At 33.7% G+C, this 144,179-nt stretch overlaps 3 protein-coding genes, 2 long non-coding RNA genes and 1 other non-coding gene across 14 annotated transcripts; 1 reads left to right on the forward strand and 5 right to left on the reverse strand.

Moving 5' to 3' along the window:
- Positions 1-21,768: 21,768 nt before the first annotated feature.
- On the reverse strand, positions 21,769-23,482 carry LOC107908352 (1-aminocyclopropane-1-carboxylate oxidase 5). Its single transcript, XM_016835535.2, has 3 exons — positions 23,173-23,482; positions 22,720-22,940; positions 21,769-22,609 (listed from the first exon to the last, which is right to left on the reverse strand). The coding sequence occupies exons 1-3, from the start codon at positions 23,317-23,319 to the stop codon at positions 22,009-22,011; spliced, it is 969 nt and encodes a 322-aa protein (XP_016691024.1). The 5' UTR covers positions 23,320-23,482; the 3' UTR covers positions 21,769-22,008.
- A 3,260-nt stretch (positions 23,483-26,742) lies between these two features.
- Positions 26,743-27,301, reverse strand: LOC107908020 (uncharacterized). The gene is made up of 2 exons (XM_016835301.1): positions 27,161-27,301; positions 26,743-27,078 (listed from the first exon to the last, which is right to left on the reverse strand). Exons 1-2 carry the CDS (start codon positions 27,299-27,301, stop codon positions 26,743-26,745), a joined length of 477 nt encoding a protein of 158 aa, XP_016690790.1.
- A 3,857-nt stretch (positions 27,302-31,158) lies between these two features.
- Positions 31,159-31,265, reverse strand: LOC121215098 (small nucleolar RNA R71). Its single transcript, XR_005910830.1, has one exon. It is a non-coding gene; the product is annotated as a small nucleolar RNA R71 (small nucleolar RNA).
- Positions 31,266-42,604: 11,339 nt separating this feature from the next.
- On the reverse strand, positions 42,605-43,473 carry LOC121214619 (uncharacterized). The gene is made up of 3 exons (XR_005910200.1): positions 43,319-43,473; positions 43,146-43,210; positions 42,605-43,040 (listed from the first exon to the last, which is right to left on the reverse strand). It is a non-coding gene; the product is annotated as an uncharacterized lncRNA (long non-coding RNA).
- A 19,089-nt stretch (positions 43,474-62,562) lies between these two features.
- On the forward strand, positions 62,563-66,984 carry LOC107910370 (uncharacterized). 9 transcript variants are annotated; one of them, XR_005910204.1, is made up of 8 exons: positions 62,574-62,894; positions 63,316-63,482; positions 63,856-64,038; positions 65,435-65,503; positions 66,034-66,114; positions 66,203-66,310; positions 66,393-66,496; positions 66,600-66,984. It is a non-coding gene; the product is annotated as an uncharacterized lncRNA (long non-coding RNA). The 9 variants fall into 9 exon arrangements; XR_005910203.1 differs by having other exon boundaries at positions 62,575-62,894; positions 63,298-63,482; positions 63,898-64,038; XR_005910205.1 differs by lacking the exon at positions 65,435-65,503 and having other exon boundaries at positions 62,563-62,894; positions 63,298-63,482; positions 63,898-64,038.
- A 51,280-nt stretch (positions 66,985-118,264) lies between these two features.
- Positions 118,265-119,669, reverse strand: LOC107910369 (1-aminocyclopropane-1-carboxylate oxidase 5). The gene is made up of 3 exons (XM_016838194.2): positions 119,345-119,669; positions 119,041-119,261; positions 118,265-118,943 (listed from the first exon to the last, which is right to left on the reverse strand). Exons 1-3 carry the CDS (start codon positions 119,444-119,446, stop codon positions 118,343-118,345), a joined length of 924 nt encoding a protein of 307 aa, XP_016693683.1. The 5' UTR covers positions 119,447-119,669; the 3' UTR covers positions 118,265-118,342.
- Positions 119,670-144,179: the final 24,510 nt, after the last annotated feature.

A 144,179-nucleotide genomic window follows, 5' to 3' on the forward strand; every position in this document is an offset into this window, starting at 1 on the left:
TCTTTCATTCGGTTTGCTCATTTTTTATTAGACTAAGGACATGTTTAGGTTTGTCTACTAATATAAGTTGTCTTTCTGTGTTATGATCCGACCATATAATACCACTTAGTATTAGTTTAAACATTAGATAACAAGCGAGCAACATTTGCTTCAATTTTTCTTTGTGTAAAAAAACCACATGAGGAAAATTGTACAAAGTATATTAATGTAATCCATGAATTATTTTGTTAACCAATCTGTTCAAAAAAATTACAAGTGTACATAGACGAAAATATTACACTTATGACACCAGATCCAACATGATGAAACCCACTGGATATATAGCTAAAGGAAACAAGTATAAAGTATGCAAACTACATAGATCAATATATCGACTTAAGCAATCATCCCGCTCATGGAATCAAAGGTTTGATCAAACAATCAAAACTTTTGCAATTGAGAAAAATGTAGATGAAACTTATGTTTATAAGCATATTGGGGATGGAAAGGTGGTCTTTCTCGTTCTATATGTCGATGACATTTTACTAATTACAAATGATGTAGGGACATTTTTATAAGTTAAATAGTGGTAACTCAATAGTTTAGAATGAAAGACTAGGGAGAAGCTAATTTTGTTCTAGGAATTCGAACCCTAAAAGATCGAAAGAACAAAGTGATAGAATTATCAAAAGCTTCATACATAGACAAGATATTGGAACTGTTGGATCTAGTGCCTGAGTTTAGTATATTTGTCTATAAACTTGTAATTTTTTCGAACTGATTGATTAATAAAACAAATTCATTCATTACATTAATATACATTGTATTATTGTCCTCATATGGTTTTTGCACACAAAGCAAAATGAAAAAAAATGTTGCTCACTGGTTGTCTAATGTTTAAACTAATACTAAGCGGTATTACGTGGTTGGATCGTAATACGAAAAGATAACTTGTACTAGTAGACGAACCTAATATTTCCTTAGTCTAATAAAAAATGAGTAAACTGATTGAAAGACTAATATGTCGCCTATCAAGTCCAATTAGGCGATGCTTTGTCTTACGCATCGGTGCAGATGACTCCTAGAAGATAAATACATAGATGTAATTTACTGGAATGACAGTAAATCGAACTCGACCCAAGAAGAATAGATCCTAAATCCATTTATGAATTTATTCACTTGTGACGTTCATAGTGTGGCATACCTAAATCTTGATTGGATGAAGGATTATGTATGCGTGACTTGTACACTTTGATGTAAGTAAAAGCTTGATTTTGAATAGATAAGGAATCGAAAGTCGGTGCACTGGTGTACAGCTTCTGTAATCTGCAGCGTCATCCAAAGTAGTGGAATTCATAGCCCAAGACATGTGTAAATGATATCCTTTCATTGGCATTACATGTGTAACAACCTGTTTTCAGTGAAATCGGAACAGTGGTCTCGGGACCCCAAATCCAAAGTCAAAAAATTTATTTTATTATTATTTAATTACCTAAAATATGATAGTAATATCGTATAAAAATTTCATTAAGAAATTTTATCGTTTGCATGCTCAATTTGATAAAAAGGACTAAATCGCGTTAAGTGTAAAAGTTGAGTTCTAACAGCTAAAGGTATTAAATAGCTATATAAATTTAAAATGGAAGTCCTTTTATGGTAAATAGTCCATTAATGGTGTTACTGGATGAGCATGACTCGGCATTTGTGTAAATTTGATTAATTTTTAAGGTTAATTAATTAAATAAGTAAATAATGATAAAAAAATAATTAAATAAAATATTCTATCATCTTTTATTCTTCATCATCAACCAAAAATTAGGTTTTGGGGAAGCCATTTTTGTGCTTAAGCTTTCGTCAAATTCATCTTGCTTTTAGGTAAGTGATTTTTATCCCGTTTTTAATATTTTTACGTTTTCGGGATCGTTTTAGCGTAATCTAGCTAGCCCGAGGACTAATTTTTGAAATTGTTAAACTATTAGGGACTTACCATTGATTTATGTGTATGTTTTTTGATGTTTCATGGAAGAAAATGGTTAGTTGTTGTTAAATAATCAACTTTTGTTAAGGGAATTTTAATAAAATTATCAATTAGGGGTTAAATTTTGAAAAATATGATAAATTCATGGTATAATTTGTGAATTTATGAAACATATGGGCTGCTATAAGCTTGTATAATAAACGGATAGGCTAAGGTAGGGGTCAAATTGCATGAAATTCATTTTTCGAGCCTAGGGACAAAATTACAAAGAAATTAAAAGTATAGGCGTAAAATGGTAATTTTTCCAAAAATATGTTTTGGATTAAATTGAATGAATTATAAGTTGAATTGAGTTAAATTTATTCGTATAGATCAAGTTAGACCTCGTACAGAGTTAGATCAGGGCAAAGAGAAAGTCTCAGATTAATTTCCTCCGTATCTACGTATACTCGTTGAGGTATGTTCGTGTAATTAAATTGTGTTTATATGTTTTTAATTGAAATAAATAAATGTTTTGATTTGTTATATAAAATTTCCTAGTGCATATCCAGCGATTTACGACGATTACTGAGCCCCGTTTGAACGATAGGATTCTATAAGATACAAATGACATGTCATTAGGGTTACCATTTGCTTGAGGTCCTTCATGTGTTGTGGATACTCCACAGCTCATGAGAGCATATCGATTTATAGCTCGTGAGAGCATATCGATCAACGACTCAAATGAGCATATCGATTCATAGCTCGTATGAGCATACTCGTATATGAATTGACGGATTACAGTTATATGAACTAGCACACTATGTGTGAGCTATCCCGGGTATCTAATGGTATTCTAAATGGTTCAATGGGCAATGTTCTAATACGAAATGATATGAGTTTGATACGAACTATTATATGTATACACATGAAATACATGGAAATGATGTTACATTATATATAGATATATGAAATGGATGATACATGTATATGGAATTTGATTAATTGTTGAGCTCATCCATGATTATTGGTTCATATATGTATTTACATGGCTAATATGGTTGGTGTATGTGCTTAGGCATTTGGTCGAAAATGTGTTGGGTTATGCTTTGTTACTTACCTATTACTTGATCAAATGGTAAGTTAAATTCTAAGTTATACGAACTTACTAAGCTTAGTTGGTTTGGATATTTAAATTTGGTTATAGTGGCATGTTTAGGTATTTTGGGTAATGTTGGCCTATATGTTTGGTTGTGAATATGGCCATTTGGTTTGGCTTGTGATTTAGCACTTGATGATGTTATGAGCTTAGTTTTGGCATGTAAATATTAGCCTTAATATGGTTGATAATTTTCTTAATATGTTTGAATGATGAAAGGGGAAATAATAGTTGAATGTGCATATAATAGATGCCTTATAACTTGTTGTGAATTGGTATTTTGATATAGAAGACATATATGTATGTTAAGTTTAGTGATTGAGTGGCTATCTGGTACCATTTGGTATGTTTTGGTAAGGTGACCAAATGTCATGTATTGTTACTAATGTGCCTATAAGTTAGTTGGGTATTTTGGACAAATAGAGTGCATGATTGGACATATTTGCATGTTCTCATTTGAGGTGCCTAAGGGCATATTCGTTGTATGAAACTTTACCATATGTATATATCTTGTTTATGCTTGATTTGGATGCCTTATTATGGCTTGGTTATATGTGCAGAAGTGCTTGTAGGTACATGATAATTTGGGTGAGAAAAATGGCTTGTAAAATGGTCTAATTTTGTCCACACGGGCAAAGACACGGGCATGTGTCTCAGCTGTATGTGACACACGGCCAAGTGACACGGCTGTGTGTCCCCTGTAGCTTTAAAAGAGTTGCAAGTCAAGCTGTTACAGGGCCTAGCACATGGTCTGACACACAGGCATTTGAGGTTATTTCGAAGGGTACAAAGCCTAGCACACGGGCATGTGGCTTGGCTGTGTGACCTAGTCAGAGAGTTACACGGGCATGGACACGAGCTGGGACACGGCCGCGTGACCCCTGCAGTGTTTAAAAATGTTATTATTTTTTGAAAAATTCTTTGAGTTTTTGATTTAGTCCTGACTTGTTTATAACATGTATTTTGCGCCTTAAAGGCTCGTATAAGGGACAATATGTATGTTTTGACTTGGTTTTAATATGTTTATTTCAATAATATGAAATGTTTGAAAATTCTGTCGGTTTGATTTGTAAACTCTGGTAATGCTCCATAACCTTGTTCCAGTGACAAATAAGAGTTAGTGGTGTTACATTTATTGGTATCAGAGCTATGGTTTAGTCAATTCTTGGGCGGAACGTAGTGTGTACTAGTCTAGCTATACATGTTATTATATAACCTATGATAGTGTGATATCTCCTGACTGTTTGAAACATGTTTTCATATAGCAATGACATCCAAACGAGCTGACTTCGATGAAGTAGAGAGCAACGCTTAAGCCTCTGTTCACGAACTAACATCGAGCGGTACAAGGCTCGTATCTAAAGGCCAGGGAGGAGAGGCTAAAGAAGCCTTCTTTTAGATGATAAATGAATGGTTTACCGAGTTTGTACGGATGAACCTGACTGCTTAACAACCTCCACCCCCTTTTGCTCCTTAATCGATTCTCGTTATTCCTCATTGTTTGGAACCAATCCGAATTAGGAAGCCTCCTGTCGATAAGATTCGTAAGTGTAGGGCCGAAGAATTCTGAGCTACTGCTAAAGATGATACCGAGAGAGCTAAATTCTGGTTAGAGAATACAATCAGAGTTTTTGATGAGTTATCCTACTCACCGGCTTAATGCGTTTAATGAGCGGTATCGTTATTGAAAGATTCTGCTTACCAGTGGTGGAACACATTGATTTCTGTTATGCCAAGAGAGTTGATCACTTGGAATTTTTCCAAGCTGAGTTCCAAAATAAATATATTAGTCATAGATTTCTGGATCAGAAACGTAAAATATTTCTTGAACTCAAACAGGGCCGTATGTCTGTATCAGAGTATGGATTGGTTAACTCTACACGATGCTATTGTGAATTGTAGATTAAAGCTTATTGTATTGTAATGTCAAAATGGTAAGATGTTTCGTATTAAATCAGATAGTCCGAGTAGGTTGCCAATGATTATATCAGCTATGTCAGTACAGAAATATGTGGAAAAGGTTGTAATGCGTATCTTGCTTATGTTCTGGATTCTAAAATGTCTGAATCGAAGCTTGAAATAGTATCGGTGGTTTGCGAGTATCCTGATGTATTTTCGGAGGAATTACATGGATTACCACTGATCAAAGAGGTTGAGTTTGCTATTTAGCTAGTACCGGGGACATAACCGATATCGATAACACCTTAAAAAATGACTCCTACTGAGTTGAAAGAGCTGAAAGCACAGCTGCAAGAGTTGACAGATTGGGGTTTTGCTCGACCCAATTTTTCACCTTGGGGTGCACAGGTTCTGTTCGTTAAGAAAAAGGACGGATCAATGAGATTGTGTATAGACTATCGTTAGCTCAACAAATTTACAATCAAGAACAAATATCCACTACCTCGTATTGGCGATCTATTTGATCAGTTGTAATGTGCCACAGTATTCTCAAATATTGATATTCATTCTGGTTATTATCAGCTACGAGTAAAAGATTCGAATGTACCAAAAACTGCATTCAGAACCAGGTACGGGACACTATGAATTTCTTATGATGCCATTTGGTTTAACTAATGTACATGCAGTATTCATCGATTTGACGAATAGAATCTTCAGACCATATTTAGAAAGATTTGTTGTGGTATTTATTAACGACATTTTGATCTATTCTCGAGACATGTCCGAACATGCTGGACACTTGAGGATTATGTTGCAAACTCTGCGAGATAAAAAATTATTTGCAAAAATTAACAAATGTGAGTTTTGGCTCCGAGAAGTCAGTTTTTTGGGACATATAGTATCGGTTGAAGGCATCAGAGTTGATCCGAGTAAAATTTTGGCAGTTGTTGGCTAGAAACCACCGAAAAATGTATCCAGGGTTAGAAGCTTTCTGGGATTAACTAGTTATTACCGAAGGTTCGTTAAAGGGTTCTCGATGATAGCTACACTGATGACGCAACTCTTACAGAAGGATGTGGAATTTGAATGGTCCGAAAAATGTCAACAAAGTTTCAATCAGTTGAAAGTATTGTTAACAGAACAACCAGTTTTGGTTCAGCCTGAATCGGGTAAAGAATTTGTAATTTTAAGCGACACATCTTTAAATGCTTTAGGTTGTGTTTTGATGCAAGAAGACAAAGTAATAACTTACGCTTCTAGATAGTTAAAGCTACATGAAAAGAACTATCTAACTCATGACTTAGAGTTGGCAGCTACTGTGTTTGCGTTGAAAATTTGGCGACACCATTTGTTCGGCGAATGTCATATATTTACCGATCACAAAAGTTTGAAGTATCTAATGCACAGAAAAATTTGAATATGAGACAGAATAGATGGCTCAAATTATTAAAAGATTACGAGTTGATCATTGATTATCATCTAGGAAAACAAAATGTAGTTGTTGACACTCTGAGTAGAAAGTCTTCATTTACTCTACGAGTGATGAATACATGACTGACATTATCTGACAATGGATCTATCTTAGCTGAGTTGAAAGCTAGACCGATGTTTTTACAGCAGATCTACGAAACTCAGAAATGTGATGATGAGTTGTTAGCTAAACGGGCACAGTGTAAGTCGACTTCCGATTCAGAATTTCAGATAGGATCCAATGATTGTTTATTGTTCAGAGGTAGATTTTGTGTATCGAAAAATCCAGATCTCATTAAGAGAATTTTGCATGAAGCTCATAATAGTAGCTTGACTGTTCATTCTGGAAGTAATAAAAATGTACAATGATTTGAAACAGATGTATTGGTGGCTGGGAATGAAACGTGAGATATCTGACTTTGTATCTAAATGCCTAGTATGTCAGCAAGTTAAAGCTGAGCATTAAGTACCTTTTGGATTATTACAGCCAATGATGATACCGGAGTGGAAATGGGATCGAGTTACTATGGATTTTGTATCAGGTTTACCCCTATCTTCGAGAAAGAAAGATGTTATTTGGGTTATCGTTTATCATTTGACGAAGTATGCACATTTTACTCCAGTATGTACAGATTTCTCCCTTAACAGATTAGCTGAGTTATATGTTTCTGAGATTGTCGGATTATACGGAGTGCTAGTCTCCATTATTTTGGATAGATATCTTTGGTTTACATCATGATTTCAGAGAAAGTTACAGGAAGCTCTTGGTACGCAGTTGCATTTTAGCACTGCATTTCATCCTCAGACCAATGGTCAGTCCGAATGAATAATTCAGATTCATAACTTTAGTAAAAGTTCTCTGGCAATGACACGGTATAGAAGAAGCCACCTGGAACCCGAGGAAGCTATGAGAAGGCAATATCCGAACCTCTTTTCTGGTAAGATTTTCGGGGACAAAAATCCTTTTAGGGGGAGAGTTGTAACAACCCGTTTTCAGTGAAATCAGAATAGTGATTTCGGGACCACAAATCTGAAGTCAAAAAATTTATTTTATTATTATTTTATTACCTACAATATGATAGTAATACTGTATAAAAATTTTGTTAAGAAATTTTACCATTTACATGCTCAATTTGATAAAAAGGACTAAATTGCGTTAAGTGTAAAAGTTGATTTCTAATAGCTAAAGGTTTTAAATAGTTATAGAACTTTAAAGTGGAAGTCCTTATATGGTAAATAGACTATTAATGGTGTTAGTGGATGAGCATGGCTTGACATTTGTGTAAATTTGATTAATTTGTAAGGTTAATTAAGTAAATAAGTAAATAATGATAAAAAAGTAATTAAATAAAATATACTATCATGTTTTATTCATCATCATCAACCGAAAATTAAGTTTTAGGGAAGCCATTTTTGTGCTTAAGCTTTCAGCAACTTCATCTTGCTCTTAGGTAAGTGATTTTTGTCTCGTTTTTAATTATTTCTACATTTTTGGGGTCGTTGTAGCTTAATCTAGCTAGCCCAGGGACTAATTTGTGAAACTGCTAAACTATTAGGGACTTGATGTATGTGTATGTGTTTTGATGTTTTATGGAAGAAAATGGTTAGTTGTTGTTAGATAAACAAATTTTGTTAAGATAATTTTGATGAAATTGTCAATTAGGGGTTAAATGTTGAAAAATGTGATAAATTCATGGTATTATTTTTGAATTTATGAAACATGTGGGCTGCTATAAGCTTGTATAATAATTGGCTAGGCTTGGGTAGGGGTAAATTGCATGAATTTCATTTTCTGAGGCTAGAGACTAAATTGCAAATAAATTAAAAGTATAGATCCAGTTACACCTCGTACAGAGTTAGATCGGGGAAAAGAGAATGTCTCGGATTAGTCACCTCTGTATCTACGTATACTCGTCGAGGTAAGTTCGTGTAATTAAATTGTGTTTATATGTTTTTATTTGAAACACATAAATGTTATGATTTGTTATATATAATTACCTAGTGCATATCCAACGACGTATGATGATTACCGAGCCCTGTTTGAACCATAGGAATTTGTAGGATACAAATGACATATCATTAGGGTTACTGTTTTGGCTGATGTCCTGCATGTGTTGCGAATACTCCACACCTCGTGAGAGCATACCAATTTATAGCTCATGAGAGCATACCGATCTACAGCTCAAATGAGCATACCGATTCACAGCTCATATGAGCATACTTGTACATGAATTGACGAATTACAGTTATATGAGCTAGCACACTATGTGTGAGCTATCCTAGGTATCCGATAGCATTCTAAATGATTTAACGGGCAATATTCTGATATGAAATTATATGAGTTCGATACGAATTATTACAGGTATACACATGAAATACATGGAAATGATGTTACATGATATATAGATATATGAAATGAACGATACATGTATATGAAATTTGATTAATTGTTGAACTCATCCATGATTATTGGTTCATATATGTATTTATATGGATAATATGGTTGGTGTATATGTGCTTAGGCATTTGGCCAAAATGTGTTGGGTTATTCTTTGTTACTTACATATTACTTGATCAAATGGTAAGTTAAATTCTAATTTATACAAAGTTACTAAGCTTAAATGCTTACTCTGTGTCGTTTTTTCGTGTTTTATAGTGAATCGAAAGCTCGTTCGGGTTGGAAGCTTGTCGGAGCTATATCACACTACCCACCAACTCTTTTGGTACTTTTGCATATTTAATTTTGTTATAATGGCATGTATAGGTATTTTGGCTAATGTTGGCCTATATGTTTGGTTTTGAATATGGTCATTTGATTTGGCTTGTGATTTGGCACTTGATGATGTTATGAGCTTAGTTTTGGCATGTAAATATTAGCCTTAATATGGTTGATAATTTGCTTAATATGTTTGAATGATGAAAGGGGAAATAATAGTTGAATGTGCATATTATAGATCTCTTATAACTTGTTGTGAATTGGTATTTTGATATAAAAGACATATATATATGTTAAGGTTAGTGATTGAGTGGTTATTTGGTACCATTTGGTATGCTTTGGTAAGGTAACCAAATGTCATGTATTGTTACTAATGTGCCTATAAGTTAGTTGGGTATTTTGGACAAATAGAGTGCATGATTGAACAAATTTACATGTTGTCATTTGAGGTGCCTAAGGGAATATTGGTTGTATGAAACTTTACTATATGTATATATCTTGTTTAGGCTTGATTTGGATGCCTTATTATGGCTTGGTTATATGTGAAAAAATGCTTGTAGGTACATGCTAGTTTGGCTGAGAAAAATGGCCTGTAAAATGGCCTATTTTCGTCCACACAGGCAGAGACACGGGTGTGTGTCTCAGTCGTATGTGACACACGACCAGGTGACATGGCTGTGTATCCCCTGTAGCTCTAAAACGGTTGCAAGTCAGACTATTACAAGACCTAGCACACGAGCTTATACACGGGCGTGTGAGGTTATTTCGAAAGGTACATGGCCTAGCACACGGGCGTTTGGCTTGGTCATGTGACCAAGTCAGAGAGTTACGTGGGCACAGACATGGGCTAGGACACGACCGTATGACCCCTACATTGTTGAAAAATTTTACTATTTTCTAAAAAATTCTCTAAGTTTCTGATTTAGTCCCGACTTGTTTCTAACATGTATTTTGGCCTCGAAGGCTCGTATAAGGGACAATATGTATGTTTTGACTTGGTTTTAATATGTTTATTTCTATAATATAAAATGTTTGAAATTTTTGTCCGTTTGATTTGTAAACTCTAGTAATGCTCTGTAACCCTGTTTCGGCGACAGATACGGGTTAGGGGTGTTATAACATGGTTGATGAAAAGTAAACGTGATCATGGGTCATTCGTCATTGTGATGAATGACTTGATTAGTAGTCGATAGTAATTGACTTTTCACGAAATAAGATGTAATGGTTACCATGAGATAATATTTGATCATATTAGGAGAACGGATATTATCCTAAAGAAGTTAAGGATATCCTATGAGGGTAACACATTTATGATAAGATAATCGGAAAAGCATTGATCGAGTTGCTTTCGTAATGGTCTGTCGTTGGGGAGAGCTCAATCACGATACTATAGTAGAATGATTTTGTGAGTAAATGAGTTTATCATTAATAAACGAAAAGCTAGAACTTAATTATAAATCAATTGCATGTTGAATCTAATGAACAGAAATGAATAGAAATGGTGAAAATGGAGAAATGGGAAACATTTGGAAATGATTATAATTTCTCCAAAATGAAAATGAGAATAAGAAATGAAAATGACCTAAAAATTAATTTATGTTTTTTGAATTAAATGAAGTTCAAAAATAGAAATAAATCATTTGGTCATAGTGAACCATTGAATACGAAAATATTAAATATATTTTCTCATGGATTCTTTTATGGTAAAGTCGTCATGATTTTAAAATAATTAGATTGGATTGAGAAAATTATTTAATTGGAAATATATTGAATTTTATTTTGGGAAATAGAAAAACAAATATTGGGTTGAATAAAATTATAAAATATTGGTTTAAAATTTCGGGAAGTACTTGTAATTGGACCCAATATGGAAGATACCGAAAAGCCTCTTATATAATAAGGTGGGATGGTAAACCCTAGTATTATTAACTAGGGTTGTTGCCCCCTATACTCCTAGTTAGATTAGGAGTTCATTTTTCTAGTTGAAATAAACATCTATAATTCAACAAGGGTTTTACCTTCTCTCCCTATAAATAGATGGCATTGGTAGGATTATTTACACAACTTTCATATATCATTATTCTACCCAAAAATAGAGATATTTTTATTCTCTAAGAATTTAATATATTTTCTAGAATAACGATTCTGTCAGTTTATATTTGAGAAGAGAATTTTTGTTTTCACATTAAATAAAAGAAAGCTATTTTTAGTTCTAGGTTTGATTCGAATTGTTCGAGCCCACACTTGAAGCAGTTTGTGGTATGAGAATAGCGGAGAAGATCGTTTGGTTGAAAGTCGAGAACGAAAATGATCCGTCTATCTAGAAACGCAGGTGTGAATTCGGTCTAGTATTTATTGCTATAAATATCACAAATCGGGTCAGTTTTCAATATTTTTATTTTTTGTTATGCATGAAAATCAATTTCAAATCATATTTTTTTCCAATTGGTATCAGATCACCAAGTTTTTCTATGTTTATAGTGTAAGCCGAGACTGGAATTCTCTCTCTTGTTCATTAATGATTATATTTGATAAGATGTAATATTCTTGTAATTTTATGCATGTTTAGGTAAATGTATGTGAATAAATGTATTATATAATTTTATTATTATTGATGATAAAGTATTTTTTCCAAAGTTCTGATTCCTAGAAATTAAAATGTAATTTGTTATTATCTCGGACATGTATATTTTAGATCGTGGGCTATCACCTCCACATAGGGTTTATTTTATTATTTTAGAATAAAATATGAGAGCCAGAAACGGACATAGCAATTTTGTAATGTTTTTCCCGATGAAACCAAAAGAACTGAGACGCATCCAGACCGAACAAGACGACGTAAACCTGACCCAGTCAAACTGAATTGAAACCACGATGGTCCAATAGTAGGAGGTAGCCGGTGGTCTGATGGTGGTGATCGACGGCAAGGTCTGCCAGTGGTGGCCAACGACGACGACACAGAATCAGTGGCAGAAAGACAACAACAACAATAGAAATGTGAACTGGTATCACAACAGAAGTCTGTGGTGGCAAAATGAAGACCCAAAGTATGCTTTGGGGTGAATTTTATAATTTTGCAATTCTTTTTAAAAAAATTTCTAGGATGGAATCATGAAAACTTTGTTTGGTCAGATTCATTTAATTTTATGCTTTTATTTATTAGATAAGCATGATGATATTTATATTATTGCGAATATATGTTCATGCATATATGAGATAAGCATGACATATATTGATCAAATGTACTTTTCATGCATATATTGATCATTTATGATTGAAATCGAACATTAAAAATCTTACATGTTTTTAAAATATTGAGTGGGAGAAGGTTCCTAAATAAGAGCTATGGCCTCCATCAATGGTCTCTTGTGATGACATGACAATTTAACTACCCTACGGTAGAATTGCCACGTAGATCTCACTGAGGAGATTTTCTAAATGTAAGTAGAAATTTCTTGTGATCATATAATATTTGGATCAGCCTTCGTGGTAGGGGTACTATCATACGACATTGTAAGAATTTTTGTCTTTAAAGAAGATAATTAGTCACAACATGCTACTCGGTGAGATTTACCACGATGACTCGTTTGTGGTGCATGATGCAATAGATGTTGAGTTTATGGTTATACACTTAAGATCTTCTAGTTAGGTAACTCTCTGCGGAGCTATACTTAAATTAGAATGATGGCCAAATGTTACACAATTATTAGTACATTTGAATGTATAAGGAATTAGGTTCATGTAATAATTGGATCGAAATGCATGTTCTTACTAGTTGATCATGACCACCCTATGGTGGCTTGATTCAATTGGTGTAGGAATTATTGTTGCTATGGTTTATAAATGTTTTCAAGGTTTAATGTAAGACACATGCATCATCTTAATGCATATCGTAATATTGCAAAACATTTTCAAACATTTACTTAATACAAATATATTAATATATGAATGTTTTATTTTTAGTCCGAAAATGACTCCAACTCCCTTATTAAACATACTCACTGAAAGCAAACTTAACAAAAATAACTATAAGGAATGGAAAAGGAACCTAATGATTTTCTTGAGCTGTGAGAAACTTAAAATAGTCTTTGGTAATAAGTGCCCTTTAGTAACTCAAGCTAAAGCTAGAAAACGCTAGGAGGAGTCTAATGAGATATACCGTTGCTATATGTTGGCAAGCGTGACCAATACCCTATATAATCAACTGGAGAGCTGTAAGACTGCCAAAGCAATTCTAGATAAGCTAGAAGACATGTTCAGAGGGAAAGTTGCCTTGGCTCGAAGTCTATTGTAACTAGCTTGATGAATTTCCAACAAAAGCTCGATACTCCAGCCAAATACCATACGATAACTCAAATTGAGATGGTGTTAAAAATATTGTCCAAGGAATTTGCTGGTTTTCAAGTCACATATAACTTTGGAAACAAGAACCTGACGCTTACATAACTCATGAAGGAGTCACAATCCTATGAGTTGATTTTGAATGGCGACTAGCTAGTTCAAAGAGTAGAAGCAAATATAGTTACCGCTTCTTCCTTAAAAGGGAAGAGAAACCGTGCTAAGAAAGACAAGGCTAAGGTCTCTAGGCCACTACAAGTGGAAATGAAGAGAACCAAAAAGCCTAAAGACTTATCAAAGTATAAATGTTTTTTCTACAGTAACAAATGGCACTTCAAGGCAAACTGTAAAGAGTGAAAAGAATACCTAGCCACCAAAGGCAAATGTATGGAACTCTTTATGATAGAAACTTATTTAGTGGAAGATTCAACAGACCATTAGGTTATTGATCTAGGAGCCACTAATAATGCTTGTGTTTCTCTATAGGGGTTCGAGGAGATGATAGATCTCAGAGATAAAAATGTATCATTGCGGACCAAAAACGAGACAACTGTGACAGCTAAAGCAGTGGGAGATGTACATCTTTATTTTGATAATTTTAGGAAGATTATTTTGAGAGACATTTTCTAGGTACCAACTTTCAAAAGAAACTTAATTTCAATTGCATGTTTATATAAAGACGGATTGACCGTGTTTAATAATGGAATTGCAATATTTAGAAATCACAATCTTATCTGTAATAGATGGATGTAAAATAATATCTATTATCAAACCAAAGATGTACACGCTATGTGAGACTGAAATTACGAATAAAAGACTTCAAATTTCTCACTCTAATGAGGTGTACCTTTGACGTTTGAGACTTGGTCATATTAATCAAGAAAGAATCACTAGACTTATGAAAGATGACATCTTAAGTTCACTTAAAGAAATCGATCTTCCACAATGTGAATCTTTCTTGGAAGGTAAGATGACCAAGTGATCTTTTAATGCAAAAGGAATGAGGGTCGTAAAACATCTAGAACTTGTGCACACTGACGTATGTAGCCCCATGAGCGTCAGTGTAAGAGGTGATTATGAATATTATGTAAACTTTATTGATGATTATTCCAAATATCGGTATGTATATCTTATATTGGATCGTCGGTACGCTCCGTGGCGCAGCAAAAAAAATATTTCGGTGATCACTAGCCATGGATCCATGTACGAGTAACGAATCGGTGTTGAAACAAGGGTTGAAAAATATACCTTTAGAAACTAAAAAGTAACGGATAAATTTGTTGATAGGACCCCTTTCGGAGATGTCGATTCCTAGCCGCAACAATAACGCCTCGGCCCCTACGTAATCCACCCAGTAAAAGAATGAACAACATCAAACTCTTGAACTTTTTCAGAGAGCATGTTAAAAACAATTGCTAGGCCTTTTGTTTTATTTTTTTCACTTGGTAACCCTAACACATCAGGGATTCATATTCCTCTTTTTTTTCTTTGATATCACGTATCAAGAAAAAAATAGGATTATTCTCAAATTTTTGAAGAAACAAATGGAAAGTCAGAATAAAATTATATTCTTTCCAAAAGAATATCAATTTCCATGTCCTTTTATATTTTGACCAAAATTATTATAATTGTTTATATTAATAATTTTTGTAAATTATATTCAATTAATATTTTGCATGAATTAAATTCATATATTAATTTTATCTATGTTCTATATTTGTGTACAACAAGCTTGTACATATAATGTGTTCAATATTTAACTATCAAATTAAATTAATTCAATAACTAATTTAATTCATGTGACAGCTAAATACAATACCAAATGTATTTGGGTTCTGTTCGCTTCAACTATAAGGTGTGACCCTGCAGGCTGTTGTAATGTTAGTAGTAATACTAGAACGTTTCTAATATTACATGCAATGAGTGGCATCTAGCAATGCATCATTACTACCCAAGTTACAAGAAGTTGTGATTCGACATAACCTTTTTGTGATAATCTTTTTCATGTATTAATATTTCTTTATATTGGACATAAGTTAAGGAATAGTCACACTTGTATGACTCAATCTCATATTTCTTTATATTTTGAGTACACTACAATAAATAAATAAGTGTGATATCTCATATCAACATATTCGATCATGACCATGTATTTCTAGTCTCACTCCATCAAGAGGCGTAAGATATTGCTCCCATTATGTAGGAGGGACAAATCATATATTGATCAAACATATCCCTCTACGTATATTACGACATACCCAACATCAATTTTTAAATTTTAAAAACACTTCCATAAGATTGAAAGAACTCAAGCCTAGGAGAGACCTTCCCACTACAATGAATCACCCTATCTTGTTGATTCTATTGTCTATTCTGTAGGGTTTTGTATATTTCCTGAAAGTTTCTTGAGTACCTCTTTACTCCAAGGTTTGAAGTCATTCATTTAACTTTTTTCAAGGAAAGTAGCATAGTTGAAACTATAATAGTTTACTCTTTTGGGTTATAAAAAAACCATTATTTGTTTCCTTTGGATATCCTACAAACATGAACAATTTTGTTTGTTAGTCCAACTTCCTCGCACCTTTGTCCAGTACATGGGTCGAGCATCTCCAAATCCTTGAATGGTTTAGATACAGCTTCCTTTTGTGCCACAATTTGTATGGAGTTTTTGGTGCTGCCTTAGTTGGCATGTCATTTAGAATATAGCACGTCGTCTATACCACATATCCCGAGAAAGAGATTGACAACTTCAAATAGCTTAACATTGAGCGTGCCATGTCTAACAACGTTCGATTCCTTATCTCTGTCACTTCATTTTGTTGTGAAGTGCCCGACGTAGTTAACTGAGATAGAATCGAATTCTTTATAAGGTACCTTAAGAACTCATCTGACAAATATTCCCCACCTCGATCAGACTGAAGTGTCTCTATGGGTAAATCTAGTTATTTCTCCACTTCTGCACAAAACTCTTTGAATTTATCAAAGGTTTCACTTTTGTTGTGCATAAGATGTTAGAGTATACCCAAAGACCAATCATGAGTTTATTGTAATTACATATTCATTTTACCTTGTTTTTTAATATAAGGCATTTCCATTTCAATTTCTTTTTCTGTGTGTACAAATAAACTGGTTTAATAAAGTCATGAGAATAATATCATTATTTTTAAAAGGTATTTAGTCAAGTATTATTATGAGCTTGGACAATGACAATGTATTGAGACTAATGTGTAGTTGATTGATGAAAAAGTGTTATCATTGACATAAAGATGTCAAAATCGATACACGAATATGTGTTAGAGAACAACATACTGAATTGACCCGCTATGAGTATGGTTCTTGGATTATTATGTAATAGTCATGACATTACTCATAGTGATAACTATGTATATGATCCTCAGACTTGAGGTCATCATTGTCCCAACATAGTAAGTTGTATATTTTGACACAGTCAAACGTCTACCATAATAGGTTATACTATAAAGGCTGATGTTGGGTATGTCGCAATCTATATAAAGGGATATGGTTGATCAAGATAGGATTTGTCCCTACTACATAATGGGAGTAATATCTTAGGTCTCTTGATGGAGCGAGACTAGAAATACATGGTCATACTCGAATAAGTTGATATGAGATATCACACTTATTTGTTTGTTGTAGTGTACTTAGAACATAAAGAAATATGATATTGGGCTATACAAGTGTGACTATTCCATGACTTGTGTCCAATCTAGATATTAAGGATAAAAGGATATAAAACATGAAAAAGATTACCACAGAAAGGTTATGTTGAATCACAACTTCTTGTAACTTGGGTAGCAATGATGCATTGCTAGATGCCACTCATTGCTTGTAATATTAGAAATGTTCTAGTATTAGTACTAATGCTACAATAATCTAGAAGGTCACACCCTATAGTTGAAGCGAACAGAATCCAAATACATTTGGTATTGTATTTAGTTGTCACATGAATTAAATTAATTATTGAGTTAATTTAATTTGATAGTTAAATATTGAACAAATTATATGTACAAGCTTGTTGTACACAACTAGAGAACATAGATAAAATAATATATGAATTTAATTCATACAAAATATTAATTGAATATAGTTTGCCAGAATTATTAATATAAATAGTTATCATAATAATTTCGATCAAAATATAAAAACATATGGAAATTGATGTTCTTTCAAAAATAATATAATTTTATTCTGACTTTCCATTTGTTTCTCTAAAAATAAGGGAATAATCTTGTTTTTCTTATTATGTGATATCAAATAAAAAAAATAAAAGGAATATGGATCCCTGGTGTGTTAGGGTTATCAAGTGAAAAAATAAAACAAAAGGTCTAGTAGTCGTTTTTAACATACTCTCTGAAAAAGTTCAAGAGTTTGTTGTTGTTCATTATTTGACTGGGTGGATCATGCAAAAGACGAGACATTATTGTTGCGACTTGGAATCGACATCTCTGAAAAGGATCCTATCAACAACTTTATTCTCCTTTTTTCAGTTTCGAAAGGTATATTTTCAACCCTTGTTTCAACACCGAATCATTCCTCGTATATGGATTCATGGTTGGTGATTATCAGAATATCATTTTCACTGCACCACGAGGCGTACGGACGATCCAATATAAGATATACATACTCATAGTTGGAATAATCATCAATAAATGTTACATAATATTCATAACCACCTCTTACACTGAAGCTCATGAGGCCACATACGTCAGTGTGCACAAGTTCTAGGAATTTTTAGGACCCTCATTCCTTTTGCATTAAAAGATCACTTAATCATCTTACCTTCCAAACAAGATTCACATTGTGGAAGTATATATGAATTTGGATGAAATGAGAGGCCTTTTAAGCAAGGACTTGGAAATTGCTGCTGACTAACGACTTGGTTTTCTACTAGCTAGTTATTCTAGCTCACTTTTATGTAACATAAAAATATAAAATATAATTCTATCATAAAATATGTAGAGCTAATTGTTATAACAAGAGTTGAGACATACTGTCTTAACATAATGTTTTAAAAAAACCATGAATGAGTAATGAATTTTGTGAAACAAACATCTCTTTAATCCAACAAAACCCAATTTTCTCTTCCTTCACCCCTCTTGCTCCTGACCAGCTTAGCTCTGGTCACCATGGGACCTCCTCCTTTCTACCTTTTTCATCTTTGTTCTAATCTTTGGTTTTATTTTGTTTTTGTTTGTTTGTGTTTCTATGTAGGTTTGATTTTGGGTTGTATTCCAGCAACTTCATGGTTTAGCTTGATGTGCCCTCCCGATGGGGGTATGGCTTCTATACTAGGTGATTTCTGCCACTCCGTAACACTTCGAGTCCGTAGAATAGTTTTAGGGTGTATGACTTTGCATGAAGGCTTTCATGGTTGGATTATCTTGTAACACCCCTAACCCTTATCCTTCTCCAGAATAGGGTTATAGAGTATTACCGGAGTTTACAAATTAATTTTCAGACATTTCATTTCATCAAGCATTCATATTTATAACCAATCAAAATCAAAACATTTATGAGCTAACATTAACCAATTTAACTTATACAAATCATTATAACCAGAATCAAATCATCCAAAACTACCAATAGAACCAATGGATAATGTGATATATCTCCAATAAGCTTCCAACCCAATCGAGCTTCCGATAATCATTTCAAAACATCTAATAATTATACCTATTACCAATAATAATTCAATTCCAATAATAAAACACACACACACACACACACACACACACATATATATATATATATATTATTCATTACCAAATAGCATTCATTTCTATTAAAATTATACAAAATATAATTCATATGAACTTACCAGGCTAAATTGCAGAAATAGCAAAATTTAGGGACATTTTGGAAAATTTCTATTTTTCTCGAATTTCCACCCAATCTTGATCTAAATTAATATTTCATTCAATTTACTAATTTAAATAATAAAACAATTCATTTCATACAATTTGGTCCTTTTTGACATTTTTACAAATTTACCCTTAAAGTTTCACATTTGTTCAATTTAGTCCATGAACCTAAAACATGTAAATTGGTCATTTTTAATGAAAACTCATGCTAGTTGAATAATCATATGTTTTCCTCCTCCTCCTCACCATTCCACATCCTTAATGTATATAACATGCTTATATGTAACATTATCTATAATTTCACCATTTATTTATATATTCATTCAAAGCTGTCCACTTGAGTCATAGTTACTAAATTATTTATATATTGAGATAAAGAAATATAAATTGAGATCCGTTAATTTTATCTTAAACTAGACTCACATATCTTATTACCATAAAATTTTTAGAATTTTTGGTTTAGCCAATAAGTACAGTTTATTCTTTAAAGTCACCTCTATTCTGCTATCTAACAGTTCTGACCCTTCTTCACTAAAACTTAATTATCTCCTTGTACAAAATTTGGATTATATCTCTGTTTATTTATATTGAAAATAGACTCTTTAAAGATTTTAAACATATAAATTATAACCCATAATTATTTTTATACAATTTTTTATGATTTTCCAAAGTTAGAACAGGGGAACCCGAAATCATTCTGACCTTGTCTCACAAAATCTATTATATCTCATGATTTACAATTTCATTACTTACACTGTTTCTTCTATGAGAAACTATACTCGGTAAGCTTTAATTCTATATTTTTTTCATCCTCTAATTTCATTTCCACAATTTATGGTGATTTTTTAAAGTTAACCTACTGCTGCTGTTCAAAACTATTTTAGTGCAAAATGTTAATTACTAAGTTTATAACTTCCTTATTCCCTTTCTCTATAATATTTTCCATCACTGTCACTTATTTCTCTTCACTAATATATTAAGAACATAAGACTTTATATAAGAAAACTCTACTATAACATCTTTTCCATGCTATTTCAATAATATCAAACTTAAAAATATATTGAAATCTCAATGTTCTTACCTTGTCCTATTGATTTCAATCTTTAACTTGATTTTCTCTCTCCTCCAGCTTCAATTTCTTGAATCCAACTTGATATTCTAGCTCCCCATAGTCTCCTTGTTATCTTTCTCTCTTGATGGATATTGAAATTCTTTTGATTTCTAGGTGAAAATGGTAAGTTTTTGGAGGAATGACCAAATTGTAAAAAAAGCAAAACTTTCCTTCTTTCTCTCTTCTCCTCACGTTGGATGCATGGAAAATGATGGGTTGGTTTCTTTTCATCTTTCTTTCCACATATATATATACTAAATAAATTAATAATAAAATAATAAAATATCATTTAAAAATTAAATTAAAATATTAATAAACTAATATTTATTTAATTAATTAATCTAAAATATCACCAACATCATCATTGCCTTCTAGATTTCTCTCTTCTAATTGACCATTTTGCCCTTTATGTTCTTTTAAAATTCCATCCTTGAGTCATCACTTAATTTGGTAAAATTACGATTTAGTCCCTCAAAATTCTTACATTTTCAATTTGGTCCTAATTCATCCATTTTCTTTGGTTTCTAGATTATTCTACCCTTAAAATATTTGCACTATTGGTCATTCAACTTTTTCATATTTACACTTTAACCCCTTAAATTTTGAGTATTTACTCTTGGGTCACAAAACTTCTCACTTTTGCGATTTAATCATTTCTTGAATTAATATGTTATAATATACTTCTCAATGTTGACATAACTCAAAATTACCCTTTTTATTACTTTATTTCTTTATTTTACTATATTAGAAATATTATCTTACTTTCTTACTGTAATTTTTTTTTTTGAGTATTACATATCTTCTGTTTCCTAAGTAGTCAGATACTCTCTTACGGGTGCATTACCTCTCTCGACCGAACCTTGATGATTAAGAACATAGGATTGTTGTTTTTTTGGTATATGGCTCAAAGTTGAAGATTTATTAAATTTAGTCTATTTCTTGGAGTCTTTTTTGTTTTTTTAGGCCTATTATGGTCTATTATTTTAGGTCGGTTGAGACCACTGTCTATAGGCAAGTTGTGCCTATTTTCACTCTGCCAAATGTGGTTCTCGTCTACTCGATTAAATATTTTCGAGTTCAGTTTAATTACGTTATCATCGTATTTTTTCTTACCCTTATGAATTTCTTTAATAAAACTCTGTTGTTTAAAAAAATGTTGTAACATTTTCTAGAAAAATAATGGAGTCCTATCTCCCGAAAAAGGTTCCAAGATTTAAGGGATATATGGAAATTTGGCAAATCAAGATTGGAGGGGAATAGGCACAATTATGGTTTAGAGGAATTTTATTGGTATATAGAGAACTATATAATATATCTTCATCAACAAAAATAAGCAAACAGCCTAGAATATACAGCATTCTCAATCCTTCCCTGTAGTTTTATGTTTAGAGAAAAGAAAGGGCTCTCCATAAACTAAGAAACAAAGTAAAATCTAAAAGGAAAAAGAAAAAGAAAAAAGAGATCGTATGTGATTTCATGTTTTAGAGCTTATTATCTTCACATGGCCGATACAGCTTGGAACCTTGGTTCTTTCGGGTGGAACTTTTGCTGATAATAAACAGACATATAGTCACCAAACACAAATTTGGGATAAGCTTGATTCCATTCTTCATTCGTTTCCTTCATCAGTTGTGGTGCAGGAGCAATGGTGGCTTTATGTGAAGGGTTATAATACGAAGCAACGGATCGCCTGTTGCTATCAGTGGTGCTGAAAACACGGTGCCAAGCGCTCTTATATCGCCCATTGCTAATCACCTCGATCTGATCACCGACGCTGATCACGATCGTGTTCTTCAACGGCTCCACATCGATCCATTCCCCATCTTTCCATACTTGAAGGCCGCCCACTTCGTCGTCTTGAAAGAGTAAGATGAGGCCACCGGCATCGGTGTGGGGTCGAAGTCCAATGACCCTTTCAGGGTTCGGGCATGGCGGATAGTGACTCACCTTTGTGCCAAAGAAGGCATTGTTTTCACCTTCTTCACCGTCGAAAGCCTTCTTAATGTGCCCTTTTGGTAACCCCAAGTTTTCATCCAATACTTCCAAGATTTTTTCAGCCAATTTCTTCAGCTCATATCTGAATTCCTTAAAGGTTTCCCTGTCATCAACATCAACACACACACACACACACACACACACACACACACATATATAATCACAAACCAACCATTTTAACGAATGTTTAACTAGATATATATTGTTGCTTACTTAAATCCTGGTGTTTGAGACGGCCATTCATTTTCATTATCATCCGTCAAAGTTACAATATCTTCCCAATCCACATTCTCCAACTTTTTGTCACCAGTTTCATTCAACAATTTCACCACCTTCGAGTTCTTGAAATTCTCTTCCCTTTCCAGCTTATAGAAATCTGTTGAAACCTTCTTCACTCTCTCCAGCAGATCCTCTGCAATCCCATGGTTCACCAGCTACAACAATTCGCATATATTTACATACATGTCGACCAAAACTAATAGTCTTTGCTCACCATGTTACTCAAATTAGGATGTTAATGTCATATAGAAGAAATATCTAATTATGTCATGTATTTAAAGATTTTTTTATATATTTAGAAAGTTTTTAAAGGGTTATATAAAGATGTACATATGATCACATTACTGTTAAACATGAATATTAAGAAAAAAGGTAAGAAAAGGGTACATGAAAAAATCCCCAATCCTCGCATGCATTAGCAATGTGAGCTAGTGTTTTGGCCCTCTCGTGGCCATTGAGCTTAGAGAAATCAAGCACCGGAATCGCCCTTGAAATGTCGAACAACAAAAAGAAGAAGAAAAGAAGAACCGCCATTGAAAAGAGATGAGTGGAAATCCTTGCTTAGCTAAGTTTCTTCTTTTTATTTATTTGGAGTTGTTTGTTTATTTGTGGTTAAATAACAATGGGAAGAGTGGTTGGCCACTATTTATAGCAAAGCAAAAGCAAGGGTGCCCATCGGATTCGTCAAACCATTTATTTTTGTTTCTACTAGTAACCATTAATGGTGTAGGGGATTGATTAAAGGTTAAAATATATCATAAGTCTATATTTTTTATGTCTTTGGAATTTAATTTAATTTTTTTATCTTTTAAATTTTAAAATTCAGGTCTAGTCGATAATACTGTTAAATTTTTTTTTTGATTTGTTAATGTGACATTTTGAAATAAAATAACATTCACTTTACATCCATGTAATTAAAAAATATTTATAGTGAACTTGAATTTAACAAAATATCTGAACTTAAAACACAAAAAATAATATTAAATTCCTAAAATTAAAAATATAAGAATTAAATTTTAAATGTAAAGAGAGAATAGAAACTTATGATATATTTTAAACTTGATTAAATCTATACCTATAATTTAAAAGCATTCTCAAGTGGGGCGTCTTTTTGATAAAGTTGCCGAGATTAGAAAATTATATCTTTAGGTTGGAAGTTTGAATTTCACCCTATATTATTTGTTTAATTAAAAAGATCACCCTCTCAATACTAGGCTTCTACAAGTTAAAGATGAAGTGTCTAATGATACAACACATGAAAAACTAAAGCACACAACTATTCAAGAATTACTGATGATAGAACATAGGATGTCAAAGGTTAACTCTTTCGCATTATGTTGATATACAAATTCCAAGTTAATAATACATAATATAACCTTTTATGTTATAATTTAGGATATAACGAAAGTCAAAATAATTGGTCTTGATCCAAGTAATAAATGGTGCTTGCAAACGAATATCAAAATCCACTCTAGTTGTGTGCAGAAAAATTTTGGTGTTTGAATCATTCCAACACCTCTGCTCAAATAAGTATATAGGTAAATATTATATTAAATAAAATAGTACATTGATTAATGATGTGATATACTTCTTGAAATAGCCATCGGTTTGTTGGATGTTTGAAATAGTTGTCGTAGCTGATATATTTTTTTCTCAGTTAAAATAAAAAAAATATATTATGCAGGGGTAAAAAAACATTAATTTATATGCATGCAGAGAAGTTATAAAGATTAATTACGATTTAAATCATCATAATTTAAAATAAATTATGCTGAAACTTCAAATTTTTCTTTTTTTTAAACGAAGGGTACATAAGAGCTAGAAAGATTATCGTATTGTTAAGTTCTCAATTATTAATGTTAACAATCTAGATTCTTCCCCCTTCTTAATTTTCTTTTCTTACAGAATGAACGAAAGAAGAATATGAAAGAAAGAAAATGAATAGTAGAATGAAAGAATCCTCTGCTTATATACTCTTTTACCACCGCTTCCCTTAATTCCAAATCAGTCTGTACTATTAATACCCTTAATCATAATGTATCCCACTAACAGAAAATCCTTAGGTTTTATGTAACGTGACTAAACTTAAACAAAAAAAATTTTCTAATTAAATACTCATAATTTCCATTATATCAAACCTTTAACATTTTCAGGTGTGACATGGGTGGTGCGTGACTACTTGTATTTAAAAGGAAGTGGGTGAACAACAACAAGAACTCTCTAAGCTGCAAACTAATTTGGATAGGAAGTTGGAAACTCGGTTCGCAAGTTTTCAAAATGATTTTTGAGCAAAACTTAAATATGAGATTAAGGCTCTCTATGAGCAATATTTGGGCAAATCAAATCTTACTGATGGGTCTCATGGTCCTCAGCAATAGGTTAAAGGCCATTTCGGGGTTGCTCCATCATGATTTCCTCCTCTTGCCCCTATTTCTCATGTTTCTTTCCTTCCTTTAGATGTGGGATCTGGTTCAGTTCAAGGGAGGCATAGTAGCTAGTAGTCCTTGTGTTTTCAAGTTGGATTGTCCCAAGTTTCAAGGTTGGTAGGCCAAGATAGAGCAATTATTTGAAGGGAAAGGGTCATTGATATTGCTAAAGCTCGAACAATCATGCTACATTTGGAAAGAAGTGTTGAATTTGGTGCCCTAAATGTAGTATATTCATTTTGTATACTTATATTTTTTTTCAAACAAGTTGGATTAATAGTAATGTCCATTAATTACAGTAATACCCTTCGTATATTATCCTTAATGGTTTTACATGCAAAGAAAAATGGAAGCAAATATTGGCTTACTGGTTATCTAGCGTTTAACTAATACTAAATGGTATTATGTCGTCAGACCGTAATACAAAAAATAGCTTGTATTAGTAGATGAACCTCAACATATTTTTAGTTTAATAGAAAATGAACAAACCGATTGAAAGGCTAATATGTCATTTATCAAGCTCAATTGGGGAGATGTTTTATCTTAAATACCGGAGTGGATGGCTCCCAAAAGATAGAGACATAGATATGACTGATTGGACTGATAGTACATTGGACAGGACCCAAGTAGAATAGATCCTAAATTCGTTTATGAAGTTATTCACTTGTGACGTTCATAGTGTGGCATACCTTAATCATGAGTGGATGATGAAACATGTATGTGTGACTCGTATACTTTGACGTAAGTAAAAGCCTAAGTTAAAATATATAAGGAACCAAAAGCTGTTGTGTTGGGTATACGACTTCTGCAGTATGTAGCATCATTTACAATAGTAGAATTCATAGTCTAACTAATGGGTAAATGAGATCATTTCATCGATATTTCATAATAGATGAAAAGTAAACATGGCCACAAGTTGCTTGTCTTTGTGATAAATGACTTGAGTACTATTTGAAAGTAATTGGCTCTGTCGTGAAGGAAAATGTAATGGTTACCATGAGATCAAATAAAATCTTATTGGGAGAACATGTTTATCCTAAAGAGATTAAGGATATCCTATGTGGGTAACACACTTAAGAAACTAAGAAACAGAATACTAGAACATGGAAAGAAGCTGATGGTGTGAATATGAGGTTTTAAGAAAAACAAACATGAAATTATTGGAGCGATTTTAGGGGGGAAATAAAATAAATTTAATTTAATTTAATTTAATTAAAAATTATTTATTTTATCTAAAAATACAAAACAAACAAATCATATCCTATTAATAAATTAGAAATTTTTTAAGTATTTGAATTTCATCAAAACTTAACCACTTGAACAACATAAGGCATAAAAAATTATCCACTTGCTCGCACTGGAGCTCGAACACGAGACTACTATCACGTAATCAAGGCCATTAACCACTGAAACATACATTTTTTAATGGCAAGAATCAACAAATAGAAATTCATATTCTTGGGGTGTTACAACTCCCCCCGTAAAAGAAATTTCGGCCTCAAAATTTACCTAATTTGAATAATTACGTATCTTACAGAAGAATCGAACCCTCAGGTTCCCAAGTGGCTTCCTCAGTGCCATGATTCTGCCACAGAACCTTAACCAGAGAAATAGACTTCCTCATCAAGACTTTAACATCTCTATCCAGAATCTGAATTGGTTCCTTCTCGAAAGTTAAATCCAGTCTAACCTCAATCTCCTCAACAGAGACAATGTAAGATGGATTCGACTGATACCGCCTCAACATGGAGACGAGGAACACATCGTGAATATAGTCTAACTCGGGAGGTATCTCTAGCTGATAGGTGATCAGTCCAACACGTTTCACAATCTGGAACGACCTAATGAACCTAGGACTCAACTTGCCCTTCAGAAAGACAATCACCCATAGAATATTCGATATCCTTCCTTTTTAGATCCGAATATGACTTCTGTCTATTAAAAGTCACCTTAAGACGATCCCGAATCACTTTAACATTATCTTCAATCTTAAAAATCAATTTGGGACCCAAAACCCGACACTCACCCAACTCAGTCCAACACAACGGAGTACGACACATACAACCATACAGAGCCTCGTAAGGTGCCATCAGAATACTAGAGTAGAAAATATTATTATATGCGAACTCAACTAATGGAAGAAACTCCTCCCAACTATCTTAGAAGTCGATCACACAACTCCGTAACATATTCTCCAATATCTGAATGACCCTCTCAGATTGTCCATTTGTCTAAGGATGGAACGCGATATTGAAGTCCAATCTAGAACCCAGAGCCTCATGTAGCTTCCCCCCAAAATCAAGAAGTAAAATGTGTATCCCTATCAGAAATAATCCAAACCGAAACCTTATGAAGTCTAACAATCTCGAAAACATAAAACTTAGTCAGTTTCTAAAGGGAGTTGTATGTCTTGACAGGAATAAAATAGGCAAACTTGGTCAAACGATCCACGATGACCCACACAAAATGCTTCTTAGTGGGTGTTAAGGGAAACCCACTAACGAAGTCCATAGTCATTAGCTCCTATTTCTAAAGGGGAATCTTAACAGGTTGAAGCAAACCCGAAGGCAATTGATGCTCAGCCTTAACTTGCTGGTACGTCAGACATTAAGAGACGAAATTCATTACCTTTCGTTTCAAACCAGGCAACCATTACAACTCTCAGAAACCCACTAACGAAGTCCATATCATTCGCTCCCATTTCTTATTTTCGTCGGGATACATAGCATAAAAGCTACTATACGCTTTCCGCAGAATAAATTGCCTCAACTTAGAATCATTAGGCACACAAACCTAACCCTAAAAGTGGAAAACCCCATAACTGTTCAACCCAAAACTAGAGTTATTACCTTCCTCAACCTGACAAAACCGCTAAACAAGAGAATCATCCCACAACTGTTTACCCTGAATCTGATCAATCCAAGTCGGCTTAACTTGAAACTTGGCTAACAGACCCCCATCATCAAACAAACTTAGGCGAGAAAACATTACCCTCAAATTAGACATTTCTCTATGACTAAGAGCATTGACTACCACATTGGCCTTCTAGGATCATACTTAATCATACAGTCGTAGTCCTTAAGCAACTCAATCCATCTATGTTGCCTAAGGTTCAAATCCTTCTAAGTAAAGAGATATTTGAGGCTCTTGTGATCGATGTAAATGATACACCTCTCACCATACAGATAATGCCTCTAGATTTTTAAGGCGAAGACAAGCTGTCGAGATGCATAAGCCATTACCTTACCGTCTTGCATCAGAACACAACCCAATCCAACGTGTGATGGATCACTATAAACTAAGAACTCCTTATGGATTCAAGCTGTATCAATACAGAAGTCTAAGTGAAAACAAACTTGAGCTTCTTAAAGCTAGATTGCTACTCATCAGTCCAGATAAATAGCACGTTCTTACTTAACAACTTAGTCAGAGGAGCTGCGATAAGTGAGAACCCCTCGACAAACCTCCGATAATAACCCGTTAACCCAAGGAAGCTGCAGATCATAGACACATTTCTAGGCTATTTCCACTGAATCACACCCTCGATTTTCTTAAGATCAACTTGGATCCCCTCGACAGAAACCACATAGCCTAGAAAAGTGACTTCCTTAAGCCAAAACTCACATTCGCTCAACTTAGCATAGAACAGTTTCTCGCGAAGTATCTGAAGAACTACTCTAAGCTACTCATCATGATCATCTTCAATCTCAGAGTATACCAGAATATCATTGGTAAAAACCATAAAGATTTGATCCAAATATGGCTGAAAAACTTGATTCATAAGATCTATGAATGAAGCCAGAGCATTCATCAAACCGAAGGGCATGACTAGGAACTCATAGTGTCCATAACGAGTCCTAAAAGCAATCTTATGAACATTGACCTCCTTAACCTTAAGTTGATGGTACCCAGAATGAATATCTATCTTAGAGAATACAAAAGACCCAATAAATTGATCGAGCAAATCGTAGATCCTCGGAAGTGTGTACTTATTCATTACTGTCAATTTATTCAGCCGACAGTAGTCAATACACATTCTCATTGTACCATATTTTTTCTTTACCAAGTTCTAAAAATTGAGCTTTCAATTCCATAAGCTCCTTCGGTGCCATGCAATAGGGAGAAATAAACACTAGAGTTGTACCCGGTAGAATCTCGATACCAAATTCAACCTCTCCATCCGGAGGTAATATCAAAAACTTATCTGGAAAGACATTCAAAAATTCATTAACCATTCGAATATCCCCAACAAAAGAACCCATAGAAGTCAAATCATACACAAAGCCCAAAAGTGTCTCACAACCGTTACGAACCAACTTTTCAGCCATAAGAGCGGAGATCACATTGGATAGGTAACCTTAACACTCGTTGATCATAACCACCTCCATATGTCTGAACCATAGTGGAAACAATAGGAGCATATACCCTTGGAGGTTCATTAAATTTGGCTCCTTTCTTAGGCCAATTAATAGAATTGGAGGGCTCTGAATCCCTCTTATTCCTACCCCTCTCATGGACCTATTTTCACGCTCAGTGCACTTAACCTCCTCAGTGATTCTCTCATTGTCCACCAAGATGTCAAAAACATACTCCATCTATGGAGCTATCAGAACCTAGAGGTCATACCTCAACCTTCTTCGAAGTGGACACATTTAACATAATCATTCGACACCAACCCACGAGTATATCTACTCAATCTCAGAAATCTGACCTTATACTCGGCCACAGTTGGGTAATATAAGTGAGTGCTGAGTGAAATACCCATGTAAACTCTAGACATATAGCCTTACCTTATATGATTTAGAGGTTTGGGTTTTAGTAGTAGTTGTTAATCTCGAGCCTATAGTCATATAATGTCTTAGGGGTGAGTAACCCTAGGTCTTGCTTTTGACAGAGGTTAACCACATTAGTACCCAATCGAATCCCAAGTTTCCCATAGTTTTTCCATGGCATTGTTCACAGGTTAGAACAGATCCCTTAGTAATCCTAGCCTTCACGACCAATATTCCAACCTTGCTAAAGTCATTAGTACTCTTGTTTGATTTGTTACGATGGTAATCTCTGCTAGTATCCTTCATTACTCTCACTTCTAATGTGTTAATCCCATTTTAATTTCATTAAGCATCATTCGATACATTTATCTTTTATGTTCAATTATGATAACTTAGACAAAGAGAACTCATCCAATCCTCGTACGAATGATACTCATCATTTTATTACTTGATTCGACGTGTACACTTGCACAATTAGCACATCATATTCACACGCGAAAATTTTTTGGTGTCATTGTCTGGGATTAGCGATTGGTAACTTTAGCTTTTGTTATTGTAATTTTTATAGTTTTAATTTCTATTTTGCTTGTTTCATGATCTCAACAGGTCTCTTACTAGTATACGTAGAGGTACTCCTGTTGAAGGACTCTATCTCTAAGATCCAGAAATTGAAAGGACCTGCTAAGAAGGAGAAGAGAACAAATAGTAATGAATCAAGATGGTAACAATCCACCTACTATGAATAAGAAACTTAATCCGGGAGCTCTAAATATTATTCCTCTTATTGCTAAATGTTTGATGATTGGGATAGGCCAATTTGAAGGCATATAGTACCTATCTTAGAAAACCTAAATCCTGGAATAGTCAGGCCACAAATTCAAGCTCCCCACTTTGAACTGAAACATGTAATGCGCCAGATGCTTCAATCAATTGGTCAGTTTTGTAGTTTTCCAACTGAAGATCCCAAATTGCACTTGAGACTTTTCTTTGAGGTCTGTGATTCTTTTAGACAGTAATGTTTCTCTGAAGATGCCTTAAAACTTAAATTGTTTCTCTATTCTTTAAGAGATCTTACTAGAATGTGGCTCAACGCTTTACCATCTGGAACAATAGAATCATGGAATGATCTCTGTCAAATATTTCTACTACAATAAAACCCACCTAATATGAATGTCAAACTGAGAAATGACATAACATCATTCAAGTAACTAGAGGATGAAACACTATATGAAGCATGGGAAAGGTTCAAAAATTTTCTTAGGAAATGGCTTATACATGGATTTCAGCATTGGACCCAAATGGATATGTTATACAATGGTTTGAATGCACAAACATGGATGGTGGTTGATGCTTCAGCTAATGGAACTTTGTTGGATAAGTCCTACAATAAATCCTACGAGATTTCAAAGAGAATCATCAATAATGATTATCAATACCCCAGAAAAAGAGCTGGAACTGGTGGGAGAGTGGTTGGATCATTTGAAATTGATGTTATTACTTCGCTTACTGCTCAGGTATCTTCTTTAGCTAACATGATAAAGACCATGCGGAAGCCTAGTGAGGTGAAAGGGCTAAAAACAACTGGGTTATCTTGTGTTTATTATGGTAAGGATCACGTGTTTGAAGAGTGTCTCTCAAACCTAACATCTGTCTACTATATAGGCAACTTTAATAGGAACAACAATCATTATTCCAACACGTATAACCTTGGTTGGAAGCAACACCCAACTTTTGGGTAGAATAATCAATGAGCTGGAAATTCCAACATGCCTATTAGACCCAATGCCATGAATGTTCCACAGGGTTTCAATCAGCCTATACTACCTCAACAACGAGTTCAAGAAGGATAGACATCATCTCTTTCCTTAACTATTGAGTCTCTACTGAAGAAGTATATAGCCAAAAATGATGTTGTGATCTAGAGCCAAGCATCATCATTACGAGCTTTAGAGAACCAAATAGGATAGATGGCTAATGCTTTAAACTTAAGAACACAAGGAACTTTGCCTAGTGATACTGAGAATGCAAGACCATATGGGAAAGAACATTGGAAAACAAAACTCTTAGAAGTGGCACACAACTAGATAGAGTTGTCAAGAATTTTGAACTTGAATCAGTGAATCCAGAAACAATTACAAGCAAAACCCTCGGACAACCCAAGAAGACCACAACTGAGAAAATTGGACCAAGCAATGCCGAAGAAAACTCAAATAGCACTGCCAAACATAATGCCCAGGCAAAACAATCATTACAACCTGAAGTTTGCCCACCCCCGCCATTTCCATACCGTTTTCAAAATCACAAACAAGACCAACATTTCAGGTGATTATTGGATGTTCTTAAGCAACTTCACATCAATTTACCTTTAATGGAAGCCTTGGAGCAAATGCCTAGCTATGTCAAGTTTATGAAAGACATACTTTCAAAGAAGAGACGATTGGGATAATTTGAAATAGTCGCACTCATTAAAGGGTACACTACTATGTTGACAAATAAATTGCCTCCATAGTTGAAGGACCCAGGAAGCTTCACAATATCTTGCTCAATTGGCAACCAATATATTGGGAAGGCCTTGTGTGATTTAGGTCTGAGCATAAATCTTATGCCCATGTATGTGTTCAAAAAGCTAGGAATTTGTGAAGCAAAACCTACCACTATAACCTTGCAATTGGCAGATCGATCATATGCATACCTAGAAGGTAAAATCGAGGATGTCTTGGTAAGAGTGGATAAATTCATTTTTCCTACTGACTTCATTGTGTTAGACTGTAAAGCTGACAAAGATGTGCCTATTATTCTTGGTAGACCTTTTCTTGGAACAAGTAGGACTGTGATTGATGTTCGAAAGGCAGAATTAACTATGATGGTAAACGATCAACAGATCACTTTTAATGTTTTCAAAGCTCTAAAATGTGATGATACTGTCAATTTGTTATATTCCATTGTGGAAGAGGAATTTGAGAAAGAATACCATGACAAAGAGCATAGTGAATCAAATCCAATTGATATTGATGATGAATAGCTACTTAGACACCACAATGAGTTGCTGGAATCCAAACTAATTATCGATAGACCTAGAAAGAGGTTTGACACATTAGATTTATCTCCTCAAACTTTTAACCCTTCTAAATTTCCCATAGAAGAACCACCTACTTTAGAGTTAAAACCTCTACCTTCACAGTTAATGTGAGCGTATTTAGGAAAGGATAACACGCTACCTGTGGTGGTGTTTACTAAGTTGAATGATGAGCAAGAGGTTAAGTTGTTAGTTGTGCTTAATAAATTCAAAAAGGCACTAGGTTGGACAATCGATGATATTAAAGGAATCAACCCCACACTCTACATACACAAAATTCTATTGGAAGACTGTCATGTAAAGTCTATTGAGTAGTAAAGGAGGTTGAACCCTATTATAAAAGAGATGGTAAAGAAGGAGATAATCAAATACTTAGATGTTGGCATTATCTGCCTAATCTCTAATAGCTCTTGGGTGAGTCCAGTCCAATATATGCCAAAGAAGGAAGGTGTCACCGTGTATACCTACATGAACTGTCAGGGGATGGCGAGTCTGTATAGACTATCGCAAGCTCAACAAAACCACAAGGAATGACCATTTTCCACTATCCTTCATTAACCAAATGTTAGATCGATTAGCTGGAAAGCACTTCTAATATTTCTTAGATGGATACTCTTGGTATAATCAAATTGCAATTCCCTAGAGGATCAAGAAAAGACAACATTCACCTATCCGTATGGTACATTCACCTTCAAAAGAATACCTTTTGGTCTGTGTAATACGCCAGCAACATTCCAATGGTGCATGATTTCCATATTCTTGGATATGATTGAAAATTTCCTCGAAGTGTTTATGGTTGATTTCTCAATATTTGGAAATGATTTCGAAGGTTATTTACACAACTTATAATTACTACTTCAACACTGTGAGGAGACTAACCTTGACTTGAAATGGGAGAAGTGTCATTTCATGGTAAGACAAGGCATTTTCCCAGGGCATAAAGTTTGTCATAAAGGAATCGAAGTTGATAAGGAAAAAATTAAAGTGATTTAGAAGCTGCCACCTCCAACGAATGTTAAGGGAATTAGAATTTTCTTAGGGTATACTAGATTCTATAAGAGATTTATCAAAGACTTTTCCAAGATCTCTAAGCCCTTGTGTTCCTTGTTGGAACAAAATAAATCTTTCATCTTTTATGAACCTTGTTTGTTAGCTTTCAAGGAGTTAAAAAAGCAACTAGTGGTTGCACCATTGTAATAGCTCCTGAGTGGACATTTTCAGTCGAGTTTAGTGTGATGCCAATGATTATGCCGTGGGAGTAGTACTGGGCAAAGGAAAGACAAACTATTTCATGCAATCTATTATGCCAGTCAGACTCTAACAGATGCATAACTTAATTACACCACCACTGAAAAGGAATTATTGGTTGTGGTATTTGCTGTAATGCCCCAAAATTTAAGTTTTATTATTAAGTCATGTCAATAAATATGTGTCTGCTTCTGTGGTTATGTGTCTTGTTTTTTCACTTAAGATCGAAGAGTCGAGTCTTATAAATTTTGGAATTTTTTAAATTTCTTTATTGAACTCTTAGCTGAGGATTTCTTGTTTAAGTTTAATTCTGTGCCGTTTTGTGTCAAGAATGAGCCTGCTGGTTCAATGATTAAGCATTTGTTTGTGTCAGTGGTTCCATGTTCGAGTCTCCCTGTGTACAACAAGGATTTATTTTTGCACTTTTCCATTAAACTGATTTAAATTTTAAATGCCCTTTCCTCTAATATTTGGACGTTTCTTTTTTTTCATTTTCTTCTCATTGTTCTTCTTCCTTTCTTTTCTTCTACTCTATTTATTTTACGTCTTCTTGGAATCTCCTTTTGTTCTACCCATTATATGATACTGCTTGCTCTGCTACACTTTACGGTAAAGTTTGGTTGATTGTTTTGTTATATTATGTTGTTGTGCGAATTGGGAAAATCGTCAAAATTTTGAGTTGTGGTTAATTTGTTGTTGTTGTGTTCTGCTATGCTAGGGGGCTCATGAGATGCCTAACACTTCTCATTTTACTTCGAAACCGGGTGTGTAGTGAGAATTCACGATAAATAGACTCTCATTCATTTGTGTAGTGAGTCGAAGGTTTCGATGACAAATCAATTATTGTCAATTGCATTTTTAAGAATGTTTTATTGAATTGGATGTTCAGAACATATTTTAGGCTTGGAATTGGCATTGGGGTGTTTCTACAACATTGCATAACAAATGGGTATTGAAACCCTTTCTTTTTTTACATTTTTTACCGTAAGAAATAGGGTTGTCAATGATATGGGGCCTGCCAAAAGAGGCTGTCGACGACACACGGGCTACCACATGGGCATGTGTGCAGACATGGCCAAATGAGAGCTCGTGTGGTGAACCGTGTAACTCATTGAGTTTGAATTTAGGGTCACACGGGTAAGATAAAAGGGCATGTGTGAGACCATGTGTGAGAAGCAAAGTGCAGGGTTCACACGGGTAAGACACACGGGCATGTGCCAGGCCGTGTAACTCTCTGTGTTAGGATTTGTAGCCATATAGGCAAAACACACGGGCGTGTGTCCAGGCTGTGTAACTCATTGAGTTCGTATTTGGAGACACACGGGCAAGAGACAAGGGCGTGTGTTCAAGCCATGTAACTCACTGACTTCAGATTTGAGGCACACTGGCGTGTGTTAGGCCGTGTGCAACCACACGAGCATGTGGGCCTGGATTACAGAATTTTTTTAGTGTTGAAATTGATGTGCGAGGCAGAAGTAAGCCATCCATCAGATGTGTATGAATTGAACTGAATGGTATGGGCTAATTATTATGATTGCTAGTGGATTCTGGATATCGGTATGAGTTAGATACTAATGATATCGATACCTTGTTATATTAGAAATGTGTGATCATATCTGCAATGCATTACTTATATATACATGTTTGTTATCTGTTCTGCAACAACATAGGGTGGAAGTTATGAATTGGTAGGAGTATTCTGTAGTGAACTGGTGGTCAAACCACCCATGATATTATTTGATCTGGCAGTGAGATTGTAAACACTGTAATGTGTCATGCCGACACTATGAGGTGTGTAAGGATGGATGGGTATTATATACCTATTGGTGTGTAGGGTGGGTAGAGATGGTGTGTAGCGAATGGAATAGGAAATTGCATCTGTATCTATACCGTATGACATATACATCTGATCGTATTTCTGTTATATGTGAATTTGTACTAATATGCTACCATATGACATGTGCATCTGATCGTATTTGTGTTATACGTGCATCTGTATTAATCTGCTACGTATAAGCACTGTTTTGTCTCTAGATCCATTTTAGATTATTAATCGAACTGAGGAGATCGAATTGTTATCTAAATAATCAATAATATATGAGTTTTTATACGTAGGCTAGTCTATTTATGTTAAGTTCTACAATGCAACACACTAACTAATTGAATAAATTTCAGGGAACTCACACGAATAAGCGATCGGTGACATGGGACTCGATCATCTATCAGACTTAATATATATGTGTGTGTGTGAACCTATACTTTAATTTCGTGTCTTTGAATTTCTAGGATTTGACTATGTTTCAGATAATGGATGTTTTCAAAAATTAACAATGGTGAAAGGCTCGCTCTAAGTATGACTGTGTTTTGGTAAGATAATGTAACATTCTAAACTTGGTCTTTCCGTTTAGGTTGGGTTTAGGGTGTTACATTCATATTCAATAAATTTTGATCATATTTAGTTGGTACCAAAGTCACAATTTACACAGACCATTTTCTCATTAAGTATTTAGTGACTAAGAAAGATGCAAAACCAAGACTGATTCAGAGGATACTCTTGCTGTAAGAGTTTGAATTGGAGATTCGAGACAGAAAGGGAACTAAAAAGCAAGTGGAAAATCATCTATCTAGAAACTGGAAATGAAAACGGTAATATCAAGCTTATTAAGGACGATTTCCCAGGAGAGCAGTTGTTAATTGCTACGGTATTGCATTGGTATGTCGATATTGTATACTTCTTAGTCAGTGGATCGTTGCCACCTGATCTGAATAGCCAGGGCAAATGGAAATTCTTGAATAATGCAAGATTCTACTATTGGGATGAGCCTTATATATATAAGCAATATGCTGATTAAATAATTCGAAGATGTATTCCTAATGAAGAGATGAACAGTGTATTGCAACATTGTCATTTAGCCCCATATGGAGGGTATTTTGGGGGAGTAAGAATCGCAGCAAAGGTACTCCAATCTACATTTTATTGGCTGAATTTGTTCAAAGATGCCCATGAATTATATAAGGCATGCGATCATTGTCAGAGAACAGGCAACCTATCAAAAAGACACAAAATGCCACTGCAAAATATTATGGAAATCGAGTTGTTTGAGGGTTAGGGGATAGACTTTATAGGTCTATTTCCACCCTTGTTCGACAATTTATACATACTTGTGGTAGTAGATTATGTCTCCAAATGGGTAGAAACCATAACTCTACCTACCAATGATGCCAGGTCAGTGATGAAGTTCTTGCACAAAAACATTTTCATGAGATTCGGTACGTCTCGAGCCATCATTAATAATGAGGGATCTCACTTCGATTGCAAGCTAGTTGCCAATGCCCTATAAATGTGTAGAGTAAAAAAAAGATTGTCGTGGCATATCATCCATAAAGGAACGAGCAAGTTGAAATTTCCAACAGGGAAATTAAGGAGATTTTGGAGAAAGTTGTTAATCAAAATCGTAAGGATTGGTCTTTAAGACTGGATAAAGCTTTATGGGCATATCGCACTGCTTACAAAACCCCGTTAGGAATTTCACCATTGAAGCTTGCCAGGAAAACCATGTCATTTACTGGTTGAGTTAGAGTACAAGGCATACTGGGCTGTAAAGCAATTGAACATGGATTCGAAAGCTGCTAGTAATAGAAGATTGCTGGAATTAAATGAAATAAGAGAATTCAAGGCACAAGCGTATGACAATGCTAAAATTTATAAGGAAATGACCAAGTGCTAGCATGATAATAGAAATATGCCATGGAAATTTGAACCAGGGCAACAAGTGTTGTTATTCAACTCAAGGTTGAAAATGTTCCCTGGCAAATTGAAATCTCGTTGGTCAGGTCCTTTTGAAGTAGCCAAAGTATACTCTTATGGAGCAGTGGATGTCAAGGATATGTAGACGAGGGTCACATTTAAATTCAATGGACAATGTTTAAAGCACTAATCGGGTGCTCATGTAAATCGAGACAAACAATCCATTGACCTTACAGATGTTTAAGCTCAACATCTCTTTCATGTCTTTATTTTTTTTATTTATTTTACTTTAATTTTGTTTTTACAGTTTCCATATTTAATTATTTGATGTTATTTTCAATTCTGGTTATATTTTTTATTAGTGTAGAGATTTTGCAAGAATTACAGAGAAAGAATGAAGGTGCAAGCATGATGATGTTGTACCAATAGGTGTTTGCCCAAGCAATCCAGAAGTAAAATATGCCATAGCAAAGTGGGTAAATGGACATTGAAACGAGAGAAAATATGGGATGAAAAGAGAAAAAAGTCTAATGAAAAGATTTTGAACAGTTGGACCCTGTCCTAATTGGGAATCCCATTAAAAAAGTTCCAAAAATGTTTAGGGCCAGGTCATTCTAAGGTTCCCTCCAAAACCCTTTTTACTTTTCCCTCTTTCCTCTTTTTCACTCTACTTACCATGTAAGTTTCTACAAACCACTCAACCCATTACCACCATTTATGTCTCTCCAACTACCAACACTCTTTATTTACCCACAGTTACATAGCGTTTCCCTTTTCATCTTTCTTAACCTCCCTTGCGTCCCTTCTTGAACTCTAACTTCCTTCCACTAACTTCTCTTTAGTAGTTTCATGCATTCTAGTAAGTAATAAAGAATTTTTTGTTATAGCATTATTGAGTTGATTGTACGATAGATAATTTAGTGAAGACCAATGATGAAAATAATCCTTAATTTTTTTTGCAAGATATAGAAAGGAAATGAATAGAATTGACTCCTAAGGTTAAGATTCTCTATCATATCTAGGACACTTAGATTGTATTCATTAAATCCTTAATAACCATAGGAATTTTTGGACTAAAACCCACAGTTTCTTATAGAAGTCATTGATCTGAAATGCACAAACGTAGCAAATAAAAGGTTAAATTTAAACTCCCAGAAGCATAAATTGCTAAACTAATTTTTGTAGTAAAGACTCCAATTTCTGTCTCATTGAGTAGCCCAAGAGTTTGGTGTTTACTCCATCTTTACTTTTGGGAAGAAAAAAGTTTCAAATAAGAATACCTTAAAGTAATTTTGGGACACTCCACTATGGAAGACTGCTAAGTAGCTTGGCAATTTGGTGTTTACTACATCTTCACTTCTAAGTAGAAAGGTGGTTGGAAACATGAGCGAAGAAAATAACTTCAAATTATGACTGTGCTAAGTAGCTTGGGTGTTTGGTGTTTGCTCCATCTTCACTTCTAAGTAGAAAGGCATGTGTGATGAGATGAATTCCCAAAAACAAATAGTGAAGCTATAAATGGGAGAAATATTACCTAAAGTCAAGTTGAAAGCGATAATAAGTGAGTTCGACCAGGAATTCCTAAGTTCTTTAAGAATTGACTACATACAACCGAATGCATACAACTCTATGTAAGGAAATTCTGATTTTAAGGAAAGGTTTTTGTATTTCTGAATTTGATGTGTTTTTATTGGACAAATTGCACATATTCTTGAGTGCAGGGTATTTTGAAGACTGAAAAATGGCAAAGTTTAATCAACTTGATAGTGTAAGTATAGACAATAAAGTACATTAGAGCATGCATTAGTTGTTAGGTTGCATTGCATTCCTTGAGGACAAGCAATAATTCAGGTTTGGGGTGTGATAACTCTTGAAAAAAGTTATAATTCATACTTTTAGTCTTCACTAATTACTTGTACTTAAGTAAAATTAGTTTCATTTTAGGTAATTGCATGATCATTTATAGTCAATTGAATAGTGCATCTAAGAACTTGAGATGGTGATTACTTTATTGCATCTTTACTTTTAATTACTTCTGGAAAGGTCTTGTTGTGCCTGAATGACAGGTTTAAGGGAGAAGGATAGCTGAGGATGGAGGTTTGTTGAGGCATTATGAGAGGTTGTCATGGCAATGCTAGTGAAGAAAATGACAAACACCCAGTCAATAATGATTGCACTCAACATTTTGTCCCCCACATGCACGTGTAATGGAGAATATTCACCTCAAAATTAGGTAAAAAGCAATCATTGGCTGACGAATTTTACCCTAGAGGACAACCTAAGTATAAAACGAAATAAAGAGAGAGAGAGAGAGAGAGAGAGAGATAAAAGAAAAAAATGATAATTTTTCTGAGCTTGGATAGAGGTCTAATTGTGGCAAGAAGGGCAAGTTAAGCTGACTATGAACTTTGGTGAAGATGAGCAAAAAGACGCCGAGTTTGGGGATTTGAGTTTTGAAACCCAGATTTCTTTATCTGCATTTTATTTCAATTCTTCTATTCTAAAATGATATTTTGGGATATTGATGATACGAAAACAACTTGAATTTGTGTAGCCCAGCCATGAGCTAACTTAATATGGCTGAGGTTTGCTTTAAATGATGTTTTAACTTCGATTAATGTTTACAGATTAATATGGTTCATATTACTATTTTACCCAATGGTTGTTTTTTCTTAAATGCTTAAGAGAGTGTTGATGAATGCTCAATAAGTCTTAAGGTAGCTTAACACCGACAGGATTAGGTTACCTTGACCAAAGTTGGGTAATATAAATAAGTGTTGAGTGAAATACTCGTGTAAACTTTAGACATAGAGTCTTACCTTATATGATTTAGAGGGTTGAGCTTTAGTAGTAGTTGCTAATCCCGAGCCCATAAACGTATAATGTCTTAAGAGTGAGTAACCCTAAGTCTTGCTTTCGACAGAGGTAAACCACGTTAGTAACTAATCGAACAGTAAGTTCATCATAGTTTTGCCACAACATTATTCACGAGTTAGAATAAATCCCTTAGTAATCCCAGCCTTCACGGCCAATATTCCAACCTTACTAAAGTCCTTAGTACTCTTGTTTGATTTGTTACAATGGTAACCTCTGCTAGTATACTTCATTACTCTCACTTCTAATATGTTAATCCCATTTTAATTTCATTAAAAATCATTCGATACATTTATCTTTGCTGTTCAATTGTGATAACTTACACAAAGAGCACTCATCCAATCCTCGTGGGAACGATACTCACTTATCACTTTATTACTTGATTTGACGCATACACTTGCACAATTCACACATCATATTCACAAGCGACAGTTGCACCCACAAGTACCGTGTCTATGAGTTCCACGTGCACTCATAGTTTGTTTATCTATATTACAGAGTTTTATGTATCAGTTCTAATGTTTATTAATAAATATTTTAAACTCAGGATATTATCAAAAAAATTTACAATGTATTTACAGGATCGGTGCCAGAGACTTGGTATTTTATAGACTTGTTTTTTTTAGATCAAAACAGAAATAGGTCTATTTGGAAAACAATTTTCACAAAATTTTAAACCCAAAATTTCACAGCCCGAGTTTCGTAACCTCACTTTGATACCACTAATTATAACACCCCAAACCTGGCCTATACGCTATGGCTAGATTTGGAGGTGTTATCGTAAATGGTTGAAAACCTAGATTTCGTATATTTTCAAAATGTCATAAACTCTTATCAAACAAAAACCCAATTTATGAAAAACCTAACTTAGTTGTTTAATTGAAAACGTTGTTTGTTTACGTTTTCTAAAATTGTACAACTTTGCAACAAAAATTCTTAAAAAGTTAATTTTTTGGGAAAAACATGTTTATTGTTTGAAATCCATTATTTTTTTTAGAAAAGTGATTTTTGTCAATAAAATGTTTAAACAGTATTATGTAAAATACGAAAATAAAGTCCAAAACCTAAAACAATCCAAAATGTCCAGACAATCCAAAATTCACAAAACTCCTAACCCAAATTTAATTAAGTCAAATATACAAAAATGTGGTTATAACTGAGCTCCCGTCGCACCAACCTGCCTACGTCTGAGGGTTACTTAAAAGTGGCAGACAAACGGAAAGTGAGTTTTCACAACTCAGCGTGTAACTTTGAACCAAACAGAATTTCTGATTTAATTTCAAATTAATAACTCAACAGAGCAGATACAATACGCATATCATATACAGAATCAAAATCAGATGCAAATTTAAAATCGTACCCTCATTCGCTACACACCATCTCCGACCATCCCTACACACCATATAAGGTATTAAACATCTGTCCAGCCTTACACACCATTTACTGTCGATATGATACTTTTTAGAATATTTGCAGCAAAATTGCCAATGTATTAGGCGCGTTATCGCCATTTACAAAATCATATAAATATATGTAGTTGAGCCACCAAATACGACAGATTATTACTCTGCCCATACTTCCTATATACATCAACCCTATCCCAAATGCAAATGCAATACTAACAAATAACAGATATATTTACGAAGTACATGCTTAGAATAAAAGATACAGAACATAAATAACATTTTTCAGATTATACATAACATGTTACAAATTTTACTTATCTTATAACATTTCAAACAAGCATATTTATATCAAAGTCATGCTAACGGATTGCCAAAACTCATGTTTTATAGCTTAATTATAACATATTGACCCTTTGGTAGGCCTACATTAGATCCAAACGATACTTACGACCCTAAGAAAAAATTCAAAATTTTGAGCCCAGACAATCTCACACACGCCCGGGTGATCCGCATAGCCCAAATAGCCCAGACTGTGTGTCCTATAGAGCCCATCACACGGTCTGTCACACGGCCTTAGGTCACACACGGCCTACCACACGATTATGTGGCATTGACTGTGCAGTATTTTGGCTTTCGCCGTTCGCTGTTTTTTGTTACACCCCTGATTCGATTTTGATGTGAAAGCAACCACAAGACTCCCGAGACCTAGAAACGATAATTAACATGCTCAATTTTAGTAATGAGACACTAATTTAATCAGGAATCAAACATAACGAACTCACTCCACCCTCCAAGAAAATACATTCATACCCTTATCGATAAACGAATAGCACTATATGACGTTGGAGGAACACCCAACAGCTCTCGATCTTCACCTGATAGCACGCAACAAAAAGATTAAACAAACTAAAACCCCAATTCTACAACAAAGATCTTAACACACTCGAAAAAACCCCCAACCCTTCGAAAAATTCACAACTTACCAAACGGTTCAATTGCAACAACCACCACCCATAAACGTAGATGGAAGATAAAAGACGCAAGTAATGGCAAATTAATCCAAGGAATTTAATCAAGAAACAAAGCATAGGCAAAAATTATGGACAGAAAGAAAATGAAAAAGAAACTAGGAAACAAAATAGTATATCATGGAAAGAAGCTGACAGCGTAAATAGAGAGTTTTGAGAAAAATAAACGTGAAATTATTGGAGCGATTTGAAGGGGAAAAAGAAAATAAAACAAATCTAATTTAATTAAAACTTATTTATTTTATCCAAAAAAAAAAAAACAAACAAATCCTATCCTACTAATAAATCAGAAATTTTTTAAGTATTTAAATTTAATCAAAGCTTAACCTGAATGGCACAAGCATAAAAATTTTCCACTTGCTCATGCTAGAGCTCAAACATGAGACCCCTATTACATAATCAAAACCCTTAATCATTAAAACAGACACTTTTTAGAAGTAAGAATCAACAAATAGAAATTCATATTTTTGGGGCATTACGTCCCCCTCTATTTTTTAACCCAAGCTTTGCAAAGCTTTGCAATTCTTTGATCCTCCACATCATACAATGAATTAACTTTTCTTGTTTTGATTTTGACTTTTCTTGTTTCGATTTTGTTGATCACCCTATTCAACTGATTTTCACTCTCATCCTTCTCAAACGAATCATGTCTGATAAAAAGGGCTGGGATCTCTAGTCAATTCTTCTGCAGTCACTTTCTCATGGTAAAAACGGTCAACAATTTTCTCCTTAAATGATGTATTTTTGAAAAATAAAAGTATTTTTAAATAAATTACTTTTTAAGAAAAAAATACTTTTCTCAAATTAAAAATTGATCCAAAAACAATTTTTTGAGAAACTAAAAATTCTAACTTCTCTTTAAAAATATTCTTTTTCTCGTAAAGTACTTTTCAAAAATATGTTAATCTGGAGTAAGAGTACAACCTCTTCATTCGCTGATTCCAACCCCAACATCATCACGTGTCCCACCCAAGGCACTAATATCAGCCAAAGCCTGTGGAGATACAAAGACAGGATCAACATCTTCAAATTCATCTTTTAATTACCCTATCCCTACACGTATTCTCCAACAACTCTCCTTTAGCATTAAATGAATATGACTGGCCATTTCTTCAAACCCAATGAGTAACCTATCAGCCGACATCCTCCCTCTCTCCTCACTGCCAAGTTCCACTTCCCAAGACCTCTCAATGGATGTTTCTTTCAACCCAGGCTTATAGCCTTCTTCTTCCTTCCTATCAGCCGGCGACCTTTTAACTCCCTCAGTAATCGGATATCGATCGTCATCGGAGAATTGAGAAGTCCCTTCATCAATCCATTGTGCCTCTAGCTCACACTCCATAACCGAAATAAGGATTTTATAGTAACTTCCCTTACAGAAGACGTAAACAAAAGGAGGAACTAAGGAATTACTCTCCACTGAAACTAACACCTTAGCCACTTCGGAACAATCTTTATCTTTAGTGGCATCATCCAGCTTAATAACAGATCCCCACCTGCTCCCCAAAGTCTTAAAGAATTGTTCGTGCCAAAGAAAGTTGGGGACTTATTCCAATGAAACCCAAACAAGAATATCCTTATGTTGTTTATCAATATCCAGTGGAAAAAAGGATTCGAACCATGTCAAAAAATATTATTTTTTATCTCCCAAAGCTAATAACATATCTTCTTTTCTATTGACTATGACAATGGTTGACAAGCCATCTCTCATAACAAAATCGTTATGAGCACTACCCATCTCGTATCTAGCCCTTGAGACAAGGATGAACAAACAGTCGATTTTTCTGCCATTTCCATCCACCACGGCCTTTCTTAGTTCCGACTCATACCTATCTATGACTTCCCGTAATGATAGAAAACTTCTCTAATGGCTGAAACAGTGACTCTCTTAAATTGTTCAGAAAATCCGTAAAAACTCGATCTCCTTGAGACTTTTCATCTCCCACCGCCGCACAAAAATATAATATATTCTTGTATGAATGGCAGGAATAGACCATGCTTGCAACCTCACATTTCCTGAATGGACGGAATGAACAATCCTCGTAATCTCACATTTATTAATTAATGGCAGGAATGGAGGATGCTAGTAATCTCACTTTTTTGTTTTAACTAATCTTGTAACACAGATCGGAACAAGAGAAAAAGACAAAACAATTTGTTGAAGTGGAAAAAGAAAAAACACGGTTGAGATTCATTAATCCTATCTCAGCGTAACTTTACTCAAAAAAATGATTTTACTTGATAATTAACCTAGTAGAATTATTAACTTAAATTTAATCTACACTCTCAAAATAGAAAATTACCTCTCCAAAATAGAATTCAAATCATTAAATTACTCTCCTAAATAACTTTACTTACAATCAATATAAATTTTCCTAGAAAAGCCCAAAAAGAATGTCAAAATCCCGTAAATAAACAACACAATAATCGTCTAAAACACTAAAAAAAATGCACTTCAATGTGAGAGATAGAAGCCTGTTTATAAACTTCACATCTGGTCATGCATCCTGATTTAGAGATAAATATCTCCTGTGAAATTATTCTTGTTAAATTATTAATAATAATTTTGAAATAATTCTTTAAAAATAACATTACGTTCGGTTGGGGCATGTAATAAGACTGTAATGATTTTATTAATAAAATAGAAATTGCTATGTAACAAAACAAAAGAAAAGCACTACACCAAAAAATACATACACCTTGACACAATAAACAAATCTTAGCCTAAGACAAAAGAGCCACCAGTAATCCATTCCCAAAACTAATCAGCATAGAAGAACACAACACCAAATCAAAAAAAAAGCATTACACGACTGTAATTGGTTGTGTTTTTGGACCCATCTATTAATTCTTTTATAACATGGCTGCTTCAAAGGCTTAGCAAGCCATTTTTGATCTGGGTCTTTCTTTGGTGGCGACGGCAGAGGTATATAAGGTTGATCCTGGATCTTAGGGGGCTGTGGTTTTGGTTTCCCTACAGAATAATCTACAAGGTAGACATGTTTACCATTGTCTTCCCCTAGAGGACCAATATCTAGATCTCCATTCATCCATCGCTCATAAAATTCTTCCTGAGTTGATTTTTTGCTGTTTTTAATTATTAACTTGAAGAAAACAAAGGCAGTGAGATTAAATAATTCGATTGCAAGAATAGTTCAACATAGAAGACAATACTGAACAAAAAATAGTTCAAAGATATAAAAACATAAGATCACACACAAAGTAACCAACCCCAAAATATTAGTTACCATATCATTGCCTTAAAAATTTTAATGAACTAGTCTTTTTTTTCTTTTTTGGGAATTTTAGCCTCTTTATTTTTTAAAAGAGAACATAAGTACTTTTATAACAATAGTTTAAATAAAATCATAAGATATGCTTGTTATATGTGATGAATTTCAGTATAATAGCAAAGAGATATGCTTGTTATATGTGATGAATTTCAGTGTAATAGAAAAGAGCATACTTAAAAGCTATATATGGTTACAAAATATAAAGAAAAGCTGAAAACATACAGTGCATAACATTTTCTCCTAAAATTTACTTCAGAATTTCTTTCTTAGTACATTCATCGACATAGAGAGGTCATGGCCTCAACAAAGTTATCATTATGCTTTGCCAAAAACAAAAATAAGAGATCATTAAGTTAAATTTTAACCAAAATGGTAGCTCACCCATGAAAAAACATATAATAATGGCTAAAGCTATCACTATGTGTTGCCAAAAGCAAAGAGAGACCATTGAGTTTAAGTTATTTTAGCCAAAATGATTGCTCTTCCAGAAAAAAGAAAAGATATAATAAAGGCCAAAATTTTAAACATATTTAATTATACCCTTGAAGGTTCACCCACAAAATACGCATTATAAGTTCCCAAAGGTACAAAGTTATAAAAGTTGGCAATGGGTCATTAATATGAACCTCAAGGAGTCATATGAAAGTTTATTGAAGCCAACAGCGGGTAGCTTCAAAAGGAGACCACTTGTTTACTGCCTGCAAGAAAATGCAATGAGGCCAACTGTTAAAATAATGTTGATAAGGCTTGCAACAATTAACTAAAAGAGTCAAAAGCTATATCAAAGATGAAACAAGAAGAATAACTAATTAGTAATATTGACAGCCCATACAGCATGATGATCCCTAATGCAAAATCATCAGAAACAAAAGAAAAATTCATAAAAATGCAAAATGAACCCTAGTTGAATTGAACTTACAACAAAATCCAGAATATTAATCAATATAAAAAGTTTCAATCATTTGGGATAGAAAATTTCCTTAAAAAGAAAGAAAAAAATTGGAGAAATGAGAACTAAAATGCGAGTATACAATGAGTAAAAACTGTCAATATATAGATGTGTATAAATAGGAGAATCACCAAGATTCATCTAACCATTATTAATCGTTTTTATTTGGAAATTTTGTTATTCGCATTTACATATCTAAGTTTTTGTAATTTCATCATTTAACAATTTAAGGGCTTTTTGTGTGAATTATTTGAGGAAAATTTATTTTAGGGAAATAAATTGTTTATAGCACTTGAAAGATGAAATCAAAAATTTGTTTCACTTGAGGAAATCTTGATCCCAAAATAGGAAAATAAACTCTTGAGTCGACATACAAATTTGCATAAGCAAAAATTAAAACAATAATCAGTTTTAGGATTACCTATGTTGCCTAGCCACGCAGCCGTGTGATCCTTGTTTTCCAAATTTTGTAACTTTTTTAAAACTTCTTATTTTATTTCAAATTAGTCCTGAATTGCTTCTAAACTATTGTTAGGGCCTCGAAGGCTCGATTTAGGGATAAAATGTATATAAATGAATGGTTTATTATATGTTTGAATTATTTAAATGTTATGATGTTAAGTGTTTTTTGATTGTACAGTAATGCCCTGTAACCTTAATCTGGCAACAGAGATGAATTAGGGGTGTTACATTTAGTGGTACTAGAGCAACGGTTTAATCGGTAGCATGTATAGAGTCTAGAAATACATGCCCTGTAACCCTAATTGATTATTTTTGAACTGTTCATATAGATAAGGATGTCATCTGGATCCAATCGAGTAGATTTCGATGAGGTAGAAAGTTTTATTCCAGCTATTGATGAAGATAGTACACGAAATGAGCCCGAGTTACAAGGGCCTGGATATATGGCACCAAATGCTTTTCTCCACATGATGCACGACATGTATAAGGCATACTTAAAGGTAATTCAACAGCTCAACAAACTGATTCCCAACATCCTTAAAGTTCAACTCAACAAACTGTTCCGAGATTATTATCGATAAAGTTAGAAAATGTGGTGCCATAGAATTTTGTGGTAATGTGGGTGATGATCCAACCAAGGTCGAGTACTGGTTAGATCATACTCAGATGGTGTTCGATGAAATGATGTGTTCTCTAGAGGATTGTTTACGGTGCACGGGGTCGTTCTTAAAAGAAGAGGCATTTCAGTGGTAGTCCACGTTAACGTCAGTGGTACTGAAGGAAAGAGTCAACTGAGATTTCTTTAAATCAAAGTCTTGTAAGAAGTATATTAGCAAACAATATTTGGAGCAAAAGTAGAAAGAATTTCTTGAACTAAAATAAGGGAATAGAATCGTGGCCGAGTATGATAGATAGTTTGTACAGCTTAGTAAATATGCTCATGAGATTGTACCTTCGAAAAAAGACACGTGTGTACGTTTTGAAGATGGATTAAATAACGAAATCAAAATTTTAGTTAGAGCCATGAAGATTTGTGAATTTGTGGTTCTATCCGACCGAGCCCAAAAGATGGAAGAAATTTATGCTAGCAAAAGACGAAATGAGAAAAAAAACCCGTAATTTTAGCAAACGTATTGGATCTAACTTTCTTTGGCTCTCCACAAAAGAAGCCAAGGGAATCTAATGATAGATTCTCAAAACCATCAGAGTTTCAGGGAAAGGATTGTTCAAAGCAGAGTAGTAAGAAAGCTCCAACTCCTTTAGTGGCTAGTACGAGCAGTGTGCAAAATACCAACAGGACTTACTGTAAATAATGCGGTCGATATCATTTTGGAATATGCAGGGTTAATGACGGGACATGCTTTATATGTGGATCCCCTGATCACTTTAAAAGGGATTGCCCAAATCGAAATGAGCCTAATAAAGATCAAAATAAAAAATCTGTTACTACTTCTACACGGGGTCAACAACTTAGAAATAGTAATTCGGCTGGAGTTAATCGAAGTGGAGCTAAAGATAAGCCGAATAGATCTGAAGCTAGAGCTTCTACCAGAACCTATGCTATCCGTGCATGAGAGGAGGCATCGGCTCCCGACGTCATTATTGGTACCTTTTTTCTCTTTTTAATGTTAGTGTATATGCATTAATTGACCCGAGGTCAACACACTCATATATATGCACTACGTTAGTAACAGAATAAAATTTACCTGTTGAGTCCACTGATTGCGTCACAAGTTACTAACCCTTTAGGTCACAGTGTTATAGTTGACTTAGTATGCAAGCAATGTCCACTGAAAATTCAAGGTTACAACTTTCCCACCGATTTAATGCTTTTACCTTTTGATGAGTTTGACGTTATTTTGGGAATAGACTGGTTGAAACTACATGATGTTGTGATTAATTGTCGAAAAAAAAGAGTTGGTTTGAGATGTCCCGATAGTAGGATAATTTCTTTTAGATTTGATAAAACTGATGGTATTTCGAGTTTGATATCAGTAGTAAAAGCATAGAAACTAGTACGAAAAGGTTGTGATGTTACATTCTAGACTCCAAAGTGTCAAAGAAGAAGGTGGATCAAGTACCGATAGTATGTGAATTCTCAGATGTATTTCCTAAAGAGCTACCAGGATTGCCACTAAAGCAGAAAGTTAAATTTGCTATTGATCTAATACCTGGGAATGCGCTGATATCGATTTCGCCGTATAGAATGACACCGACTAAATTAAAAGAACTTAAAACACAATTACAAGAATTACTGGATAGAGGTTTCATTCGACCAATTATATCTCCTTGGGGAGCTCCAGTATTATTTGTGAAAAAGAAAGATGGATCGATGAGATTATGTATAGACTATCGACAGCTAAAAAAGGTAACGGTAAAGAACAAATATCCATTGCCTCATATTGAAGAATTGTTTGATCAGTTGAAAGATGAAACAATATTTTCAAAGATAGATATCAGATCTAGATATAATCAGATGCGGGTAAAAGATTGTGATGCATTGAAAACTACCTTTCGGACACAATATGGACATTATGAATTCTTAGTAATGCCTTTTAGGTTGACTAATGCCCTAGCAGCATTCATAAATTTGATGAATAGGGTTTTTCAGCCTCAGTTAGATAGATTTGTACTTGTGTTTATTGATGATATACTGATCTACTCCAAAAAAGAGACCGAACATGCTCATCATTTGAGAACAGTATTGTAGACCCTGCATGAGAAGTAATTGTATGCAAAATTTAGTAAATACGAGTTTTGGCTATAAGAAGTTGGATTCCTTAGACACGTGGTTTACATGGAAGGTATATGTGTGGATTCGAGTAAGATCTCTGCCATTATAAATTGGAAAGCTCCGAGAAATGTTTCAGAGGTACGTAGTTTTTTGGGATTAGCAGGTTACTACCGTCATTTTGTTAAAAACTTTTTTATAGTAGCCTCACTGATGACCAAGTTACTACAAAATAATGTTCAGTTTGTTTGGTCAGACGAGTGCCAACAGAGTTTTGATCAGTTAAAAAGAATGTTGACGGAAGCCCTAGTATTGAAACAGTCTGAGTCTAGAAAAGAATTTTTTGTTTACAGTGATGCTTCGTTTAATGTATTGGGATGTGTACTGATGCAATTTGGAAAAGTAATGTCTTACGCTTCTCGTCAGTTGAAACCTAATAAGAGGAATTATTTGACACATGACTTAGAGTTCGCCGCCATTATTTTTGCTCTGAAAATTTGGCGACATTACTCTACGGTGAAAAGTTTCACATTTTTACAGATCATAAGAGTCTAAAGTATTTAATGATGCAAAAGGAATTGAATCTAAGACAATGACGGTGGTTAGATCTATTGAAAGATTATGACCTTGTGATTAATTACCATCCTGGGAAGATAAATGTAGTTGCAAATGCTTTAAGTTGTAAATCATTATTTGCTTTAAGGGCAATGAATGCACATTTTTCCGTTGAGGGTGTGTGCTCTGTTATAGTTGAGTTTAGGGCTAGGCCATTATTTCTTCAATGAATTCGAGAATTGTAAAATGATGACCAGAAATTAGTAGCCAAATGAGAGTTGATCTAGAGTGATTCAACTGTGAGATTCACTGTAAGTGATAATTGTATGATTTATTTTTATAACCAGTTGTGTATTCTAGATAGTTCTGAGTTAAAATGAGATATTTTGTTGGAAGCTCATAGCAGCACATACTATATTCATCCGGGTAGCACGAAGATGTTTAGTGACCTGAAGAAAATGTATTAGTGGTCAGGTACGAAACGTGGGATTTTTGAATGGAAATGGAAATGGTGACTAAATATTTGTTTTGCAAATAGGTAAAAGCTGAACATCAAATACCATCAAGATTATCATAGTCTGTCACTATTCCTAAATGGAAATGGGAGAGGGTTAAGGTGGATTTTGTGTCAGGTTTGGCTGTGACAATGAAGAAAAATGACTTTATCTGGGTTATAGTTGACGAACTAATAAAATCAACTAATTTTTTTCGGTATGTATTGATTTTTCACTTGAAAAGTTAGTAGAGTTGTATGTATCTGAGATTGTCAGATTGCACAGAGTGTCGTCATAAATCATTTTTTATAGAGATCCGAGATTCACCTCAAGATTTTGGGGTACGCTTCACAAGGCTCTTGAAACTAAATTTTAGAACAGTGTATCACCCGTAGACATATGAGAAATCAGAATGGGTAATTCAAATGCTGGAATATATGTTATGTTGTTGTGTTCTTTAGTTCGAAGGTAACTTGGAGAGGTTTTTAATGCTGGTAGAATTTACGTATAATTACAGCTATCAATCCAGTATTAAAATGGCATCGTTTGAGGCCCTATATAGAAGAAAATGTAGAACACTGTAATATTGGTTAGAGTTGAGTGAATCTAAGCTAGTTGGTACAAACTTGATTTATGAGACTGAAGGCAAAGCATGTGTAATTCAGGATTTTTTAAAGGTAGTGCTGGATTTTCATAAGTCATATACTGATCTGAAACGAAAAGATATAGAGTTTGTTGTTGGGGATCGAGTATTCTTAAAAATCTCACCTTGGAGGAAGGTGCTTCATTTCAGTAAAAAGGGAAAGTTGAGCCTGAGGTTTATTGGGCCGTATGAAATCATTGGAAGAGTCGGTCCTGTAGCTTACAGATTAGCTCTACCTCTGAAACTTGAAAAGATTCATAATTTTTTTCGTGTTTCAATGCTGAGGCAATATAGATCAGATCCTTCACATATAATTGCTCCCTATAAGGTGGAGGTTTAGCCTGATTTGTTATATTCTAAAGAATCGATCAGAATTTTAGCTCAAGAAGTTAAAGAGTTAAGAAATAAACATATAACTTTAGCTAAAGTTCTTTGGCAACGTCATATAGTTGAAGAAGCTACCTGGAAACAAGAAGAAGCTACCTGAGAACCAGAAGAAGCTATGAAAGTGCAATACTTGAACCTATTTTTTGGTAAGATTTTCGGGGATGAAAATTCCTTTAGGGGGAAAGTTGTAACAACCTAATTTCAGTGGTGTCAGAAACAGTATTTCGAGACTATAATTTTGACGAATGAGTTATTATTTTATTATTTATTGCCTATAGTATTATATTAAGGTCGTCTTAAAGTTTCGTTAAGAAATTTTAATGTTTAAATGGTTAATTAGGTAAAAAAGACTAAATTGTAAAAGGTGTAGAACTTGAGTTCTATTAATGAAAGGGGTCAAATGGATATGGAAATAAAAGTTAATGGACTTGAGTGGTAAATATACCATATTTAAAGCTAGTGGATGTACATGGATAAGTTTTATTGAAATTTTTAATTAGTAATAAGGTTAATATGGTAATTTGATAAATAAAAGAAAAAAACTAAGTAAATAAAACATAAAATAAAGATGATATCTTCTTCATCTGGTTTCAAAACCTAAAAATAGCTATTGGAGAATAAGTGTTATTCGGCCAAGCTTGTTTTGTTGCATGTAAGTGAATTCAAGCCCCGTTTTTAATGATTTTTATGTTTTTAAGTTCGTTTTAACTTAATCTAGCTAGCCCGGGGGTTTATTTACAAAAATGTGAAAGGTTGAGGGGCTTTCCATGGGTTTTTTTATAGGTTTTAATGTTAGTTGAAAGATTATTAGTTTTGGTTGTAAAATAAACATGTTTTATTAAGTGATTTTTGGTGAAATTGTAATTAGGGATTAAATTGTTAAAAGTATAAATCCATGGGTTTGATTGTGAATTTTTGATAATTATGAGTTGTTTCAAGGTCCCTTGTAACATTGGTTAAATTGGATTTCGGTTAAAATGGTTGAATTGCAAGTTATGAGCTTAAGGGCTAATTTACGAAAAGTTAATATGTTAGGGGAAATTTCATAATTTTTGCATAAATATGAATTATGGATTAAATTGAATTCTAGAAGTACTTAATAGAATGAAACTATTATTTTAGATCATGAGTTTGTTAATGATCGTGGAAAAGAAAAGATTTCGGAGTAGTTCCTGTGTTTTTGCGATTACTGCAAACCAGTCGTGTAAGTTTGTTTTATGTATATGCATGGTTATGTTCAATTCCTTGTTAGTGATTTAATCTTTTAGTTCTAATTTGCATTGTCATTTAAATGTTGAAACGTACTTTATATTCAAATTGGGTGTTATTCAGGCTTTGTGCCTAGCAGGCTTAATGTCGGTGTATTGATTCAGGCTTTGTGCCTAGCAGGCTTAGTGCCAGTGTATTGATTCAGGCTTTGTGCCTAGGAGACTTAGTGCTAGTGTTATTCAGGCTTAGTGCCTAGCAGGCTTAATGCCAGCGTTACTCAGGCTTTGTGCCTAGGAGACTTAGTGCTAGTGTTATTCAGGCTTAATGCTAGCGTTACTCAGGCTTAAAGCCTAGTAGGCTTGATGTTGGTGTAGTAAATGTTAACGTCCCTTGGAAAATTTGGTAATTGATAGTAAATTAGTTGACTTATCAAACTTACTAAGCTTCTTTGTGTTTATTCGTTTAATTTGATTTTGTAGGACTCTTGGAATCGTAGCATCGATTGGATCGGCTTGAAAGCTCACACATTATCATCTATACCTTGGTAGTCATTTTGTACTTGTTTTGAAGTTGGTTTAAAGTGGCATGTAATAGGAAGAGTCTTTTAGGACTATGATATTTTGTGAATGTGTAAATGGTGATTTGGTATGTTCATAATTGTGAAGTTTGTAACAACCCATTTTTTAGTGAAATTAGAATAATCTTTTTGGGACCACAAATTTGAAGTCAAAAAATTTATTTTATTATTATTTTCTTGCCTACAGCATGATAGTAGTACTGTATAAAAATTTCATTAAGAAATTGTACCGTTTACATATTCAATTTGATAAAGGACGAAATTGTGTAAAGTGCAAAAGTTTAGTTCTAGTAGCTAAAGGTATTTAATAACTATAGAACCTAAAAGTATGAGTCCTTATATGATAATTAGATCATTAATGAAGATAGTGGAATTTGATGGCTTGGTATAAGTGGAATATGTGATGTTTTAAAAGGTTAATTTTGTAATTAGTAATATAAGTTAATTTAATTAAAGAAAAGATGAAATAAAAAACCTTCTTCTTCACATTTTAACCTAAAGAACCGACCACCATAGATAAAACAAGGAAAAGGTTTCGGCTAGGCATTTTTCTTTGCATTGTAAGTGATTTTTGTCCCTTTTTTTATTTTTATTTTTTGTTTTTGAAATCGTTGTAGCTTAATCTAGCTAGCCCGAGGACTAATTTGCAAAACTGTTAAACTATTAGGTTTTTACCATTAATGCATATACATGAGTTTTGATGTTTAATGATGGAAAATATATAGATGTTGATAGATAAACAATTTTTGTTAAGTGATTTTTGGTGAAATTGTCAAATAGAGATTAAATTCAAAAATTGAAAACTTTTCATGGTGAAATTGCATAAATTTTTACTTTTATGAGATAAGAACTAAATTGAAAAGAAATTAAAAGTATAGGGGAAAAATGATAATTTTGCCAAAATATGATTTTAGGTTAAATTGAATAAAACATCTATTGAATTGAGTTAAATTTATCTGTATAGATCATGACAGACCTTGTACGGTTTTAGATCGGGGCAAAGAGAAAGTCTTGGATTATTCACCTCCGTATCTACGTGTACTCATCGAGGTAAGTTCGTGTGACTAAATTGTGTTGATATGTTTTACATTGAATTATGTATGAATTGTGAATTGCCATATGTATATACGATTGTATATCCAATGACGTATGACAATTACCGAGCCCTGTTTGAACCTTAGGAATTCGTAAGATACAAATGAAATGCCATTAGGGTATACATGATTCGGGTGCTGGTCTTAAACGTCCTACTGATGGCTGAGGTCCGACATGTGTTGTGAATACTCCACAACTCGTGTGAGTAGCATCGTGTAGCTACGTTCCGAGCCACAGCTCGTGTGAGCATTATGATTTACAACTCGTGTAAACATACATGTACATGATTTGATAGGTTACAGTTATATGAGTTAGCTCACTATGTGTGAGCTATCCCGGGTATCCAATAGTATTCTAAAGAGTTCAACGGGCATTATTCCGATACGAAATGGTAAGGGTTCATTACGGACTATTACAGGGACACATGTGAATTACATGGAAATATTGTTAAATGGTATATGGAAAATTTGAATTGGATGATACATGTATATGGAACTTAATCAATGGTTGTGCTCATCCATGTTTATTGATTTATATATGTATTTACATGACTAACATGTTTGATGTATATGCTTAGGCATTTGGCCAAATTATGTTGGGATATGCTATGTTTACTTACTTATTATGTTTTGAAATGGTAAGTTATGTTTTATGTTATACGAACTTACTAAGCTTATATGCTTACTCTGTGTTTTTTTCCGTGTCTTATAGTGTATCAGAAGCTCGTTTGGGTTGGAAGCTTTTTGGATCTATATAACACTATCTAACGGCTCTATCGGTATTTTTGGATGTTTGATTTTGGTTATAATGGCATGTATAGGTATTTTGGCTGATGTTAGCCATGTGTTTTAAATTTTGAAATGACCATTTGGTTTGGCTTGAGTTATGGTAATTTGGTGTTCAAATGAATTTAGATTTGGCATGTAAATATTAGCCTTATATGGATGATGTTTGGCTTGATATGCTTGAATTGTGGAAGATGAAATTATGGTTTGAATATGCATATTATATATGGTTTGTAACTTGTTGGAAATGTTGTGTATTGGTACTTTGTAGTTGAATGGCATGTTTAGTACCATTTGGTATGTTTTATTAAGTAGGTTTTATGGTATGTATTGAGGCAAATCTAGTTGGAAGTAGTTGATCATTTTGGCCAAATAGAGTATATAGTTAGATAGGTTTATATATTGTCTTTTGAGGTGCCTAAGGGCATATTGATTGTATGATATTATACCATATGTATATGACTTGTTTATGCATGATTTTGATGCCTTGTTATGGCTTGTGTATATGTGCAAATTTGGTTGTAGATATATGTTAAGTTGGGTGAGAAAAATAACTTGTAAAATGGCCTATTTTAGTCCACACGAGCAGAGACACGGGCGTGTGTCTAAGCTGTGTGTGACACAAGGCCAGGTGACGCGGTCGTGTGTCCCCTGTAGCTTTCAAAGAGTTATAAGTCAGGCTATTACACAACCTAGCACACGGCCTGGAACATGGGCATGTGGCTTGGCCGTGTGACCTAAGCCAGTGAGTTACACGGGCAAGGACACGGGACATCGAATGCCCACACGGTCGTGTGACCCTTGCAGTTTTAAAAATTTTCCTTGTTTCTTAAAAAATTCTCTGAGTTTTCGATTTAGTCCCAACTTGTTTCTAACATGTTTATAGGGCATTGAGGGCTTGTATAAGGGACAATATGAATGTTTTGGTTTGGATCTAATATGTTTATTGATATGATATGAAATATTTATAAATATGTGTATGTTTAAATTGTAAACTCCGGTAATGCTCTGTAACCCTTGTCTGGCGATGGATACGGGTTAGGTTGTTACAAAGTTTATGTTTGAACTTGATGAACTTTTAATGCTTGTTTAAGTTAGGTCATTTTAACCATCCTTAAGTACTTGTATATATGGCTCTTTTGGTATGTAAGTGATGGTTTGGAAATGGTCTTTTATGGTATCATGTAGTGGTTAATTGAACTAGGTTGGCATATTTGGAATATGACATTATTGGTATGTTTTGGTAATTAATGTTTTGAAACAATTGTGGTGCCTTTGAATGGCATATTAGTTAGGTGATTTAGAATGTTTGATATGGTATTTTTTTTGTGTACTTGGATGGTGTTTGAATCCCTTGATTGTGTGCTCAAATGGTTTGAATGGTTAGTTATGAAATGGATTTAAAATGACTTATTTTTAGGTAAATTTTGGGTTCACATGGCTTGGGACACGGGCTGTCACACGACTGTGTGACACGCATGGCTTGGTGACATGGTTGTGTGTCATTTGAGATTTCTTAGTGTTACATGTTAGTGAGTTATACGACCTAGCATGCAGTCTGGCACACGGACGTGTGTGGCATCTCAGTGAGTTACACGGGTGAGGACACGGGCTGAGACACAGCCGTGTGTCCCTTGTTCAAATGTTACTCGGCCTAACCTATGTCACACGGCCATGTGACCCTTATTTTTCAAATTTTGTAACTTAACTTCCAGTTTTATTTCAAATTAGTCCTGAATTGTTTCTAAACTATTGTTAGGGCCTTGAAGGCTCGATTTAGGGAGAAAATGCATGTGAATGAATGGTTTACTATATGTTTTAGTTATTTAAATGTTATGATGTTAAGTGTTTTCCGATTGTACAGTAATGCTCCAAAGGATTTTTTATGTACCAATCTATTTAGATTACAATTTTACATTGTTTTTTAAGGATGAATTCATATTATTTTCCTTTGAGTATTTGATATTGGCTTGTTATGATCTCAAATATTTAGTTAAGTTATGATGATATGATTTATAGTTTGAATTATGAGATATACTAATTATTATGATGTTGTTTTGAGATTTATTTGCTTGAAAATATTTTTCAAGTATTCATGCGAATCTCTATTTAATCATAAATACAATTTTGAATTTACATGGTATATGCAGGATAAGTTTTTCTATTTGATTATGAATACATGTATATACATGAATTGCTTTGGTGTTTTTTTTATCTATGCCAAAGTATTCATGGAACAAAAAATCAAGTCAAAGATTAAGGTTTTCGTTTTTTTATTGCATTATTAAGACAACCTTATTTTGGGTTTTTTTCAAAGTCTATAAAGCAATAAAAAATATTTTTGATATTTGACTATTGGGTAAATTTTAAATTTGAATATTGGTATGTTTATATATATATTAAAATAACTTAATTGAAGCAATAAGTCACCAAAGTGAATTTTTTTTGTATAAATTATTTTTTTTAAAAAATATAAAAGTTTGTGTGCATGTAACTTAAGTTATGTTGATATTGATCGGCCCAAATGAATGTTAATAATATTACATGTGCAAATATGGTGATAAACATGTGACGATTATTAAATTTTACATGTGAGTAATAAATCGACCCAAAGAAAGATTTATTGTTCGACATGATCTTATTGTCAATGTTTGGTTACTACACCAAGATATCACTTACAAGTTAATATTTTGTCCAAAGATGAAATATTAATGGAGTGTCCAATATCTTAAGACGATGTTTACCTTTATTCAAATTATTTTGGTTTAAAATTGAAGTCTTATGTGAAGTTGTTTATGGTTTATGATGTATTCAACTATTATTATATTTGCCAACATCACTGCATGTTGTTTTGGGATCACTGCATTATAAGATGAAATGACCATTACCCTATATGTATTAATCAGTAGCTTATAAAAAGTTATGATGCATGGTAAGATGTAATGCTAATTACATCTTGTACTACATCATAACTTGTAAGTTACCGATTAATCTGCACAGGGTAATGCTCATTATTTCTTACATGACCATAAGTTGTTTGTAAGCTACTGGTTAATCCACATAGGATAATTCTCATTACATCTTATAATGCACCATAACTTCTACTAAGCTACCATTAATCCTATCACTACACCAAAACAGGTTTTTAGCGGCGTTTAGATAAAAAATGCCGCTAACGATCGATCATTAGCGGTGCATTACGGAAAACGCCGCTGAAAATAAGCATTAGCGGCGTTTTTGAGAAAGCGCCGCAAAAAACCTAAGCCCAACGACGTCGTTTCCCGAGCTTTCAGGGATTTAGCGGCGTTTCTAAGAAAGCACCGCTAATGCTCAGGGCTTTAGCGGCGTTTTCAGGAAGTGTTTTTGGGAAAGCGCCGCAAAAAAACCTAAGCCAAACGACGCCGTTTTCTAATCTTTCGGGGGTTTAGCGGCGTTTTTAAGGAAGCGTCGCTAATGCTCAGGGATTTAGCGGCGTTTTTGATAAAGCGCTGCAAAAAAACCTAAGCCCAACGATGCCATTTTCTGAGCTTTCAGGGATTTAGCGGCATTTTTAAGGAAGCGCTGCTAATGCTCAGGGCTTTAGCGGCGTTTTTGAGAAAGCGCCGCAAAAAAACTTAAGCCTAACGACTCCATTTTTTGAGCTTTCGGGGATTTAGCGGTGTTTTTGGAAAAGCGCCGCTAAAAATATTTTATCTTAATTGGTTTATTCATATTAAATAAAATTCAATTTATTTCTAATTAAATATTTAAAATCTTCAGAAGAAAATAATGACACGTAGAAATAATTTGAAATAAAACACATGAAAAAATTAAAATATTATTATTTAAAATAATTGTAAAAGAGATAATAATAAATTTGTTTAGGATTTTTGGTTTAGGGTATATGATTTATTTAAGAATTAAGACCGGATTAAGAGTTTACACTTTAAGGTTTAGGGAGTATGGGTTTAGGGATTATGGATTAGGGGTTGGGATTTAAGGTTTAGGGGTTAGAGGGTTAAGGGTTTAGGGATTAAAAGTTAGGGATTCAGGGGTCGAGTTAGGGTTTTGGGTTTAGATTAATTATTTTTAATTTATATTTTAAATATGTTCTTATATAATTGTAAAAGAGATATAATAAATTTGTTTAGGGTTTTTAGTTTAGGGTATATGATTAATTTAAGATTTAAATTCGGTTTAGGAGTTCATATTTTCAGGTTTAGGGAGTATGGATTTAGGGATTATGAATTAGGGATTATGGTTTAAGGGTTGGGATTTAAGGTTTAGGGGTTAGGGGTTTAGGGGTTAGATGTTAGGGGTTAAGATTAGTTAGGGATTTAAGGTTTAGGGATTCAGGGATCGAGTTAAGGTTTTAAGTTTAGATTAATTATTTTTTTAATTTATATTTTAAATATGTTCTTATATAATTGTAAAATAGATAATAATAAATCAAATATATTGAAATTATGAGTATAGTTTAAATTATTTAAGAGATATATAATAGATAGATTTTATATGTATTGAATGGTTAATTTAGAGGGTTTAAGGTTAAGGTTTACTTGAGATTTGTTAAATGATAAAATTTTATACAATTAATTAATGCTTTTATATTTAAAAAATATAATCTAAACCATTTGATATATTTAAATATTAGTTTAAATAGAATTAATAAATAAGTTTAACAAAGTAATAGATTGATATGGATATTTATGTATAATTATTTATTTTGGAGAGGACCAAATTATAAGAAAAAAAATACAAAAATAAAAATGAAATGAAAATGATATGGATATATAGGTAATTATTTAATTTAGATAATTCTAACTTAATAATTAATTACAACCATTTTATCATTTGTTTTCTTATTAAAATATACAATATTTATTTTGAGAGTATTTTTTATTTTATTTTATAAAAAATCAATTTATAAAAAATAAAATAAAAAATTTTGGCATAGCAAAATGGCGTCGTTTTGTTTTAAATGAAAAAAATTTTGCGGCGTTTTATGAAAAGCGCCGCTAAAGGTAGGCAATAGCGGCGTTTGTTATAAAAACGCCGTAAAAAATAAATCAATTTATAAAAAATAAATTAATTTTTAGAATAGCAAAACGGCGTCGTTTTGTTCAAAATGAAAAAATTTTGTGGCGCTTTAAAGTTAGGCAATAGCGGCGTTTGTTATAAAAACGCCGCAAAAAATAAATCAATTTATAAAAAATAAATTAATTTTTAGAATAGGAAAACAGCGTCGTTTTGTTCAAAATGAAAAAGAAATTTGCGGCGTTTTATGAAAAGCGCCGCTAAAGGTAGGCAATAGCGGCGTTTGTTATAAAAACGCCGCAAAAAATAAATTAATTTATAAAAAATAAATTAATTTTTAGAATAGCAAAACGGCGTCGTTTTGTTCAAAATGAAAAAATTTTGCTTAAAGCGCCGCTAAAGGTAGGCAATAGCGGCGTTTATTATAAAAACGCCGTAAAAATAAATCAATTTATAAAAAATAGATTAATTTTTAGAATAGCAAGACGGCATCGTTTTGTTCAAAATGAAAAAATTTTGCGGCGCTTTTATGAAAAGCGCCGCTAAAGGTAGGCAATAGCGGCGTTTGTTATAAAAACGCCGCAAAAAATAAATCAATTTATAAAAATAAATTAATTTTTAGAATAGCAAAATGGCGTCGTTTTGTTCAAAATGAAAAAATTTTGCAGCGCTTTCATAAAGCGCCGCTAAAGGTAGGCAATAGCGGCGTTTGTTATAAAAACGCCGCAAAAAAAATCAATTTATAAAAAATAAATTAATTTTTAGAATAGCAAAACGGCGTCTTTTTGTTCAAAATGAAAAAAATTTGCGGCGCTTTGGTAGGCAATAGCGGCGTTTGTTATAAAAACGCCGAAAAAAATAAATTAATTTATAAAAAATAAATTAATTTTTAGAATAACAAAACGGCGTCGTTTTGTTCAAAATGAAAAAAATAAAGCGCCGCTAAAGGTAGCCAATAGGGGCGTTTTTTTTGTAAAAAACGCCACAATTATAATTTCACAGCGCGCCATTTTATAGAACTCCCCCATCCGAAATCCCCAACTTTCCCCCCTAAACTCCCTAATTTCCCACATCCAAGAAAAAAATCCAAAAGCTTATTCAACTCTGTTTCTTCTCAACTGAAGCCAAGCCAGTTGTTGTTTGTTCTTCGTCTTAAAACTCTCAAATGGATAAAAGGGGTCCAAAATCAAAGAACCCAGAACCAGGAAACCAAGGAAACGATGAGAAAAAGAGCAAAAAGGGATTGCGACTATTAGCTCGAGTTAAACCATCTGAGATTTTCTTGAAATCTATAACCAAGGATGTTACCAATGTTCAGATTACATACCCTTGCAGGTTCTTTTTCTTGTTCCTTACTAATGCAACATATTCTGTTTTTTATATGATTAATTTTTTCGAAAACACTGTCATGCTAGTTTCTCCCTGCCGTATGATTCAAATATTTGTCCTTTGGATTTTGTGTTGATTGACTAGGTTTCTACTTTTCATTCTTTTTCATCTATTAATTTTAGCTTTTAACTCTTTTTTTCCTGATTTTCTTAATTATAAACGGCAAGGAGTTGCCAATTTTTAAACCAAAGTGGTGTATCCATAGCCACTGCTCATGGAATAGCGCTATTTTTTCCCATTTCCAACAACACCAATCAATACACCTACACCAATCACACTTATTTTTCCTTTTCATTTCACTGCACTGAATTCACTCACCATAGCTACTCCTTTTCTCTCGATCTGTTAGGGTTTATTTTAATTTTAGGCTTTCAAGGGAACATACAGTGTCCTTTAATTTTACTGGTGATTTCTATGGCGACGGAAACCCTAGATGAGAAGAAATCGGAGGAAGAGGAGTTGAAAGATAAAGGAAACGAAGAGGGGAGTAAGGCTGTTCGCTGAAATAAAGAGATAAAAAAAAGGTTGAAGAAGGTGAAGGATCTCTTTTTCAGTTTCTTTTTCTATCTTTGCTTAAAATTTTTTTTGATGGGATTTTATGCTGAATGCTAAACATAACATGATTGTTCTGACGCCATTAATTTGTTGAACTTTTGAAGCTGTAAAGCATACAGCTGTAGTCTTCCATTCTCTGATCAGCGACTTGTATACATTCTCTCATTTCAGAATAGTTCATTTCTAGAACTGTTACCAATTGTTCGACAACATATTATTGATGGTTGCATTTATGTACTACAATTTCTAGTTATTCAATTTTAAGTTCCTAATACAGTTCCAGGTTGCATAATTGAACTTGTTTAGCTTTCTTGTTTTGCTGGATAAAATGCATTATCTTGATTTCTTACAGAAAGCCATGCTGCCATCTTTTTATAATTGACTTTTATTCAAGGTTGGAGATGATTGTCGACAAGATGTTCTTGCTCTTCAAGTGATAGCTCTTCTAAGAGACATATTTACAGCTGTTGGACTTAATCTCTATTTATTTCCCTATGGTGTTCTCCCAACTGGTCCAGCGAGAGGTATTATTGAGGTGAGCATATCTTCTAATCTGTTAAGCTCTTGTTTTGCATCTACATTAATTCTGTTACACTAGTGAAGGAACCATTGAATTGTGTAATTCTTTTTGACATAACTAATCTATAACAGCTAAATTTACAAGGAAAAAGACCTTTGAGGGAATATAAATCTCCCACTGCTGAGTTGTTTTTGGTTTTGGTTTGTCTTATTGTTGTCATTCTTGCAATTGTCTGTCCTAACTCTTAGTTCTTTCACCATCACAACAGAGAATGACTTTCTAAGAAGGTTTTGTTAAGTGAATTTAGGGAATACCACCGCTATTTTCACCTTGCAACCCCAATGTGTACTATACAATCGAATATGATGATGTGGTTTGATTTACTAGTGAAGTTACTTGTGCATGTGTCTTGTTACAGGATAATCATTCCTCGGTACTGTAATGAATATTTTACTTAATAAGTTCCCCCTTTTTCTTATATATAAAAAATACTATTTTAACTATTTAATAATAGAATAACACAAAAAAATCAAAATTTGAAAACATCTAAAAATTTTATAATTGAATGAGTATCCTTATAGTATATATATATTTTTTAAAAAGTACATATTATATTTTTAATTGATATTTGAATAAATATTTTAAAAAAAAATAAAGAAAGAGTTAGAAGAAAGGTGAGAGGCATGTGAAGATATCTAAAAGGGAATAACAAGTTGGGGACATGAAATGCAGTCATTGAACAGATTTAAGAAATGGAATATTATAAGAATAGGTATTAATTAATTAGTATATTAGCTGGAGTAGAAGCCACCAGTATCTTGCGTTTCAAGTACAAGTACCTTTTATTAATTTTTATTTTTATTATTATTTTTCTAAAATATACACAATCATGGGGCACGTAACCAAATAATTACGCCTCCCTTCACTATTATATTAGGGTAAAATATAAGAACAGTGACTTAATTATATAATTTATTCTATTTTAGTCACTTAATTATTCATTTTTATTTAATTATTTAATTTTTTGAAATTAAATATTTAATATATTCTCTCATTAATTGTAGATGAGTGATTGAACAGTTGTCGTGAGTTTTTTTTATTAGTCTAATAAAAAATTTAATCCTCTAATATTTATATGTTACATTAATTTAATTCTAAATTTAAAAAATTCAACGATCCTTAATTCTCATAAATATATATTGTGTTTATATTTTTGTTTTATAATTATATATTTTGATACGTTAATATAAATTAGCATCTGATATATTGTGAGTATTAAATTTTAATTCCACAAGTGGAATTAAAACGTTATCAGATGTTTTATTTTTATAATACTGGTTTTCTTTTTATACTACAATCTAATAACTTATATCACATTATGCAAAAGACACTCTAATAGCCCTTCTTTCAGATCATTGAGTCCCTTTTAGCTGTTCCATCCCCTGAACTTGCATTAAGGTTGTACCTGCAATGTGCTGAGGTAATCTTGAGACTTGACTTAAACCAACTCTGCATAACAGTCATTGGTTAAATAGTGAATTGAACCCTGAAAATTATTTTAGATGATAACAAATTTTATTGAACTCCAAGAGATGCCATTTTTCTAATTGATAGTTGGGAAAAGGCATATTGAGATAAATAATGTTGCTCACGAGAGTGCAAGGTTTCTGATGGAACAGGTGCTTACAAGAATAAATAGCTTTATTTGTCACATTCTTAGGGCTGTTACCAATGTTCCATTAATTTATTATGTTGATTCCAGGCATTAGGGATCAATAATTTTATTTTAAGATGATGCGAAGGGGGTGCTATCATCATAAATCTCCCATCATTATGACTTTTAAGTTTAATGAATTGCATATTATCATTATGATATTAGCAATATATGCATAGTGAACAGTATTGCAGGCTTTGTCTTTGGTTATATTCCTTTTTGATGAAGAGAGGCTTGAATTTTATGTTTAACTTTTTAACCTGTATTTTGTCCTTGTTCTGTTTCCTGACTATCAGGTAGCTAATGGCTGTGACATTGAGCATGTTGCGTATGAATTTTTCACACAAGCGTTTGTATTATATGAAGAAGAAATTGCGGTAATTGTACTACTCAGATCAGCTATTGTTGAAGTCTGTTATGCCTTTCTAATTTGTGTAGAGTTTCATGAATGTTTATTGATCATAGGACTCTAAAGCCCAAGTGACTGCAATTCATCTGATAATTGGGACTCTCCAGAGGATGAATGTATTTGGTGTTGAGAACAGAGATCCTTTGACACACAAAGCCACAGGAGTAATATTGCTTCCTCTTCTCTGATTCATTGTACTTCATTGAACTGTTTATACAAAACTTAAATATGTGTTACTTTGGTCAGTATTCAGCTCGGCTATTGAAGAAGGCTAATTAGTGCAGAGCTGTTTATGCATGTTCCCATCTATTTTGGGTTGATGATCAGGATGGCATAAAGGACGGGGAGAGGTCTGGCCTCAAAACTTATCCTTTGGTTTAGATTTTTTTTCATGTAAACATTAAATTCATTCTAACAATAAGCAACTGAAAAAATTTGCGGGAGAGGTTGCAGGGTCTAACAATAAGCAAATCACCAGTTCCGCAATCCAAGGGCTGATAGAATTAATTAATACCGAGATGCAAAGTGATTCCACAAACCCTAATAGTGTGGCAGATGCTTTCCTTGCCAGCACCTTGCGTTACATTCAGTTCCAAAAACAAAAAGGTGGTGTAGTGGGTGAGAAATTCGATTCCGTTAAACTGTAAATTGTTGAGTCATGTAAAGAAGTAATGCATGGGAGTTAGAGATGTAAATAGGCGTTTATTCTGGATTTGGATTTCATATTTGCTTGATTATATCTTTTATTAAACTGTAAATTATTGAGTCATGTAAATTGTATTATATCTTTTATTACCAAGATTTACTTGATTAAGAAAATGCATTGTATTTTTTATTACCTTGCAATGTCTATAATCATAGGATTGTTCAACTAGTCAGTCTGTTGCTCATATGTATGATTTATTTTATTTTTGATTCTAAATTTTTATTTTTACTTTAATATTTACTATAACTTTATTTTTAACTTTTGGATTTTAATTGTGTTATTAATTTATTGTTTTAAATTCTAAAACTAAATTCATTAATTTTTATATTTAATTTTAAAGTTAAAATTTTCATAAAAAATTTAATTTAAATAATATTTTTTATCCTTAAAAGTATATTTAAAGTTCAAATTTAAAAAATAAAATAAAATAAAATATTTATCATAAAAATAAATATTATTTAATTAAAATATATTTTTTTAAAGGTTATGTTTTTAGCGGTGTTTCTGCGACAAGCGTTGCTAAAGGTTTATTCTTTAGTGGCATTTGTGATAAAAGCGCCGCTAAAGTTCATGTTTTTTAGCGGCGTTTATAGAAAAAGCGCCGCTAAAGGTCATGGTCTTTAGCGGCGTTTGTGTGAAAAGCGCCGCTAAAGGTCATGGTCTTTAGCGGCGTTTGTGTGAAAAGCGCCGCTAAAGGTCAGGGTCTACAGCGGCGTTTGTGGGAGAAGCGCCGCTAAATGTCAGGGTCTATAGCGACGTTTTTTGGATAAGCGCCACTAAAGGTCATGATCTTTAGCGGCGTTTCTTGAAATGCGCCGCTAAAGGTCATGATCTTTTAGCGGCGTTTATTTCTGAAAACGCCGCTAAAGTTAGCGACGCTGTCATTAGTGGCGTGTTTTGCGGCGCTTCTCGGAGCGCCGCAAATTCTTTTAGTGGCGCTTATTAGCGCCGCTAAGGGCCTAAAAATGCACCGCTAAAAGACTATTTTGGTGTAGTGTATCTGCCACTAGATTAATGAGCTACCATTAATCCTATCTGCCACTAGATTAATGAGTTATAGCTAACTAATGTCAATTTTTGTTATATGCATTTTGTTGCTAGAGTAATTGTTTGAAACTGTTAAATGTTTCTTTTGTAGGTTGATTAACATAATGGAAAAGCGTTAAACCAAGGATCTTTTTCTTTAGAAAATTTTTCCCAAATGTTTTATACTGTGTAAAGTATATCTTTTAAGTGCTCGAATCAATTTATCTTTTTTTCGTGCAATTTAAACTAGAAATTATATATTAAGCATTGTATTGGTTTAGATTTTACTTGTGAAGTTAGGTAGAATTTTTTATTATTATTGATTAATATCTTTTTTACATTGCATAAATAAGATGATTTTATTAAAGCGTTTTTTTTCTGGGATCTCATTGGAACCAAGAACTTTAAAAACTCAATTGGATTCCTTAGAAAAACCATGACTTGTCAACTATTTGTTCTCTAATTTGTCATGGTCATGTGTATTATTGAAGGATATACTTTTGATTTATTTATTTATTCATTTATATGCTTATTTTTAAGTGCTCATTTGAATAGAATTTTCTCCATGTTCTTTCGAGTTTTGACCTCTCAATTTTTAATTTTGCAAGTTTTTATATTTATTTATTAGAGTAGGTGTGATTCTCTTCATTATCTACTATTTTGGTTATATTGGCACCGCAACAAGGAATTTATGTTGCTTGACTTATGTATCATAATTTCTTCCTTCCGGTTTTACATGTTTTGGCCATATAAGAATACTTTAACTTGGTATTCTCAGAACTTAGAAGGGCATTTTGCATTGGATTATTCAAAAATACACATAATTTGGCATCGTAGTCTGGATACATGGAACTTAGGGAAACAAGAGGAGAAATTCAACTTATATACATATATTACATGGTAGGGATTAAGCATCATGAAAATCTAATCAGCTAACTAACAAACCAAGTCATTAATTATTGCAGACTTTTACTTGGTGGGAAGAGGACGTTGAATTGGAGGTATCTTCCGCATGGCATAGTTGAGTAGTTGAATGACAGCTAAACACAATGATACATTTCGCGAGTAGATGGAGAAGTTCGATGATGCACAGAACAAATTTTCCTTATAGATTTCTTTTGAACCTTTTCGTTCACATTTCCCTGTAACCAAGCCCTTTCTTTACATGAATCAGAGTAAGTAACATAGAACTTGTTTTTTGCATTTTTTGTTATCTCCTTGATTCAGATGAGGAAGAAAAGTAAAATTTAAGGTTGTTCATATCGCTTGTTGATAAACCTTAGTCTATCTAATGTTATATTTGAATTTTTTTCCTAATCAAACAACATTTTATACCATAAACTTGACCTCGTGTTCTAGAAGGTACAGTGCAAGTGTTTGTGATTTGAAGGTTTAAAGATCATAATAAACCATTCAAATGCACTACTCTGACCATGTGTTCGTTGCGTGTCAACTATAATGAAAATAACTTGAGAAGCAATGGATTCTAATAAGAGTGTATTATTTTAAAATGTAGAAAATAAAATATTTTAAATATTTTAATATAATTTAATATGAAAATAATTATATTGAGAATGTTATTAAATTATATATTATTTTTATTAAATTATATTTAATAATAATTATATTAAAATATGATTAAATTATTTATTATTATTAAATTATATTTAATAATAATCCTATTAAAATTTAATAACAATAATAATCATATACCTAAAAAAGATTTTTCTAAGGGTACTTTGGTCATTTCATCTTTTTTTCTTATGCTATCACAAATCTATTCTATTCAACCAAACGCAAGAACACTATTACAGTTATATTTCATTTTATTTAATCAAACAATTAAATTACTGATTACAGTTTTTTTTAATTACAGTGAACCAAAAGTACCGTAAATTTTTATGTTTCTAAAACAAGTATACGTTAACAATGATATTAATTGTTTCTATCTCATGCTTACGGAAAGGTGAACCGAGTTGCTTAAACAATGATCATTTGACTAAAGCCATATGAATATTTTATGTCAATATTCATAGTACAACAGTCTTTCAACTTTAATCACCTTCAATTTTAATATTTTTTTTTGTATAAAACTAAGTCTCGTTCAGCTTTAATAATCCTCGAGTAAATGTGTTTTGTAAATAGCACTTTTGTAGAAGTACGCAAGGTTAGGAAACTGAAACTGCTGAAAGTTGCTTTATTGCTTAATAATCACAGGTTTTTTATCCAAATATTTATATCATGAGTTAGGTTATTATCTAAGCTCGGAAGTCTACTTGATATTAGAGAGGGTTTAAATAAAATATTATGTTTAAAAAATAAAATTGAATAAAAAAATAAATCCTATCTAAAATATAGATCAGGTTCATACTTGAACATTCAAGGCTTGAGTCCACAAGCTCAAACCTGATCCATTTTTAACGTTTGCAATATATTTATTTTGTTATTTTTATGTATCATGTAATTTATAACATATAAATATTAAATTTATAGTAATATATGATACTATAATGTAAGTAATAAAAAAGGTTAAGATACATATATATAATTTTAATAAATGGAAAAATAAAATTATTAAATATTAAACTAAAAGTGATATAAATATTTTCTAAACAAATTAAAAATAAAATGGGCAGGTATAAAATGGGCTTGGATTAGCCATTTACAAATATGAGCAGGTTTTGGTAAAATTTTAGACACATATTTTATCAGGCCGGCTTGAGAAAACATAAAGATGTTAATATCATGCTTAAGCCTAGTTTGAACATGGTCTGACGCAACCCATGAACACATCTAGAATTAAGCATGAATTGATATTAACATTGATATATTATATATTTTAAGAGGTATTAGATTAATGACAATAACCTTATGGAGCAAGTGGTTAAAGCTTTTTGTTGGCACCTTAAAATCCAAGGTTTGAGTCTTGGTTATTACATCCTCTTCTCAATTTGTAAGGCTTTCTTTGGATGGGTGTAATGAGATTAACTTTGACTTTGATGACATTAAAATCAAATAATGTAGCGGTGAGATTAAAATCAGTGGTGGTATATGTGTTTGAATTCAATCGCATTCATATTTTGAATTATTAAAATAAATTTATAGTAAATAATAAATCATAATTATGATAATAAATTTGTATTATTATTAATTATTATATAATAATAAAATTTATAATGTTGGGTTATATCTACTAATATCAGTTATCCAATGGAATTATAATGATAAAGCTTGTGTTTAAAGGTGCGCCCGGCCCGGCCCGACGGTTCGCCCGAAATATGAGAGGGTTCAGGTAAAAATATAGGCACGAAATATGGGTTTGGACAAAAAATGAGGCCCGTTTAGAAAACGGGCTGGGCCTCGGGCACCACTTTTTTGGCCTCGGCCCGGCCCGAATATATAATAAATATTTTTTTTTATTTTTTTAATTTTAAAATATTTTTAAAATACTTTTTTTTTATTTTTTATTTTTAAAATAAATTTTTGGTGTTTATTAAAAAATGGGCCAAGCCGGGTCAGGCTCGGGCTTAGGAATTTTTTCCCGGGCCGGCCTGAACAAAATTTTAGGCCCATATTTCGGGTCGGGCCTAGATGTGGGCCAAAAATTTTTTCTGGGCCTGGCCCGACCCATGAGCACCTCTACTTGTGTTCTATTGGTTATAGGACTGAAAGCTAGTATATTGGGCATATGAATTATATTTGGCATGGTTTCATTTACAACAATAGAATTCATAACCCGATAAAGAGTAAATGATATCCTCTCAATAACATTGTATGGTTTAAGAAAAAGAAACATGATCATGGGTCATTTGTCAAGGACGAATTATTTTCATTACTATTTGTTAGTAATGATCTTTTTCATTGTAGAAGATGCAATAGTTACCATGAGATAAAATATGATCATATTAGGTGAACGGATTTTAACCTAAAGAGATAAAAGATATCCTTCGAGGGAAACACACTAATTATAAGGTCATTGGATGTGAAAAATTATAAGTTGCATTCGTAATGGTAAATAATAAGGAAGAGTTCAGTCATGATACTTTTAGTAAATTAACTCCATGGCTAAATAATGTTCTAATTAAGAGATGAAGATTCAAAATTTAATTACCCTAATTATATATGTCTAATTGGTTCCTCCATTACTTCAACACAACCCTATTTGGATTGCAATTAGAACTGTTATGTTGAATAACTAAAAACGATGAAAAGAAAAATGGATTGAATATATTACTATTCGTAGTAAATGCATTTTCTCGCAAAGAACAAGAGATGACTTGTAAATTAATTTAATTTTTTGATTTATTATTTAATTGTTTATGATTATTAATTGAGTTCAAAGTAAAAATTATATTAATTAGTCATCGCATTTATACGGAGCGAGACAATTGAATTTATTTTACTCATAGATTCTAGTACGGTAAAGTCACTATGATTTTAACAAAATTAGAATTAGATTGAGAAAATAATTTATTTGAAAGAATTAATTAAATTTATTTTAATTAATTGATTGAATAAATAATATTTTGGGAGTAAAAAACAAGTTATTGGGCTGGAGAATTATATGAGATTAAATTAAATTAAATTAAAACTAGATAGCATATATAATTGTACCCAATATATGACAGGTTCAATAAGTCCACATCAGTGTGTCGCCCACTATATTGAGTCCTAGAAGGATTTTGTGTTTTCTATTAAAATATTACTATTTTGTCTCTTGTTATTCTAGTATAACTTTGTGGTTTTTCCTATATATAGGAACTATGGGCTAAGTCAAAAGAGACACAATTCTGAGCATGGTTACTTTTTCGAAAAATAGTGAGATTTATTTTAATAAATTCTATTTTCGTGAGAACTCGAGATTTGACGTAAGTTTCTTTTCTCATAGAGATAAATTAACTTTCTCCACTGAAAAGTTAAAAGCTTTCATTATGTTTGATTCAATAATTAGAGCTCACTCTCTAAGCAACCAAGAATTTGAGAATAGCAGACAAAATCATTTTGGTTGAAAGTAAAAAATTAACTGGATTTTACAGAGTTTGAAAAACAGATATACTAATTTGGTAATGTTTATTGATGTAGATAACACAACATGATTCAATTTTACGAAAAAAAAATTAAAATTTTTCTATGCAAATTTTTGTTTTCTCAACCAAAATTTCCAACACACACTATACTGACTCCTTATGAGATTCGAAAGGGTAAAAAGCCTAAGGTAGTATATTTTTTCACATTTGGGAGTCCATGGTATATTGTTAAATATCGTGATCCCATAGGAAAAATCAACACTCGAAATGATGATGGAATTTTGGTAGGATACTCTACAAATAGTTGTGCTTATCAAGTGTATAACACTCGTACTAAAACTATCATGGAATCTATTAATGTGATTGTAGATGACTCTTCATCTATTGAGAAATATGTAGAGGAGGAATACAAGATGACTTACCTTCTGTCCAAATAGATAATGGAACAGAAGATGGAACAAAATCAGATTAGTCCTTAGATGATTCAGAACTGAATCCCTCCTCAACGATTCAAAAAAATCATGCTATTGAGAATGTTATTGGCAATATTACTGGTGATAGAAGAACCAATGTAAAAGAGATTAACTATAGATACATGATCAAGAAAAGTTATTATATTTAAACCATCAAGCTAAAGAAAGTTGAGGAGGTATTGCAAGATAAACATTGGTTGAACGTAATGCAAGAATAACTTCAACAATTTTTTAGAAATGAAGTGTGGACAATTGTCCTTCGTCCTAATGAATGTAACATGGCAGATGTAACACCCCTAACCCGTTGCTATTGTTGGATTAGGGTTACAGAGTATTACAGTACAACTCAAAACGTTTAAATTCAAATAGAATCAATTATACAAATTATCTAATATCATTCAATAACTCATTTAAATCAAGTAGGAAATACATTGATGGACCTTAAATCGAGCCTCTGGGGCCCTAAAATAATTTAAAAAAAAATTAGGGATCATTTTGAAACAAAACAAAAGAATTGGAGAAATTTGGAAAATAGGGGTCACACGACCGTGTCGCCAGGCCATGTAACTCTCTGTGCCCGTATGGTCAGGGTCACACGGATGTGTCACTAGGCCGTGTAACTCTCTGTGCTCGTGCAGACCAACCTACACTGAAAACAAAAAAGGCACACGATTGTGTGACAGCCTATGTCCCAGGTCATGTGTTTCTTAAAAAGTTTGCAAAACAAGGCACAATTTTACTCAAAGCTTAGGTACCAAGACAAATCAAATCCAACCAATTCCATATCTTAAAAACACATTTAACAAGCTTAAAACATGCCAAAACATGCATCTTAAGTGCCTAACCAATATGCCCCCATTAACACCACAATTCAAACTCCTAAACAAAATTACATTCATCTATCACAATTTCACTCATAATTCATCCATTTAACCATTAAATACCAAAACAATATGAGATATACGATATATGACCAAAAGATCAACTTGCACTATAGTTATTAGCACTAAACTTGTATAAGGATCCATTACAACACAAGGTTGCAAAACATGTCCATGTTTTTACAAAACAAACACCCTATTTACATGCCATGATTAACCATAGATCAAGACTTCAAAAACTACCGAAAAGAGACGAAGGTAGGTGTATGCTCCAGTGATCGGACCAACATGATCTGATAGTTCAAAATCTACAAAAAAATAATAACCAAGTATAATAAATACTTAGTACGCTTCCACAAATCAATTTTATTACTTACTATGCCCGTTAAGTAGCTAAATGCAAATAATCATTTGAACTTCAACCTTGTTACAACACGATTCCAAAATTCAAATTCAGTAACGTATAAACATACGGATTACTCAGAATTCATAACTTGCTATAATTTATTGAGACAATTTCTATGTCAATCAACTTTTATTATTCCGATGGATCTTTGTAAAAGTACACATTACATGAGTCCAGAATAGATAATGCTCTTAAGAGCTAATCAGATACAGAATAATTGTGTCAAGTTACCCATCCGGGTTAAACCAATGACAACACATATAAACTAGCTTGGCCAGAGCTAGGTATACATGTAAAACGACAATGGATTATCAGTCCAAGCTAAATCTGAGTCACATGTAAATCTGAGTTTGCAACACATGTAGGAGCTCGGTCTAGAACAGATATTCAAACATAAATCTCATGTACGAAACTTTTACTTGATTCATCGAAATCATTCCAGAAATTTTCATTTCTATTTCTTATAAATCAAATTCTTTACTACGTGGTCAACTAAATATATTTAAATATAATTAGCACATTTTATATCAATTTATACTCAAAGACATCAGTAGAAACTTACCTAGAACCGAAGACGATTACACCACAACCTTCTCTTTTCCACGTTTTATAACCGATCCACTCATTTCTTGATCTAAACGTAATAAATTAATTCAATCACTATACAATACTTCAATTCAAACCATTCCACATTTAATTAAATTTTACACGTTTACCCTCAACAACTAACTTTTATTTTAATGCCCTGACTTTTTAATTTTTGTTTTTACAAATTCTTTTATAATTAAGTATCTGTATCAATGGTTTAGTGCCTTAATTTTGTGTCGGAAGTCTTAGGTTCGAGTATCAGTTCAAGTGTATTGTTCGTAGGCTTATCTAATTTTGGGATAAAATAATTTTTGAAGTCAAAATAATTTTGGAGAGGGTTTTTACTTTTATTTATTTTAAATCAAAATGAGTTTATTGGGAAACAAAAGAGAATAATAGGTTAATATTAATAATATAGATATTGTCATTAAATCAAGTAGTTATTTTATGTTTCTTTTGGGTTTTATTTCTTTTTTTAATTAATTAATTAATAGAAAAAAAGAAAGAAAACCCAAAACCAACGTTCCCCATTATTTCCCCCAAGTCACGCCACAATTGGGAATTTCAAAAAAAAGAAATTTTACTTTCTAGTGTTCTTCAGATCGTCCGTCCCTTCAACTGTGTTTTGGGAAAAGAATTTCAAACATTGGATTGCTATTCGTGGGTCTTCCATTTTGCTTCTATTAGGTAACATTTTAATAAGTTATTTGATTGTTTAATTTGGGGGGTTTTGAAGTGCTATAGGTGTTGTGCAATTTGGTTATTGATGGTTAATGAGTTTGTTATGTTTAGGAGAGAGTCGGGAGACGGTTGGCACTCCTGCAGCATCGTAATTTCGTGGGGTTACTGTTCAATTATTGATAAGAGTATGGAAGGGTGTTAGCATTATTAATGAGTTCAATTCTTGGCTATGTCGTGCCTAAGTACTGCAATTAATTGTTTTATTTGACATATTTAGGTCTCGGGAGTCTTGTGGTTGCGTTCTTGTCGAAATCGAGCCAGGTGTGTAACGCGAAACTCAAAAAATAACGAACAGTGAAAGCTGAAAATAGGGCCTGTCGACGCCAGACGATAGTGTGCCTGGCCGTGTGGTAGGCTGTGTGCAACATACGACCGTGTGTGAAACACGGCCTAGGCCATTTTAGGCGTGTGGGCCCACACAAACTTGTAGGCCCAAATTTTAGAATATTTTGCTAAGGTCATGCACGTCACTCCGATCGACGGTGGGCCTTCCGTAGGGTCAGTAAGTGTTACTATAAGCCCTAAAGCAAAAAAACAACTAATCTGTTAATATGAATTCGACATAAACAACATTTAAATGCATGTAATGAAATGTTATATGATTGATCTGCTATGTAAGAGCATGTTGAGTATATGTTACACAAGCATGCATGTGATAACTATTATTCTGTTTTATTTGATGTTCTATTTGTATCTAATTATGGGGCAGGTTATGTATTATGAGGAGGAAGTATTATCTGTGAGGCGATATCTCACCAATATATTGGTAGCAATGCTACAATTAATCTGAAAAGTGTCTTATAGACACTACGCGGTGTGTAGGGCTGGATGTGTGGTTTTATACCCCACGTGGTGTGTTTGGATGGTTGGAGTTGGTGTGTAGAGGATGGGGTAGAATTATACATATCTGAATTTGTATGATTCTGTATAATTCTAATTCTGGAAAAGATTTTACATCTGTATCTATTCTATCATAAAACTGAATCTGAATTCTGTTTATATATATGCGTTACACACTAAGTATTCTAAACTCACTCTCTGCTTGTCTGTTCTATTCAGGTAACCCTCAGACTTAGGTGGGTCAGTGCGATGAAAGCTCAGTTGTGACCAATTTTCCATAAACTTCATTTTCAGAAAATTTGCTTAATTTTCTAGTTTTTGAGAGTTTTGTAATTTTGGCACTCTCTAGACTTTTTGGGACTGTTTTTTTTTGGATTTTGATTTTGGTTTTCTAGCATATTGATTGATAACACGATAACTATGAAGACGACAGTTTTTCCAAAAATAATGGTTTTTAAAGAAACAATATGATATAACGTTTTAAGAAACTCCACTGCAAAATACTCATTTAAAATTGAAAAACGTAAAAGAACAACAATTTTAAATTAAATAAGCATATCAATATGTTTTCCAAAAAAATCGAACTTACTAAGTAACAATGGTTTACAAGGATTTGCAAATAACAAAGAAGTCGTTTTATAAATTTTCTTTTTAACACTTCTAAATACGGACATAACGTCTAGGCCTGGTCTGGAATGTTACATTTATACAATCTAATCCTTATTTCAAAACTTAAGCAATTAGTTTCTTTAAGCCATATTTTCATCTAACCAAAATTCTTATATTTCTATAGCAACTCATAATATTCACAATTACACAAAATTCCATTAACTTTTACAAATTTAGCATTTAAATCCCTAATCATCAAAATCACCAACAACTACTCCACAAATTAATATTGTTCAAATATCAAATTCACAAAACCATTATAAAACTTCAAAAATCTCATAAATTCAACAATGGCATAAGTCCAAAACATTCAATAATTTAATGAATTGTCACCCGGGTTAGCAAGACTTAGATGCAACGATCTCAAAAGCATAAAATTTACCAAAAACAGAATTGAAATTTACTTACATGCAAGCCCTCCTAATGACCGATTATTCAAGCTTAAATATGGATGTTTTCTTCTTTTACTTTTGACAAACACTCAAAGATGATGGCAATTACATATTTTCTTCATTTGTTATTGTTTCAGTACTTATTTATTTACCTAGTTAACCTTATTATAACTTCAATAATCAACCCAAGCAAAGGTCCATATCCGTCCACTATCCATGTTGATGGTATAATTGCCACTTAAACCCTTAAACTCATATTTCTATAACCATTTAACGCTTTTAACTACTAAAGATTAACTTTTAAACTTCCTACGAATTAGTCCTTATTACTAAATTAACTATCTTTCATAACCAAATTTTAATACGACACTAATGACTTCGTAAACATTCAATTAATTAATATTTACGAATTGACACATTGGAATTGTGGTCCCAAAACTACTATTTTCGACACCACTGAAAAATAGTATATTACAATTCTCCCCTTAAAGAAATTTTCATCCCCGAAAATCTTCCCAGAGACGAGATTCAGGTATTAAGATTTCATTGATTCTTCTGTTTCCTACATAACTTCTTCAGCTCCATGTAAATGCCACATACCTTAACTAGAGGGACCTATTTATTCCGTAATTATTTTCATCTCTCGACCTTAAATTTTAACGGTTTCCACTTTATAGGTTAAATCTGATTGTAAATCAATTTCATTCGTAGATAGCACATGTGACGAATCTGACCGATAAAGATGGAGCATCGAAACATGGAAAACGTTATGAATTTTCTCCCACTCTGAGGGTAAAGCCAAACGATATGCTACATGTCCAATTCTTTCTAGAATTTCGTATGACCCAATAAACCTTGGACTAAGCTTTCTCTTTTTTCCAAATCGTAACACTTTCCTCCAAGGTGAAACCTTTAATAATACTTTATCCCTGACTTGAAATTTGATCTCCTTTCATTTCAGATCAACATATGATTTCGATCAATCGGCAGCAACCTTTAGACAATCACAAATAACTTTGACTTTCTCTTTAGTTTCTTGAATCAAATCAGTACCAACTATTTTTCTTTCACTCAACTAAGACCAATACAACAGATTTCTACACTTTCTTCCGTACAAAGCTTTATACGGAGCCATTTTGATACTCGATTGGTAGTTGTTATTGTAAGAAAATTCAGCTAATGGTAGACATTTCTTCCAACTACGTTCAAAATCAATAACATAACATCTCAGAGTATCTTCAAGAATCTAAATTATTCGCTCGAACTAACCATTTGTCTGAAGATGAAATGTCGTGCTAAAAGTCAATTTGGTACCTAAAGCCCCATGTAGCTTACCCCAAAACCTAGAGGTAAACCTTGGGTCCCGATCAGAGATAATTGACAATGGTACACCATGTAATCTGACAATCTCTGAAATATACAGCTCAGTTAATTTCTCTAGTGAATAATCTGTTCTGATCGGAATAAAGTGCGCTAATTTTGTCAATCTATCGACAACAACCCAAACAATATTTTTCTTTTTCAGAGTTAAGGGTAACCCCGAAACAAAGTCCATTGTGATGCATTCTCATTTTCATTTCGAAATCATAATAGGTTGCAATAAACTCAATGGAACCTGATGTTTAACTTTCACCTACTGACACATTAAAAATTTAATCATAAAATCAAATATTTCACATTTCATACTTGACCACTAGTACATTTGCTTCAAATCATTATACATTTTAGTACTGCTCGGATGAATAGGAAAAGTACTACTGTGAGCTTCAGTCAAAATGTCTTGTTTCAATACTATCTCATTCGAAATACACAACTAGCCTCTGAAATACAAATTTCCATCATCACTAACATTGAATTCTATAGTTTGACCATTTTCAACTAATTCACACTTTAATTTCAATTCAGGGTTATTTTTCTGCAACTGAAAAATTCGTTGAATAAATGTTGGCCTAACATATAGCTAGAATCAAGCCATCACATGCCAAAGTCAATCGAATATTTAATGCTCTCAAAGTAAATAAATATTTTCGACTTAAAGCATCAGGAACAATATTTGCTTTACCAGGATTATAATCTATTATCATATCATAGTCTTTCAACAATTAAAACCACCTACGCTGATGAATATTCAATTCTTTTTGAGACATAATATATTTTAAACTTTTGTGGTCCAAGAAAATATGACATTTTTCACCATAAAGGTAATGCTGCCAAATCGTTAAACCAAACACGACTACGGCTAGCTCCAGATCATGAGTCAGATAATTTCTCTCATGAGTTTTCAATTGACGGGAGGCATAAGCTACTACCTTACCCTCCTACATAAGTACGCAACCAAAACCACTCAACGAAGCATCACTATAAATTGTAAATTCTTTTCTGGGTTCAGGCTGAGTCAACACTATAGCTTTAGTTATCATCTTTTTCAACTATTCAAAACTTTGTTGATATTTTTCGGTCCAGATAAATTGAACATCTTTTTGTAACATCTTTAGTTAACATCTTTTTGTTGATATTTCTTATCGGTAAGGCAATAATTGAAAAAATTTTCACAAAGCATTGGTAATAACCCACTAAACCCAAAAACATATGTACCTCAATAACATTTCACGGTGGTTTCCAATTTACAATTGTTAAAATTTTATTTGGATCAACTCGAATACCATCCGCCGAAGTCACATGCCCCAAAAATCTAACCTTAGACAACCAAAACTCACATTTGTTGAACTTTGCATAAAGCTATTTTCACGCAAGGTCTGTAGCACGATTCTTAAATGTTGATCATGATCTGCCTTATTCTTCGAATAAATCAAAATCTCATCAATAAATACTACCACAAGTCGATCCAAATGTAGCTGAAACATTTTATTCATCAAATCCGTAAACACGACAGGGGCATTCGTCAAACCAAATGGCATAACAAGGAACTCATAATGACCATATCTAGTTCTGAATGTTGTTTTCGGAACATCTATTTTTTTTGACCCGACACTGATAGTAACCCGATCGTAAATCAATCTTTAAAAATATAGTGGCTCCTTTTAACTGATCGAATAAATCTTCAATTTGTGATAACATATATTTATTCTTTAGCGTCACTTTGTTCAACTGCCAGTAATCAATATATAAGCTCAAAGTGCGGTCTTTCTTTTTAACGAATAAAACATGAGCTCCCTAAGGTGATACACTCGGTCTAACAAACCTACGATCTAGCAATTCTTGTAGCTGAGACTTCGATTATTTTAATTTTGTTGGTGCCATTTTGTACGGTGATATAGATATCGAAGTAGTTCCTGGTATAACATCAATTACAAACTCAACTTTTTTTTTCTGGTGGTAATCTCAGTAATTCTTTCGGAAAAACATCCATGAATTCATATACAGTTGAGACCATATCTAATTTTCATTCAGACCGTCGAGTATCTAAAATATAAGCCAATAAAGCTTCAACACCTTTTTGAATCATCTTTTGAGTAGTTAAAAGCTGATATCATACTAGACGCACAATTAGATCGTTTCGTTTCAATGCTAACCGAATCTCCATTCAAATGTTTCAAAAAAATTCGTTTCTATTTACAACAAACCACTACATCATGAACTTTTTAACCAATCCATTCCCAAAATAACATCGAATTCGTCGAATGGCAACAACATTAGATCAGTAGAAAATACATAACCCCGAATTTTTAGTGGACAATTTTTACAAACTTTATTAACTATCACACTCTAACCTATCAGATTTGACACTCTAACATCAAATTCAATAGACTCTACTAGTATATTCTTTTTTGAAGCTAATGTTGTGCATATATAAGAATGAGTGGATCTAGGATCAACTAATGCAATAACAGTAACATAAAAAAGAGTGAAAGTACCAGCAATGATGTCAAGTGCCGTAGCTATTTAGGTTTAAAAGTTGTATCGGGTGATTCCATATAGATCATTCCAGAAGTATTTTCAGGTCTCGATTTTTTACCCCTCTGTGATGCAGTTGTAGACTTGTGAACTCGTTCTGGACCAGATTTAGCCTTATTCAGACATTATCTTATTAAATGTTCATGTGACCCACAGCGAAAACATGCTCCTGTTTTGATTCTACACTCTCCCAAATGAATCTTGCCACAGTGCTTAGAGGTAGGAATGTCTGTGTTCCAAACACTACCAACACTTGCCACTGAGGTAGCTTAAGTCTTTGAAGGATTTGGCCTGAACGTAATTTTTCTTGTATTCCCAGCAGTAGGTACAGATTGACTGCTGAAATCTCTTTGTTTCTTCGGTGGAGGTGCAGAAGAATTTCTAAATTCATTTTGCTTGCTCGTAGTTTCCTTCTTAGCTTTAGCTTGTTTCTTGTCTTTCCAGATTGCTTCCATTTTTTGAGCACGTTCAAATGAAACTATGAATTCTTTAATTTCTAGCATTCCCACCATTGCTCGTATGTTTTTATTCAACCCTCTTTCAAATCTAGCACACATTTTGGCTTAAGAAGTTAGTTGCTCCCGAGCATACTTACTCAAATTCACAAATTTATGCTCATATTAAAAAATAAACAGGTTTCCCTATTTCAGATCCAAGAATTTATGTTTCATGTCTTCTAAATATAGTTGATTGACATACATCTTTTTAAATTTAGTTTGAAAGAATTCCCACATTACTCAATCTTTCGAAACGATTGACGTTAAGGTAGCCCACCACTGATAAGCATATTCTTTTAAAAATGAAATGGCACATTTCAAGCAATCTTCAAGACAATTCAATTAATCAAAAACACGTTACACATTCTCTAACCAATACTCAGCTTTTGTCGAATCTTTATTGTACAATCCACGAAAATCCTCAGCTCCACATTTACGAATTTTAATAGTAAGAGGTCGATGAACATGTACCTGAGTTATATTTTGAGGACGAATAGGTATTGAAATAGGTACAGAAGGGGATAGAGAGGGTGGAGGTTGTGAAGCCATTGGATTATTCTGCATAAATTGTGCAAACCACTCATTCATCATCTGAAAGAAATTATTACGATCTCCACTTCTAAGTGATTGAGATCCGGGCATCTCTTGGCTTGCTCCCTCCTTAGAAGCCAGAGCATGACTTTCAACTTCATCATTATCGGTAGGATTTTTTCTATTTGCCATTCCATAATCTATAAAAGAAAACATTGTCAGATTGGATCACGAGCATCACATAGATTACAGGTTCACATAGCATGTAATTCTACACTCGATATAAGCTATGCTCAATCCTAAAATAGACTAAACCATAGCTCTGATACCACTAAATGTAACATTTTTAACCCATTTTCGTCATCGAATTAGGGTTATAGAGTATTACAGTACAATTCAGAATGTTTAAATTCAAATAGAATCAATTATACAAATTATCTAATATCATTTAAAAACTCGTTTAATTCAAGTACGAAATACATTGATGGACCTTAAATTGAGCCTCTGGGCTCTAAAAATAATTTGAAAACAACAAGGGATCATTTTGAAATAAACTAGAAAAATCTAGAAAAATTTTGAAAACTGGGGTCACGCGGCCGTGTGGCCAGGACGTGTGATAGATCCTAGACCGTGTGGCTTAAAAGCATGGTCGTGAGGCTACTTTGCATGCTCGTGTAGCTACTTCACACACCTGTGTTCAAAGACTGTATAACTAACTATGCCCATGTAGTAAAAGGTCACAGAGCTGTGTGGCCAGGTCGTGCAACTAACTGTGGTTGTGTAGATCAAGGTCACACGACCATGTTGCCAGGCCATGTAACTCTCTTTGCCTGTGTGACTCAGGGTCACACGGCTGTGTTTCTAAGCCGTATAACTTTCTGTGCCCATGTGGACCAACCTGCACTGAAAAAAATAAGGCACACGATCGTGTGAATACTTGTGTGTGACACACGACCGTGTGACAGCGTGTGTCCTAGGTCGTGTATTCCTTAAAAAGTTTGCAAAACAATGCACATTTTCATCCAAAGCTTAAGTACCAAGCCAAATCAAATCCAACCAATTCCATATCTTCAAAACACATTTAACAAGCCTAAAACATGCCAAAACATTCATCTTAAGTGCCTAACCAGTATGCCCTAATTAACACCACAATTCAAACTCCTAAAAAAAATCACATTCATCTCTCACAATTTCACTCATCAATTCATCCATTTAACCATTAAATACCAAAACAATATGAGATATATGATATATGACCAAAAGATCAACTTGCAATATAGTTATTAGCACTAAACTTGTATAAGGATCCATTACAACACAAGGTTGCAAAAATGTCCATGTTTTTACAAAACAAACACCCTATTTACATGCAATGATTAACCATAGATCAAGACTTCAAAAACTACCGAAAAGAGACAAAGGTAGGTGTATGCTCCAGTGATCGGACCAACATGATCTGATAGTTCAAAATCTACAAAAAAAAATAATAACCAAGTATAATAAATACTTAGTACGCTTCCACAGATCAATTTTATTACTTACTATGCCCGTTAAGTAGCTAAATGCAAATAATCATTTGAACTTCAACCTTGTTACAACACGATTCCAAAATTCAAATTCAGTAACGTATAAACATACGGATTACTCAGAATTCATAACTTGCTATAATTTATTGAGACAATTTCTATGTCAATCAACTTTTATTATTCCGATGGATCTTTGTAAAAGTACACATTACATGAGTCCAGAATAGATAATGCTCTTAAGAGCTAATCAGATACAAAATAATTGTGTCAAGTTACTCGTTCGGGCTAAACCAATGACAACACAATTAAACAAGCTTAGCCAGAGCTAGGTATACATGTAAAATGACAACAGATTATTAGTCCAATCTAAATCTGAGTCGCATGTAAATCTGAGTCCACAACACTTGCAGGAGCTCAGTCCAAAACAGATATTTAGACAGAAATCTCATGTATGAAACTTTTACTCGATCCATCAAAATCATTCCAGAAAATTTCATTTCTATTTCTTATAAATCAATTATTTTACTACGTGGTCAACTAAATATATTTAGATATAATTAGCACATTTTATATCAAATTATAATCAAAGACATCAGTAAAAACTTACCTAGAACCGTAGACGATTACTGCACGACCTTCTCTTTTCCATATTTTATAATTGATCCACTTGTTTCTTGATCTAAACATAATAAATTAATTCAATTAACTAATTCAAACACTATACAATACTTAAATTAAAACCATTCCACCTTTAATTAAATTTTACACATTTACCATCAACAACTAACTTCTATACAATCTAATCCTAATGTCAAAACTTAATCAATTAGCATTTAAGCCAAATTCCCATCTAACAAAAATTATTATATTTCTATAGCAACTCATAATATTTACAATTACACAAAATTCTATTAACGTTTACAAATTTAGCATTTAAATCCCTAATCATCAAAATCACCAACAACTATTCCACAAATTAATATTGTTCAAATATCAAACTCACAAAACCATTACAAAACTTTAAAAATCTCATAAATTCAACAATGGCACAAGTCCAAAACATTTAATAATTTAATAAATTATCACTCGGGTTAGCAAGACTTAGATGCAACGATCTCAAAAATATAAAATTTACCAAAACTAGAATTGAAATATACTTACATGTAAGCCCTCCTAATGACTAATTATTCAATCTCAAATTTGGATGTTTTCTTCGTTTACTTTCGACAAACACTCACAGAGGATGACAATTACATGTTTTTTTCATTTGCTATTGTTTCATTATTTATTTACTTACCCGTTTACACTTATTATAACTTCAATAATCAACCAAAATAAAGGTACATAACCGACCACTACCCATGCTTATGGTATAATTTACAATTAAATCCCTAAACTCATTTTCTATAAATATTATATTAATTAATATGTACGGATTGACGCATCAAAATTGTGAACCTGAAACCATTATTTCTGACACCACTGAAAAATGAGATGTTACAGTAGAGACCAAGTGGATTTTCAAAAATAAAAGTGATGAACATGGAAATATCACTCGTAACGAAGCCCGATTGGAGGCATAAAGTCATATGCAAGTTAAAGGTGTTGATTTTGATAAAACCTTCGCTCTAGTAACTAGGTTAGAATCCATTGATCTTTGATTTGTTGTTACATGTCATCTTAACATCAAACTTTACCAAATTGATGTTAAGTGTGAATTTTTAAATAAGTTTTGTAATGAAGAAGTTCATGTTGATCCTCATTGCCCTAACTATGTTTACAAACTGTCTTAGGTTTTGTATGGACTAAAGTAGGCTCTAGGAGCTTGGTATAAGAATTTGTCGCAGTTTTTGTTGCAACAGGGATACATTAAGGGCATTATGGAAAAAATCTTTGTTCTTGAAGAAGACCAAAAGCAATATCACTATTGTCCAAATTATTAATATAAGCCTTACAAGCTAATCAGGATTCGCTTGTAAGCATTAAACAATATTTAATTGTATTAATATTATTATAGTTTTATAATAATAATTTTAGATATTTCTTTATCCATGAGTAAAGTATATGATATTTAACACTTGTGTAGATAAAGCCCGTGGAACACAATAGGTTATGCAAGGCAATTATAAAGAGTTATAATTATAATATCTCTATGCATTAAACTCATGATTCCTAAATTGTTCTTGGTCATTGTACTATCGAGATAGTGCGTTTGTAATGCTCAAAGGTCGGCACAAGTTAAGCCTTCATGCATAAGATGCATACAACTAATTTCATAAGTTGAAGTGTAGGATACTTGAGGATAACATGTGGGTACTTGTAATGAGAACAAATACACTAAACATGCCCCGCTGTGAAAGTTTCATTTGGTATTTCAGTCAAGTGTCTATGGAAATACTCTCATGTGTAGGTAATGTAAATAATCCTTATACTTGTGACATTGAGTCAACTTGTATGTTGAGTATTATACTTTGATTCATCATGAAATGGGTCTATATAGACAAATGCTTAAGGTAGGATATTTTGGGTATGACATAAGGCATACGAAAGTGGTGGAGTGGTCTAGATAGGATCCATCACCCCAAGCGATATGAGGGGACATATCTTATATGCACTTAATTTGTATTAACTGCAAGTCTTGGGCCAAGGCAACTAGTCAAGGTTAATACAAGGAGTTGCGAGACTAGCATGGATAAGCAAAATTAGACATCGTCCTGGGACTTTAAGTTCATCCGAGATATATGATGGAGTGATTGAATTACACATATATAATGAACACTGAAAGGCTTTGTTAAAAATATATTTTGACTCTTCTGATAAATTAAGTTCATGTTGTGTTTCTAGGTCCCTCAAATGATTTATGAATATAATTATATCTTAATTAAAATAGATTGTATTTGTTGCCAACATAATTTGAAACCTAATGAGTCACACACAATAATAGAGTTTGGAAATTAAAACAAAAAAGAACTAAATAAATAGTTTAATAAAGTCTAACAGTTAAAGTTTAATTAATCAAAATTTGATTAAAAACCTAGCCTATATAGTATAACTTAGCTAGACATCTCATGTAGTTGTTTTTCTTTTTGGTCTCTCATTTTCTCATGGAGAAACAAAAAGAAAATAGAACAAAAATTATTTTTTTGAAATTTTCCTTCTAGTTTTCTTTTTGGTATTGAAATTAAGATAAAAAAATGTGTGTGTATCCATGTTATCATATAGCTAGCACTATCTTGAAAAAATGGATCTCAACCTTACAAAGGCTTTCTAGATTCCTGGTGTGGACTACTATTAGAGGCCAAACATTTGATAGCTATAGGTTTTTGATAACTGAGCCCCATGTTCTTACGGAAATGAAGAAAGAATTGAACAAAGATGGTGACCACCCTTGTTCAAGTTTTAGTTCCTTTATTGAATTTTGTATCTGATGACGTGATAAAAACATTCAAACTGATCCTTGGTGAAATCCGATGCATTGTATGTTTTCTTTTTACACTACATTTATTTTGATATTTGTTTTGATTTTATTTTGCAACTATAATTGGATTCCAACACAAATATATGTTGATGAAATCATTTTTGTATCTACAACCAACAAATCTAAATATGAGTTTATTCAACTTATGCATTCGAAGTATGAAATGAATATGGTTGGCGAGCTTAATTATTTTCTTGGCTTGCAAGTTAAATAGCTTGAAAATGACAATTTTGTTAACCAAGAAAAATATGTGTTCAACATGGTTAAGAAATTTGGTCTTGATCAAGCTGAAGATGCTCGAACTCATATGAGCTCAAGTAAAAAATTGAGTCTTAAAAGAGATGGTATTCAAATAGATAGTTCAACGTACAATAATATAACTGAGAGTCTACTCTATTTAACTACTAGCTGTTCAAATATTTTTCAAAGTGTTGGAGTCAAGACAATGCAAAAAAGTCTCTTTACAAAGAAGAAAAATAGATTATCAAATATGTGAAAGGTACATTAGATTTTGGGCTATGATTTTCCAAATATACTAATTTAGCAGTTAATGCATCGGGTCAATAATATAGATGATTAGAAGAGCATGTCTGGTGCTTATTTTTATGTGGGGAACAATCTTGTTTCGTGGCATACCAAGAAGCGAAACACTATTTCATGTTCTACAAGTAAAACATAATATATAACAGTTGAAAGTTGTTGTGCACAGTTACTCTGGATGAATCAAATGTTTGATTATGGAGTTCTAGTAGATGTTCTGACATTGTATTGTGACAATACAAGTGCAATTAATATTGCTAAAATCATGTATTGCACTTTCATACGAAACATATTAACACCAGACATCCTTTTATCTATGAACTTGTAGGGACCAAAAAGGTAGTACTTCAGTATTTTTCTACTGAAAATTATCTTGCAGACATTTTTGTAAAGAATCTTGATGCCAAGAGGTTTGAAACTCTAATGTTTTCTCTTAGTATTTGTCAAATATGAACTCTTGTGATTGTATGGAAGGGAACACAACTTTGCTATACCAGTGCCTATCTTTATACATCTTATCTTTATTTGGTATTTTTTTATCCCTTTTATTTTGTTTTAACTAGATTGTCATATTTTTTATTATATATGGGCTAATCTTATCTTTGGAAAGCGGAGATATTAAAAGGATAAAGAGGTGATTTGTAATAATAGATACATATTTATCTTTTCATTAATGGCTAATATTATCTTTGGAAAGTGTTGGTATTAAAGACAAATCTTTATCCCCTTAAATGAGCATATCTTAATGAGGAAGATGACTTGGAAGAGGACTCGTTGTAACAACCCGTTTTCAATAGTGCCAAAAAGGGTGGTTTCAGAACCCTGTATTCTGATGATCAAGTCAATAAAATTTATAAATTAATATTTATGAGTTTATGTTAAGGTTATATTGAATTTTGGTCCGAAAATTTTATTGATTGAATAATTAATTAAGGCATAAAGATTAAATTGTAAAAGTCATAAAAGTTAATTGCTATAGATTTTTCTAAAGTTTCAAGTACAAATTAAGTAATTAGGCCATTAAGTAATGTTGGATAGTGGAAAATAATGTATAATTCCACTAAGACTTGCTAACCATGTTTAACATAAAACTAATTAGGATTATTTTAATTAATTAGGATTAATTAAATGATAATGATAGTATAAAAGCCAAAATGGCTTCATCTTCATCATTTTTGCTTCTCTTGGCCGAATGTTGAAGAAAATAAAAGGCTTCATTCATTTCAACTTTATTTCTTCATTTGGTAAGTGATTTCAAGCTTGTTTCTTGTAATTTTTATGTTTTTGAAATCTCAAAGGACTATTTCGTGAAGTTGTTAAAGTTTATAAAAGTTACCATTGATGTTTTCTTGAAGCTTTTGTGGTTATCTGGTTAGATTTGAAGCTTAGAATTGTTAATGGACTAGTTTATAAAGTAAAAGTTGTTAGTTTCAAAGTTAGGGACTAAGATGTAGTAGATTTTAAATTGGCATAAAAATTCTGTAAATATGGGTTTTAATGGACTGTAGAAGGATGGAATTGATATAGATTTTAAAATCGAAGCTCAAATTCGAGAGTTATGGCATTTTTTATTCTAGGGACTAAATTAAAATAAATGTAAAACTTGAGGAATTATTCCATAGGTGTAATTGAACTATTACATAACTATATTATACTATTAAATGATAATTGGAAGGGATAATTGAGTTAAATTATGATTTAGATCAAGATTTACAATAATCAGAGGATATATGAGGAAAAGGGAAAACTATTGAATAGTCCCTAACACCGAAACTATTGTTGTTTGCTAGGTAAGTTCATACAGTATAACCAAGTTTAAGTTGCTATTGCATTAGGCTTAAATATGTATTTTTGCTCTATTGAAAATTTGAATTCGTTATGAGTAGTACACAAATTGAGGATTTAACTTAATTGAAATGGAATGTTACAAAAGGGGAAATGTTGAGATTAATCACGATGAACTTAGTAAAAGTCTCGTACACAAGGTCACGGGTTGATGCCCGATGATTTCGAGCTCTAGTATTTTTCGCAGACTCAAAGATACATGTGACACAAGTTTAGATCAGATGAGTAACCTGATGTTATTTTATAGGTTTAGCCTAGATGGGTAACCTTACATGTATATTAAGCCCTCACCAGGCTATTTAATGTGTCATTAAAAGTTTATCCCAGATGAGTAACCTGACACTGATGTAGACAATTAGCTTAAACAAGCACCTAATATTCTTTTCACCTATGTACTGAGCTTTTTTATAAGTTCTCTTCGGGTAAGTTAAAGACAAGGAAATGTGATAATAAGATATTAATATTGGAAAATGATGGATATAAAGTAGATATGTGATGTTTATTGACTTGAGATTGATATGGTATTATTTGAGGTTATAATTATGGTTATAAAGAAAAAAGTCTCACTTATTTTGTGTTTGCTTTGTTATGCTATGGTAGGAAAGTTGTTTTGCATATTGTACTGAATGTGATAAATGGTTAAGGGAAGCAAATCATTTATATTGTCTGAGCTTACTAAGTATTTATAATACTTACATGTGTTACTACTTTCTCTGTAAATTTTGGACATCCAGAATGTGTCAATATGATTAGCGAGAAGCACATACCTACCGTCTCCTGATTCAGTAGTCTTTTGAATGTTTCAAGCTTGGTTATTTGTGGCATGTACATAGGATGTGTTTTGGCATGGTTGTTCTTTTATATAAGTATACATGGTAATTTGTTAACTGATGTATGGCTTGTTGCAAAGTTTGGTATTTAAAATGTTAATTTGAATAGCAAAGCTTAGATGATGATATGTATATGATCTAGTATGTGGTATGAAATGGTTAAGGGTTAAGGTATGATTGGTAATGACTTATGTTTTATGTTTGTGTTGGTGCCAACTGTGGCATATTTGTTGTATGTTTAGGGAAGTGCTTATGTTATGTTTTATCATGGATTGAACAAGTTTTGGACAAGTTTACATTGGTTGAAAGGTGCATTTTAGGTTACTTATAGGAAATTGGATTGTACCAAGCATAAGATCGCACATTTTGTTATACACAGGCTGACACACGACCGTGTGTCACACATGGACAGGTGACACAGTCATGTGCTCTTTGTATAATTAGGAAATTATTGTTCACATGGTCACAACTGGTCACACGGGTTGTCGAAACGCCCGTGTGTGTTTTATAATTAAGTCATCTATTTTTTAACACGGTCTCAGTTAGATACATGGTCAGGCCATAAGGTCGTCTAGCATTTTGTTAAATTATTACATTTAGATCCACAAGACACCATCGAGTTACATGGTTTAAGCACACGACCATGTGACTCTATTACCATACAGGCCCAGCCTATCACACGATCGTGTGACCCCTATTTTGTATTATCATCATCTTTTTTTTGTAAAAGTCTCAAAATAGACCCTGATTTATTTCGGATCAATTTTAGAGCTTTCGTAAACTCAATTTAAACTCGAATTTGATTGTGTTAGTGTTTGTATGACCTGAATCATGTCACTTGCTCAAGAAATAAATATAGTGGAAAAATAAGAGGATCTGTAGGGGCGAGAGGCCGAGGGTCGTAGCCTCCGTAGTATGGACCATACCGCACAAGTTGTGTTTGTATAGAACTACACTTCTACTATTTGACTTTGATTAGAACAGGGTTTTTCAACCCTTAAATAGATGTAGTCAAAACTCCTTCTGTATTATTCGTTTTTCAATATTGGTGAATTTCTTGTCATTTGCCCATATTTTTTTCTCGAAAGGATTTCTACATAAAATCTGTGTGTTCTTCTTTTCTTTTATTATTGTTTTACGATTGTTCTACTGTCGTTATCGACGTTTATTATAACAAGCTGGTGTTAGAGCTTTTTGGTTTGATTGTTTCGATTACGGTAATGGCGACAATGAAGTATGAGATTCTGTTGTTGGATCGCAATACCAGATTTGCATTGTGGCAGGTAAAGATGTAAGTAGTTCTTGCGCAGATGGATTTGGAGGATGCCTTGCTAGGGTTAGATAAGATGCCTTCAACATTGACGCCTAAAGAGAAGAAGTGTAAAGATCGAAAGGATTTAATACAATTATATCTGCATATGTTGAATGATATTCTATAGGACGTGTTGAAGAAGAAAACCACCGCTTCATTATGGGCAAAGTTGGAGCAGCTATGTATGTTAAAAACCCTAACTAGCAAGTTGTACCTAAAACAACGTCTTTATTATTCTTTAGAAAAAATTTGTTTTTGGTCGAACACTTAACTGCATATCAAGAAATCGTCTCAGACTTAGAAACCATAGAGGTTTAGTATGCTAAAGAGGATTTAGGGTTAATTCTGCTCTATTTGTTGCCTTCGTCTTATTCAACCTTCAGAGCACTACACCAGAATAGGCCTTTAGCGGCACTTTTAGCGGCGTTTGGAACAAAAGCGCCACAAAAAATTGAGCATTAGCGGCGATTTAGTCAAAGCACCGTTAAAGGTAGACCATCAGCGGCAATTTCCAAGAAGCGCCGCCAAAAATAGGAATTAGCGGCGTTTTATATAAAACGCCACAAAAAACCTAAGACCAACGACGTCGTTTTTGCGATTTTTAAACCTTTAGCGGCGTTTTTACTTTAGCGCCGCTAATTCTCCGATCTTTAGCGGCATTTTTATCTGAGCGCCACTAATGTTCTGGCCTTTAGCGGCGTTTTTGTCTAAGCGCCGCTAATGCTCGTATCATTAGTGGCGTTATTGTCTGAGTGCCACTAATTCTTTGTTCTTTAGCGGCGTTTTTTTCTAAGCGCCGCTAAAGTTCGTGTTTTTAGTGGCGTTTTTATCTGAGCGCCACTAATACTCTGGCCTTTAGCGGCGTTTTATATGTAAGCGCCGCTAATGCTACCTTTAGCGGCGTTTTTTCCGAAGCGCCGCTAATAGTAACAAAAATCTTATAAGTTGAAATAATTAATATTTTGTTCTATTTATTATATAGTCGTGGTACAATTTACATATAAATTATAATTAACAAATAATATTGATTAATACAAAAAGTTTTTATTAAATAGAAGTCGTATATATATATAACAGCTAACTATTTATTACTAATTTTCAATCATAGTTGATTTAAACTACTTTACGAGAGAAAATATATTAAATTATGAATAAAATAAAATATAATAAAACTTAAATTTTTGTATTGCAAAGAATAAATTAAAAATAGAATTAACTTTTATAAGAGTAATAAATTTTGGTAGTACTCATGTTCGACTAAATAAATGAAAGGAATTATAAAACACCAATTTATATAAAATATATTTTAACAATTAATTATTGTTTAATCGATTTTGACTATATTTTATGATTATATATATTAAATATTTATGGAATTTTTTTTATGGATGGTATTTTAAGGAGGACTGGGTATAGATTTAAGGTTTGGGATTTAAGGTTAATTTAGGGGTTGGAGGTTTAGGGGTTTGAGATTTAGGGTTTCAACGGTCATGTTAGGGTTTAATTTAGATTAATATTAGTTTTTGATTATTTTTTATGGTAAATATATATGTTCTTATATATTTGTAAATATAGATCCAGAATAAATTTAATATATTGAATATTAATATAATAGGTAGATCATCATGATGGATTTATGCATGTCTATTGATTGGTTAATTTGAGACTTGTTAAATGATACAATATCTTGTATATTTAAAAACATTTATAACCCTAACCATTTGATTTTTTTGATATATATGCCTATAGCAATAGCAGATGCAAAAATATCGATACTTAAGTTCAAAAATGGTAAAACTTATATTTAGATCGATCCAAACAAAAATTATTGTCATAAAGATAATTTGCTACGTACCATATTTCAATGGTCAGGGGGTTTAGACGGTCATGATAGGGTTTCTTAATAAGAGGTTAATATTAGATTGATTAATTTTTACGGTAAATATATATATGTTCTTATATATTTGTAAAATAAATCCAGTTAGATGACATTTAATATATTGAAGTTTAGTATATAGTTTATATTATAATTAATATATATAAAATAGCCATTAGCGGCGTTTTAGTCAAAAATGCCACAAATATTACAATATACGGCGTCGTTCCGTGAATTAGGGAATCAGATTCTATTGTGGCGTTTTATAGGGAAGCGCCGCTAATATTCTTGAAACTGTGTCAGAACGGCGTCGTTTCAGTTGAATGATGTACTCTATTAGTGGCGTTTTAAGGGAAAACGCCGCAAATATGTCTACAATTTTGTGAAAAATTCACCGTTTATTTCTGTAATTGAAAATTTAATGGCGTTTTTTCCCGTAGCGCCGCAAAAGGCATGCAATAGCGGCGTTTTTACCCAAAACGCCGCAAATGTGACCTATAATTAATTTAAACGGCGCCGTTTCTTTAAAGGCCATTTAACCCGTGTCCTCATCCTTTACGAACTTATTATCGAAAAAAATGCATTTTCAATACCAAATTTTATAATAAAAAATTGTTTTTTATTAACTTAGAGACAAAATTTGTTGTACCAAGTTTATTATAACAAATTTCATCCATTTGTTAAGAGGACATTCGAAGCTTCATACGAAAATTTGTCATAAAGATAATATTGCTTCCTTATTTCAACTTTATACAATATTTTTAACTATATATATATAAGTTATTATATTTTAATAGATTTTCACTATATTTTTTTATTAAAGAATATTTAGGGAATATTTTGGTCGATGCATGGTATTCTAAGGAGTACGGGCCGGTATATATGAATTTAAGGTTTGGTATTTATGGTTTAGGGTTTAGGGGCTAGGTTATGCTTTAGGGGTTACAGACGTAAATTTAGGGGTTAATGACAGTGTTAATTAGGGTTTAGGGTTTAGTGAGGGTTACAGATGTTTTAGGGGTTTGGCCGGGGTTTAGGGTTTCTTAATAGGTTAATATTAGATTGATTAATTTTGGAGGTAAATATATATGTTCTTATATATTTGTAAAATATATATCCAGAATAAATTTAATATTAAGATAAGTTTTGAGTATAATAGGTAGGTGATCACTTTATGCATGTACGTAGCTACATAAATTGAATGGTTAATATGAAGATTACAAGGTTAATTTATAATTTGAGACTTGTTAAATGATACAATATAACTAATAATAGTTATAACTGGCAAAACATTTAACCCAAATTAACGTCCATTTGATATATTTTTACTTATATATGGATATATATGAATATATATGGATATATATATAGTTATTAATTATTTAATTTGTAAATATAGGACCAAAATAAAATTGGTATAAATAAATAAACAAATAAATAAGTTAGTAATTATTTATTTGTTAAATAAACAAAAAATAAAATGAGAGTTTTAGCGGCGTTTCTATATAAAAACGCCGCAAAAGGTATCCTTTACCGGCGTTTTAGTCAAAAACGCCACAATTATTGCAATATACGGCGTCGTTCTGTGAATTAGGGAATCAGATTCTGTTGTGGCGTTTTATAGGGAAGCGCCGCAAAACTTACATAACTTAACTTAAACGGCGCCGTTTCGTCAGCGGACAAATTCACTTACATCTTTGCCTCCGTCCTCCAGTTACAGCAACCCTTAACAAAATTGCAGAGATTAGGTTTCGAAATTTTCTAAGTGTCGAAATTACAGAAAGAAGTGTGTAAAAACTTATCACGAAAAATAGAAAGGGAAGAAAGGTGGTCGGAGTCGATCTTGAAAGATGGTGGGCACAGCTGCAAGATTTGTCGATTGAATAGGTAAGCCATTTCTGTTCTTTTTCGATGAAATTTTTGGGGTTTTAGGTCAGTCTAAGTTATTTGGGGTTTTAGGGTTTCGATTAAACAACATAATTTGTGGGGAATCATTAGATGATGGGGAATAGGTAAGCCGTCTGTCGTCTTGGAACTGTGTTTGAATTTAAGGGGAATTTTACTCGTGTCTTCGCCATCCATTCTTTTTCTTTTACAGAAGAAAAAAAGGGGAATTTGTTTGAACTGGAACAAGGCAAGAACAAGAACAAGAACAAGGCAAGGCAAAGGTAAGGCAATGGTGTCGATGGCTTGAATTGAATCTATCCATGTTGTATTGAAAACATTGTCGAAGACATGAATGAGACATGCATTCTCAATAGCTAGAGAAATAAGTATAAGAGTGAAGGAGAATAATAGAGTGATTAACAAGTTTTAGACTTTGATTTACAAGGATCTTCACAATTCTTTCTGCCAAAACTCAATTTGTGTTTTTGGTTTATAAAAGGCTACAAACTGCCAAATTAATTATTTCTCATCACCCAATTGCCTCCGTTTTCTTTTCCAGATTTAATTAGAATGGTTTTAACCCACTAATGATTTCAGGCGAAGAATATGATGGTTAGATTTTGGTGTGAATTATATTTTAATGTTTTAACCCACTAATGATTTCTCATCACCCAATTGCCAAATAATTTGCTGTTTGCAGTGACTTATTTCTTTTTAAAGATGGGGTGATGTGATTATAATGTAGTACCAATGTAGGAATCATTACTGAAGTTTTGGGTAATTATTAGACAACTAGGTAGACTATTGTTGTTAGTTTAATGGATTGTTTTTCTGTCATGTTATTTTGGGAACATATATATATGTTCAATTTTAAACCTCTAATATCATCTAATTCACTGTCATGTTTCAACATATATTCATATATATTTTCATATATATGTTCAATTTTAGCTTTTTTAGTTTAGCTAACTTTGTGAGTATAAACTCCTGTTTTTTTAATTTTTTTGGCTTTAATTACTTATGTTTTTTCGGTACGTACTAATGTATTTCTGTCTTTTTTTTCCAGGATTTGCTTCGGAATTGAGTGGATTTAAGGTATTTATTCCTATTTTTCTCTATTTAGGTTTCTTATAAAAAAAAGTAAAATTGTTAAATTTTTATATGTTATTATATTTTAGTTGTATAGTTTAATTATTATTTTTCATTTTTAGATGGGAGTTTTAATTACCATTTTAGCTAAATTTGCATTTTACTTTGCAACTTATTACATATTATTTGATGTTTAAATTTTCTGCTCAAGATATTCGGCAAAGGCAATTGTTTTAAACTATTAAAATTCAGAATACAACTCTTAAACAACTTTATATATTTGAGTGCGTGTCCAATGATGGGCGAATCGTTTTATCGGTTTAGCGTTTATAAATCATCGATTTCTAATATTATGTGTTGCCATTATAAATTTTACTGGAAAATTAATGATTAATTATCGATCTTAACTTACATAATGGGAATTCGTTAATGATTAATAATCTTTTACATACAAATAAATTTGTATATTTATTTATATTTTCTATTAAAATAAAAATATACTTTTTCAAAATATATTTATTCTGTAATGGCAATTCAAAGTATTATTTCTTTAGTAACAAAAATATCGCGATAAATATAAACAAATTAATTATATCTTGTAATTCGAAGTCAATTTTTTTTTACTAACATAATTTGTTGTTTGAATTAATAAAAGCTACAAAATATACATCATATCGTAACGATCTTTGAATTTTCCAGAGATTAAATCTACAAAATTATATTTTAAATGAAATGTTTTCAAAGTTATATTTTAAAACATCTTTGATATATATATATATTTATATACAGTTTTAATATATTAATTAAAATTATATTGATATATTTGAAAAATTTAAAGCGTTTATAAATCATAATTTACATACATAACACATAGCCTACATGACTTATATAATACACAACTTAAATAATTTCCAGAACAGACATAATACATAACTTACATTCATAACTTACATAAACTTATATGTTACCTTACATAATTTGCTGTAACTTATTTCTTTTTAAAGATGGGGTGATGTGATATTATACATAAATTACATAACTTAATTAATTAATATTATACATAAATTACATAACTTAATTAATTAATATTATACATAACTTACATTAATATTATACATAAATATTATAAATAAATTACATAACTCAGTTAATTAATATTATACATAACTTACATAACATTTTAACAATTTGCATAATAAATAACTTACATAACTTACATAATACATAACTTATATGACTTATATAACTTACATAGCATAATTTTCATAATACACAACTTACATAGTTTTCATAATAAATAACTTACATAATACATAACTTACATAGCTTAATTATACTTATTCCTAAATCCTAAACCCGTGCAATTTATTGTCAAGATTAGGCTTCAAGAAATAAGAAATGGACCGGTCTTGGATGAATTTGTCAAAGGTAAGCGACGGTTATCGAAATGGAGTACAAACATTTCTAAATTTTGCATTTCAATATGCAAGCCAAGAGAACATGATTCTTTGCCCGTGTAAGAAGTGTGTCAACATAAACTGGCATTATCGTGAAGTTGTATACGAGCATCTAATTGTTGATGGGTTTGTTCGTGGTTATAAACAATGGTTTTTTCATGGAGAATGCCCGCCTAGTACTTCCTCTTCAAGGATGGATGTATCTTATGATAGTACTGCTTACCATCAGTCTGTTAGAGGGGATGACATGGAAGGGATGTTGCGGGAAGCATTTAATATTCACAGTCATGGTTTACAGTTGTTCCCACCCGACTTTGTGCCATCTGATGATTGTAATCTCGGTGGAAATGCTTTTACCGAACCCGGAGGAAGTGTACATCATGAAGAGCCGAATGGAGAAGCGGCAAAGTTCTACGCACTACTTAATGAGATGAACTCAGAACTATATGAGGGATCAAAATTTTCAAAAATGTCTTTCTGCATTCGTCTTTTCCAGTTAAAATGTTTGGGAGGGTGGACCGGGAACTCATTGACAATGCTGTTAGAGTTTTTGAGAGAAATGTTTCCATTTGCAAAAATCTCTCAGTCATGCAAAGATATGAAGAAAATGATAAAAGACTTAGGTCTTGGGTACAACAAAATCCATAGTTGCCCGAATGATTGCATGTTGTACTGGGGCGATCGGAGAAACCAACAGTGCTGTCATGTATGCGGCGAATCCCGTTGGATAAATAGAAACACAGAAGATAGGAACGACGATGAAAATGATGCACAGCCAAGAAAGAAGCCGGTCAAGATTTTGCGGTATTTTTTGCTGATACCAAGGCTTCAAAGGCTTTTCATGTCGTCGAAGACAGCGGAGTCAATGACGTGGCACCATGAAGAACGAACCAATGATGAACTATTAAGGCATCCGGCAGATTCTTTAGCTTAGAAATCATTTGACAATAAATTTCCAAGCTTTGCAAGCGATCTCAGGAGTGTGAGGCTTGGCCTAGCATCTGATGGATTTAATCCTTACAAGATCATGAGTACTGCATACAGTACTTGGCCAGTAGTGCTTGTTCCTTACAATCTGCCTCCGTGGATTTGCATGAAGCAATCTTCCCTTATCTTATCTATGATTATCCCTGGAGAGAATGGGCCTGGGAATGATATCGACATTTATTTACAGCCACTTATTGAAGAGTTAAAACAATTATGGGCTGGTGTCGAGACATACGATGTGCTGAGAAAGGAGAACTTTAATTTACGTGCAGCTTTGATGTGGACCATTAATGACTTCCCCGCTTATGCCAATTTATCCGGTTGGAGTACCAAGGGTCGTTATGCATGCCCTTGTTGTGCTGCACAAACATGTTCGCAATGGTTATACAATGGGAAGAAGTTCTCTTACATAGGGCATCGTCGGTGGTTACCGAAAAATCATAGATTTAGATCTCAGAGTTCGACATTTGACGGTACTGAAGAGTTCAGAGAAGCTCCTTCGCAGACAAGTGGATCTGAAATCTTGTTAATGTTGGAAGATATGAATTTTAGTTATGGGAAGATGAATCAACCGGCAAACACGCAAAGAAATAAAAGATCAAATGGTGAAGCTGATGATAACTCCGATGAAGAGGATGATCCTAATGAGGCGGACTTGTGGAAAAAAAGAAGTATTTTTTTTGAGTTGCCTTATTAGGAGCACCACCTTTTACGACACAATCTTGATGTTATGCACATTGAGAAAAATGTCTGCGAGAACATTGTCTGTACAATTTTGAATGTAGACGGAAAATCAAAAGACAATCTTCAGAGTCGACTTGATTTAGTTCAGATGGGAATTCGACCTGATCTTCATCCGAATCCACTTCCGAATGGTAAATATCGGTTGCCGCCTTCTATTTTCTCAATGTCGAAGACAGAGAAAGAAGTGTTCTGCATGGTGTTGAAGGATATAAAGGTTCCAGATGCGTATGCATCTAATATATCTCGATGTGTTTGTGTTAAAGATCGAAGACTATATTCGCTAAAATCACATGACTATCACATCTTAATGCAAGATTTACTGCCAGTTTCTCTACGATGTTGTATTTCGAAGAAGGTGACGTCTTGTATAATTGAACTATCCAATATAATGAAAGTCATCTGTGGCAAAGTTTTGGATGTTCAAGAACTTCAGAAGGTACAGGATCGAGCCGCTTTAACTTTATGCAACATGGAGAAAATCTTCCCACCTTCCTTCTTCACTATTATGGTTCACTTGATAATCCATCTCCCGCATGAAGCAATTCTTGGCGGACCCGTTTTCTATCGATGGATGTATCCCATAGAAAGGTGTTAATTACAATTTTTAAAATTTTCCTCCATTCACCTATATGCCTTTAGTTACAACTTTTGATAATGTTGTATACCGTGTTTAGGTTCCTATCCAAATTAAAGTCTTATTGCCGCAACAAGCGTTATCCAGAAGGATCGATTGCTGAAGGCTACTTGGCAGAGGAATGTATAACCTTCTGTTCAAGATATTTGGAAGATGTTGAAACAAGGTTGAACAGACCAAATAGAAATGCTGGACTCACGGATCATAACTTTGCCGAGACTTATTTGTTCCAAAGTTTTGGAGAACCAATCGGTAAAGTTGAAATTGCAGAATTAGATGATTTATCGTGGGTTCAAGCACATCGATATGTTCTGTTTCACCACGAATCAATCGAACCTTTACGCAAGTAAGTTCTAGAAATTTGATAAATATTCATCATTTAAAAATTGTTTATAGTCTAACAAAGTGAACATATTTTTAACATAGTGAGTACAAACAAATATTGAAATCTCGTTCGCGCTCTCGAAGAACACAACATCGAGATATCAATAAGTTATTTACAGAATCTTTTCATGAATGGTTAAGCCAAACGGTATGTAATTGGAGCTTTCACCGACAAATAATAATATTTACTCAAAACATTTTTAATTACTCAGTTTACTTTCCATTCAATAGGTTTGGAGTGGGAAGAATGTCACCGACGAAGTTAAATGGCTTTCCCAAGGTCCAAATCGGGTGGTTAAAAGATATAGTGCGTTCCTCATAAACGGATTCAGATTTCATACAAAATATCGCGAGAGATTGAGGAGAACGCAAAATTGTGGAATAGTGGTTAATTCCTCAATTACAAGTTATGCTAGTGCTAGGGACAATAATCCTGTGGAGGGAAATGTGGAATATTTTGGACTTCTTACTGACATAATTGAGTTGGATTACTACGGCAAATGGAAAGTTGTCTTATTTCGAGGTGATTGGGCCGATGTTAATACTGCACGTGGAATCAAGCAAGATCAATTTGGTTTCACAATGGTAAACTTTGCTCGATTGATTCACACAGGACAACAATTGATTGATGAGCCGTATGTATTTTCTTCTCAAGTCAAACAAGTTTTTTACTCAAAAGACCCAACTGATGAGGGTTGGTACGTTGTACTCCGTAACATCCCTAGAGACTTGTTTGACATGGGCAGTGGAAGTAGAGATGACATTGACGATAGAACACAAACTTTGCCATTTCCAGAACAGAACTTAAACGAAAACATCCCTAGTACTAGTACACAATTTCAATGGGTCCGCCAGGATACAGATGAAGAGATTTACGAATTATAATGTAGTAAGCTTTTACGATTATCTAATTACATCTACGAATGATGACATTTCAAATATTTTATATGTGATATTATTGTTGTAATTGTATACTAAGTTTTCAACTAATTTATTTGTATTGCAGATAAAATGATTAGAAGAAAAATGCGATCGCACCGCATTGTTCAAGGTACTCCAAACTCGGCGGAAACAAACAACACTGAACAACAGACTGCTAGTGGATCTTCGAATGTTCCGGTTACACCTGAGGAACCTATAGAAGTTCAAAGTAATTTAACATTTAATTTACATGTGTGTTAACTTCTTGTTTGTTTTTTTTTAAATTTCGTATATTACAATACTTTTATTTTTCAGATGAAACTGGTCGGACGCGGAGAGGTCGCGGACGCACGGTACTGAGCGATTTATACGACCTAGATCCAGTCGAGCGTGTCCAAGTATCCAGTAATAGCTTCGGTCAGCCTGTTGGATCAGAAGCTCGCCTTTTAGCAGGATACATGGGCATTCTAGCACGGAATGCAAATATGTTGCCAATTAACTTCGAGTCATGGCATAAAGTGCTCGAGAGTAACAAGAACCAAGCTCTCGATAACATTAAGGTAACAAAACGTGTATGTCATTTATAATACTTGGGTTTAAGTTTCGTTTACATTTACTTTCTTAAGTTGTGTTTTTTGTAGGCGAGATTTGCTCTAGAGGTCTCCGATGCTTATGTAAAGAAGGCATTGGGAAAAAGATGGAGAGACCATAAGAGCACTTTAAAGAAATACTATTTTAAGACAAAAATAACACTCGAGGAGACATTACAAAATCTCCCACCGGGAATGCTGAGGTACCAGTGGGAAGAGGTCGTTAGATTTTGGACTTCGAAGAAAGGAGAGGTATGTGTAACTTATAAAATTTTGTAATTACTTTGGTGTATAGTATTTCCTAATTAACATACTAATAATTTCATAATGTAGGATAGTGAAGAAGTTGGAAAAAAAAGTAGGCAGCAACAAAAATTCACTCACACAGCTGGGTCGAAAAGTTTTGCGTGTGTAGCTCATGCAGAGGTATTTTCAATTTTTTAATATTGGCAGATATTTATTACTTACTTACATTAATATTTTTACTATTGTATTGTAGGAACTGTCGTCCGGTCAAAAAGTTGGACGCCTTCAACTTTTTGACATTACACATAGGAAGAAAGATGGAAACCCTATGACTCCTGAAGCTGCAGAAATTATGGTACGTTTGCTTAATTAATACAATTTAAATTGTTTTAATAATTTATAGTGTTTATTTTCTAATGATTTATTTCATTTATTGTAATGCAAATATTGTTAAGTTATGTTGCATTGGGTTTTTTTAATATATATTGCATTCCTAACTATAGGATTTATTTTTTAGGAAAAATTAAAGGATAAAAAGGTGGAGTACGAAGCGATTGCTTCCAGTGATAGTTCTGTTCATATTGACGACATTGATAACCGGATTATCACTGAAGATATGGGTCCTGAAAGGTATGGTCGGGTTCGATTTCAAGGATCTTTTGTTAACCCATCCCAATATTTTGGATCTAGCTCGCAACAATATATGCCTTCGGGGAGTTGAGCCGAAGCTGAAGTTCAGAGGTTAAGAGACCAGATGGCTCAGATGCAAGCGACAACAATTGAGCAAATTACACAACTTAAAGCGGATGCAACATCGAGAGAAGCTGAGGCTCAAAAAAGATATGAAGAACTCCAGCTACAACTGAAAGCAGATGCAGCAGCAAGAGAAGCTGAGGTTCAACGAAAGTATGAAGAACTCCAGCAGTAGCTTAAAGTAGATGCGGAAGCAAGAGAAACAGAGGCGGCAGCTAGAGAAGTACAGGCTGCAGTGAGGGAAGCAGAGGCTGCAGCGAGGGAAGCAGAGCAGCGTCAAAAGTTCGATGAACTCCAGCAGCAACTTTAGAGCATGATGAAGATGTTTCAGCAGTCGCAACAGCCGCCGTCTTAGACTATCGTGTAAATATACTTCAATTTTGACTTTTAATTATCATTTTAACTTTTAACATTTTTGTAAGAATAATACAAATTTTATTTTATTTATTGATATTTATTATTTGTTTAATATATAGATTTATTACTTTTGGCTGGTTTAGATATGATTTCTTCTGATTTATTTTTACAGGAGGGCTAAAAATATAAAAAATTTTATTTTACAAATCTGCCAAATTTAGTGGCGTTTTTAAAAAAAACGCCACTAAAGGTGTTGGCCTTTAGTGGTGTTTTTGGTCAAAGCGTCGCTAAAGATAAGGGTCTTTAGCGGCGTTTGTGGAAAAAGCGCCACTAAAGATCATGGTCTTTAGCGACGTTTTTGGGGAAAGCGCCGCTAAAGATTAGGTTCTTTAGTGGCGTTTTAGGGGAAAGCGCCGCTAAAGATTAGGTTCTTTAGTGGCGTTTGTGGTCAAAGCGCCGCTATAGATCAGGGTCTATTGCGGCGTTTGAGAAAAAAACACCGCTAAAGACCCTGATCTTTAGCGACGCTTCTAGCACAAACGCCGCTAAAGATCAGGGTCTTTAGCGGCGCTTCCACTAAAGCGCCGCTAAAGGTCTTAGTCTTCAGCGGCGTTTGTGCTAGAAGCGCCGCTATAGACCAACACCTTTAGCGGCGTTTATTTCTAAAAACGCCGCTAAAGTTAGCGGCACATTCATTAGCGGCGTCTGTTGCGGCGCTTTTCAAAGCACCGCTAAAAGTATCTGCGGCGCTAAAAAGCGCCGCTAAATGCCTAAAAAAGCACCGCTAAAAGCCTGTTTTGGTGTAGTGGAGATACGATTTTTTATAGTTGTGAGTCTCTCATAGTTAATGAAGTTTGTGATTCTTATCCTCGTATGACAAGATGAAGCATCTTATGGCTGGATCCAACTATCAAAGAAAGGTCTCATTGTTTATAGGAGACAAGAACGAAATACCAGTGATAATCATGTGAGGAAACAAGAACAAAATCCTGGAAGTAAATCTAAGGGTAGATTGAGATCTTTAAACAGAGGTAAAATCTATAACTTATTCAAGAAGAAATGGCACATTAAGTCTGAGTGCTATAAGTTACAGAATAAGATCAAAAGGGGGCTTCGAATTAAAAAGGAAAATAACCAAAATAACCCAGTAAAACTGATGCAGTAGAATACTACAGCGATGGTGAACTCCTAGTTGCTTCTGTTGACAACTCTAAAGTGAGCGACGAGTGGATCCTCCATTCTAGTTGCACTTTCTATATAAGTCCCAATGGAAATTGGTTTACAACATATGAAACAATGTTTAAAGGTGTTGTTTTGATGGGAAATAATACGTCATGTAGAATTACATATGAAACTCAGCCTAGACATTAAGGTTAGATTATAAAGTGTTATATTTAGTGGTATCAGAGCCAGGTTACAAAACTCGAGCTGTGATTTTTAGGTTCCAACTTCTCTTTTATGAAAATTGTTTTGATTCAAAATTTGGAATTTTGATAAAAATTTTGATATTTGGTTATGAAATGTGAATTCAAGTCTTCGACGCCAACCTAAGTAAGAAACTCTTTGCTTTAGTTACTTCAATAATATTTACTTTAGAACTGTAGTTAATTTGTAAACTTTAGAGACTATAGGAATTAAACAATCTCTTCTTCAACTTAGTCAATTATATTAAACTTTAGACATCAGGTCTAAAGACAATCTAAGCTACGCTCTAGAATTCTAAACTATCGTTAAAAAAATAAGTTTACGTGGTACCTGTGGACACAGTGTGCAAGGACGTGGTGGACATTGTCAAGTGGCTCACGTCAAATCCTTTTCTCGGGGCAATGTGCTCAATCTGAAATTTTGTGAGTGTGTAGAGATGCTCCTTCCTAAAGGTGGTAATCTGGATTCTAGTGACGATTTTGTCTCAAGAGTCGAAAAGAGAATTGCAAAGGATTATTGCGGCTTAATCTGTATCTATGAGTTGAGGGTCTGTAACTAAGCGACTTTGGTTGAATGAGACTAAGTTAATAAAATAGATTAACCGCTTAGAGAGTGAGGAAAAGGGAAGTAATAAGTACATAATAAGAGGAGTTATATTCCTGTTGACTTGAATCTGTGATCTAGGAAATAGGTCAAAACAGTTAGGCCTCAGCGAGTTGAGGCAATTGTGAATTATGAGGGAAATTATTTTTATTCTGTCAGCAAGTTATGATGAAAATCGAGTCCCTATGTGTACAAAGTGGAAACTATTTTTGTTTTCAATTATGAGGGAATCTTGTTGGTGGTTAATTAATAGGATTTGGTGGGATGTGGGGAGTTATGAAATTATCCCAAATTATCTCTCCCACTTCCCACTCTCACGTTCTTCTCTCCACCTCTTCTCTAATTTTTCTTTTTTCTTTTGTTTTAAATTTATTTTGGGAAAGTTTACTTTTCGTTTTGATCTTTCTAGTAGTTTGGTTTATTTTTGGTTCTTCATTATGAAGTTATGACGCGCTCGGTAAATGTTCAAGTGTTTCAAGTTGGATTAAGTTAAACATTTTGTTGCTGAAAATATTTCAAATTTAATCCCTTTATTGTGTGTTCTTATATTGTTAAGAGATAACCGTACAGTGTTCGACAATTTCCTCGCTAGTTAAGAACGGTTTTGGCGATTATTTCGCTATAAGTGATTGAACAGTGGTTTTTTGGGTTGTTTTTATTGTGAAAAGGGTATGTTTATGAGAAATTTTAGGATTATCTTTGGTAGGTAATCAATGTGTTTTGATTCCAATTGTAAGATTCGTGAGTCTCAATTAGGGTAGTCGACAAATCAACAATTAGGTGTGTGATCTAACCCAAAAACTCATCAAAAATTCAGAAAATTTACAAAATATGAATGTTTTTCGAAACTACCTAGTGACACAGCCATGTGGTTGGTCGCGTGGGACACACGGTCGTGTGTGATTTTTTTGCTCATATGGATAGGCCGTGTAGGGACACGGCCACGCAAAATCGTGCAAGCTATGTAGGTCCACACGGCCATGTGAAATCATACAGACTGTGTGGACCACATGGGCTATTTTTTGGGCCGTGTGGGCCACTTGGGCCAATTTTGAGGCCCAATTAGAGGCCGACTAAGGGACTCTGAATTTGGGTCCAAGGGCATTATATAGGCCCAGAAAAGCGTAAATTTTAGTAAAAGAAACATGGGTAAGTGTAGGAAGTATGTTAAATAAGTTCTGATAAGTATAATAACGCGATATGATCTACTATAAGTAGGTACGTGAGTTAAGCATGACTGTTTTGTTAACCATGTGGGTTATACATATTTTGTTATCTGTTCTGATAAGCTACTGACTCGACCATGTAATATGATATTCTATGATCTGTATAAATTGTGTGTAAGTTACGTTCTGTATAATATCTATTTATTTATCCGTGCATACAACCTATGTGATATGTATGTATGTTAACATGATTTTGCATATGTATTAGGGTTGGTTTTGATTTGTTTAAAGAAGTGTTTTCCGGCAATATTACTGCATTTTCGACGGTTAAACCACAATATATGTTTGGCAGCTTAGTTGCACTATTATGAGTGGCATACCACCATGACCCGGTGTGATTGAATGGATGGACTCTTGAAGTCCTAATTGGTGTGATAGGTTGGTTGGAGTTGGTGTGTAGCGAATGAGGGTAGGATCTGTGTCTGTATTTATTGTAGTCTGGTATGACATATGTGCTTCTGAAAACATGACATTCTGGTCTGATATATATGTACATCAAATTAAGATATTTTGAATCGAAATATGTTTTGGTTATATGATATTATGATCTGAAATATATATATTTCTGGTAATACAACATTCTGATATGTTTTGGTACATTAAAATAAAATTTTGTGAGCACATTTATGTATGTGCTTATTAAATAAAACTATGCTTATGGGTTGAGACACACACTGAACTTCTAGCTCATTTTTTTGTTTAATTCGTTTTAGGTGTACTTTCGACTTAGGACTTGGTGGCGACTCTGGAGTTCAGTTCACACAACTAGGTATAAGTTAATTTGGTTTTTAATTTCAGACTTAATGGGATTTTGGTTTTTTAATTTGTTTTAGAACATTAAATAATTGGTTTTGGTATTTGTTTTCACAGACGTTTTATTTAAAACTCGTAAACATAATCAAGACGACATAACTAAAGGATCTTATGATTTTAGGAGATAAGAATTTTAAAAGTGTTTTTCAGCTGCAAGGTTTTGAAATTAATTACGACTTTTTACAACTTAATTAGTTAAACATTCAAAAATGTTTTTATAAAATTTATAAAAAAATATTTTCGTCTATGTGCTTACACACGTTTTTCTGAAAACTTGTGTTTTTGATAAATTAAATAACTTTATTACTCTAGAAGTAAAACTAAGTTTCTGTATAAGTTAATCAAAAATGTTTTTACGGACATTGTAACCTCCATAATCTGACCTTAACCTTTAGGACGGGTTTGGGGTGTTACAGCATGTATTGGCATGATCAAAATTAATATGTTCGTTGGAGTCATTAGAACACTTAGTATCAGACGACATGTGCCAGAATTAAAGAGAAATCTGATTTCATTGAGTACTTTTGATTCAAAATGGAACAAGTACACAGCTAAAAGTAAGGTCCTAAAGATTAGTAGGGGTTCCCTCATGATAATGAAAAGGCGAAGAAAGACTGTCAAGTTATATTTTTTGCAAGGTTCAACCATTACTAGTGATGCACCCATCGCTTCCTCTTTCTTGTTAGATGATGATACTACTAAACTTTGGTATATGCGTCTAGGGTATATGAGTGAGAACATCATGGTAGAATTAAGTAAAAAATGACTTATTGATGGACAAGGAATTAGCAAACTAAATTTTTGTGAGCATTGTATTTTTTAGAAGCAAAAGAGAGTTCGATTCACCAGAGGAATCCATAACATGAAGGAAATGCTATAATATATTCATTCTAATCTCTGAGGGACCATCTAGAGTGTCTTCAAAGAGTAGCGCTAATTATATGTTGACGATTATTGACGATTTTTCTAGAAAATTTTGGGCACTCTTCCTAAAATAGAAAAGTAATGTGTTGCTCATGTTTAAGAATTGGAAGACTATGATCAAGAAGCAAACAAGAAGATAGATAAAACACCTCCACATAGATAATGGCTTGAAATTATGTTTTAATAAGTTTAATTAATTGTACAAATCAGAAGGGATCGTGAGACACTTGACAGTTCACCATACTCCACTACAAAACAGCGTTGTAGAAGAATGAATAGAACAATCATGGAAAAGATTTGATGTATGTTGTCGCATGCTTGTTTATGAAAGTCTTTTTGGGTTAGAGCGGCCTCTACTGCATGTTTTTTTATTAACGGGTCTTCATCTGTTGCCATTGAGAAAAAGACTCCACAGAAGGTATGGTCTGGTACTCTTGCTAATTATTTTGATTTAAAGATTTTTGGGCGTCCTGCATATTCTTATGTTGATAGTGGTAAATTGGAACTTGGATCTATTAAGTGTTTTTCTTGGATATAAGGCTGGTGTTAAAGGGTAGAAGTTATGGTGTCCTGAAAATATAAAAGTTGTGATTAGCAGAGATGTTAGTTTTGATGCTATACTTTCTAACTTACCTCTTAAAGACTCTTCTGATAAAGACCAGTAGAAATCAAACACACATGTGAAGCAGGTGGAGCTTCAGATTGATCCAGGATCTACAACAAAGTCTACTACTCAGGTTAGTACAGAAACTCAAGGTAGAGTTGCTTCTTCACCACAGTCAACATTACAATATTCTATTGCCAAGAACAAACCTATAAGAGAAATTAAACCTCTAAAGAGGTTCGTTGAGGCTGATTTAGTTGCTTATGCTTTAAATGTGGCTGAAGATATAGATACAACTCAAAATCCATATACTTATTCCAAGGCAGTTAGCTGTGAAGATTTAAGAAAGTGGATGATTGTCATGCAAGTAGAGATGGAATCACTCCATAAGAATAGAACATGGGACCTATTGAAGCTTTCTAAGGGTAAAAAGGTTGTTCATTGTAAATGGGTGTTCAAGAAAAAAGAAGGGACTCCAAGAGTTGAAGAACTCGGGTATAAAGCAAGGTTAGTTGCAAAAGGTTACAGTCAGGTTCCAGGTGTAGACTACACTGATTTGTTTTCTCCAGCTGTTAAGCATAGTTTGATTCGAGCCTTGCTTGGTATTATGGTCATGTATGATTTGGAGCTTGAGCAGTTAGATGTGAAAACAACATTCTTGCATAGAGAAATTGAGGAAGATATTTACATGCAATGACCAGAGGGCTTTATAGTCTCAGAAAAGGAGGATTATGTTTGCTTACTGAAAAAATCTCTTTATGGCCTGAAACAGTCACCTAGGTAGTGGTACAAGAGGTTTGATTCATTTATGACTACTCATGATTTGGCAGTTGTGTTTATTTTAAGAAAAATTGTGATGGTTCATTTATATATCTTCTTATTTATGTTGATGACATATTGATAGCAGCCAAAGGTAAAGAAGAGATAACAAAGGTCAAAGCCCAACTTAGTAAAGAATTTAAGATGAAAGATTTGAGAGCAGCAAATAAGATACTCGGAATGGAGATTCTTAGAGATTGAAAAGCATGTAAATTGTACCTAAGTTAGAAATGGTACATTGAGAAATTTCTTTGTATGTTCAATATGCAGAGTGCCAAGCCTGTTAGTACTCTATTAGTATCCCACTTCAAACTTTCATCGACTTTGTCTCCATAATCAGATGATGAGATTGACTATATGTCACATGTTACATATTCTAGTGCAGTGGGATCTCTAATGTATGTTATGCATTCTAGTATAGTGGGATCTCTCATGTATGCTACGGTTTGCTTACATCCAGATTTATCATATGTAGTTAGTGCAGTGAGTAGATACATGGTGAATCCTGGTAAAGAACACTAAAAATCATTTCAGTGGATTTTTATATACTTACGAGATACTTGATCTTCCGTAATTTGGTGTAGCAAATTAAACTAGTTTTTTGTACTTTAGGAGCTTTAACATGAGCATTTTAGTTAAGTTTAATTACATTTTCTGTAATTATTATTTAAGTTAATAAAATGTGCAATTTGAGTCATTTATTGACCTTAGGGGCCAAATGAGGCCTAAGGGTGAGCTACTATACTTTGTGAGTGTGTAAGAGACCGTTAGAAGGCATACTAACCCGATACTCATCGTTAGGTTACAACACAGAGCATGGGATGTCGCAACATAGGGAGTAGAATAAGAAAAATCTAAGACTACCCTCAATGTTAGTACACATGACTTGGTGTGTCGCGACATCCCCTCTGTGAGAGAAATAATTACGAACTAGGTGTGTTTTGGTCTGCACAATCAAACATTAAACTCGAGGATGATAGCTGACATAGGGTTGAGGACGACGGCCACCTTAAAGTCTAGTAATAGGCTCATTTAGCACACATTAGGGGGACATTGGCTATTGTATAATTTTCTCCATGGATTTAGTCTTTAGATTTTCTCTTTTCTTAAGTTTTAGATTTCTATTCTTGTTATTTACTTTTGTAAATAAATCAAATTTTGGAATTACTGTCAAACTCTTTGAGGGTTTTGCGCTTAATACAAATCAGGTTTCTTCTAAACTCTATTCTTGAATTATTCTTCATGTTCATTCTTTCATTCAAGTTTATATTGTTTACCAGATTCATGAGTAACTAACCCTCATGTGGGAGATTAACGAGTGGAGGTATGAATAATTAACTGTTTTGTAGGGATTTCTTAATGGATTTGTTGTTTAGGAAAGGAAAAATCTAAACCCTAGGTTTGACAACCCTAGAAAGTCATCAAGGTGGAAATTAACTCAAATTTAGTATTGTCTATCTGTGAACACCTTAACCCTGAACCGGTCTAGATTGTGAGGTCAAAAAATAAGTAGTTCTTTTTGACTCAATATTTCAGTTGACGTATCGAAAGATCTTGTTGGGGTGTTGACTAGTTGATTGAACAAGAAAACCTGAGATGGCAGTTGATTATGACTACCAAAGTGAGTTAATCACCCATGCACAAATTTGATATATATTCAATTATTTGATTTATTTCTTTTCATTTATTTACTTTCTTATTATTTTATAATTTATTCAAAAACCATTCTTTTAATTCTTCGTACTATAATTTGATTAGAGTATTAATTAGATCTATTTGTGTTTAGATTAGGATTAATTCAATACTCGCCTCCCTTGGGTATGATCTTTAGAGTACTTACCTACTCCATTGTAACTATATTACAACCTGACCCATATACTTGCGAATAATGCTTTTTCACATCTTTTGTGCATGATTTCTACTCTGGATGTTGGTACGTCCAGAGGTGGTCAGTACTACTAATGTTTGCATATAGTTTGGAAGAACTGGAGATGGAGTCATTGGTTATGTTGATTCTGATTTTGTTGGAGACCTTGATAAAAGAAGGTCACTCATAGGATATGTTTTTACTATTGAGGGTTGCACCATCAGCTGGAAAGCCACTTTGCAGACTACAGTTGCTTTGTCAACTACTAAATTTGAGTAGTTGGCAATTACGGAGGCTTGTCAATAAGCTATTTGGTTAAAATGACTCTTTGGTGAACTCAGTAAAGACCTTCAGATCAGTATAGTTTTTTGTGATAGTTAAAGTATCATCTTCCTTGTAATACCCAAATTTTTCCCAGCCCAAACCCGAATATAAAAAACTAAATAAATAAATTAATTAAATAAAAATCCACTTTCAAAGTCCAATATTACAGACCTAAATAAATCAAAATTACTTTAGCCCAAGCCCAATACAATACAAAACCCACTAGCCTAAATCGCATTACCCAACACCAAGCCCAAACCCGTGCCCAAAATACTCTAACCCAGTTTACGTGGCCCGATTCAAAATGAAACCCTAGCCTTCAACAGCATTCAGCTCCAGCCGCTAGGTTCATCCGCACATGTGCCAGCAGTCTCCGACTCCTCCACGCGCGTATTCTCATGGCCTCGCACCTGTAACAACCCGTAACAAACACACAACAGCAAAAGAAATAGCAGAAAAAGGGGTAACAGAGGGGATTTGGGAGGATTTCTTTTTATTTATTTTTATTTTTTCTGTAATTCTGGCTATAAAAAGGTCATTCGAATACTATAAACTACTTACGCATTCAGAGAAATGGAATACAAAAAATCAAAGAGAATATTCAGAGAGAAAAAACAAATGCAGAAATTCGAAGCTGATTTTAGTTTTATTTATTTATTTATTTATTTATTTGTTTTCTTTTGTTTTCTTTTCCTTTTTTTCATTGTTCATGTGCAAAAACAAAAGAAAAGATGAATAAAAGAAGAATACACTTACCTGGTGGTCGACTTGCCTTCTACTTCGTCGCAATCGGAGCCAAATGGAGGTTAAAGGCATGAAACGACGCAAAAATGAGAGCAGATTGATTAGATTTTTTGTTTCAAATGGCAGATCGGGTTTAGTTTAGGGTTTTTTTATTTTTTATGCTGACTTTTGAAACGGCGCCTTTTGAAGTTTGCATCAATAGCTTCCAAATGGTACCGTTTTGGTGGCCATGACCCGCGCTTGAACCCGACCCGGACGAGGCCAGATCCTCGCCTTTTTGGATCGAAGGGAAATTTGTGCAATAAGCCCCTCCGCATTCTTTTTCGTTTCAAATCAATTTTTCTTCGATTTTTTTATTATTACCTCATATTTGGTTCCAATTCCAATTAGATCCATGATTAAGCGGCGTCGTTTCCATTGATTGGGTTTGAGGGCCTGGATTTGTGCGCGTAATTACAGCAATAGTCCCTCTGGTGTTAAATTGTTCTCAATTCGGTCGTTTTCATACTTATTTCAAAGTCGCTCCTGAGATTTTATTTTATTTTCAAAATTGTCCTTGTTTTTACTATTATTATTTTTTAATTTATTATTATTGTTATTACTATTATTATTATTGTTATAGGTATTATTATTGTATTAGTTTATATATTTATTTACCCTTTTTTATTTTATTTTATTATGTATCATTTTTTAAATTTATCACATTTTTATTATGTAAATTTGATATGTTTGTATACTTTCTTGATATTTTTTAATTCATTTTTTATATGAAGATTTTATATAATATTATTTTATATACATATATGATTTATATTAAAATTGTGTTTAATCTATATGTTATTGATTTTGTATTATTATAACTATTAACATTAAGTTTTCTCTTAAATGTGTTCATATATTTTTAAAAAATCTATTATTGTATGCATAATTTATATTTGTAGATCCTATTTAATTAAACACTTTGTTTGTTTCAACATTTATATATATATATATATATATTATTTGTATACATTATTGTCTATATTGAATTTTATTTTTATGTACTACTTATTTAGATGAACATGTATTATTTTGCATATTATTTATTCTTGATTTTCTTTATTTTTTTCAATTGCAAGTTTTCCTATATATTATTTGTGTCAAATATTTTATACATACAATTTAGTGTTTGATTTTCCTCTCTTTCATTTTTTTTATTTTCAAAGCTTGTTATATTAGATTTACATTAATTTGCTCGGTGTTCTTTAATTAATTTTTAATTTATTTAGCTTATTAATATGGACGTTAGTGTTTGCATAATGTGGGATATGAGATTGTTGCTCTTATGTATATTGTATTACTTAGTCGTATTTATTGATTCTTTGTCACTCATTAACGTACATTTTAGTTGCCAAATTAGCATTTCGTGTTATACATTGTCATCTCGTTGCGTTTTACTTGTCAAAAAGATTACGCTTCATTTAAACGCTAAAATCGTTTTATTCAAAAGCTTTCAAGATAATGCAATACTCGGTATTTGGGATCTTCGAGGGGATTGAGCCCTAACGTATTGGGTTCTAATTTTCCTCATTGAATCTAAAGAATCGAGAATATTCTTTAATCAAAGCGCACAAATAAAAAACTCATTCTCGGGAATTCGATACGTTGTGTCCTAACGCATTGGATATGACATGTTGTTTTCTCGAGAGGAGTATTTTCTCTAAAAAAATAGGCAATATTCGGTATTTAGGAATTTTGGGAAATTGAACCCTAACTTATTAGGTTTTGATTTTTCATTTGACCCAAATAACTGAATATTCTTCTCAAATTTAAATGCATGAGTTTTAAAAGTTAAAAGATAAACTTAATTTCGAAGATTAAATTGTTGCACCCTAACTCACTGAATATGACAGTTTATCTCTTTGAAATGAGTATATCTTATTATCCAATTCGGTTTGTTCAAATTTTCTTTTCAAATGATTGTATTTTAAAATCTTTTCAAATTTTCAATACTAAGACATTAAACAATCAATTCGGTACCAATTTTTGGGCGTTGCGAGGGTGCTAACCCTTCCTCATGCGTAACTGACTCCCGAACCCGTTTTCTCAAAATCCGAAGACCAAAATCGTTATTTTAGTAAATCAATATGTTTTATTAAAATCTCAGGGTGACTCGATCACACCTTGAAAAAGGATTGGTGGCGACTCCATTTTCATTTTCAAAATCGATGCCCATTTTTCAAATACAAAAAATGGTTTCGACATTCCTTACGAAGGATCAAATGTTTCATGAGAGAACAAAGCACATTGATGTTCGATATCATTTTGTGCGTGATATTATTGCTCGTGGTGATATTATTGTGAGCAAAATTAGTACTCATGATAATCCTACGGATATGATGACTAAGTCATTTCCTATAACCAAGTTTGAGCATTGCTTGGACTTGGTTGGTGTTCATTGTTGAAGAATACCCCTTTAGGGGTTTTGTGGAAGAGTTCAAGAACTTGTTTGTTGATAATTCGTGTCAATGTGAAGATTGTTAAAGTTTTTGTGACCTGAATCCTGTCACTTGTTGAAGAAATAAATATAGTGGCAAAATACCGAAGACCGCACAAGTTGAGTTTGTATAGAACTACTCCTATTGTATCATTCGGTTTTCAACATTAGTGAATTTCTTCTCCTTTTCCCATGGGTTTTTCCCGAAAGGGTTTTCACGTAAAATTTGTGTGTTCTTATTTTCTTTTCTTATTACTTTGCGATCGTTCTACTGTTATTATCGACGTTTATTATAATAGTTTGCAAAGCATGAATTGTGTGGATGTCTGAGGTTTATTAAATGTTTAAATGAATTCTTAATTTAAAATTTCATTTAACTATTTTGTTATTCGCTGTGACGTCCCATAACTCGATTTCGGTGACAGAGATGAGTGAGGGGTGTTACACTCATCGTTTAAATAAATCAAGTTTGATCCATCTAAAGAATAACATGCTATTGAAAAGGAATCAAAATATAGTGGTCCAACTCTTGTTCAAACAGAGAGTGGAATAGGTTTGCAGTTGCTATTGAAAAGAGGACAAACTCAAATGGGGCAACCACTTTCAACCTGATCCAGTGGTCTACTGAATGTTGTGATAGATGAAAAAACATATTCATTAGTTGTGGTAGCTCAAAAGGAGCAATTATTGGAGTTTTGTTTTTCTTAAGGTGAGTTGGACTCTCCTACAGTCGAAATGTAGAGGATGGTTATAAAAAAGGTGAGGTTGGCTAAACTTATTTGCAACATTGAGAAAACACCACGGTAGTTGGGAGCCCTTTGTACATTTTGACAAAAAGGGTAGTAGATGATGTTGAATGTTGTTAAACTGATGATTGATTTGCAATTCTCATTGCTGAGCATTTTGTTCCATTAGTGATGCGCCTATTTTGAAATTTCGTTGCTTCTATTGATACTTTGTTGAAGATCTCTTTTATAGATGCAAGTTCTTATTTCGGAGTATGTCTCTTATTTGTATCTCTTTAGAACATTTTCTTATAATCTAATGCACATCAAAAGGGGGAATTTTGACACGATGGTATGTGTAAGGAGGAGACCTATTTTCTTGATGATAGTTGCTTTTAATAATTTGCTGAATAGTTTTGTCAAAATGCTAAATGGGGAGATTGCTTGGACTTTAACTGCCTTTGGTTTAGCTGGTGCATGACTTTTTTGAACATCACTTGGGACAACAAGTTCGAACAATTAAAGTGATGTTAGATTTGTTAGCATTTGTGACTTATTTTTATCTTGGATTCATTTTACCAAATTTGTGACTTATTTTTATCTTGGATTCATTTTACCAAATGATCTCAAGTTCAAGCTAAAATTAATGTTATTTTTGCTATAGAATTTATTTTCGAATGTAAAGGAGAAGAGGAGATTCTTGTTCGACAACAAACTTTGTCCTTATCACGTTAGACTTGTCTTTCCTGGTGCTGGAACTGTTTTAAATTTGCTTAGGGATATAAGTTTGCCTCCAAAATTCAAACTATGGATAAATGATTGAATTTAAACTGTGTTTTATTTGGTGGAAATGTAGATCAAATCCAACTTATAAATTTATCATTTCACTGCTTTTTGGGACATCCATTGGGGTGCTTATGGGAGAGTTTGTTTTATAAATTCTATTTCTATTTGTTGTGAAGTGTTGCACTATTGTGTTCATGTATTCTTTGAAGAGTAAAAGTTGTTTGTAAGTGAGATGTTTGGGGTGAGTGATTGTAACATTGGAGTTCTTTGTTGAGGACGCAATTATCTCACAGTGTAAGAGTTGATTGGGCTTTAACCAATAGAATTGATGATCTATTGTTGAATAAAATAATTCACTGAGTAAGACTTCACAAAATAAAATTGTTATATGAATTATGTTAACAAATCTTGTGTACCACTTTATTGTTTTGCTTTACTTTCTTTCAATCTACTTGCTATTCTACCTAATTCTAGTCTCTGTTAGAAGATTAGTTGGGACATTGAGATAGGACATACATGATACTTTTTTAGAAAAATTGAAGTTTTACTGTTTTTGTCTCAAACATCCCACCAAAAATGCAATGGAAAGAATTATGGAAGGTCTTTGAATATCCAAGAGAAGATCATATACATATATATATGTAATTTTTTTTCCTTTAAATAAAAAGATCATATATAATTTCATGTTTTACAGCTTATTATCTTCTTCATATTACACGGCCCTTACAGCCTGGAACCTTGGTTCTTTAGGGAGAAATTTTTGCTGAACATAAACAGACATATAATCACCAAACACAAACTTGGGATAAGTTTTATCCATTTCTTCATTCGTTTCCTTCACCAGTTGTGGTGCAGGAGCAATGGTGGCTTTAAGTGAAGGATTATAAAACGAAGCAATGGATAGCCTGTTGCCATCAATGGTGCTCAAAACACGGTGCCAAGCACTCTTATATCGCCCATTGCTGAGGACTTCGATTTGGTCACCAGTGTTGATAACAATCGTGTTCTTCAACGGCTGAACATCGATCCATTCCCCATCTTTAAGTACTTGAAGGCCGCCCACTTCGTCATCTTGGAAGAGTAAGATGACGCCACCGGCATCGGTGTGGGCCCGAAGACCAGTGACCTTCTCAGGGTTCGGGCATGGCGGATAGTGGCACAACTTGGAGCCGAAGAATGCATTGTTTTCACCTCCTTCACCATTGAAAGCTTTCTCCATGTACCCCTTTGGTAACCCCAAGTTTTCATCCATTACTTCCATGATTTTTTCAGCCAATATTTTCAACTCATCTCTGAATTCCTTCATGGTTTCCCTGTCATCAACAAGAACACACACATAGATATATAATCATAAACCAAAGCAATTTAATGAATATTTTAGCTTGTTAAGAACTGATTAATCTTGCTTACTGAAATCCCGATGTTTGATAAGACCATTCACTGACATTATCATCCGTCAAAGTTATAACATCTTCCCAATCCACATTCTCCAACTTTTCATCGCCACTTTCATTCAACAAATTCACCACCTTTGAGTTCTTGAAATTCTCTTCCCTTTCCACCTTATAGAACTCTGATGAAACCTTCTTCACTCTCTCCAGCAGCTCCTCTGCAATCCCATTGTTCACCAACTACAACAAATACACATATTTACACACACATAGATCAAACCCAATTTGCAGCACGATGTAGGTTAAAGATAAGAAAAAGGTACCTGAAAGAAACCCCATTCCTCGCATGCATTTGCAATCTCAGTCAATGTCTTGGCCCTCTCGTCGCCATTGAGCTTAGAAAAATCAATCACCGGAATCGCCATTGAAAAGAAAAAGAGTGGAAAAGCTTACTTAGCAAAGTTTGCACTAGTTTTATGGTGGTTAAATTAGCAATGGAAAAAGGGGTTGTTGCCCAATTTATAGCAAAGCAAAAGCAAGGGGGTTCTTCCTCCCGCCATGTTGGATTTGAGAAATAACTATTGTTATTGTTTCTGAAGCAACCATTAATGGTGTTGGGGTGAGGTGTAGCCGGCGGACGATGACACAATTATTACTAAAAGCAAGGTCAATGCTTTGAGATGTTTACGGGTAATTAATGCACGACAAAAGCATATTTTACCTGGGGATTAATCATTTGCTAATATAAGTTATCATCATTTAGAGTGATTAAATATTGTAAATTTCATATTCAAATATGAATGTCATGTATGACGTAATCAAAGTTCTGAACCATCATATTCAACTCTTAATCATAAATACGCTTAGCCTTGGGTAATTAATTCTTTTTCGTAAAATTTTGAAAGTTGTAATATGTTCAATTCGTATATTTGGAGTTTATTCTCTATATTTTTATTTTTAATTATTTAGTCATTTTTTTAATTTAAAAATTTAGGTACATTTGTTAATATTGTTGAAATTCTTATATTAATTTTTTTGGTGTGACATTTAAAATTGGGTAAATCACACCAATAGTCACTCAATTTTGGGATAACTAACAAAACAGTCACTCAGATTTCAATTCAGTCACTCAACTTTTAAAAAATAACAAAACAGTCACTACTAACCATTTTCCCTTACGTCTGTAATGGAGCTATTGTTTTTCGTTATTGACTTAACAGAAATGTCATTTTCCATCCCCCTCCATCTTCCCCACCATCCCTCCCCCTATCACAAGCCCCTTTACTTTTTTGCAGACATCTCCACCATTGCCCTCTCCCCCTCTTCCCCCTATTCCTTCTTCACCATCATTCCTCTCACCCTCAGCATAGCTTCTAATGAATTAAGGATGTTGAAGTATACACACTTGTATTAGTTAACCAGCAGAACCGGTAAAGACCTTCTACAAGCAACGTCGAGAGGAATGCTTCCCTAGCTTCGTGACTGAGCGTGCCTGCAAAAGAGCAAAAAAATTGTCTTCATATATATGTACTACTCATGCCCACAAACAAATGCACCATACAGTTTGGGAACTCTAATTAGATGGCTTAACCAGAACTTAAGAGAAACAGTTCTTACGTTCTATCACAGGATTTGAGAACAGAGGAAATTCTTCCTCAAGCCTAATTACGAATATCTTCTGAGTTCTGCAGTAATCCAGAATCAGTTCCTTCCAAATTTGTATTTGTTTCTCGCGAGTCTCCCTCACTGGCTACAAACTGCATATAAATCAATCCCAATCCTTGAAAAGCTCGTTAACAATTCAGGTGAATAAAATGACAAAGATGGTGAAACTTTTCTAGAGACAAAACATTTTAGCTCCACTTTCATATCATGTTCTGGTACACGTTAAAGAGTAAGAAATATTAAGGCTCCATTCGGAATATACTTTGGACATGGTAGCTTTGTTGAGGGTTAGAGGAATGATGGTGAAGAAGGAATAGGGGGGAGAAGGGGAGAGGGCATTGGTGGAGAGGTCTGTAAAAAAGCAAAGGGGATTATGATAAGGGGAGGGATGGTGAGGAAGAGGGAGGGGATGGAAAATGGAATTTCTGTTAAGTTAATAACGGAAAATGATAGCTCCATTACAGACGTAACGAAAAATGGTTAGTGGTGACTGTTTTCTTATTTTTTGAAAGTTTAGTGACTGAATCGAAACCTGAGTGACTGTTTTGTCAGCTACCCCAAAGTTGAGTGACTGTTGGTGTAATTTACCCTTTAAAATTAAAAAAAAAACTCACTTGATATACATGAAACAAAAAATGAAATTATAATGGACTAGAATTTGATTGAAAAATTTAACGGTGTTAACAATTTTTAAAAGTTCAATTTAGACTAACTAATAACATTATAAAAGTTGAGATACCAAATTATGTCAAAATTAAAGTATAAAGATTAAATTTCAATTTTGAACAAAAAATAGGCATTAAATATGGAATTTAACCATTCTTTATAATCTCAAAGAATTAGAGGGATTAGAATTGATATTTGGCCATTAGCTTCTCATATTAAAGAAAGCAATTAACATTGGACAAGTATCATGTAAAAAGTAGAGGGGTTAAAAAAGTAGAAAATAAATATGAAATTTAACCATTCTTATATAATCTCAAAAAAGTAGAGGGACTAGAATTGATATTTGAACATTAGCTTCTCATGTAAGAAAAAAAAACAACTAACATTGGATTGGTGTCATGTAAAAACAGAGAGATTAGAATTGAAAAATAGGAATTAAATATTGAATTTAACTATTCTTATATAATCTCAAAAAGTAGAGGGATTGAACCCCATGTGATGGCCTAATTGTTAATAGTATTCACAGCCCCCAGTGTGGTCTGAGTTCAAGTCGCACTAGTTGTGTTTGTTGTTGGGTTTTGCGCTATTATTGTAATTCATCAAAAAAATAGAGAGATTAGAATTGATTGGGCAATTAATTTCTCATGTAAAAAATAATTAACATTGCACATATGTTATCTAAAAATGAGAGGGATTAAAATTGATATATTTTGACCATTAATTTCTGATTTAAAAAAAAAACAATTATTGGACAAGTCTCATGTTCCTTTTATATATAATAGTATAGATTAAGCAAATTTATTTTATTTTTTTTGCTATGGCTACCATAGTTAGTAATTCTTGTTTTAATAGGGTAAAATATTCAAAACTCATAAAATTTATTATTTTTTAAATGTTACTGACATGGCATGGTACATCAACATCTTTACATGTGGCATGCCACATGCCATTTTTTATGAATGTTGCAGTCACATCAGCATTATTAACGATTAAATCAGTTAATTGACTAAATTAGACTTAAAAGTCGAATTTTTTTAATTAGGCCTTTAGGCCATTTTTTATTATTTAGCAAAATAGATCATTTTTAGGAGAGAGAGAGAGAGAACAGGAAGCGCGTCCAGCTACGTGGACTTTCTGCACAAGTGGTAGGAAAGCATGCCCAACTAGGCACACTTTCCCTTTCTCTCTCCTAAAAACCCTAACTATTTTTAATATTTTTAAGGTTAGGGTTTAGGGCTTAGTGTATTTTTTAAGGTTTACGGTAAAACTACAGAAGTTCATAAGTAGATTTGAGGGGTCGGGGATGTGATAATATGCCTCAAAACACATTCAATTCATATGTCATGGCAGGATATGACCATCACCTCATAAACCCATCGCGGGGAAATTTGGTTAAAGGGTAATAATGCTTGATATAATCAAGGGTCGAAATCTAGGTGGAGGCTTCAATCTGCGATCGTGATGCAATCACGAGTTTGAGTATAACTGGGGGGCCAAGTGACGATTGTTACGCGGTTAGGAGTTCAAGCTTTTTGGATACCCTTAAATGATGTCCTATATATACCATACATAAGATTGAGGTCATAACCAAACGTAAAAACTCTGGCGACTTCCAGTGTAATCAACGTTCTTTTTTCTCTATTTCCAAGGAGACGGTATCTTTGACATTTCATTCTTATTTGTTGGCTGACACCGATGTGGACATAAGAGGGATCTTAGGTGGAGAGCGGATGTTCCAACATATGAGAGGTCAAACTCGGGTCAACACGGTAGCAGTTGTAGTTATTAATAGTTTGTTTAATAACGAAACCCATTTTCGTCCTGAAAGGAACATCACATTTACTACACTATAATAGACACCTCGAAAAGATTGAGCTTGTGGCCACGTAACGACCATTAACTGTCTACTTTATTATACCCTGATCCATTATTGCATAACGATCGTCGATAGAGACCTCCACGTAAACTTTCACCCTTAACCATAGAAAGTAAAACCACCCCAGAACTTGACTTCCCTAGGATAGACTTCGGAGGTAATGGTCCCTAGTCGGCATGGTATATGAAATGTGTGCGGCTTGAAGCGATATTGCATCACCAACGACTTAAGAATACCTCAACATTAAGGAAATATTTTTAGCGACCAAAATTGTTAGCACCCAAAAATGATTTATGGAGTACGGGTGGAGAGTGTGTGGAAAAAGATGGTTGAGGAGCAATGAAACTTGGTGTGTGTAACCCCTTTTATAGGCACAGGAAAGGGTCTATTTGCAAAAGAAAAATCCTTTCATTGAAAACGCGTTTCAGGAGTGATGAACATATTCAAAATATGGTTAAAACATCTGAAAAGTAAGAAGCATCATACTTTTAACTAAGGGAGGAAGAAATTTTGTTAGAGAAAGCACGCCCAGCTAGGCGTGCTTTCCTATCAGGTCAGCAGGAAGGCTCGCCCTGCTAGGCGTGCTTTCTATAAAAAATTTCTTTCCTACTGAGGGTACAAGCAACTTTTCAGGATACTCGAGGAGCACGTTATGAGATGCAGAATAATTAGGGAACCCAGGTGCGATGAAATTATACGAATTTTGAACGTGCTTTGAATATGGATTGCATCATAACAAATACAACAAATACGTGCATTCGTAAACAAATTTCAAAGCACGTATTCTCTTTCTCTATATATAATTTTCCTATAAATGAAACGTGATTTCCATAACTTAGACACGCATCAAACTACTAACAAACATTGAATAGTTGTGTTGTGAGAGTTGTGTGTACTTCTTTGGACAACCCTCTACTTATTTTTTTCATTTTTTCATCCAATTCATGACGAAAATTAAAATTAGTTGACGAGTGAAATCAGTTATTTACTACGATGGTCAAATCTGTAATACAGAGGTCAAGGTGGTGTTTGTAACAACGAAGTCTATGGAAATGGCATTCAGTACTACCATTCAATTGCGTAAGTTACAAGCCAAAATCAGGAGAAAAGTCGGGGGATCGACTTGAGGAAGGATTTCAAAGTTCTATTGACCCCTATAGGTATGACCTATTCGAAATAACTCACGAGGTCTATCTCGAGACGATCATATCATCGCACTGCTCAAGCGAAAATATTTTAATGGAGTTATACATCGAGTTCACTGAGGCTGATAGATTTGGCCCATCTTCGACCACCATTGCGGCAAACAAGAACCAAAGTCGAAGCAAAAAGTATTACTACACGGTTATGCGGTGGGTTCATTGATCTATTACAAAGCGACTACTACGATGTTCCCAAAACATCGTTAGGCAGACACTCATCGAACTTTGGCACAAATCTAAACTTTGGTGGTCAGTACTTGTCAAGGTTTGAGCATAACCCAAATTCAGACACTCGAGCTCGACATTCAATCAGTGCGTTCGATTTCAACTTTGGCACTAGGTCGATATCATGAGGTAGAAGCAGTTATATGGTGAGATCATCGATGTACACCGGTCATTAAACCGGTTTATTTTTTGGCAGGAATATAAGTTACAAGAGAGCCGATGACCTACTCCTTTAGACGAGGATCGGCAAGGGTACGACCAACCTCCTGCTTAACGGTGACAATGAAGGTACAGATAAGGAAAAAAGATACGGTTGAGAAAGAAGATGCAGGTGAGGAAGAAGGGACAGCAGATTCAGTTGACAAGGAGAAGTCAAACCTTGAGCCAATTCGACAGTGTGGTCTGAATGGTTTAGAAGTGGCACTATTTTTCAAACCAAAGTTGGTTCCAACAAAGCTGAAACCTTGCAGGTCTGACAATAACTCCTTAGACAATTTTTCGGATACAGATCCGTGATTCAGGGCATATGAACCTTTGTCGAACATTAATAACATCGACCTATCGACTGAGGGTGGTTAAAGTTTCCGCGACTACCGCACAGAACACCTGGTCTTGCAAGCACATCTCGTAATGTACGAGTGTTGGAAGCTTGAATGAAATACCCGAACAAAGGTTTTTTCCTTGCTGCACTAAAGTGGTACAACTTCAAGAACTGCGTGAACTACTTTGTCACAAAGTCTCACTCCGAGAAATTTGAAAGGAAGTGTGCAATACGAGACAGGAAGTGGAAGTGAAAAATAATGGCATCTCTTCATAAGAAAATTAGGTTGTGGGTGATAAAGAAGTATTTTGGTCCATATACGTGTGTTGTGGTAGGTGCAAGTCAAGATCATTTGAGGCTAGACTCGGACATGATTTCTGAGATAATTCTATCAATGGTGAAGACGAGTCCCAGGATTTCGGTCCCAGTATTGATTCTGAACATCCGCTCCCAGTACGAGTACACTCCAATGTACTACAAAGCGTGGGTTACGAAATAAAAGGCTATGGATAAGTTTCATCACGAGTGGGACAGTTCGTACAACTATCTGTGGAAATACCGTACCGTCAGGTATTGGATCGATACGTACCAGGTTACACAACCTATTTGGAACATACTAAGCATACTTTGATGATCAGTTGGTACCTAGGAAAAGAGTGTTTCATCGGGTCTTTTGGACCTTTGAGCAATGCAGAGAGGCTTTCTAACACTGTAAGCCCTTGGTTCAAATTAATAGTACTTGGCTATACGGAAGGTTTCAACATCGTTTGTTGATTACCGTTGCTCATAACGCTAATCGTAGGATTCTACTGATAGCGTTTGCAATAATTCCTGGAGAAACAACAGATGATTGAAATTTCTTCCTAAACCTATTGCACCTTTGTGTTTGCTCGCAGCCCAACATATGTGTCATATTGGACAGAAGACCTAAAATATTATTTATGATTGAGCGTCATGGTAGCCCTTGAGATCACACCCATCATCGATACTACTTATGACATTTGGGGTCGAACTACCATCAAAAATATCCTTTAGAAATTGAGCGAGACCTAGTCATTGACATGGGTTTGTAGTTCCAGCTATTTAATATATACATTACAGTGCTTTCATTATTCAGGTGTTTATTCCTTACATTAATAAGTAGGCGTTTATCAATAGGTTACGAGCTCATCCAATGTCGATTCCATGAAATGCTAAAAAACTTGAGCACCATCAACTCCTACGATTCGGTGTATCTAATGAATATACCGTTCAAATAGTGGACACAATTGTATGAAAAGGGGCCTATGATATAGGCACATAACGTCAAACTTGCTGAGTGCGTCAACTCTGTACTGGAGGGGACGTGTCATTTACCTGTGTCCTTGATTGTCAAGGAAACATACTTCTGCCTGGCCACATTGTTTTTGAATAGGGTGGCGGCATATGTTGGACATATAGCGGGCAGTGGTATTGGGTACGATGACATCATGAAAGAGATCCGACGAAACATAGTGAGAGCGAACACTATGTATGTAGTGTACCACTCGTGTTAAAACCTTGATTTTTGAGTCACGGAGTACACTAGGCCCAACTAGGACATGCCGATGACATCATATCGTGTGAACCTTACAGTGGAGACTTACGGTTGTGCGAGATTCTAGACATTTTGGTTCTCATGCCCACTTGCTATTGCCGCATGTGGAAACGTACGAATTGAGTATGGCCTTACATCAACGACGTCTACCAACTAGAATAGAGTCACAGTGTGTAGAGTCTTAAATTCCCGACCGTCCGAGATGAAATTATGTGGCTGCTGGTGTCTAGCGCCGTACGATTTGGCACTGAACAAGGAGCTACGTCATGTCCCGAAAGGTCGTCTGAATTCTACAAGAATAAGGAAAACATGGATATTCGGGAGAGGGATAGTCAACAGATATTATGCAGGTACTATAGAAACCCAAAGCATACGAAGACAATATGTTCTCTATACAGGGATCCAATGGGGCTTTAACATCGATAAGAATTTTTCTTCCAAATAATATTTTGGATGCAGTGCTTCCATTGTTCAGGCAATCCAAATTTGTTATGTATTATTAACTTACGAATAACTCAAGTTACACAAAAATGAAGACAAATGTAATGTTCAAATAAAAAGCCTCATTTTATTTATTTTTTTATTTTTTTATATATTTACATCGCAAAATTTAGTGTGCCGCAAGGCGGTGGGCGAGAGTTGCGTAGAGGATTTTTGTGTACAGTCGAAGGTGTAACCGGATGTACATCCAGAGGTGCAGGCCTATAGACTTCCTCCTCAGCGTCATCATCATTGGGACTCCCACCTACCAATGCCTCATGGCCTTCCTCTTTAAGTTCGCCAGCGTCATCATCGTCCTCTGTGGTCGATTGTTGTGTCGTCCTAGCCTCCTATTGTGTATCTGGTACTCTAGCGGGCGATGGTTGCACCAATGACCCACCTCAATAAATTAGTGATATGGGCAGTGTTTGGGTGACTATAGGTTAGTAACAATAAGGTGCCCCAAATCCTGGTACATTAGTATTGCATCAGGCATTAACATTAGCATCGACTACTACACGGGCATCTACATCAACATCGACTGCTGCATGGGCATCTACATCAACATCGACTGCTGCATGGGAAGCTACACCTATATCGTCATCAGTGGTGGTGCATGCCCTAGCATCTAACCCGACATCTGGATCAGCATCGACGTCGATATAGGGGTGAAGCATGTGGAGGATGTCGGTGCAGGGAAATATGTACCTGCAGAAATAGGAGAACCAACCACTTGCGGTGGTGGTCAGTAGTGTGGTGGTGCTTGTGGAAAAAATATAGGGTTAGTGAAATAAACCGGAATAAGTAGAGTGAATTGACCCGTATATTGCGTAGACACAGGCGACGCTTCTTCTGTCAGGGCCGATGATGATCCTGCTGTGCGACTGTGTCCCCTTCTATGATGCTGCTGTGGCGGTCATCGTTGCCTCTTCTTTTGAATTTGTCTTCTCCTCTCTTCTGATGATAGAAAATATGGTTTGCTAGCGAGTTTGAACCACGGAAGGTAATCGATATCTGCTATTGTGTCCGCTAAGAAAAATGGTTCGCAAACGGGCAAGGATTGCATCTTACAATCCCAAACCTCGATATGCTCCCCGTACCGCTCTGTCCATTCATCGTCATTATTCCCCTACATGTCTACCTTGTGCAACTCCTTCAGGTCTCGCGATGGCGACAAAATTCGTTGCCTCCACCTGAACCGCTGCATCACCTAGTCTGATTCGTGCATTTCCACCGTCGCGTACACTACCAACGACACCTTGGTGTCTCACATCTCCCAATTAGCCAATACTTCTGATAGGATACAATATATGATATCAATGTCGGCGTACGACATCCATTCAAACTGAAAAGCAAAATTGTAAATATCATTATGTATGATTTTTTTTAACAAATCATTGTGTAATTAATATAGGTTCAAAAGAATAAGTAAATAACCTTGGCTTTCGATTGTTGATCTAATAGCAGACTAAAATCTTCCAGCTCCTCCGATAGTCCCACATAACTCGACTCATGGTTCTACCTGTACAAGCAATACGTTAGTCGAAATATATAATAAATAAAAAAATTACTATACAAACTACATATTTATTAATAGATTATGTTTACTTCGTCACCAATGGGAACATGTATGGGTCTGTCACTCTGGGACATAGAAACGGTATTCACCACTAGGCCTATAACTGCAGCAAGAGCAGGCAATCACCGATCGACATTATATTCGGTACCGTGGCCCGAAAAATCTCCTGATATAACATGGACAAGACGATAAATCCCCAACTTAGTTTTCCACATTTATTGAAGTCCACTAGATGTAGTAGCCACCTTACGTGTATCAAATTTCGAGAATTTTTGAGCATTAAAATGCCCCCGATTAACCTCGTGATGAATGTTTGAGCGTATTGTTCTATGACCTCGTCCATTGGATCTTTAGGGAGCTCGTTGAAATTATCCTCCAACCAGTTGATCGATATCTGACCACCTTCAAACTTGTCCGGAACCTTCCCCAACAGTGCTCTACAGATGTCCACTTTACTCAGAATGACCACTGATCTTGTGATGATGGCCCATCCTCCGACAGATTGAGTTGTAGTGCTACATCCTCGAGTGTGATTGTACTCGCCGCATGAAAGGTGAAAAGCGTGTGTTTCAAGCCTCCATCTTTCCATCAACACACTAATTAGTGTAAGATCAAGTTTGCAACCCCTGGTCATGCGAGACACATACAATAATCCAACCTTTTGCAAGTGGGCACAAATTTCAAGGATCATAGACTTTCTCGTATTATGAATGAAGCCCTCTAGAACACAATCATCCACCTATTTACACAATAAAAGAATTTTAAATTAAAAAATAATTAAATTTAACATAATTTAAAATAACGAAATTTAAAATTTCGTCTTACCATTACTGCTTGGGTGGCGGAAAATATGTTTGTTGTCGAAGCGGATTAAAGAGGCGGTCATTCGTGAGAAATTGATTTGAACGAATAAAGTACAAGATAATTAAAATATATATTTTTAAATAAAAATATTGAAAAAATTTAAAATGAGAGAGTTGAGAAAGTTGAGTGAATGATGTGAATGAAAAAAAATAAAATTTGGGAGGGTATTTATAGGGTAAAAAAAAGTTACCGTTGAAAATTTTTTATTTTTTTTACCGTTGGCGCGACAACGTTCAAAAAGTCATTGCTTTGTTACCGTTGATGAAAGCTCGTCCAGTTATTCTCTATTTAATAATTAAATTTAAACAATACCAAATTTCAAAGTTGAAATATTCCAAAAAGAAATTGTAAAAATATAGAATTAAATCAAGGTGGCATGATCTAAGTGTCAATCATGTGCACTATATTCTCTATTTTCTTGCTGAAAATATCATAAATTCTATCTTTAAAATAAAACTTATTTATTTGTGTAGTTTTAAATCTTTGCCGACTCTCACCCCATATGCCTTAATGTCTATAATGTTTTCACTCATCCCACATGAACATGTTAACCCATTGTTTAAAGGCTAAGCAAAGCATATATTTAAACAATGCCAAGCTATCATTAATTTATAATATTCCCATTGTCAACTCCATTTACTAATATAATCAATCAAGCTTTTCAATTCAAGACTTTAATTTATTTTATTTATAGAAATAAATTTAAGAGATAAATTTTTGAAAATTTACTATTCAAATTTCAGCACATATTAAAACATAAAAAAAAATCTTTAAACATAAATTTTAATTCAATTTATTCATGAAATTACTTGTTAAAAGTAATATTCAACGGGGATAGAATTCAAATGCAATCAAATATTATCTTTCTACGTAAACATCTTTTACAAAAAAAAAAGTTTAAAAGGGGTGGATTGGGGATCCTACTTTATCATCCTAACTCGATTTGAATTTTTTTTAATCGAGTCAAGTGAAATGAAATTCAAGTTAAGTTGAATCGAGTGAAATTGTTCGAGTTAAATTAAAAAAATTAAACATGTCAAATTAAAATCTTGTTATAGGATAACTAATTCCATGTTAGAGCACATAATAATTTGAAACAATATATATTTGAAAACTTTTTCAAAGAAAAATAAGAAAAAGAAAGATACTTTAGTATGATAAACTTGAATCATTAATTAACTTATTTAGTTCCCAAAATTATTATTTTAGAAATTTTTTAAAATTTTAGCTTTTTTATATATTCTTTATATTGTTTTTTATTTTTTATAATTTTTTTAAAAAATATAAATTTTGAAATTTTTATAAATATTTTGAATTTTATAAATTATTTTGATTTTTTGCATTTTTTTGTTGAGAAAGACCAATTTGTTCATTTTCAAAATTGACAATGACCAAAGAAGTACTTACACCAACCTATTATTCAAATTATTCGGGTTATTTGAATTATACAATTCAACTCAAAACTTAAATTACTTATTCGAGTTTACTCAAAAAAATTAAATAACTTAAAATTCAATTTTTTCGATTTTTTAGTCAAATCGAATTCTACTCACCCTTAATTTATTATAACATTCTTTACCAAAAACTATTATATCATTCGCTTTCTTAAGTTGTGTAAGGCTTACCAAAATTACTTTTATTTTGTCACACTTAACCAGAAATGAAGTGACAATAATTTTGTGTAAATTTTCAATTAACATTAATCTCGAATTTAATTAATGAATAATTAAGGTTATTGCAAACACTAAAATCCAATAAATGAAAACATAATACATTAATATATAGAGTTAAACTGAAATTACTAGTAATTAATTACTTGTGCAATTTTATTTTGGTAGTTTAGGGGAAATGAACTGTCATTGAAGCCTCTCTGACCATTAAACGTGATCATTATTCCAGAAAACGTCTGAATGTTAGGGTGCAGCATTGAAGAAACTAGCTAGCATTACAAAATTAATTAATTAATTTAATTCATACATCAAAGCATTAATTTGCTATTAATATTCGAATGTCCTATACTCCCAGAACATTACATGCATAATAGGCAATGTTTTGGATGTTTACATGCCACACAATTATTGCACCACCATGCCTCACATCTAATTAGCTTTACTTGGTTAAGCAAAATATTAACAATTTGTACTATTTGAATTATTTCAAAAGGTTTAAATTACTATTCAAATAATATTGAGTGAACGATTAATAATATTTTTTTATTTATGAAATAGTAATCTTAATTCTGATCACAAGTATATTTGAAATTATTCAAATTGAGTAACCTATTACTCTTAGATATATCAAAATACAAGAGTAATTAAAGTTGAATTTTTAACTATTTTAATTAAATACCCAAACAAATACTAACAACAAATCATGGAGATTGTTGGTAATAGTTTTTTAGAAACATTGAAAGTAGAAAATTTCAACTATTAATTAAAATATATGTAATGTCGTTCTAATCTAACTAATTAGTAAATGATGACCATGACTTCAATTCATTATTAATTTTGTTAATTAAGTATTGATAGAATAAGGATTTGTTGTCAATTGTCAACAAATTAATTTGCAATTAAAAAACTAATTATGCATGATTAATTAATATCAATGTACAAGTGGTACATATTACTAAAAGAAGAAATCTCCGGTCCTTTTGAAACTTCCATTTTATTTTTTTTTGTTCATTACATAAGCTGATATGTTCTCATTGACAAAGAAATTAATCAATAAACTAAGTTCATTATTAATTTATTCCCATATTTTATATTACTTAGTCAATTCTTTTTGGATTTTTTTTCTTTTTTGAGATTATTAAGAATTTGGGGGGGGGAAATTAACAAAGTTTCCGCTTTTAAACTTTTTTTATACCAACTTTTATAGGTTGAAAGGTTTTTAAGTGGGCATAATATGTAATATTTAGATTTTAATATTTATAATTTTTTTAAATTTGGTCTTTATGTTTTTAATTAAATTTCACTCTGAATCTTTTAAAAAGAGTCAATTTTTTAACGTGATATATAAGACAAATAGTGTTATATTACTATAATGCGCACATGAATTGCCATGTTAGCAATGTTAAAAATTAATATTTTAGTCACATTTCCGTTAAAAAAGTTGACTTTGACTATTGGTTTTTGAAAAGCTAAGGGTCAAATTTAACTCTAAAATGGAATAAGAATCAAATTAATAGAAAATTGTAAATGTTGGGAGCTAAATTATCATTATGCCTTTTAAGTATCAAGGAATATCCGTATGAAAATTGTTATACATCAGTGATCACCAGGTAGGATCTAGGTTGCCTACCCATAACCCGGATAGGTCTCACCAGATGATTGAGTGTGATGCGAATCGTGAGAGCACGGCAAAGAGAGCCTGTGGATCTAGCTCACAAGGAGAGCTCACACGAACCAAGGGAAGGCCATGGTCTCAGTTCGCATATACCCAAGGAGCTCGCAGAAGGGAGACCGCATGGTCTGGTAGGCAACCCAGAGTGAAACACGTGTCCAGCATGCCTGAAGTCCACTCAGAATGTCAGTCCTAGGAATAGTGAGGTCAAGTCATGAACAGTGGAGTCATGTCGTGTACAGTAATAGCATGTATAAATACCTGAACGTTCCTATTAAGAACATACGAGATAAAATTACTCAACAATTGGTGCAGTGAGCGTGGACAGACTTCCGAGCATCAGATTTCTTCAGTTTTAGAGTAGAAATGGCTCACCTAAACGAGAATTTCCCCTTCAATCTTCCATCGAGACAAGCTGGAGCATCAGGTTCTGACAATCAACACAACAAAGCTAATTTGTTAGTCGGATGGTTCACCGATAGACCGAAAAACTTTGGTAATGCAATTTATTAGAGAGTTTCTGGTCCTTTAAACCTGAATGTTTCCATTGGTCAGGGTTGTCATTTCCTCCTAATCAAGAGGCACACCTACATCAGTTCTTTGCTCTTCAAGAGAAATGAGGTTCATGAAGGAGCAGGTGGTCGTTCAAGAGGCGCGGTTCGAGCAACAACATGCTTTTCAACAGGAACTGCTAAAGCAAAACGAGGAGTTGAAAAGGAATGTGCATTCTAACAACTGTAGTTTTCAGGATAATGAGAATACGCAAGATGAGGTCTCAAGCATGTAAGTAAAAGAGTGGCAGAATGAGATGGATGAGTTGCGGAGGGATGTATTGGTGTTGCACCTTAAATCTCAGGATATGGATTGGATGTTCTGTTCTAACAATCCATTGGCCCCTAAAATTACAACAATAAATTTGTTGCATGACTTTAAAGTACCAAAGTATATGTTCGAGGAAAGGAAGGACCCGCGAGCCCATTTGGTACAATACAACGACTACATGAATGTACTGGGGCATCAGATGCTGCAAAGTGTAAGGTCTTTTCCACGACCCTTAAGGGAAGTGCCAAAGACAGGTCGTAGAAAAAACAGGTACATGTCCCTTCCCCGGGGTTCAGTTCGAAGTTTTTTGTAGTTAGAAAAATGTTTTTAGGAATATTCAGGGCCCATAGAGTAATCATGAGTACATCTATGGGGTTGATGTCAGTGAAGCAGAGAAAGGGCACGCTCTTCAAGATTATGTGAAGAGGTTTCATGCAACAACCTTCAATACAAAGAATTTAGAAGACCAGTGAGCCATGGATGCATTTATAATAAGGGCACAGAATGATCACGTATAGTGCTCATTTACCCATAATAAGCCGCAAAGTTTGACTGACTTGTACGAGCAAGCCCACAAGTTCGTAGAACAAAGGAGATTAAGAGAGCGTCACGTGGTATCTTTTAGAAAGATGATAGATAATTTAGGAATAGTGAAGGACCTCGCAATAGGCAAGGCCCTCCTAATCAGTCATTACGAATAAGAAGTGATAGGTCATAGAGAAATCAAGCTTAAGGCAATTCTCCCAGGGATCCCTAGAGGTCTCAGGCAAAGCACACCAAAAGATACGTTCCCCAGAGCAGGTTTAAGGCTTACACCCCTTTGAATGCCATTCGTGCCTACATTTTCAACTAGGACAAGAGCCTTGGCATCCTACCCAAGCCATCCCCGATGAGGAGCACTATGAGAAGGTTGAATTTAATAGATAGATGTGCCTTCTACAATGACATGGGACACAAAATTAACGATTTTCACACTGAAGGATGCTATAGATGAGGCAATGTGAAATGGTGAGCTCGCAGAGTTTGTGAACTAGATTGGTTCCTAACAGGGTCAAGGCTCTCATAGGGATCCTAAGGGTAAACGGAAAGTTAAAGGTATCATCCATATGATTGTAGGTACGGATGAAGAGTGGGTTGGTTCCAGTGCAAAAAGGAAGGCACACATAAGAAGCGTAATGTTAGTCAATGACCCTAAAAAGTCATGTTCACAAGGCAGATGGAGTTTTGAATTTGGAAATGATGATGAGGAATTGGTCTATGATGAATAGGGTAATGATTTGATGATTCTCTTGGAAAAAATTACAAGTTTTGAAGTTAAAATGATACTTGTAGACAATGGAAGTGTAGTTAAGGTGTTGTCTTGGGATGCATACTAGAAGATTGGGTTGAAGCAATAAGTGTCGTTTACGGCTAATCTGTTGTATTATTTTACGAACAATCCCATTGAGGTAAAGGGCTTGATCACTTTGCTAGCCACTTTAAGGGGTAGCAAGTACACGACTACAGAGTATGTTCAGTTCTTCATTGTAGATCACCTAATGGTGTACAATGTTATCTTCAGGCGACTGATAATGAGGATGGAAAAAATGGTGATTGCAACGTTCTGCATAAAGGTCAAGTTCCCGACGAGGACTTGGGTTGGGTTCTTGCGATCAAATCAGCGAACTGCAAGCCAGTGCCATATGTTGTCTATTAAGTAAGCGCGAAAGTCTATGGTTGAAGGGCAGAGTTTGCAGGGAGTAAAGTTAGGGGCCAGGTTTTGAGTTTAGATAGTTTGGATGTAAGGGATGATAAAAGAAGCAAAAAACCCAAGGCCACGGAACATACTGAAACTTTGCAGCTATTTTGTGACAACAAAGAAAAAAGTATCAGAATCTCATCAAGGTTGGTGGTAGAAGAAAAGAGCATGTCGGTCTGATGTTTGAAGGAGAATTTGGACATTTTTTCATGGTCAACAACGGATATACTGGGAGTTGATCCCCAAGAAATTGTCCATAAGTTGAACGTGTTGCCAAAAGCAAATCTAGTGAAGTAGAAAAGGAGGAAATTCGTAGTACAAGTGGTGGAAACAGTAAGGAAAAAAGTAGCTAAACTATTTTTGATAGGTTTTATCAGAGAGGTAGAGTATCCAGATTGGGTCTCGAATGTGGTTATGGTGAAGAAAACAAATGGAAATTTTTTATTGATTTCACTAACCTCAACAAAGTGTGCTCTAAAGACAGTTTTCCTCTACCTTCGATTTACCGTTTAGTTGATACCTCTGCAAGTCACAGATTTATGAGCTTCATGGATGCTTTCTCATGCTCTAATCAGATCTTGTTGGATTAGGGTGACCAGGAAAAGATAGATTTCACCACAGAAGAAGGGTTTTTATGCTACCGAGTTATGTCTTTTGGCTTTAAAAATGCGAGAGCAACCTACCAGAGATTAGTGAACAAAAATTTTCAAAAACTAGATAGTCGCAAACTTGAGGTCTATGTGGATGACATGTTGGTAAAAAGTGGGTCAATAAGGGAGTATGTGCGAAGCTTATCCAATACATTTGTAGTCCTAAGGGCTCACAACATGAAGCTGAACCCTGAAAAGTGTGCCTTCGATGTGCGAGCTAGCAGATTTTTGGGTTTCATGATTTCAAAAAGAGGGATAGAAGTAAACTCGAAAAAGATCCATGTAATCATGGAAATGCCTCCCTCACGAACAATAAAAGACATACAGCGCTTTAAAAGTAGAGTGGTGGGACTCAATAGGTTCATTTCCAAGATGGCGGACAAGTGCCTCCCTTTCTTCAACGCTTTGAGAACTTCTTTTTCCTGTCCTGAAGAGTGCTAGGTAGCCTTTGAAGAATTGAAATTGTATATTACCTCCCCTCCACTTTTGAAGTCACCTCGAGTAGGAGAAACTCTCTATCTATATTGGGTTACCTCAGAGGAAACAATTGCAGCAATGTTAATCAAATTAGAGGGTATTCACCAATTTCCAGTGTATTACATTAGCAAAGTACTCTAGAACGACAAGATGAGGTACTTGAAAATAGAGAAGTGTATTTTTTTCTTCGATGCAGCTCACAAGTTGCAGCCATACTTCCAACCGCACTCAATCGTTGTCATGACTAATCAACTTATGAAGTAAGTGTTGTCCAAGGCAGACACCTTAGGAAGGGTAACAAAATAGGGTATTGAGCTAGCTGAATTTAGAGTAGAGTTCGCTCCATGAACAACGATAAAAGGGTAAGTGCTAGCTGATTTCATGGTCGAATGTTCATTTGAGCCACCTGGCAATTCCTTAAGTAACCCGATTTATAAATGAAAAACTCTATATTAAGTAAGGAAAAATAATATATTTAAACTATAATCCACTACAAATATTAATGACAGTCATTGGTTCACTATGTCACCTCTATAATAACTTACGAAAAATTTCCAATTTGTACTAAAATTTGCTTTCTATTGGTTGCATGCAACATAGTAGTTAGTCTACTACAAGAGGAAACTGTGACCACTAAAAAATCAAAAGATTGGTTGGTTTATATTGATGGATCTATGGCAAAGGTTGGATCAGGTGCATGAATACTCTTGGTGGACCCCGAAAGAAACAAGTGGCAGTATAAACTTTCTTTTGAATTTCAGACATCTAATAATGCTACAGAGTATGAGGCGTTGGTATCAAGGTTACAATTAGCTCGGCACCTTAGAATGAGATAACTTATAGTTCATATAGATTCCCAATTGGTTGCCAAATAGTTGACGAGTATAAGGTTAAGGAGTCAAGGTTGAAGAAGTACCATGGAATTGCAACCAAGTTGCTAGTAGAGTTTGATAAAATACAAGTAAAACAAGTCCCAATGAGTGGTAACACACAAGCAGACTCTCTGTCCAAGCTGGCATCATCTATTGTCATTGAGCAAAGGGGAAAGATTCTATTGAAGCACAGGGAATCCCCAAGTTACGATGCACTCAAAGTATATATTATAGATCAATAAGACACATTGATGACTCCTATAGTTCGTGTATTGCAGGGGATAAGTGACTTCCATGATAAAAAAGAGTTTGCAAAATTGCAACATAAAGTTGCGAGGTATATATATTTGTGTTACATGTCACACATATCTTAATAATTTTAGTTTATGAACTAGATAACAGAATAACGAATGATTAGCCATCAATCTACTTGATTGCATAGCAATTTAAAACGATTTATTTTTGCACTACAATTTCTAGGTAAACCCTTTTAGAGGGTGTACTATATAAAAAAGGATTCTCACAACCACTACTATGATGCCTGATGCCATCGAAGGCTGAGCATGTGATGCAAGAGATACATGAAGGAATTTGTAATGAACACTTGGGTGGAAGATTGATTGCTCAAAAAATCATTAGGCAAGGGTACTAATGATCTACAATCTAAAAGGATGCACATCATTTAGTTCGCATGTGTGATTATTGCCAGAGAAATGCCAAGATCCAGCGGTAGCTAGCAGAGCATCTCTAGATTATGTCAAATCTTAGTTGTTTGGAACCTGGGGGATTGATATCCTTAGCCCGTTCCTAATAGCCACGACACAAAAAAAAAGTTTATAACAGTGGCTGTGGATTATTTCACTAAATGGATCGAAGCTAAAGCTTTGGCAACTATCAAGGAGAAGCAGATTGTAACAGTCCGATTTTTAGTGGTGGCGGAACAGTGGTTTTGGGACCACAAATTTCTATCGTGTCGACTTGTAAATATTATTTTTGGAATATTCATAGAGTCATTAGAGTTGTATTAAAATTTGGTTTAGAAATATTAACGTTTAGATAGTTAATTAAAGAAAAAAGACTAAATTGAAAAAGGTGCAAAAGTTAGTAATTAGTTTAAGTAAATGAATAATTAGCCTATTAACCACATGAGGAGGAACCAATATAAAAATTAGACCCTAGTAGCTAAGGTTGGACGGCTAAGTAAATAAAATTAATAAATTAAGGTGTTTTGAATGGCAAAATTGTAATTAAAATGAAATTAAAATAAAATTTAGTAAAACAAAATGCTTTTTTCTTCATTTCAATTCTCTATTGCCGAAACACCATACAAAAAAATTGGGAGAATCGGCTAAGCATCCCTTGCATGTGAGTTCAATTCTTACCTGTTTCTTGTAATTTTTTACGTTTTTGAGATTGTTGCAACTAGGTCCAGCTAGCTCGTACCTTCGTTTTTTTATTCTGTTAAAAATTTTGGAAATTTCCATTGATGAATATTTAATGTTTTTGATGAATGCTATTTATTTGGAGCCTCTATTATGCTATTTGATGAATTTGTAAAGAGATTTTTGTTAAATCTTGATTTTAGGATTAAATTGTGAAAAATATTAGGGTTTGATTGTGAATTTGTTGTTTATTCGGGGCTGTTTGAGGGCCTAGAATATTTGGATAAATTATTTATATGAGAAATTTTAGTTAATTTGATGAATTTCGAGTTAAGGGACTAAATTGTAAAAATTGTAAAAGTTTAGGGTAAATGTGTAAATTCAAAAAATAAAAGGGTATTAATTCTAAAATGGATTTGAAATGAAATATATGCTAATAATTGAAGAATTTTACATTATAGATCAAGAATCTATAGATATATGAGGAAAAGGTAAAATAGTAAAATAGTCTCTGAACTTCTACAATTTCTACAATTCAGTCTAGGTAAGTTCATTATATGGTTACTATAATCTATTGAATATTCCATACTATTTCATTATTGGTTGAAATATGGATTTTATTGAGTTATGCTTAACGAAATAAAAATATGGTGATTATTCGGGCTATGTGGCTAGCAGGCTGTGTGCTGGTTATTATTTGGGCTATGTGCCTAGCAAGCTGTGTGCCAGTGATTATCCAGGTTATGTGTCTAGTAGGCTGTGTGCCGGTGATTATTCAGGCTATGTGCCTAGCAGGCTATGTGCTGGTGTATTAAAAATTTGCATTAATTGGATAGTCTTCGGTTAATTATTAAAGGGAACTTATATGAACTTACTAAGCTTGATGATGCTTATTAGTTTGTTCTATTCTTGTAGGACCTTTGGAATCGTTGCTTTGATTGAATCGACTCTGAAGCTTGCACACTATCATCAACAACTCGGTAGTCATTTTGGTTCTTACTAGTTGGTTTAAGTGGCATGTATTAGGAAATGGTCTATAGTACTTTAATATTTTGTAAGGATGTAAATATTGGAAGTAACTTGTTATACTTGTTTCTAGTAAAGATAGTTGAACTTGTGTGCTTAATTAGGTAAACCTTTTAGAACATATATAAGAAGAAGTATGCTATGTGAATTAGCTTGGTTATAAGTAGTTATGATGCTTAATTTTTTATAAGTGTTTGGTATGTTTGGAAATATAGTGAATTGGTACTTTATTGTGAATGACATTTATGAATGTTAATGCTAGTAGTTGAATGGCATTTTTTGCGCCATTTAGTATGTTTTGGTAAGTAAATTCAATGATATGTATTGATGCAATTATGCTTAGAAGTTAGATGATTATTTTGGCCAAATTGGGTACATGGTTATACATGTTTTTATGCTGTCATTTGAGGTGCCTAAGGGTATATTGGTTGTATGATCTTATACCATGTTTGAATTGCTAGAAAATGCATGATTTTGGTACCTTGCTATGGCTTGTATATATGTGAAATTTTGGTTGTAGGTACATGCCAAAATGGGTGAGAAAAATGGCTTGTAAAATGGCCTCTTTTTGTCCACACTGGCATGTGTCTCAGCTGTGTGTCCCCTGTAGCTTTCAAAGGGTTACAAGTTAGGTTGTTACCCTGCCTAGCACATGGCTTGGCACACGGGTGTGTGGCTTGGCCGTGTGACCCAAGTCAGTGAGTGTGTCCCTATTTCGAATGCCCACATGACTTGAGATACGGGTGTGTCTCGTGGCCGTGTGACCCCTGTAGTTTTGAAAATTTTCCTTGTTTTCTGAAAACTTCTCTGAGTTTTCGATTTAGTCCTGACATGTTTTTAACGTGTTTTTAGGGCCTCGAAGGCTCGTATAGGGGACAATATGTATGACTTGGATTGGATGTAATATGATTATTGATATGATTTCGAAATGTTTGAAATTTATGTTTGTTTGATTTGAAAACTCTGGTAATCCTCCATAACCCTATTCTGGCGACGGATACGAGTTAGGGGTGTTACACAGATGAAGTCTTTCTTCTAGAAATTGATTGACTGTATGTTTGAAATACACCGCATGGTTATTACAGACAATGGTACAGAGTTTCAAGGAAAGTTCAAAAAATTCTATACTGACCTCTAGATAGCTTTAGCTCAAAAATTTGTAAAAACACCCCAAACCAATAGACAAGTTGAAGCTATGAACAAGAAGATTTTGACAACTTTAAAGAAGAAGGTGGAAGAATCCCTTGGTTAGGGAAGGAATTTTGTGGGTTTTGCGAACTACACCCCACATTGTAATGGGAGAAACAACTTTCTCTCTTGTTTATGGTGCAGAAGTTGTGATCCATGCAGAGATTGGCATAAGCTCACACAGAACACAACACTTTAATGAGGAAGCTAATCGAGAGGCTGTCAGGTTCAACCTTGATCTAATTGATGAGCTCAGGGAAACAATTGAAGTTAGAAATGCGTTACGCGCTCAGCAAGTTGCTCGCTACTACAATTCCAAAGATAAAAACAAACAATTCCAAGTGGGCGATCTTATCTTAAAAAGTATATAGGCTAGTTTACCAACTTCGCAGGAGGGAAAAATGGCTCCAAATTGGGAGGGGTCATATAACATCATAGAAAAATGATTGTGGAGCATACAAGCTAGTGAGGATGGAGGGCACGGTTATATCATGAAGATGGAATGTCCGACGCCTCAAAAAGTATTAAGTGTAACTTTTTACCCTTTGAATAAAAAATATTTCCTTGATAAAACTTGTTTTTATTAAAACTAAGGCTTGCAAGTTTAACACCATAACCTTCAAATAATTAGAAAAGTTAAAAGCTCCCAACTATCATTCTAAGGCTCGCAGGTCTAATCTATGGCCACCAAACAGTTAGCGAGAGTTAGAAGCTCCCAACTATCATTTTAAGGCTTGCAAGTTTAATACTGCGACCTCTATAAATTAGTGAGAGTTAAAAGCTCCCAGCTATCATTCTAAGGTTCGCAGGTTCAATATCGCGACCTCTAAATAGTTAGTTAGAGTTAAAAGCTCCCAACTTTCATTTTAAGGCTCGCAGGTTTAATACCGCAGCCTCTAAATAGTTAGCGATAGTTAAAAGCTCCCAGCTGTCAATCTAAGGGTCACAGGTTTAATATCGTAGCCTTCAAACAGTTAGCAAGAGTTAAAAGCTCTCAACTATCATTCTAAGGCTCGTAGGTTCGATACCATAGCCTTCAAACAGTTAGCGCGAGCTTAAACTCCGACTGTAATATTATGGTTTGCCAATTTATGACCGCAACCTCTAAAACAATTAGTAAATTTACAAGAGCTCGCAGAGTTAAGGCTCGTAGCTTAAGTTTAAAAGTGGCTCAAAAATAGCCTAAGCCCCTGAAACTTGTGTGAATTCAAAGTTTTTCTTATGTCTAAAATTTTGCTTGAGTTTGAAAGTTTACTTCAGTTTCAAATTTTACTTAAGTCAAGAAGCTTAAGTTTACAAAGAGATAGAACATCATGATATTGACAATCGAACTCGAATTTTTTTCATTTCATAAAAATGGAAATACAAAAATTACAAAATTACAAAAGAATCAGACTTCAGCTCTATCACTAAATCATCGCAAAATTTATTTTCCCTCATTTCTCCCTCAACAACTTCGAGATTCTCAATAATAAGCTCAGCCATAGTGTAGTCGATGTCACTTGCGGGTACAGTACTTGTCTCACTAGGACTTTCTTCGAGGTAAAATTCCATTGAACCCTTCTATTTTGCTGCAAACTCCTCCTAATTTATCTATTTCCACATTTCAAAGGGCATAAAAGTCAATTTTACGAACGTCGAAGGGGCCAACTACAACCTAGGTGTGAAGAAGGATGTTGGACTTAACTTCAACAAGAAGGCTCAACATGGTTTCCATAGAGTTCTTCTTAAGTCCCTGTAAGCCTCAGTGTGCTTCTACTCAGAGCTCACCATTGAAGCTCTGTGTTCGACAATGATGTGATCTGTGGTTGCCCTATATTCTTCACCAACTCTCCTCAGCTTAGCCTCTAAGGCCCTGTTTTTATCCTTTTTAGCTACAACCTCAGCAGATAGTTCATCGATTCTTACCTGAGATGACCTCAAGTTCCCAAAAATTTCCTGGTTCTGATTATACAACACCTCATTCTCCTTCATCATTTTTAAAAACTACTTGCAATCCCTCACACGTAAGGCTGTGAGCTATTTGTAATGAGCCTCAGGCCCTCCAGCATTCTCTTTAAGGCCCAGACTGATTGTGGTAGCTTCAGTGAGTAGATTGTGTAAAATGGAGGTAGGGTGGGTAAGAAAAGGCATTTCGTGGCCACTTGATGATCTAGTGCCGCACATTCGGTCTTTAACAGTCTTAAAAACTGAAACCTTAAAATCTTCGATCACCCCTTGCAACTCCTTCCTAGTTAGATATCCGTGAGCTGGGAGGAGCTCGTTGTTATCTTCGACGGGCAATTCTTATGTAGAAGACGGAGGAGGGAGAGCATAGGGTGAAGTTGGAAAAAGGGGTTATCAACAATGGTAATGAGAGAACTCACTCGATGAGTAGAGTTCGCAGGAGAGACAACAGTGGCCATCACCATAGTAAAAGTCCCAGTAGGATCTGCTCTCCTTTTTCGGTGATTCTTTAACCTCCGGCTATCAGTCTTTTCTTCGCTACTGATAACCACGTTAACAACCCTTGCCTCGGTCCTACGCTTCTTATACGCTGCCACTAGTCTAGTTCGCAGGCCCAAAACATATTCCATCTCTTCAGAAGTGCTAAGTGTTTCCTCGGAGTCACATCCTGAAGCGCGAGCTGCACCTGTACCACCAATAACCCTAATATTAGTGTGAGTAGTTAACAGATTAATAGGAGCAACCCTCTCTACTCGCGAGGAGGCCACCATCCATAGACGAGGCTTTATCCAACAATAACTGTAGAAATAATTCTCAGACAGGTCAAAATTCGGCCCAAGTCATCGTTATTATTACTATAAACTCCATGTGGCCATGACCAATTCTCAGCAACTGCTCTCAGTGCTTCGACAACTCCTTTACTATCACTTGGCCTATATCCATTAGGATTGCGATCCTCCAGGCAGTATCAGAATACGTTTCTCACAATGATGAGGTCTTCAATAATCAAGGAACTCTCAATGCAGAGTTTTTCCAGTTGA

The sequence above is a fragment of the Gossypium hirsutum genome, chromosome D02 (assembly GCF_007990345.1).
Source record: "Gossypium hirsutum isolate 1008001.06 chromosome D02, Gossypium_hirsutum_v2.1, whole genome shotgun sequence".
NCBI classification, from domain to species: Eukaryota; Viridiplantae; Streptophyta; class Magnoliopsida; order Malvales; family Malvaceae; genus Gossypium; species Gossypium hirsutum.

Excerpts from the sequence above, each read along its gene's own strand:
- LOC107908352 (XM_016835535.2), bottom strand. The coding sequence starts at position 23,319 with ATGGCGGTTCTTCTTTTCTTCTTCTTTTTGTTGTTCGACATTTCAAGG. Across the intron at positions 22,941-23,172 it reads AGGATTGGGGATTTTTTCAT|CTGGTGAACCATGGGATTGC; the intron begins GTACCCTTTTCT and ends GAATTGTTGTAG. Across the intron at positions 22,610-22,719 it reads TCTCAAACACCAGGATTTAA|GGAAACCTTTAAGGAATTCA; the intron begins GTAAGCAACAAT and ends TGTTGATGACAG.
- LOC107908020 (XM_016835301.1), bottom strand. The coding sequence starts at position 27,301 with ATGGCACCTTACGAGGCTCTGTATGGTTGTATGTGTCGTACTCCGTTG. Across the intron at positions 27,079-27,160 it reads TGATTCGGGATCGTCTTAAG|GGCAAGTTGAGTCCTAGGTT; the intron begins GTGACTTTTAAT and ends GTCTTTCTGAAG.
- LOC107910369 (XM_016838194.2), bottom strand. The coding sequence starts at position 119,446 with ATGGCGATTCCGGTGATTGATTTTTCTAAGCTCAATGGCGACGAGAGG. Across the intron at positions 119,262-119,344 it reads AGGAATGGGGTTTCTTTCAG|TTGGTGAACAATGGGATTGC; the intron begins GTACCTTTTTCT and ends TATTTGTTGTAG. Across the intron at positions 118,944-119,040 it reads TATCAAACATCGGGATTTCA|GGAAACCATGAAGGAATTCA; the intron begins GTAAGCAAGATT and ends TGTTGATGACAG.